General features: G+C 43.8%; 2 protein-coding genes and 1 pseudogene across 4 annotated transcripts; 2 read left to right on the forward strand and 1 right to left on the reverse strand.

Annotated features, from left to right (window-relative positions):
- Nucleotides 1-30,695: 30,695 nt before the first annotated feature.
- Nucleotides 30,696-57,207, forward strand: LOC129837938 (sphingosine kinase 1-like). Its single transcript, XM_055904528.1, has 5 exons — nt 30,696-31,137; nt 45,577-45,726; nt 50,291-50,385; nt 50,709-50,824; nt 52,585-57,207. The coding sequence occupies exons 1-5, from the start codon at nt 30,711-30,713 to the stop codon at nt 53,498-53,500; spliced, it is 1,704 nt and encodes a 567-aa protein (XP_055760503.1). The 5' UTR covers nt 30,696-30,710; the 3' UTR covers nt 53,501-57,207.
- Nucleotides 57,208-57,299: 92 nt separating this feature from the next.
- LOC129837930 ((E3-independent) E2 ubiquitin-conjugating enzyme UBE2O-like) lies at nt 57,300-117,140 on the reverse strand. Of its 3 annotated transcripts, none has more exons than XM_055904506.1 (21): nt 116,650-117,140; nt 82,336-82,395; nt 81,840-81,950; nt 80,490-80,587; nt 80,325-80,388; nt 79,596-79,739; nt 79,291-79,400; nt 75,765-75,915; nt 75,441-75,546; nt 74,805-75,150; nt 72,548-72,702; nt 68,248-68,360; nt 67,839-67,970; nt 67,521-67,610; nt 66,284-67,163; nt 65,923-66,059; nt 65,425-65,628; nt 64,993-65,050; nt 63,812-63,966; nt 62,344-62,921; nt 57,300-62,104 (listed from the first exon to the last, which is right to left on the reverse strand). In XM_055904506.1, exons 1-21 carry the CDS (start codon nt 117,115-117,117, stop codon nt 62,074-62,076), a joined length of 4,191 nt encoding a protein of 1,396 aa, XP_055760481.1. In that variant the 5' UTR covers nt 117,118-117,140; the 3' UTR covers nt 57,300-62,073. The 3 variants fall into 3 exon arrangements, with proteins under 3 accessions (XP_055760481.1, XP_055760470.1, XP_055760490.1); XM_055904495.1 differs by having other exon boundaries at nt 67,512-67,610; XM_055904515.1 differs by having other exon boundaries at nt 57,300-62,921; nt 67,512-67,610.
- Nucleotides 117,141-120,161: 3,021 nt separating this feature from the next.
- On the forward strand, nt 120,162-121,656 carry LOC129834371 (serotonin N-acetyltransferase-like; annotated as a pseudogene).
- The last annotated feature ends 240 nt before the right edge of the window (nt 121,657-121,896 follow it).

The raw sequence follows: 121,896 nt of genomic DNA on the forward strand, positions 1-121,896 counted from the left end.
GTGTGCACATCGTTGTTTAGCTTCACGATCGTTTTCTTGTTTTGTTTAGTGTTTAAGTGTTTTTGTTTCGTGTGCCTTCTTCGTTAATAAAAAGGAGATGGCTTATTTTCCTAAAGCTGCGTTTTGGTCCGTCAATCCTCCACACGATCGTGACAGGTAGCCATGGTAGTAAGAACAATGCTCATTAAGTCGTCTCCTCTCATAACCACAGAGGACCTGTATGCTGCTAGGAGTTCAAGTAAGTACCAACAGGGCCTCTGGATGAGGTTATGTGTTGACATTACCTGTTGTACTATGAGGAGGTTACATAGCCACATAGGTGATGCATTATGGATCTGCTGCCAAATGCTGTTCTCTTGTCCCTGACACTATTAATAGGCTGTTTAATCCCAACATCCCTGCAACTGCTGAGTCAGATAGGCAGGCAGGTGTGTGTTTGTGTGTGTGTGTGTGTGTGTGTGTGTGTGTGTGTGTGTGTGTGTGTGTGTGTGTGTGTGTGTGTGTGTGTGTGTGTGTGTGTGTGTGTGTGTGTGTGTGTGTGTGTGTGTGTGTGTGTGTGTGTGTGTGTGTGTGTGTGTGTGTGCACATGCATGTGTGTGTGTGTTCCCTTTTCATTCACCGGTACTTCTCACTTTACTGTACAGCTTGGAATGTTGATGTAGGTGCACATGTGTGTTTGTGTCTTTGTTATCACCATGGGAACCTGTCCAAATGAGTCCCTGACTGTCACCAGCGCTGGCTAGAATGACAAGCTTGGTGACAAGAGACTGGTCGCCATGGTGAAACATCACCATCCTGTCAACACAGCACACAGGGGAGCACACACACTGCTACATACCACTGGAGTTATTCCTCTGCAGATACAGTTGGAGGTGGGAGATGTAGAATATACGACAGGGCTTAATCATTCAATTAAAACCAATATCTGGAAGTTTCCATGATACTGGGAATTCTTCCCGCCAACACTGTAAGACTCCGAGCAGTCATTGGATTTGCATAAATTCACAATAAAACAACGTTATAAGTAATAGCAATGTTAACGACAGTCTAATGTCACTGCACTCAACCAGGTTTGGAAGAAGTCATAATAATAAGCATCCTTTCACTGATCTGAATGTGAATCAATATGAGTTAAAAGACTTGGTTAAACGGATGTAGTGGAAAAATAGCTGGGGCAAGATACCAAAACCATGTGGCAGTGGTTCTTAGATACATATCTCTTGGTGATTTATGGATCCAAGAGGCTCTCCATCATGACAGGGCTGTGGAGGAGAAACCTGAGGAATCCACATTTAGGAACACTTCTCCAAGCCAGAGATGAGATGCGCACATAACTTGTACAATTCACATTCCTGGCGCTGCTCCTGTGGATCCAAAACCATCCGATACCCACGCTTCAGAGCATTCGTGACAGGCGCGAGGAGTTCCACGTCTCCGGTGCTGATAGAATTCCATGAGAATGGCCATGTCGAGATGCCTGGGTCACATTCACAATCTCCTCACTCTAACAAGACAGGGGAGGATGGTATTCATTGACATCCGGGATCATGAAGGGACAGAAAGCATCCATCCCTTCTTTGAGCCTTTCCCTGTAATAGTTCATTAGGTTCCCAAGGGTCTGGCATTCAGGGGCCTATGAAAAGTTTTCCATCAGGGAAGTCGTCAATATAGGCTTCTGTGGGGCACATCATGGTAGTAGCATTGATAGTCAGTGATAATACTGGATGATAAACAGGAAGATGATTCATCTTGAGACTTTTTCTAGTCCAGTAACTCAAGCAGAAGTTCCATATGTAACTGGTATACGTGTCTAATCAGAGATTAATGAGAAAGTGTGTACGCATCACATAGTGGCTTACGCTAGTACAGTATCAGTGATCTCACCTGGTCTAATCCCCATCTGCTAATCCAGCCAGGTTTTAGCAGGGTTCTAGGAAAGACATACGGGCAGCGGACTGGAACAGGCTAACGCTAACGCTACGCTAATTTGGCCCCTCCGGATTGTGGGACAGGGAGCCCCCATGAGCTGTTCATGCTGACCTGGCCTACCTGCTGGGTGCGTGGGCCAGGTTGATCATGTGCACCACGATCCTGATCATCTCCACCCTGTCAGTCATTCTGCGCAGACGATTCAACAACCGAGTCAAACCGTGAGTACATCCAAGCCTAACCACTGATACATGATTCATCCCTTTACATTCCCTGCTTGCCAGTGTCTGGCATAGAGAAAGTCAACTGGTCTAGGCGGAGAGCTCCAATCCCTATCATGCTCTGGTTGGGGGCCCTAAGTTTGATGTCTGAGGGCTCTACTCTTGTTTGATGGCTTTATTCTTGTGTGGGATTTGCAATGAGAAAGAGTCAGTTTTGCCAGCACTTGGGCTCTTCAGTTCGAACCATTTGTTCGAATCATTTGTCATCCCCCTATCATTTGTCGTCTCCACTCTCTATCTCTATTATGTGTGATGAGTATAATGCCAGTACGGAGTACACCAGATGTACTTGTTCTAGTTCCCCCAGCCTTAAGGCCCTCCCTGTCCTTGAATGTCATCTCACTGTGACTGTCAGAGTCTGGGAAAAGAGGCAATTAAGTGGTGTGAAAAACACCAGGGGTCGAGGGTTGAATTGATTCAAGGTGATTTTGTGCTGCGAAGCTGGCGTCGTTAGTGTGAAGTGTTCTCAGTTAGTTCCCCGCTGAATGTTATGTTGAAGGACAGCTCTTGGAATAACCATTCTGGGAAAAAACTGAGGTTTTTAACGCCATGGTGGCCATAAAACTCAAGATCATGGGGAGGAAATCAATTGCGGTACTACAGCGTGATACCTAAATAACAGACGATCTCTTCATGCAAAGCTGAGAGAGGAAGGAAAGCTCGGTATGTGAGGTTATTTTGTTTTGAGGAATGTAAAAACACCACTATGATGGATGGATTGTCTACAGAGGCTTGGGTGTGGTGGTTTGGATGTCAAGCTGATGCCAAATACCAGCCTGTACCCGGTGTGCCAGCCTCCCAGTCAACTCTGAACTCAAAGCAAGTTGGGCTATAAGATTGTTTACAACAAAAAAACGACCCAAGCTTCCATCGCCTCACGTGTTGTTTTGTACCATTATGACTCATGGATTACTGTCAAGCCATTCAAATCCGTCCTTAAAACGCTTGTCAAGATAATCTTTGAGATAATCTTTCTCTGCTCACATTTGTCTAACTCTGCGAAACAAGACAACAGGCTGTGATCGGATTGAAAAGTTTTGAGTTGAAAAGTTGAGGGTAGACATTATGCCGTTGTTAGAGTTAAAGCCAGTTTGCCAGGGAGGAGATGGGACAGCCTGTTCTTTCGCCATGAGATTTACAACCAATGTGAGCATTCTATTGTGTGATCAATTTGACTGGGTGGGACAGTGCTACTGTAGTGTTTCATTCTCAGCTCTGACAGTCAGTCTTAGATTTGAACAGGCCATCTGTAGATGCTCTCCAGACTATTTGCAGACTGTCAGTAACATTTGAAATAACTATCTACTAACCCTAGACCTACCCCTAACCTTAACCCTTACCCTGACCCTAGCCCTAGACCTACCCCTAACCTTAACCTTTACCCTGACCCTAGCCCTAGACCTACCCCTAACCTTAACCTTTACCCTGACCCTAGCCCTAGACCTACCCCTAACCTTAACCTTTACCCTGACCCTAGCCCTAGACCTACCCCTAACCTTAACCTTTACCCTGACCCTGGCCCTAGACCTACCCCTAACCTTAACCCTTACCCTGACCCTAGCCCTAGACCTACCCCTAACCTTAACCCTTACCCTGACCCTAGCCCTAGACCTACCCCTAACCTTAACCTTTACCCTGACCCTAGCCCTAGACCTACCCCTAACCTTAACCCTTATCCAGGCTGTATCACATCCGGCCGTGATTGGGAGTCCCATAGGGCAGCGCACAATTGGCCCAGCGTTGTCCGGGTTTGGCCGTCATTGTAAATAAGAATTTGTTCTTAACTGACTTGTCGAGTTAAATAAAGGTTAAATAAAATTAAAATAAAATTTAAATTATTCTAACCTTTACCGTAACCTTATCAAGCAGTTGCTTATCAACAGATAGTTTGTTGATAGTATGACCATCTACAGATGGACTATCCAGACTAACCAAATAAAGAGTGACACGCTACTGTCCTTGGAGAGCCTTGTTGCTGGAGAGTTGAGTAGAGAGAGAGAGGCCACTGAGGACATTCTCCTGACAGTCCTTCCCACAAGCACATACTTACACGGACAACATTACAGACACTCCTCAGCCACCCACACTATTACTCTCACGCAACCAGTCCAAAGAAATAACACACTAAGTAACAGTACCTCTTCAGCAATACAAAATGACCAGATACACTTGATTGTTTTTTAAATGACGGTCTACCAAAAGGCAAAAGGCCTCCTGTGGGGACGAGGGATTCAAAAGAAATGACATTTAATTCAATAAAAATGTAGTGAAATGTGTTGTTTTAGAGGGTCAGCTGTAGTAGTATGACACCCCTGGAGCAAATTAGGGTTAAGTGTCTTGCTCAAGGGCACATCAACAGATTTAACACCTTGTGGGCTCAGGTACTTGAACCAGCAACCTTTCAGTTACAGGCCCAACACTCTTACCGCTAGGCAACCTTCCGACCTGCCACCCAGTTTACTATGTAAGAGCGATCCCTCACCAACATTCCCTATCAGCTCAGCACATGGAGATGCCACGGGGCTGGGCGTGGCAGGAGTGGTTTGAGTATATTCAAACATCTCCCGTGGGACTGAGACCCAACAACACAGATCTTCTGTTTACCCCCGGAGCTGATTAGTACTCTCTCTATGAACCTCTGACCTGCCGTACAATCTCTGGAGGCTTGTTTTAAATCATGTAAAACACACACATACACAGGCATTATGAGCACAAACGGACTGCTTGACAGATATGCACGGGTAGTAATTTTCTCCTCTGTATATTGAAGACTGACTACATTACAAGCGCCAAACATTTTCTATGCAGATTGTGGAACACTCGTACCCACCAACCTGGAAACAGTGACACATCACTTTGCATTGATCCAAACTGACGTTGCGGGCTTTGTGCTTGACCAGCTAAGAGGAGAATCCCCCTCAAAAACCAACAAAGCAAACAAAAATCATGTCCTCGGAGTAATCTGTCTCTCTCTTTCTGGCAGGAAGTCACTGAGTCACTGAGGTAAGGGTGACAGGCCATGCCAAAAAGGCTAGCAGTCACCATACTTACACTTAGAAATCCCAGAGTTATTCAGCTGTGGAGGTATATCTGTCACACTCTCCTCTCCTGTGCTAATATGATCTTTCACCTGCTGTCCATCCACCTCTCCACCCCCCCCGCTTTCCTCTTCTCTCCTCCTTCCGTCCGTCCTTTCAGCCATCCGGACGAGCTGGGGGAGAAAGAGATGGCATACGTGCAGAGAGAACTGCAGCCCGTGGAGAAGTGAGGCTCCCGGCGCTCTCAGGCATCAGTTCCAGGTACATTACTACGGTAAAGTTGGATGTACTCCAGACCGAAATAGCCTTCTAAAACACACGCCTGTCATCCTCATCGGCCTCGAATGGAGTTCACCTGCAATTTGTGAGTAAACAATACAGTTTGTTGTGTCTGTGGTAAAGTTGTAGTTCAATTGATGCTGTGGGAAAGAATACCTACATCAAAGACCATGCAGCATAGTAGACATACTGTACAGCACCTACTCATTCCAGTGTTTTTCTTTATTTTTTACTATTTTCTACATTGTATAATAATAGTGAAGACATCCAAACTATGAAATAACAAATATTGAATCATGTAGTAACTAATTTAAAAAAATAAACAAATCAAAATAGATTTATGATTTTTCAAAGTAGCCACCCTTTGCCATTATGACAGTTTGCACACTCTTGACATTCTCTCAACCAGCATCACCTGGAATGCTTTTCCAACTGCCTTGAAGGAGTTCCCACATATGCTGAGCACTTGTAGGCTACTTTTCCTTCACTCTTCAGTCCAACTCATCCCAAACCATCTCAATTGGGTTGAGGTCGGGTGATTGTGGAGGCCAGGTCATCTAATGCAGCACTCCATCACTCTCCGTCTTGGTCAAATAGCACTTACACAGTCTGGAGGTGTGTTGGGTCATTGTCCTATTGAAAAACAAATGATGGTCCCACTAAGCACAAACCAGATGGGATGGCGTATCGCTGCAGAATGCTGTAGTAGCCATGCTGGTTAAGTGTGCCTTGAATTTGCAAATAAATCACAGAACGTGTCACCAGCAAAGCAACCCCACAACATCATACCTCCTCCTCCATGCTTTATGGTGGGAACTACACATGCGGAGATCATCCGTTCAGCTACGCTGCGTCTGACAAAGATCTCAAATTTGGACGTGTTTCTTGGCCCAAGCAAGTCTCTTCTTCTTATTGGTGTCCTTTAGTAGTGGTTTCTTTGCAGCAATTCAACCATGAAAACCTGATTCACACAGTCTCCTCTGAACAGTTTATGTTGAGATGTGTCTGTTATTTGGGCTACAATTTCTAAGGTTGGTAACTCTAATGAACTTATCCTCTGCAGCAGAGGTAACTCTGGGTCTTCCTTTCCTGTGGCGGTCCTCAGAGAGCCAGTTTCATCATAGCGCTTGATGGTTTTTGCGACTGCACTTGAAAAAACTTTTAAGTACTTCAATTCTTCTGCATTGACTGACCTTCATGTCTTAAAGTAATGATGGACTGTCTTTTCTCTTTACTTATTTGAGCTGTTCTTACCATAATATGGACTTGGTCTTTTACCAAATAGGGCTATCTTCTGTATACCACCCCTACTTTGTCACAACACAACTGATTGGCTCAAACGCATTAAGAAGGAAAGAAATTCCACAAATGAACTTTAAACAAGGCACACCTGTTAAATGAAATGCATTCCAGGTGACTACCTCATGAAGCTGGTTGAGAGAATGCCAAGAGTGTGCAAAGCTGTCATCAAGACAAAGGGTGGCTACCTTGAAGAATCTCAAATATAAAATAGATTTTGATTTGTTAAACACTTTTTTTGGTTACTACATGATTCCATATGTGTTATTTCATAGTTTTGATGTTCTTGCTATTGAGTGGGTGTGTCCAAACGTTTGACTGGTACTGTAAATAAGAGGTCAAGCTCTATAGATATAGTTAAACCGACAAGTTTATCACATATCACTAGTTGCTCCAACATGTGGAGAAAGAGCGTGAGAGAGACACAGGCTTGTTATGGGAACGGGTTCAGGGAAAAGTATAAGACCTGCTCCCTCTGGTTTCAATCCAGTAAATTTGTCAAATTCAGAATCTGGAACCGCTCTTCCCCAAATGCATCTGGCTGGCTAGTCTTTGTGTTTCCATGGTAATACCAGCGAAGCTTCCTGGATGGTAAGCATCAATAACCACCCAATCAGAGTTTAGACTTAGTGCTAGTGAGGTGCCGTAGGCTCCGGGGCGCGCATTCACAAAGAGTCTGAGTAGGAGTGCTGCTAAAGGATCAGTTTTGCCTTTTAAATCATAATGCATATGATTATATGGACAGGAGAGACCCTACTCTGAAACACTTTTTAAATACGGGCCCTGGATGACTGTAGTAGTGGATACTTTAAACGAGTGTCCAGGAGTCGAGACAAAAGCATTTTAGTCCCAGGTGGCAGTGCATCAGGCTAGCTAGGCTAGCTAAACTCTCATGGCTAACACGTGTTTTATAGTACAGAGTCCACCTATACAAGACAGTCTACTGGTTGTTCCTTTTGTGGTTGAAATATCTCTTTTCAGATCCTCAGGCAGCAGCAACCAGTGGTGACCAGGCTGTATGGAAAGAAAAGGAACAGGTGAAAGACCTATTCTATTCTAGTCTTTTCTGATTTCTCTATATTATCCATCCATTTAACCACACTAATAGCTACTGTAATAATTCTGATTCAGCAGCAGTGCTAGGACAGTAAATCATGACATCTGTCTTCACATCAATAATGGCTCTTGCTTTCGTCAGATCGTTTATAATGCAGAGAGAAATACATCGATCATCTTTCCCATTGATCAAAGCCCTCTCTGTTATATGGCCAGTCCAATTACACAACTAATTGAGGTTGAAGTAGCTTTTCAGATATTTGAAGTTGACTTAAGTCAGAGATGGTTTAGCCTTACAGGATCGTGACTAGGGGCAGGATGTACTGAATGGCATTGAAAGGGCATTGCCCTAACCAGAGGAACTCGACTCTAGCACACAGGGCAGAGTATCAATGTCTCGACTCAAGTTGCAAACACAGAAACAGTGTCAGTCACCTGAGACCGATAAGAGGGGGTGGTCTGGCCAGAAACACCCAGCTCTGTTTGGGCCAATTCCAAACACCAGTGGAGTGGGACTGTCTGGGAGTCAGAAGGGAGAGAGAGGACGCTTCTTCAGCATGCCTGGAGCAGAGGAGAGTGCTCGCCTGCCAGGGCACTGGAGAGATGTGAGGGAGTGGAGCATAGAGAAGAGACAGAGCCACAGAGTAAGAAAGATCTCACCTGAAACTCTCTTTATCCATCTCTCACCTGCACACTCTCTCTGTGTTTTGTCATCTCGGGCAAACTACCAACACTAAATTGTTGTGTGTGTCTGCTACGACCTGGGGGGATCCACAAAGGTGAACTCTCTGACGGTTACGACTATAGCTTGGAAGGGTTTTACTCTTATGCCACCTTATGCCTCTGATGCTGTTGATCAGCCCCCGTACTGTATGCACTTCTATGTCGTTTTGGAATGTACATAGATGGATTGGATGGAGTGTGTGTATGTGACAATGTGTGATTAGGCAACTTAGAAATGTCAATTCATCAAGACTTGAGACTTCTGGGTCACAAGAACCAAGGGTACACACAGTCCCCGGGGAGAAATCCAGCATGCTGCTAAATGTTTTATGGCAACGCGAGACGGAAAACTGCTCCCTTCGCAAAACGAGGTTTAGTGTGAGAAAATGTAACAACGTCTCGCTCTCTTTGAATGATTCATGTCCTTGCGTGTCAACTGCTCATCATCCCCTTGTCTGTCTGATCTCTCTTTTTCCTCTCTATCTCTACCTCTCTCCCTTTCACAGGCGTGGGTCCAGGATGTCGAAAATGTCCTCAGTTCAATGGCAAGGCAACTGGTGAGTCGATCCAAGTCCCTGTGTGATTTTGTGATGACCACTACTCTAGCGGACATCTGTGTTGTTTGAAGTTGAATTCTGGAACGTGTTTCAAAGGACAACGTCGTCTTTGGCCATTCCCTGTACAGGAATATTTACACAGGGATTTATCCTGTCAGCTGATAAAGGCTTTGAACCATGTGGTAAAGGAGTAGCATTAGTAGGTTCGCTAGTCAGCAGCTAACTTACAAACTAACTCCCTCTCTCTTCCCCCTCCCAGTGTGCTTCCCTGGATAAATATCCTCGCCACGAGCCTGGGGATGGCTCAAACCACTTCTCCCCTTCCTTCCAAGACTGGTTTCCCTCCCGTCATCCAGCCCTTACTTACAGACAGCTGTAGGTCCTCTGCACCCACAGACTGAAGAGCTAAGCCGTGGACCATATTGCTCAGCAGCTAAAATGGACAATAGCAGTATGAAGCCTTCCTCATTGACTGATTTGAAATGTTTATTGGTGTGAAGCATCTAGAAACCACCACAGGTAGTGCTGCCACAGAGGAGGAGTCAAAGATCTTCAGTTATATACCAGAGACACCAAAGCTCATGAAAATACATTTCTAACCTTGTCCGACTCTCCCCATTTCAGGGTATGCATTGAAAGCAAAGAGGAACAAAGGTGATGCAACCGTTCCAAAGCATGATGTCTACTCCTCTATGATAAGTTGCTGTTTGACATTCTGGAGAGGTGTAATCGTATAAAGACACCGATGTCCTCCAAGAGTTACACTCTAATAAAGGATGATGGAAAGTCAAACAGAGACCAGAGTTTACAATCTGGCCTTCTCTGGTCCAAGAGGCTAGAGACCAATTCTTCCCTCACGCCACCCTCCCCTCAATTAAATCAACAAGTGATTTGTCTGGTCTACTCTCTGTTGTATCTTCGTCTGAACATGTTGGCAGAGTTCGAAATCTGCCAGTGGAAACAGAACACACAACATATCAGTATGTGCACCTGCAGACCACTTGACTAAGTATCCATTTGAGAAGTTATTGATTCTATTGGAGGCTCCGTGGCTTAGGAGGGAAATGGGACTGTGTGGTTGGTAGTTGAATGATTTCTTGGAAGCAGATATGATTTGGTGTCTATATATAGGGTCTCGACAGACGGAGCAGTGCGACCTGTTCTGTGTCAGCTGACTTCCTGGTCCCTAGTCTCCTCGGCTCCCAAATGAGATGGAAGACGCCATGCTTCCTGGCTGATTAAATAAATGATTGCATCCTTGTTGTTGCTGTTGATTTTCTCCCGTTGTCCTGGGGATTTCGTTGGCTTGTTTGTTTTCGTACGTCAGGGGCACAAAGGGAGGCAAGTTTTTTGAATGAAAAAGTAAAAAATCCATTGCCATAAAGGGAATTGGGCGGCTTTGGATCCACTCTATTAAAGGGACATTTTCACAATCATCTCCAGTAAGTCGGACCCCAGTATGACTAGCTGTCGCCATTGGCGTCGGCTAATGGGGATCATAATAAATAAAAACTTCCAAGTGTAACGGATGTGAAATGGCTAGCTAGTTAGCGGGTACGCGCTAGTAGCGTTTCAATCAGTTACGTCACTTGCCCTGAAACCTAGATATAGTGTTGCCCCTTGCTCTGCAAGGGCCGCGGCTTTTGTGGAGCGATGGGTAACGACGCTTCGTGGGTGTCAGTTGTTGATGTGTGCAGAGGTTCCCTGGTTCGCGCCCGTGTCGGGGCGAGGGGACGGTTTAAAGTTATACTGTTACACAAGCACCACCCCAACATTAACATATGTGAAACTGACTGGCTTCTATGTTTTGCAGTACAAAAGATAGCGGAAAGTGTTTCCAATGACATCATCAACCAATTAGTAGACAATCACTAGGCAATTATTAGGTAATGCCTACTCATAATTGGTTAAAATCACACTAGCTTCCATCCTCCTCTGGGTACATTGACTTCAATACAAAACCTAGGAGGCTCATGGTTCTCAACCCCTTCCATAGACTTACACAGTAATTATGACAACGTCCGGAGTACGTCCCAAAACTTATCAGAGCTCTTGCAGCATGAAGTGATGTTGTCCACCCAATCAACGGATCAGGGAATGAATCTAGTACTGAAAGCATAAGCTACAGCTAGCTAGCACTGCAGTGCATACAATGTGGTGAGTAGTTGACTCAAAGAGAGAGAAAGACAATAGTTTAACAAATTACTTTCTTTCTAAATTAAGGAGAAGCTAGAGAGATAGCTATATTTGGTTGTATTTTTTTACATTTTCACTTTCACTGAGCTAGCAAATGCAGCTAGCTAGTTTAGCCTACTCAAACACCCGGGTAAAAGAGAGAGGGATGCTATGTTAGCTAGCTGGCTATGGCTATCCAACACTGGAACTCTTCTAAGTCAAGGAAACTTTTGGTTTTATGAATTTATTACTGTTAACCTGTCTAGGACTGGGGTGCCGCTAGCGGCACACCCCCCCCCCCCCACATTCCACTGAAAAGGCAGAGCGCGAAATTCAAAAAATATATATTTTTTTAATATTTAACTTTCACACATTAAAGTCCAATACAGCTAATGAAAGACACAGATCGTGTGAATCCAGCCAACATGTCCGATTTTTAAAATGTTTTACAGGGAAGACACAATATGTAAAGATATAAATCTATTAGCTAAACTCATTAGCATAAGACACCATCTTTTATTTGTCCACCAACACCCGTAGCTATCACCAATTCGGCTAAACTAAGATATTGATAGCCACTAACCAAGAAAAAAACTCATCAGATGACAGTCTGATAACATATTTATGGTATAGGATAGGTTTTGTTAGAAAAATGTGCATATTTCAGGTAGATGTCATAGTTTACAATTGCACCCACCGTCACAAATGGACTAGAATAAATATATAGAGCAACGTGTTTACCTACTTACTAATCATCAAACATTTCGTAAAAATACACAGCATACACTAATCGAAAGACACAGATCCTGTGAATACAGACAATATTTCAGATTTTCTAAGTGTCTTACAGCGAAAACACAATAAATCGTTATATTAGCATACCACATATGCAAACGTTACCAGAGCATTGATTCTAGCCAAAGAGAGCGATAACGTAAACATCGCCAAAATATATTAATTTTTTCACTAACCTTCTCAGAATTCTTCCGATGACACTCCTGTAACATCATATTACACAATCCATATACAGTTTGTTCGAAAATGTGCATATTTAGCCACCAAAATCATGGTTAGACAATGACAAAAGTTGCCCAGCTGGTCAGACAATGTCGTGCGCCATATTAGACAGTGATCTAGCCGTATACATAAATACTCATAAACGTGACTAAAAAATATAGGGTGGACAGCGATTGATAGACAATTTAATTCTTAATACAATCGCTGATTTACATTTTTTTAATTATCCTTACTTTTCAATACAGTTTGCGCCAAGCAAAGCTATGTCAAACAAGATGGCGTCCTAAGCGATTAACATTTCTCGACAGAAACACGATTTATCATAATAAATTGTTCCTACTTTGAGCTGTTCTTCCATCAGAATCTTGGGCAAAGAATCCTTTCTTGGGTCTAATCGTCTTTTGGTCGAAAGCTGTCCTCTTGCCATGTAGAAATGCCCATTGCGTTCGGCATGAATTGGAACCGTGCCCAGAGATTCACAGTGTCTCAGAAATAAATGTCCCAAAATCGCACTAAACGGAAATAAATTGCTATAAAACGTTTTAAATTAACTACCTTATGATGTTTTTAACTCCTATAACGAGTAGAAACATGACCGGAGAAATATAACTGGCTTCACTAGTGCTTGGAAAAAGTGCAGGTCGGTGTCCTCCGCACGCCAGACGCAGCAGGAAAGGAATTCCTACCTACACGTGTTTTTGTTTTATAGGGGCTGTGATTGCGCAATCGATACCATTCAAATCGTCATCACGTAAAGGCATCCAGGGGAAGACGTAAGCAGTGTCTGTATGCTCATAGCAATAACAGTGGCCTTTAAACTGACTCCAGATCAGGGGCCAAAATGTGTGAAATCTGACTCCATGTCAGGGAAATTGCTGAAGAATGAGTTCTGTTCCACTCAGAGACAAAATTTCAACGGCTATAGAAACTAGAGACTGTTTTCTATCCAATAATAATAATAATATGCATATTGTACGATCAAGAATTTAGTAGGAAGCCGTTTCAAAAATTACACGATTTACATAAATAGTGACAACAGCACCCCCTAGCCTCAACAGGCTAAACTGCTTTCTGACTGTACACTGTACTGCATGATTGTAGCGGGTTTACTAACCCATTAGTTTTAGTAGTTCTAGTTGACTATGACATGACAACGATGTAGGCTATGTGTAGCAGTTAGGGTCCTGATATGAAGGTTCGGCTTGGACGTTTTTCTTCTCGCCTGGTCACAGACAGTTGATGTGTTGTGCACTGAAGTCCACAAGGAAGGGAAAATGTGAGAGGAGGAGAGCGCGTAGATAGATAGCTGCAAAAAGGAATTATATATACAACGAGCAAAGTGATCATGCTGTTTTTATGTGGCTGCTATGAAAGTGAACTGTGTTAGAGTGTGATCTGGGGTGTATTCATTCCGCCAATTCTGTTGATAAACGTTTCTTAGACAGAAGCAAACGGAACGAAACGGGGATAAACATACCTGAATTTGTCCAATGGAAACTCTCATTTGCAACTGTTGGACTAATGATTACACCCAAGATCAGCTAGATGCAGGCAAGAGTGTGCAAGGCGGTATTGAATGTGTCTGTGTCTGTCACCTTGATTACTCAAAATTCTCTCAAACTGTGCATCTACGTTTTAAACTTGTTGTAGCAACCTCATGATGGGTACAGGGGAAATTAGAGTAGCACGTAGTACTGACTGGACCAACTACCAACTCCCAACCGTACATGGCACAATGTCAGCCGCATCCAGCAGAAAATAATGGGGATAATATGTACACTGTGCATCTCCCGCCCGCCTGCCAAGCGCACACTCTAAATCCGCCTCTGTAATCAAGAGGATGCAGGACAAGCCTATCAGGCGGAGAGTGGCAATAGCACTGGATGGCGCGTATCTCTATCTCGCTGCCGGCCCGATACTCCCTAGTGTCTCAAATTAAGAGGTGAAAGCGAGGAGCTTTTGTGCAGTGAGTGGAGCAGAGCGGAGGCTCCTGTGGGTAATGAGCATAGCCTTCCTGCTCTTCTCTCTCTCTGGCTGGCAGACCTGGAGAGATAATTTAATGGCCAGAACTGAGGACAGGGCCATGCTGCTCTAATGGTACCTGATAGAGAGGGGCCAGGGGACAGAGAGATAGTTAGGGCCTATTATACTGTAAACTGGGTTATTCGAGGCCTGAATGCTGATTGGTATATCAGACCGAATACCACCAGTATGACAAAACATTTATTTTTACTGCTCTAATGACGTTGGTAACCAGTTTATAATAGCAATAAGGCACCTCGGGGGTTTGTGATATATGGCCAATATACCACGGCTAAGGGCTGTGTCCAGGCACTCCGCATTGCGTTGTGCATAAGAGCAGCCCTTAGCCATGGTATATTGGCCATATACCAAACCCCCTCATGCCTCATTGCTTAAATAAAGTCTGCACAGCAATGCTCAAATCAATGTATGCCCAGGTACTGGAGCCCATTGCTGGACACACGTCTCATTAGCCTAATATTCGCGCGGGTCCAAGCCCAAACATGGATAAACACAAACCGTGATGGAGACAGAGAGTTAGGTACAGACTGGGGGAAAGAGAGAGATAGGGATGAACTGATTGACCGGTAGGAGTTTTAAGTTCCCCAGAGAACTGTCTCACCATGCACAATATCTAGTTGCTTTTTAACATGAATAAGGCAAGTGCAGAGCACATGGAGGCACTGGCACACATCCCTCAGCCTCCTACTCATCCCCCTTTCCTCCGGTCCTCCCGGCCCCCAGGTTCCTCTCCTCTTCCCCCTTTTCCATTCCTATATTCCTTTAACTCCTACTCCATTCCCTATTCTTCCTACCCCCAGGTTCCTCTCCTCTACTCCCTCTCCACCCATCTATCCCCCATTACTCCTGTCCTTGTAACCCACATGTTTTTCTCCCCTACCCTCCCTCCCTCCATTGGGATTAAGGCCTGTGGATAACCCATCTCCTGAGGTAATCCTCACAGAGGTGAGCAGCATAATGAACACTGGGCTGATACAGCAGCAGCAGCCTCCCGCAGCGTCCCTCAAACAACTGACAAGAGGCTCCGCAGTCAATTACATCAGGCTTGAGGGCATTCAAAACACTCATCCTCCCTCCACTCCGCAGGGGTCAGGTGTCAGGGACTCATCCTCCTCCTATCCGCCATAGCTAGGTATCCTTTCGAGATGGCTTTTCTTCATTCTCCCAGTCGTAGTCGCCACTTCAGGCACGAGGCAACACTCAGGAGCGCTGAGGAGCTGCATCTAATTGGCCTTGCATTAGCATAGAGAAATGACCCTCTGTGTTTGGCGGTGGAGGGGTTGAAGAAGCCTAGCTAACAACAAACGTTGAGTAAAAGTCGACAAGTACTTGGTTTTAAATATACTATATAAGTATCAAAAGTAAATGTAATTGCTAAAATATACATAAGTAAATGCTATAACATATTTCAAATTCCTTATATTAAGCAAACCAGACAGCATGATTTTCTTGTTTTTTATTTATTTACGGATAGCTAGAGGCACACTCCAACACTCAGACATATTTCCAAACTAAGCATTTGTGTTTAGTGAGTCCGCCAGATCAGCGGCAGTAGGGATGACAACATGTTCTCGTGATAAGTGCGTGAATAGGACCATTTTCCTGTCCTGCAAAGCATTTGAAATGTAATGAGTACTTTTGGGTGTCAGGAAAAATGTATGGGTGTAGAAAGTACATATTTTTAAGGAATGTAGTGGGAAAAATGTAAATGTTGTCAAAAATATAAACAGTAAAGTACAGACTAAAAATACTTAAGTAGTACTTCAAATAATTTTGACTTAATTACTTAACACCACTGAACATTGCAAGAATATTCAGTGTCTCGTTTTCTGAGGGTTTTCCAGACACATTTCATGGGAACATTGCAGGAACATTCAGGTGTTCCGTTTTCGGAGGGTTGGGAGAATAGTCCATCAACGTCACACCAAACATACACAGAACATGGTTGCAATGTTCTCGGAATATAAGATAATAATGTTCCAGACACGTTTGATGTTTTCAACTTACAAATTTGACAAACTTTGACATACATAATTCCATTGCATTGCATTGTCTGTGTCAGCTATCAGTTCATCTGACTATTTTCTCCTCATTCATTTAATTCACTTATTACAGACATTTTATATATACAGTACCTGTCAAAAGTTTGGGCACACCTACTCATTCAAGGGTTTTTCTTTATTTGTACAATTTTCTATATTGTAGAATTATAGTGAAGGCATCAAAACTATGAAATAACACATATGGAATCATGTAGTAACCCAAAAAATATTTTATATTTGAGATTCTTCAAAGTAGCTACCCTTTGCCTTGATGACAGCTTTGCACTCTTGGCATTCTCTCAACAGCTTCATGAGGTAGTCACCTGGAATGCATTTCAATTAACAGGTGAATTAACAATGAAACGTGTCTAGAACTTTACTATCTTATATTTAGAGAACATGGCAACCATGTTCTGTGTATGTTGGGTATGATGTTGATGGAATATTCTCCTAACCCCCTGGACACAATGCTCTTGCAACATCCCATGAAACGTGTCGAGAACATTAATATTGGATATTCTGAGAACATGGTAACCACATTCTGGGTAAGTTCAAAAACACCCAAACATGCTAAATAGATTATCAGAAGGTTTTTGCTGACATGGATAGAATGTTCCCATAACTAATGGAAAACTGGACACTCAAACATCAGGGGAACATTAAGGGTAACATTACAAAAACGTTCTGTCTACCTAGAATTGTTAGGTGGGAGGAACCCTGCCTGGGAGCTGCCCAAGTAAGCGCCTGAGAGGAAAGACTAAAATATGACTTGATCAGTGCACTAGGCTAACTCATTTTAGACCAAGAAAACAGTAAACATATAAAAGTGCTGACTTGGGTTGACTGTATTCGTGCTGGGAAAAAAAGGAGTGTTTTTCCACTGAGAGGTACATAAGTGTGCTGATGGATTCCAGCGTCAGATCAGCACATCACACTGGATCTGGCTGAAGAGATGCCACACTTCAGCGATACCCACTGGCCCCGGGTCTCACATCGTTGCATCAACCGGCTGACGCTCAAAGAGTTAAATGGAGTCACTTTAATTGAAGCGGGCAAGTCGGTGGCGTCATTTCACAAGACTGCCTCCCACTCATACAGCATGAGTCCACATGACACATATCGATGTGCATATCATAATTTTAGGCTAACCCCCACAAAACAAAGTCGGAACAACTCCCAACAACCAAACCAGGTCATGGGAATGAGAGGGACGAGAATGACTCAGTGCCGCCACCACCCACCCATCCGCCATGACTAGTGATCCCCCACCTTGGAGGGGAGAGCCTGGGCTTCCCCTGCCTGCCTGTCTCCCCCTCCACATCGAGGGCATGAGTCACCCTTCTGGTCTGACTCACCCTTCAGGTAGGCAGCCCTGGATGGGATGGATGGAAGAGTTGAGGAGTAGGGGGAGAGAAGGGTGAGCGTCTGAAGAAACAGAGCAGAATTAAAGGGGCGGGGGCGTCTGAGGGAAAGCCAGACCGACAGGCGGCAAACCCTCTGTAAGTCCTCCGAAATAAGAGGCTCTGACGGGGGACTTTGTCTTGGTTGATTTCATAACTGTAGAGACATGACAGTCTCTCCCTGCCTCCCACTTTGTGTGTGCGCGCGTGTGTGCACGGGTGTGCGTTTGTTTCCTATAGCTGATACAATTACCTGCCTAAATTTAATCGTTAAGAGTCTGTAGCATTTGAAGACTCTCACAAACATGGTGTTCTCTGTTGTGCTCTACGGCCCCTCGTCTGAAGGTAACCCATAGAAACGAATGGAAGTAGTTTTGTCCCAACAAAAATAAGGGGTTAAATGCGTCCAAAAAACTAAAATATTTCCTGAGCTTTCTTATATCTCCTTGATATAGGACATACATCATATTTATCAGGTATGAAGGTAAGACCCAGATGCAGACCACGTTGAATAAACAATAGTTTAATGATCCAATATGGGCAGGCAATAGACAGGTCAAGGCAGGCAGGGGTCAGTGACCAGAGGTGAGGCAACGGTACCGGACGGCAGGAAGGCTCAGGGTAAGCAGAGGTCAAAGGTACAGGTCAGTTGGCAGGCAGAGTGGTCAGGCAGGCGGGCTCGGAGTCAGGACAAGCAAGGGTCAAAACCAGGAGGGCGAGAAAAGAGAGACTGGGGAAAAAGCAGGAGCTGAGAAACAAAAACGCTGGTTGACTTGACAAACAAGACGAACTGGCAACAGACGAACAGAGAACACAGGTATAAATACACAGGGGATAATGGGGAAGACGGGCGGAGACAATCACAAAGATTAGGGTCTGACAATAATGAATAAGGTTTAGAAGTGTATTTTTTTACTGTATTTTTTGCCATGTTTAATTCAATGCTTTTCTATGGGCTGTAGTCGTAAAGGCCAAATTCAGTATTTTATCTTATATATATATTTTTTTTTTTATAGCGAAATGGGTCCCAGCCCCTGAGGGTTGAAGTACGAATGGAGAATAGAGAGGCTTAGCCAGGTAAAACATAATGAGCACTTGACATCTCTGCACCTTGGCAACCAGATAATACTCCCGAGTTATTTATCCAAAATCCAAATCAATGAAATTGCTTCAGGCCAATGTGGTCTGTTGTGGTTGAGCATGGAGTGCAAGTCTTCAGGGAGTGACTATTGTGCTATGGCTACTGTAGCTACATCTCAGGAGTTGATTGGTGATTAAGGCCAAGGTTATCTGAGGAGAATGCATCTGCAGAGTCGTGACTGACAGAGAAAATAGAGCAGGTCATTAGAATGGTCCTCTCATAAGACTTATAAAGTAAAAGGGGTTTGGACCTCCTGAAAAGGACTAGATGGGAGGCTGCGTCCCCCTTGGAGGGCAGCCTGGTCTCAGAGCAATACAAAATATACTTTACATATTTATGAGCACCTCGAAGACATATGACCATGCGCAACAAGCCACATGGTCTTAGATAAAGACGTGCAATACTATAAGTCCTCCAAGAGGTATGCTATTGTAAGACCGCTATTCCATGCATAGTGTAACCTAATGTAGCGTAGCATATCATACTAAATAGTGTCACGGATTTACGTACAGAATTATATTAATTGCCCTGAAACCACATTGAGGAAGCGCATAGGCTAGAAAGCTCACAGCTGGGGTGTTGAGGTAAAAAAAGACTCAAGAGTTGTCATTTACAGCCCACTCAGAGAACTCATTTTGTGTCAATGAGGAATTCACATCTTCACGTCTCCCCCCCCCAATTTGATATCAAAAGCGTCTTTGTGGAGAAACCGATCGGATTCTGGGATCTATATGGTCGCAAGCTGGGGAAACCGGCATGTTTCCAGAAATGTACACACACAAGCAACTACAGACACGCGTACAGACACACACCATAGAACACATTACATAACATATACATTTTGATATTACCTTCCCTATAAACCTTGAAAGCATAAATACGTTAACAAAGAAACACTCCCTATCCGAGCGGGAATGCATTACATTGGCATCTATCCTTCTTTTCAGCGTGGTTTAGGGGGGGAAACACAGTAGCTTTTAGTAGCACATCATGTGGTACAAGACTTGCATGCGAATGAGATCATCTCGTCTCTCCTCCGGGCCCAGGTATTTACTGAGACCCATAATTATCATCTGCATAAACTCATTCAAACCTCCCTCCCACAGCAGGCTAGCTAGAGAAATGTGCCAATGCCTGGAGCACCAGCCCAGCCAACTACTGCCTCCCATTATGGATGCCCAAAGCATGATAACATGGGCTCTGATTTTCAAACAAGGAGGTGGTCAGATTGAGGGAACACTCACCTTGAGTTCAGTCTGCTCCCTGGGTGCAAAATTGTGTTGTAGCATCTAAAATTGTGTTGTGGCAATTCAGAAAACAAAAAAATGACAATCTTTCATTTGGCAACGCATTATGGCAACATTTGCTTTGGTCTGTTCTCTGATCCAATCCAACACTGCCATCTGTTGGTGAATAGTAGACTATACTGTACCTCAAAGAACCATTAAACTATTGTATGAAGAGCCATGTGATACTGATGATATCAGTTACAGACTTTAGAGCGGCAAACGTTCATTTCCCTCAGTAATGTGCTTTATTTTCAGTATAGTATGGGACTTGGTGTTCAATATCTCAGTGAGGGTTAACAAAGTATTTGGTTCAATGCATGTGTGTGTGTGTGTGTGTGTGTGTGTGTGAGCGAAAGGGTTGAGTTAACTGTCTGTTTCAGATGTCCCTAGAGTTCTTAACAAACAGAGAGGAGATTAGAAGAATGAAGTGTCAAATACGGTAACAAGCACAGTACATGGCTATAATCAATGCTTTGAAATGGAATGTGAAGATCCAAATGGAATAGGAATGTGACGCAACTTTCCAAGACGGCTCCACGGATACAGTAGACTAGCCTCCCTTACATTTAGGACAAGCTATAATAAACTTGTATAACGTTTTCAGGTAAAAATGTGGCAATTGTTTTCCTATTTGAATTGAACAGAGACCATATTAGGCCTATTCACAAACGAGTATGGGCCTACAGTCGTCATGAACGTGGTGACAGATTTACATCATAATGGCCAAGGTTCTAATTCCTAGTTCTATGGGCCACGGTTATACATTGAACCACTTAGCTAAACACAGACACAGACACAGACACAGACACAGACACACACACACAACCTTCAGACTCTCTCTGCCTCTCAGGGGAGCTGGAGAGAGGAGTAGGGAGATCTTGAGAGGCGGATCAGAGAGGTCGAGAGAGAGAGACGGCCGGCTATAAATTCTTCGATGTTCTCCTGGAGGACATGAAGAAAGAGCCAGAACTCAAGCTGAACACTCTCCACGAGGCCTGAGACAAAGAAAATCTCCATGCTGCCATGGCCAAGGAGGAGAAGTGGCTGGCCAGTCAGAGACGAGCGGAACGAGAAACACTCTCCATCAGGTCGTAAGAGCCATACAGGCCAAAAAATACAAAATGATCGCTAAGCTCAAGCAGCAAGAGAGCGAGAGAAGGGACTTGAACACACAAACGGCCATAAAGCTACAGCTGGCTGAAAATAGACTTTAAACAGAAGCTCAGAGCTCTATGTCAAACCATGGTTGACTGGAAAAAGAAAGAATCCAAAACAATACAAGCCATGGCCGACCTCGAGGCCCAGTCCGCCAATCAGGAGGAGACATGGAAGTTAGAGAGAGAAGAGCTGGAGAGGTTGAGAGAGGCAGAGAAGGGATGGGTGAAGAAGGAGAGAGAGAGAGAAAGAGGAGGCGGAGATATCAAATCCCCTTGTGCTGTCTCCGCTTATGAATATCTGGATTTCAAAAAGCATATTGATTAATTCGTTAAGAAATGAAGAATTAAAAATGGGCTTATGTTGTAGGAATTGGTCATGGCTTTCATTAAATAGCAGAAAACAAATCATTCAGTCGACATTCATACCAGTTATAGACTATGGCGAAATTGTCTATATGAATGCAACTGCCACTGTATTGAAGCCATTGGATGCAGTTTATCATAGCGCACTAGGCTTTATAACGGGCGATAGGTTCAGTACACATCCCTGCATTCTGTAACATCTGCTTCCAACTCACACCCTCAAACACGTAGATCCCCTGAACGCAGCTCCCTTTCCAGTCCACTTTCCAGCTCACACTCTCAAACACCCTAGATTCCCTGTCTTAGGTCAGTTAGGATCACCACTTAATTTTAAGAATGTGAAATGTCAAAATAATAGTAGAGAATTAGTTATTTCAGCTTTTATTTCTTTCATCACATTCCCAGTGGGTCAGAAGTTAACATAAACTCAATTAGTATTTGGTAGCATTGCTTTTAAATTGTTTAACTTGGGTCAAATGTTTTGGGTAGTCTTCCGCAACCTTCCCATAATAAGTTGGGTGAATTGTGGCCCATTCCTTCTGACAGAGCTGGTGTAACTGAGTCAGGTTTGTAGGCCTCCTTGCTCACACACACTTTTTCAGTTCTGCCCACAAATTTTCTATGGGATTGAGGTCAGGGCTTTGTGATGGCCACTCCAATACCTTGACTTTGTTGTCCTTAAGCCATTTTGCCACAACTTTGGAAGTATGCTTGGGGTCATTGTCCATTTGGAAGACCCATTTGCGGCCAAGCTTTAACTTCCTGACTGATGTCTTGATGTTGCTTCAATATATCCACATAATTTTCCTCCCACATGATGCCATCTATTTTGTGAAGTGCACCAGTCCCTCCTGCAGCAAAGCACCCCCACAACATGATGCTGCCACCCCCGTGCTTCATGGTTGGAATGGTGTTCTTCGCCTTGCGAGCATCCCCCTTTTTCCTCCAAACATAACGATGGTCATTATGGCCAAAGAGTTCTATTTTTGTTTCATCAAAAAGTACAGTCTTTGTCCCCATGGTTGCAAACCGTAGTCTGGCTTTTTTATGGCGGTTTTGGAGCAGTGGCTTCTTCCGTGCTGAGCGGCCTTTCAGATTATGTCTATATAGGACTCGTTTTACTGTGGATATATATACTTTTGTACCTGTTTCCTCCAGCATCTTAACAAGGGCCTTTGCTGCTGTTCTGGGATTGATGTGCACTTTTCGCACCAAAGTATGTTCATCTCTAGGAGACAGAATGCGTCTCCTTCCTGAGCAGTATGACGGCTGCGTGGTCCCGTGGTGTTTATACTTGCGTACTATTGTTTGTACAGATGAACGTGGTACCTTCAGGCGTTTGTAAAATGCTCCCAAGGATGAACCAAACTTGTGGAGGTCTACAATTTCTTGGTCTTGGCGGATAGCTTTTGATTTTTCTATGATGTCAAGAAAACAGGCACTGAATTTGAAGGTAGGCCTTGAAATACATCCACAGGTACACCTCCAATTGACTCAAAATATGTCAATTAGCCTATCAGAAGCTTCTAAAGCCATGACATAATTTTCTGGAATTTTCCAAGCTGTTTAAAGGCACAATCAACTTAGTGTATGTAAACTTCTGACCAACTGGAATTGTGATACAGTGAATTATAAGTGAAATAATCTGTCTGTAAACAATTGTTGGAAAATGACTTGTGTCATGCACAAAGTAGATGTCCTAACTGACTTGCCAAAACTATAGTTTGTTAACAAGAAATTTGTGGAGTGGTTGAAAAACAAGTTTCAATGACTCCAAACTATCACACGCTGTTTAGTTCAGTTCTTTGCACCCCATCAATGTAAGGTATTGTTTGTTTTGTGACACGTCTTTCAGAGTACTGGGTTTCCCATGAATTACTCCTCCTGTTCATCATCGTTTTGCCTGCCTCACTAATGACACCTTTTGACAATTCCCTGCCTGTACTTTAGCCTATCGGATTTCCTGTTATCTACCTATTTCCTGATCTCCCGGACTACGTTACTAGCCTTTTCCCTGCCTGTACTGTTGCCCTTTTGGACCCCCTGTGTATGACCTTCTTCCTGCCCCTGGACCCAGCTACTTGCCTCCTCCTGTGGTCCGTTGCAATAAACACCTCTGGGCCCTGCGCTTGAAACCAGCTCTATGTCTCCCCTCGTGTTCATTACACATTCTGTATCAGAAAGTAGATTGGCCCCCTCTCTGATGTCAACTGCCCTGACACTCTCCTCTGCCACTACAACCATGGTTATAGCAGATCCAAACCAAGTTGCAGCAGATCAATCCATATCCAATAGGTTTGCCTGACAAGTCTATCTCGGCAGCTTGCAAAGGTTGAGCCATTACAGCGTCTTCAGTACAATGCTGTGTCGGTGTATGTACAACAATGCTGATATGTTTGGCCTAAACTGTTACAACGTGTAATGCATATTACACATCATTATCAAGCTTTAAAAAGCAATGAATGTAACAACTCCATATCAACAGACAATATCAACACGGAGTGTTGCTGTGACATTTTTCTCAACTGATAAAATACATGTTGATGATCATATTTAATTTTTTCCCCCCACTTTTATTTAACCAGGTAGGCCAGTTGAGAACAAGTTCTCATTTACAACTGCGACCTGGCCAAGATAAAGCAAAGCAGTGTGACACACACAACACAGAGTTACACATGGAATAAACAAACGTACAGTCAACAACACAATAGAAACATCTATATACAGTGTGTGCAGATGTAGTAAGAATAGGGAGGTAAGGCAATAAATAGGCCAATAGTGGCAAAATAATTACAATTTAGCATTAACACTGGACTGATAGATGAGCAGAAGATGAATGTGGAAATAGAGATACTGGGGTGGAAAAGAGGAGTTGGCTTTGGGGATGACCAGTGAAATATACCTGCTGGAGCGCGTGCTACGTGTGGGTGCTGCTATGGTGACCAGTGAGCGGAGACAAGGCAGGGCTTTACCTAGCAAAGACTTACAGATGACCTGGAGCCAGTGGGTTTGGCCAGCCAACGAGAGCATACAGGTCGCAGTGGTGGGTAGTATATGGGGCTTTGGTGACAAAACGGATGGCACTGTGATAGACTACATCCAATTTGCTGAGTAGTGTTGATGGTTATTTTGTAAATGACATCGCCGAAGTCAAGGATCGGTAGATTAGTCAGTTTTACAAGGGTATGTTTGGCAGCATGAGTGAAGGATGCTTTGTTGCGAAATAGGAAGCCAATTCTAGATATCATTTTGGATTGGAGATGCTTAATATGAGTCTGGAAGGAGAGTTTAGTCTACCCAGACACCAAGGTATTTGTAGTTGTCCACATGTTCTAAGTCAGAACCGTCCAGAGTAGTGATGCTGGACGGGTGGGCGGGTGTGGGCAGCGATCGGTTGAAGAGCATGCATTTAATTTTACTTGCAGTTGAGGCCACGGAAGGAGTGTTGTATGGCATTGAAGTTCGTCTGGAGGTTTGTTAACACAGTGTCCAAAGAAGGGACAGATATATACAGAATGGTGTCGTCTGTGTAGAGGTGGATCAGAGAATCACCAGAAGCAAGAGCACATCATTGACATATACAGAGAAAATAGTCGGCCCGAGAATTGAACCCTGTGGTACCCCCATAGAGACTGCCAGAGGTCTGGACAACAGGCCCTCCGATTTGACACACTCAACTCTATCTGAGAAGTAGTTGATGAACCAGGCGAGGCAGTCATTTGAGAAACCCAGGCTGTTGAGTCTGCCGATAAGAATGTGGTGATTGACAGAGGCGAAAGCCTTGGCCAGGTCGAGGAATACGGCTGCACAGTATTGTCTTTTAACGATGGTGGTTATGATATCATTTAGGACCTTGAGCGTGGCTGAGGTGCACCCATGACCAGCTCAGAAACCAGATTGCATAGCAGAGAAGGTACGGTGGGATTCGAAATGGTCTGTGATCTGTTTGTTCACTTGGCTTTCGAAGACCTTAGAAAGGCAGGGTAGGATAGATATAGGTCTGTAACGGTTTGGGTCTAGAGTGTCTCCCCCTTTGAAGAGGGGGATGATCGCTGCAGCTTTCCAATCTTTAGGGATCTCAGACGATACGAAAGAGAGGTTGAACAGGCTATTAATAGGGGTTGCAACAATTGCGGCAGATAATTTTAGAAAGAGAGGGTGCAGATTGTCTGGCCCAGCTGATTTGTAGGGGTCCAGATTTTGCAGCTCTTTCAGAACATCAGCTATCTGGATTTGGGTGAATGAGAAATGGGGGAGGATTGGGAAAGTTGCTGTGGGGGGTACAGGGCTGTTGACCAGGGTAGGGGTAGCCAGGTGGAAAGCATGGCTTATTGATATTCTCGATTATCATAGATTCATCAGTGGTGACAGTGTTTCCTAGCCTCAGTGCAGTGGGCAGCTGGGAGGAGGTGCTCTTATTCTCCAGGGACTTTAGTGTCCCAGATCTTTTTGGAGTTTGTGCTACAGGATGCAAATTTCTGTTTGAAAAAGCTATCAATTTGCTTTCCTAACTGCCTGTGTATATTGGTTCCTAACTTCCCTGAAAAGTTGCATATCGCGGGGGCTATTCGATGCAAATGAAATACGCCACAGGATGTTTTTGTGCTGGTCAAGGGCAGTCAAGTCTGGAGAGAACCAGAGGCTATATCTGTTCTTAGTACTTAGTTTTTTTAATGGGGCATGTTTATTTAAGATGGTGAGGAAAGCACTTTTAAAGAATAACCAGGCACCTTCTACTGACGGGATGAGGTCAATATCCTTCCAGGATACCCGGGCCAGGTTGATTAGAAAGGCCTGCTCGCTGAAGTGTTTTAGGGAACATTTGACAGTGATGAGGGGAGGTCATTTGACCGCGGACCGATTACGGACGCAGGCAATGAGGCAGTGATCGCTGAGATCCTGGTTGAAGACAGCAGAGGTGTATTTAGAGGGCAGGTTGGTCAGGATGATATCTATGAGGGTGCCCGCATTTACGTATTTAGGGTTGTACCTGGTAGGTTTCTTGATGATTTGTATGAGATTGAGGGCATCTATCTTAGATTGTAGGACAGCCAGGGTGTTGAGCATGTCTCAGTTTAGGTCACCTAACAGTATGAACTCTGAAGATAAATAGGGGGCAATAAATTCACATATGTTGTCCAGGGCGCAGCAGGGGGCTGAGGGGGGTCTATAACAAGCGGCAACAGTGAGAGACTTATTTCTAGAAAGGTGGATTTTTAAAAGTAGAAGCTCAAACTGTTTGGGCACAGACCTGGATAGCATGACAGAACTCTACAGACTATCTCTGCAGTAGATTGCAACTCCACTCACTTAGGCAGTTCTATCTTGGTGGAAAATGTTGTAGTTGGGGATGGAAATTTCAGAATTTTTGGTGACCTTCCTAAGCCAGGATTCAGATACGGCTAGGACATCAGGGTTGGCGGAGTGTGCTAAAGCAGTGAATAAAACAAACTTAGGGAGGAGGCGTCTGATGTTAACATGAATGAAACAAGGCTTTTACGGTTACAGAAGTCAACAGATGGGAGCGCCTGGGGAATAGGTGCTGGGGGCTATAGGGCCTGGCTTAACCTCTACATCACCAGAGGAACAGAGGAGAAGTAGGATAAGGGTACGGCTAAAGGCTATGAGAACTGGCCATCTAGTGCTTTGGGAACAGAGAATAAAAGGAGCAGATTTCTGGGCGTGGTAGAATAGATTCAGGGCATAATGTACAGACAATGGTATGGTAGGATGTGAGTACACTGTAGGTAAACCTAGGTGTTGAGTGACGATGAGAGAGGTTTTGTCTCTGGAGGCACCAGTTAAGCCAGGTGAGGTCTCTGCATGTATGTGGGGTGGGACAAAAGAGCTATTTAAGGCATGTTGAGCGGGACTGAGGGCTCTACAGTGAAATAAAACAATAAGAACTAGCCAAGACAGCAGTAGACAAGGCATATTGACATTAGAGAGAGGCATAAAGCAATCACAGGTGCTGATCAGGAGAGCTAAGAAAACAATGGGTAAATGGAGATGAATGGGCACAGCGGGTCAGTTAGGTACATACAGGACCTGAGTTCGAAGCTGGGGCCGACAGGTAAACAAAATTAGGTAATGTGTTATTGAAACAGTCCAGCGGGCATCAGCTGTGTAGCCGAGTGATCATAGGGTCAAAAGAGCAGCAATAGGTGAACCAGGGTGCCGTTCGGTATCACTACTACGCTAGGTGAGCAGTGGACACAGCGTACAGAAAAGATAACGGGCTGGGGCTAGTAGATGGTTCTTCGGCGACATCGTAACTAACAGAATAGCCTGTTGAGACCACATCGGGCGATCATGTCAGCAGTCCAGTCGTGATGGATCGGTGGGGCTCCATGTCGACAATAAAGGGTCCAGGCCAATTGGCAAAAGAGGTATTGTAGCCCTAGAATTAGCTGGTATATGGGCCTAGCTCGAAGCTAGCTCAAGGCCAGCTGGTGCTTGCTTCGGGACAGAAGCGTTAGCTAACAGTAGCCACTTGTTTGCAGCTAGCTAGCTGCGATGATCCAGTGTAATGATCCAGAGCGGCAGGAATTCGGTGAAGTGGTAGAGAGAAGCAGTCCGATATGCTCTGGGTTGATATCGCACTGTGCAGACTGGCAGGTATTGTCCGAGCTAAGGCTGGCTGGTGACCGAGAAAAAGTTGAAGACCGGAAGCCGTGGCTAACAAAGACTAGTAGCTAGTTAGTTGGCTAGCTCCTGATGGAAGTTCCAGTTATAAGGAATAAAAATAGCAGATCCATATCACATTGGGTGAGGCGGGTTGCAGGAAAGTATATTTAGTTCGTAGATAGAAAGTGAGATTAAGATATATACGAAAAGGGCTGGCTATTTACATGGGATAAGACATGGGATAAGACAAAGACAAACGCACACGTCCGACTGCTATGCCATCTTGGGGAAAGAAATAGTTTATTTCCCAAACATTATATCCACCAATTTTTCACATGTACACTACCGTTCAAAAGTTTGGGGTCACTTTGAAATGTCCTTGTTTTTGAAAGAAAAGCAAAAAAAATTGTCCATTAAAATATCATCAAATTGATCAGAAATACAGTGTAGACATTGTTAATGTTGTAAATGACTAGCTGGAAACAGAATATTTTTTATGGAATATCTACATAGGCGTACAGAGCCCCATTATCAGCAACCATCACTCCTGTGTTACAATGCCACGTTGTGTTAGCTAATCCAAGTTTATAATTTTTAAAAGGCTAATTGATCAGTAGAAAACCCATTTGCAATTATTTTAGCTCAGCTGAAAACTGCTGTTCTGATTATAGAAGCAGTAAAACTGACCTTCTTTAGACTAGTTGAGTATCTGGAGCATCAGCATTTGTGGGTTCGATTACAGGCTCAAAATGGCCAGAAACAAAGAACTTTCTTCTGAAACTCATCAACTGGCAGCTTCATTAAATAGTACCCGCAAAACACCAGTCTGAACATCAACAGTGAAGAGGCGACTCCGGGATGCTGGCCTTCTAGGCAGAGTTGCAAAGAAAAAGACATACCTCAGACTGGCCAATAAAAATAAAAGATTAAGATGGGCAAAAGAACACAGACACTAGACAGAGGAAGACTGGAAAAAAGTGTTGTGGACAGACAAATCTAAGTTTGAGGTGTTCGGATCACAAAGTAGAACATGCTTGACAGGCAGAATAAATGAAAACATGCTGGAGGAGTGCTTGACGCTATTTGTCAAGCATGGTGGAGGCAATGTGAAGGTCTGGGGGTGCTTTGGTGGTGGTAAAGTGGGAGATTTGTACAGGGTGAAAGGGATCTTGAAGGAGGAAGGCTATCACTCCATTTTGCAACGCCATGCCATACCCTGTGGAATTAGAACATCTGCTAAATGCATAAAATATCAAATCTAAATGTTTTACATAAAGATTTCAAATAAATGTATTGAAAAACTTTCTTAAATATTTATGTCAAAGGTATCATTTGTACATTTATTTATTAAAAATGTTAATTGATACATTTGATTGTAAAACCTGTCAGTCTTATTTCTGAGAGTGAGGCATATGTGAAATAAAATTACCAACATTTCTGAAAATGGATATATAGCGTTTCATTTCTAGAGCAAGCAACATTGGCCACAGAGGCGTTTACTGACCAAAACATTAAAATAACCTATGATACGCACTGGCATACCGCACTAAGTGGCAGCATCCTCCACTCCCTCTTTCTGGTTCTAGTGGTGGACCACAATGGTGACAACACAAGCTCGGCTTCCTCCAGAGAGCGCGCTGTAGACACAGACCGCAGATAAGACATTTTGGGATGAAGAGTTGAGATGAATGTTAGACTGCTGCCTTCTTTTTCCAGAAATAACTTCAGGACTGGGAACATGTTCCGTTTAGTCTGTATAGATGGCAAGGCTGCCCAGTTTTACGCATGGGTTTAAAGTAGCCTAAGACAGTCCTCTAAAAATGGACACTTCTTCAGACTAGTCTAGACCAATTTGGAATTTCCCCTGAGATTCTACTGATATGACAAGTGTGCTTTTGCACTCCACTTTCGAAATGACACAATAGTTATGCACTTTGTAGACAGGGCCTGAAGGAAAAAGTCAAAACATGATAACTAATGGACAGGTCCCATGTGAAATGTACTGTAAAAAAAAATGGTATATCTTATTTCGTGGGCAAATCTAGTCGAGCACTTTTGGTGACAGGTACAGGCGCCGTGCACAACGCTTTAATTGTCGTTCCTCAATTCTATCACTAGAGAGCGACCTGACACTTCTTTTTCAAAGGGAAAAACATCTTGATAGAGTTGAAATCACTCGCAGTCTCTTGCCCAGCAGACCGCTTGCTTCTTCAGCGGGTATTTGACTGTGTGTATTCCCTTATCACGCGCAAGCAGGTCTGCGGATCGCGTCCCTTCCTCCCTCTGCGCGCAGGATGGACCCGAAGATAACCGAATCGGACCCTCCATCATATCGCAACGGAATCACCCAGGTTCTGCAGTACGGGGAATTCACAGCCACCGGCAACCGAAAGGTGAGGTACGCGGTGAGTTTAACCGAGAGAGACCTCACCATTCAGAAGATCACGTCGACACCTGCGGGACGGAGCAAGGTGGTTTTCAACTTGAGGGACTGTGTCGGCTGCCGGGCTTACAGCGCAGATGACAACGCGGACGCGTACTTCTCTGTCTATTTCTACCCTTTTAAAAGACGATGGATGAGCTCTGGAGTGGCCAGGCAGCGGGTCGAGCAGTGCTTTCGGGTAGCCCCGTTCCAGGACCCACGCGCCAACCTGGAGGAGGCAGAGAAATGGGCTGGCACCATCCGGGAGAGCTCTGTTCGTCAACAACATTTGAGAAATCGTGAGCAAGTCATATAGTTTCGTATAATTTTCTCATAAGTGGTTGAGGAAAGTGCTGTGTGTGTTAATCACATTCATGTTTTTTATCAAGTTGGTACGCCTGTCTAGCGCACATGATTTAGTCATTGACAGAGGAAGACGGGCTGTAAAAGTTCCTCACTCTCTTATCAGTGTCATCTGTCTCAGGCTATTCTATTACCTTTCAAACGAATTCATGTAAATGAATAAAACAATAGGACTGTTCAGGCTGACACTCAAATTACACAATGTTCACTAAGCAACCTTTAACAGCCCAAAGTAACAACAAAACAGCCTCTAGAATAACAATAGCCTAACCCCCTTAAACTCAACTCTGGACTTTGAATCCAGTTCCTCTGCTTTCCCCCATCCCCCCATTTTGATTTAGACCTGGACACCAGGTATGTGCAATTAAATATCAGATACAACAGAACCAGCAGGCGCCGGACTTCGTAGGGTAAGAGTTAAATACCCCTGGCCTAAGCCAACTAATAGAGAAATGCTAACAGAGAAGAAACAGCATCCAGATCAGGATTTCCCAACACACTTCTCTCCTTGTTTTGACCCTAAACTGGCACACCTGATTCAATTAGTCAAAGGCTTGATGATTAGTTGACTAATTGAATCAGGTGTTTAGGGTTCAAATCAGATCTAGACAATAGGCCTATTAAAGGTATGAGTGCTAAGGGATATGAATCTATAATTACTCTAGTGGGAATAATGCACTTTAATTGGAAGGTTCAGGAACAAGGGTCAGCCCAGATCATTGTCTCTTACCTTGTAGCCATGCTAACAAATCAGGGAACCAATCAAAGGTTGTTCCTTCCAGAAGTGAAGTAAGTCTATAGCTTAGTCATCCAATCACACTAACTTATCAGATGAGGGTAGCCTATAAACCGAGATGCTGGGAATTCTATAAAGAGGCTTTATCAAAGGATGTGAGCTGTAGAAATTCCTCAGCAAAGTGAGGTATTTCTATTTACGCGATACATGAATTCATGCCTGTGTGCCGTCAGTTCTAATGGTGGGGGAGAAGTGGGCTGCTGCACAATCGAACTACAACTGATCAAACTGTCCAATGATCAAACTGTCCAATGATCAAACTGTCCAATAGCCAAGATAGTGGAGAGATGAGATAGAAGTCAACTTTGCAAGATACTTCACTCTGGATATTATAGTTGCCTTTGAAACTTGACATTAATATCGTCTCAACGTTTACACGACCATTTTGTCACCATAAAACAACATACCATTTTAGGGAGCTTTACTGTCTGTTCATCTGCCTGTAATTCAACATGGTCCTCTATTCCGCGGCACCCATGTCATTACGGTACATCTGTAGCGCGAAATGAACCTCCGTCCCAAATGGCACCTCATTACATGGGATCCGGTCAAAAGTAGTGCACTGTGTGGGGAATAGGGCACCATTTGGGACCTAAGGAGGAGAATTAAGAAGACAGGCATCATTGTCACACACCTCAAGGGCCTCTCCTTTCAGCAACAAAGCAGGTCGCTTCCAGCACACTCAATACCATTACTAATATATTACCCACTGGCCCCTTCGACAAACCAGATGCACTGCATGGACAACAGCATCCATTGCAATACACATTTAGAGAATTTGAGTATAGTAATGAACCGGGTGTAATCATACAACATAGCATATCAAATATAATTTAATACTAGAATGACAGCATCGTTATTATATAGACATCGTTGCACACATTGAAATTCTATTGGAGTTAATGAGGTGTAATAATATACTATTGTATGTTATCGGATATTATAGATCCTGGATGAAACGGATCAATATACCACAGATGTCCACTGTTTACAGAGTTATATTTTATTCCCAATGCTAAGGGGCACGGCTCAGCTTGTAGTTATTGTTTTTTCTAAGTAAATAGGTAGCTTTGAGTTCTCTGCATTCATACAGTACATCTGTTCCTCTGCTTCAAAAGCAGAAGAGAAAGTGAGAGAAAAAGAGGGAGATGGAAATCGTGTGTGTCTTTTCACTCGGAGGCCCCAGCAGTGAGACAGCAGTCCTTTTCCCTGGGGACTCTTGTCGGACGTTCTCCAAGATGAGCCTTGACGTGCTGTCAAGACCTCTGACTAAGCCCATCTCTCTCTCTCTCACTCACACACACACCTCTCTCTGGGGCCTTCCCTGTTTAGACCCTTGGGCTCACAGCAGCTTAGTGTTTCAGGCCACTCAGTGATGATGATAGAAAGAGGAATTACAACACACACAAGCTGGTCAGAAAATCAGCAAAATGTAATTGTCACTCAATAATGTTGATAGGAATTTGTATCGTTTTTTTCTCATGGCTTCACAGAACAATGTACAAGCACATTGAATGAGATTTTAATTACATCTGTATAGTAATGAAAAGAAAGTGAATGTCCTTGTCCGTTTATGACTTGCTGTGTTCTTTGCGTGTTCTCCAGTCGGCTAATGACACAACGCTTGAACCACGTTTCAACAAAGACCAACATGGTCTATTATAGTCTATGAGAAGGGCAGTCTCTCACTATGTGGTTGTGGGTTTTCATGGTGGGTAGACGGCTTCCTCTACACAGCTATATTTGTAAAGTATCATGGCTATAACCTGCTGTTACGTTACATGTTTACAGACAATGTACTGTAAGCATGTAAGGTGCAAATCTGTAGTTAAATCTGAGGGATAGTTTAATTCTATCAAATGCGAAAGTCTTGTCAGTTATAAGTTATGAAAATCCGTAAAGTGTTTACTTCGGAGTCGTTTTTTTATTCAGCCGTCTCGCCCATCTCACCCCACTGCCGAAAATACCCAGGAGACACCACTCAAGAGGAGAATGACAGCCGGTGGTTAGATCCTCTCCGCTCCTCTCACTCACTTTGTCTCTCGCCGACTTACGCTCTATGTTTCTTTATCACCCCTCTTCCTCCCTCCATCTACATCTTTGCCATTCTCTATCCCTCTTTATCTTTCCCTCATCTCTCTCTCTCTCTCTCTTTCCACTTTTTCCTCTCCCCTATCTTTCTCTCAATCTCTGAATCCCTTTCGCTCTCCTCTCTTTCTCCCCCTGTCTCGCTCGCTCTCTCTCTCTCTGAGAACAAATCCCCACACCAGGCATCTCCTCCCTCCACACCCTTTGTGGTCGGTCTGGTTTGAGTCTCAACTCATCCAGGATCTGCTTACTCGCTCAAACCCACTGCCACGCTGTTGTGTACAAGGCTATTCCATTTGTGTTTGTCTTGGTGAGGTACCATCAGACGTAGATAAGATGCATTTGGGTTAATGAGGGACTGTTTATGTAGGTATACAAAGACGATTTCAGGATCGCTTCAAAAAATTGCGGGGGGGGGGGGGGGTGTTGGGGAACTAAAACAGTCTACACAAGACACATCTGATTTGTATCTTACCAGCAGAAATGCAGACAGTTAAGCTAACTACATTTAGTGGATGTGCTAGCCTATGACAAATCCATTCAATATTAAGGCTAGGCGTTAATATCATATCACAATATTTTTAACAGTATAGCGGTATTTCACGGTATTTGATGTTTCTGAATAACAAAAGTTCTAAATATGTTTTATGAGCAGTGCATGGCCCTAGGATGGCAACACATTCATTTTAAGTGGTTTTAATTGGCTTTCTCCATTCTGATGGTTTAATGACCAACAAAACAAAACTTTTTGTAGAACTTTTCATTTGTCAAAATGTAATTATGGACGGTATTGTAAAAATCTTTACCGGTATGTGCATTCTTCATAACGGTATACCTGCATTCACGATATATCGCCCAGTCCTTCTCCATATTATACTTAGGATATGTGTTATGGCTGTTAGTGGCCAAATGGTTATTATCACCCATAAATCATTTAATGTGGACGCTGGCTTTTCTCCTAATGGAGGTTTGTCCAGATTTAGTACTACCTACATCTGACGTGTAGGAATGCATTGATGGATACATGCAATAATTAAGCATGACTTGGCTTGCTACTATTGTACTATTTAAGAGTATGTTGGTAGGTTATGTACTTACAGTATCACATAACTCAGGAATTCTTGAAAATCGGGACAATCCTTGTCCGGCAGGGAAACTTTATTTTTATTGTTGGATTTATTTATTTGTTATTATTATGAGCTTAAAATTTAAATTTAGTGGAATTTTATAAGGGGGTAGATTTTGCAGTTGGAATTTAAATATTTTTAATATTTTTCAATTCCATATGGGCAAAATGCACAGAAATGCCCTTGTCCGGAGCAAGCAAAGTCTCCCAAATTAAAACTCTCAAAGTGTTTAAAATTCTAAAACGGGCAATAATGAATATTAACTGAAAAGGATCTTGTGTAGTCTCTTGCAATAGCGCTCTCTGACTTTAAACAACATGTATTTTAAAACTGGGATTCCTAAAAAATGTGTCTGGAGATTTGGTAAATTCAATGAACCATGAATGAACAGGGTCAGCGACACCATAAGGACCCCTTGTTCATGTCCTCATGTAGCGCAACAAGACAAATCATGGTCCGTAAAGCTTTCTACTTTTGATAGATTTAATAAACAAACAATATTGAAATCACCATTTTCAAAACCATAAACTGTCAACTCCATCTGCCTGATGGATTAGGATAGGAATTTTAATGCAATTTGTCAACTCCAGAAGAAAAAAAACTCTGTCAAAAAAATATATAACGTCAGAGTGCAGAAAGATCTGATAAAATGGTTATATTTTTATTGGGGTTTTTCAAATGAATCATTTTCTATATTTTACAAATATCTGTATTGAAGTTTTATTTTTATCTGCAAAAATATGTATTTTGAGTATTTGTTGTTAGCTCCATCATTGGCTTGTCAACACCGTCATTAATGGCTAACCCCCTTAAGATCTATGTTTTTGTCAATATAAAAAATATATATTTTAATCACTGTTCTGCTACATATGCTTAAACTATTAACGTATTTGCTGTGCTCAGAAAAGGCCAAAATGCTAACAAAATTAGCACAGGAGCATGATATAGTGCTATAAAACAGAAGATTGGAGATTTGTATTGCATATTTGAATAATCTGATGTTAAAATTAAACATATCAAGGCCTTTAAACACTTGGACAATAAATGTAAAAAGGAAAGGCCTTTTATGGTGTCTGACGGAATTGACAAATCCAGTTTGTTGCATATTATGAAGGGGGAAAAATTAAGAATTAGGAGGTTGTTCCTTTACATTGTGTGATAGCTGATACTTTGGTCTATCAAAATATACAGTACCAGTCAAAGTTTGGACACATCTATTAATTCCAGGGTTGTTCTTTATTTTTACTATTTTCTACATTGTAGAATGATAATGAAGACAACAAAACTGTGAAATAACACATGGAATCATGTAGTAACCAAAAAAGTGTTAAACAAATCAAAATATATTTTATATTTGAGATTCTTCAAAGTAGCCATCCTTTGCCTTGATGAGAGCTTTGCACACTCTTGGCATTCTCTCAACCAATGCATTTCAATTATCAGGTGTGCCTTGTTAAAAGTTCATTTGTGGAATTTCTTTCCTTCTTAATGCCTTTGAGCCAATCAGTTGTGTTGTGACAAGGTAGAGGTGGTATACAGAAGATAGCCCTATTTGGTAAAAGACAAAGTCCATATTATGGCAAGAACAGCTCAAATGAGCAAAGAGAAACGACATCATTACTTTAAAACATAAAGTTCAGTCAATCTGGAAAATGTCAAGAACTTTCAAAGTTTCTTCAAGTGCAGTCGCAAAAACCAAGCGCTATGATGAAACTGGCTCTCATGATGACCAGCATAGGAAAGGAAGACCCAGAGTTACCTCTGCTGCAGAGGATAAGTTCATTCGAGTTACAAGCCTCAGAAATTGCAGCCCAAATAAATGCTTCAGAGTTCAAGTAACAGGCACATCTCAACATCAACTGTTCAGAGGAGACTGCGTGAATCATGCCTTCATGGTCGAATTACTGCAAAGAAACCACTACTAAAGGACACCAATAAGAAGAAGAGACTTGCTTGGGCCAAGAAACACAAGCAATGGACATTAGACCGGTGGAATCTGTCCTTTGGTCTAATGAGTCCAAATTTGAGATTTTTGGCTCCAACCGCCGTGTCTTTGTGAGACGCAGAGTAGGTGAACGGAGGATCTCTGCATGTGTGGTTCCCACCGTGAAGCTTGGAGGCGAAGGTGTGATGGTGCTTTGCTGGTGACACTGTCAGTGATTTATTTAGAATTCAAGGCACACTAAACCAGCATGGCTACCACAGCATTCTCCAGCGATATGCCATCCCATCTGGTTTGCTTTAGTGGGACCATCATTTTTTTCAACAGGACAATGACCCAACACACCTCCAAGCCGTATAAGGGCTATTTGACCAAGAAGGATAGTGATGGATTGCTGCATCAGATGTTCTGGCCTCCACAATCCCCAGACCTCAACCCAATTGAGATCGTTTGGGATGAGTTGGACCGCAGAGTGAAGGAAAAGCAGCCAACGAGTGCTCAGCATATGTGGGAACTCCTTCAGGGCTGTTGGAAAAGCATTCCAGGTGAAGCTGGTTGAGAGAATGCCAAGAGTATGCAAAGCTGTCATCAAGGCAAAGGGTGGCTACTTTGAAAAATATTAAATATATTTAGATTTCTTTAACACTTTTTTTTTGGTTACTACATGATTCCATATGTGTTATTTCATAGTTTGGATGTTTTCACTATTTTTACAATGTAGAAAATAGTAAAAAATAAAGAAAAATCCTTGAATGAGTAAGCGTGTCAAATTTTGACTGGTACTGTCTATTTCAAATGTTGTTCATATTTAGAAAAATATTTGAAGAAAAAGTAGAGATTGTTCCCGTCTCAAGAATCCCTAAACTGACAGTATCATTTAACTGACAATATAATGTACCGGAGTAGTTTTCTTTGGTTGAATATAGGTCAGACTACTATGGTCATAGAGGAATATAGACACCTTGTATGAGTCATGACTGTGTCTGAAAACCACGTTTCAACGGTACAATCCTAGTCAATACCGTTTCTTCAGGTCAAAACAAGTCAATATAAACGACTATATTACGACCTGAATGTAACATACATTATGGTAGATGCTCTGAAACTGTGACGTCTGGCCCGGGACCATAAAGTGGCCGAGCCAAAGTGTTGAAGGGCTAAAAGGTGACGGATGAGGTCCTCATAATGAAGACTTAAAAAATGCATCTTTACTTCGTCACTACTTTTAAAGACATCGCTGATCTAACAGTCAGATAGGTGAAAGCAAGCACGGCCCCTGCATTGCTTACACCACTGATCATGTTAGATCAGCGATTACTCGACGAGAGAGCGAGGAAAGATACATGTTCAAACTACTGAGCCCGAGTAAGTGAGGTGATAGCAGAATACCCTGTCCCCCTATATTCACCCCCTAGACAGAACTCCCAAAGAACAGAGAGAGCGACACAATGAGAGAGACAGACGCAAGAGAGACAGAGGGGGGGAGAATGGCCACATCAGGTATTCATAACCACAGACTGCAGACAGAAATACATATTGGGCCCAGCCAAGTGTATAAAACACCTGGCACCCTGCCTTCCCCCTCCATCCTATAAAGACAGGCTCATTCAGCCGCAATTAACGCTGTGTCATACCTCCCCAGTCTCCACAAATAGAGTATTTGAGCTACACTCAAAGTAGCGGCATTAGAATAAGTAGCTAATGCATAATTCAAAGGACGTTTTCGTTGGAAGTTCAATCGAAAGTCAAGGAAGTTCAACTGTGAGTCAGTCTTTCACTGCCGGTCCCTGATATGACCATCATTGCTCAGGGGTGAACTTTCCCCTAGGTACAGATCTAGGATCAGCTTCCTCTCTCCCAATCCTAACCTTAACCATCTGAGGGAAAACTGACCCAAGATCAGTGTGTCTAGGGGCGACTTCACCCTACACCAACAACATCTATAGTCAGTTGAAGCTGTAAGCCACCCAGTTCAGTTTCGAGGAAAAGTGAGCGTTAGCTAATAAATAAAAAATGCTCCGTCTTCCATGTCTAACGAGAACAGACACTTCACTGAGTCGCAAGCGAGATCTGTCACGCAATACTGTGCAAGTTTGCTATTCTAAGACGCCGTCCTAGGCCTAGACCAGAAAAATACTCTTTTATGGGTTTTTTTCTCCTTTCCTTTTCATTTCAACTGAAACTCAGGACAAATTGTTCACTCTAGGTTTTGAAGTCTACGGATGAGACGTTTTCTTAATCCCCGCACTAGTGAATTCAGTGGAAATGTCGCTCCGACAGCAAGCGGTCCTTTGGAGTTGTTTGGTTTACCACTGTCAATATGGTTCTACAGTAATCGGGTTGGAGAGTGCCTTTTAGTGGCATCTTTAACCATCCCAAATAACTGTTTATGGCTGATTTGCCTTTGTCTTTCTACAGTACCTACTCTACCACTGCCTTTTTTTACTGTGTGTCATAATAAATACTATCAGTGTTTATCTACTTAACCAAGGGCAACAGACTAAAACAGATAACCGGACTATAGTTTTATAGTAGTCTGCTACCACTACATGTCACAACCACACGATGTGAGGATTAAGAGATTGGCCTTTGATGAGGATGACACGATTACGACCTTTTAAGGGCATAGCAAGTGGTGTTATAACCTTATCCGCCCCCACACTACTGTGTTACCTCAGTGCCCGCTGGGCATGCTCAGATGTGATTGTTAAGGGGACACAGCTCTGTTCAGACCTCCGACCACACCAGGCCAAAACAAACAGAGAGCAACATCTAGTATCATGATTCATTAGTCACAATAATGATTATAGAAATGCCGCCGTGGCTTTCCCCGGGTACAAAAGAGCCATTGTGGGGAGGTGAACACAATGAGTAATGTCAGTTTATTTCTAGAGAAACCCAGATTGTTAATTTATTTGTTGGTTTCTTCTAGATGTGTCATGTGGCAATGAGCCATGTTGTTTAGCTGACGATGTGTTATACTGGATGTTCCCCGATTTGACCAGGAAAACCTCCAAACCCTAGTTATAGGGTGTAGGATACTAGGGCTATACTATAACTAGGGCCAAGAGCTTTCGTGGTCAGGTCAGCTAGAGACCAGTTTCACCTGGAAAAACTCCTGACCCTAACCATTGCATCTTGCTGACAACCAAGACCATAGGTGTAGGTGGTACTCTCAACCACAGCCAGTTTATAATGAAGGAATGTTTGGGAATGGGTAGGGTGGCTAAGAGGAATTGTCAATGGGTCCAGAGAAGACGGGCCTCGTGGTTGATGATGAGGCAAAAACACAGCATGTTTGGGGCCCTTGCCAGCTGGGTTGGCACAGGTCCATGCCAAATGATTTATGAGGGCACTGCCCTGAGGCCTCATGTATAAACCGTGCTTAAGTACAAAATATAACCCCAAAATGTCTGTGCACCATTTTTCACGCAAAAGTTGAAATTTATAAAAAATGTACTTGATGTGAGAATGTGCTCACCTCTCCACAAATTCTAGACCATGCGTACACACATCTGCGAGTAGTTGAAATATTGTATTGCAAGCTGACAAGTATTTTGTTCAAATGGGGGATATTATGAAAATTGTATTCATAAAAAAACTGAATGCCAAGAGTCTGCAAAGCTGTCATCAAGGCAAAGGGTGGCTACTTTGAAGAATCTTTGTTTGAACACTTTTTTGGTTACTACATGATTCCATATGTGTTATTTCACAGTTTTGATGTCTTCACTATTACTCTACAATGTAGAAAACAGTAAAAAAAAAAAAAAAAAAACCCTTGAATGAGTAGGTGTCCAAACCTTTAACTGGTACTGTATATTTCAAATGTTGTTAATATTTTGAAAAATATTTGTGAAGAAAAGTAGAGATTGTCCCGTCTTTCAATAATCCCTGAACTGACAGTATCATAACTGACAATATAATGTACCGGAGTAGTTTCGTTTGGTTGAATTGAGTAATGAGTAGTGTATCCAAACTTTTGACTGTATGGGTAAGTTAGAGTATTGCTGTGTGATGGGAGTGTAATATCATTGTCTGTTTAATCTCAGAGCCCACCAAAGCAGGATATAGAACCCCAATAGTCTATTGATAAGCAACATTGTGAACAACAATTTGTCTGGGGGTGTGGGCTGTAGCATTTAGCCTACTTTGAAATTGTTTGAATATACAATAAATCTTGTAGAATGTGTCAGTGTGCGGACAGGCAGCGTACATGTTCAGCTTGAAAAAGTCACTGCAAAATATCGATACATCTCTAATATTTTTTGTACGTGCTCAGACATTTCATAAATGTAGCATGCAGAAATTGTGTGAAATTTACGCAACAGTTATAAATGAGGGCCCTGCCATCTCCGTCCTCCCAGGACTTCATTACTTGTTTTGAGAGGGTCCACATTTCATAGAAACCCTTTTTTTCTCAGGGAAAAAAGGGACAAGTCCCATCAGGCAAAGACATCAGATAAACATCCGATTTGGTTGATATTAAAGTGGTAACAAACTTAAATTCAACTTGGAATGAACCGAAAACACTATCGTTGGTATGTGGTTTGAATGAGACATGAAAAACAGTATGGCGTTTTTAGCAAATTTATGATGTTGATTCAACCTATATTTTGTGTGAGGGTGTGTTTATTTGAAAAAAATAAATATTTTTTTTGTTTTTTTAGATTTGGGGCCGCTACAAAGCTTTTATCTATACGAGAAAAGATATGGACAATTTTACTGAGTTACAGTTCATATAATGAAATCAGTCAATTTAAATAAATTCATTAGGCCCTAATCTATGGATTTCACATGACTTTCATGGGTGGGCATAGTCTCTTCTTCACCACACTGTCTGTGTGGGTGGACCATTTCAGTTTGTCTGTGATGTGTACGCTGAGGAACTTAAAACTTTCCACCTTCTCCACTGCTGTCCTTTCAATGTGGATAGGGGGGTGCTCCCTCTACCGTTTCCTGAAGTCCACGATCATCTCCTTTGTTTGGTTGACGTTGTGTGAGAGGTTATTTTCCTGACACCACACTCCGAGTGCCCTCACCTCCTCCCTGTAGGCTGTCTCGTCGTTGTTGGTAATCAAGCCCACTACTGTTGTGTCGTCTGCAAACTTGATGATTGAGTTGGAGGCGTGCATGGCCACGCAGTGAACAGGGAGTACAGGAGGGGGCACGCACCCTTTTGGGGCCCCAGTGTTGAGGGTCAGCGAAGTGGAGATGTTGTTTCCTACCTTCACCACATGGGGGCGGCCCGTCAAATTCCAGGACCCAATTGCGCAAGGCGGGGTTGAGACCCATGGCCTCCAGCTTGATGATGAGCTTGAAGTGTATTATGTTGTTGAATGCTGAGCTGTAGTCAATGAACAGCATTCTTACATAGGTATTTCTCTTGTCCAGATGAGATAGGGCAGTGTGATGGCGGTTGCATTATCTGTGGACCTGTTGGGGCGGTATACAAACTGAAGTGGGTGGCCAGTAAGGTGGAGGTGATATGATCCTTGACTAGTCTCTCAAAGCACTTCATGATGACATAAGTGAGTGCTACGGGGCAGTATTCATTTAGTTCAGTTATCTTTGCCTTCTTGGGTACAGGAACAATGGTTGCCATCTTGAAGCATTTGGGGACAGCAGACTGGGTCCCCAAATGCCAGCTGATCTGCGCATGCTCTGAGGACGTGGGTAGGGATGCCGGTCTGGGCCAGCAGCCTTGCGAAGGTTAACATGTTTAAATGTTTTACTCGCCACGGAGAAGGAGAGGGGGGCGCAGTCCTTGTTAGCGGGCCGCGGCGGTGGCACTGTATTATCCTCAAAGCGGGCAAAGAAAGTGTTTAGTTTGTGTGGAAGGCGTCGTGGTCGGATTTGCCGAGGGGAAGGCAGAGGAGGGCTTTGTATTTATCGTGGAAGTTAGAGTATTACCCCACGTGTACTACAATCAATATGCTGATAGAATTTAGGTAGCCTTGTTCTCAAATTTGCTTTGTTAAAATCTCCAGCTACAATAAATGCAGCCTCAGGATATATGGTTTCCAGTTTACATAGAGTCCAGTGAAGTTCCTTAAGGGCCGTCGTGGTATCTGCTTGAGGGGGAATGTACACAGCTGAGACTATAACCGACGAGTATTATCTTGGGAGGTAATATGGCCGGCATTTGATGGTAAGGAATTCTAGGTCGGGTGAGCAGAAGGACTTGAGTTCCTGTATGTTATGATCACACCATGAGTCGTTAATCATAAAGCATACCGCCCCGCCCTTCCTCTTCCCAGAGAGGAGGTTATCACTGGGGCGCGATGCATGAAGAAGCCTGGTGGCTGAACCGATTCCGACAACATATCCCGAGAGAGCCATGTTTCCGTGAATCAGAGGATGTTACAATCTCTGATGTCTCTGTGGAAGGCAACCCTTGCTCGAATTTCGTCTACATTGTTGTCAAGAGACTGGACATTGGCGAGTAGTATACTCGTTGTCGATGTGCACGTCTACGGAGCCTGACCAGGAGGCCACTCCATCTGCCTCTTCTGCGGCGCTGTTGTTTTGGGTCGGCTTCTGGGATTAGATCCATTTTCCTGGGTGGTGGTCCAAACAGAGGATCCGCTTTGGGAAAGTTGTATTCCTGGTGGTAATGTTGGTAAGTTGACATCGCTCTTATATCCAATAGTTCTTCCCGGCTGTATGTAATAAGACGTAAGATTTCCTGAGGTAACAATGTAAGAAATAATACAAACAATAATACAAAAAATATAAAAAATACTACATAGTTTCCTCGAAGCGAGGCGAACATCTCTGTCGGTGCCATCTTGTGTAATGATCATGTTGTTTAATCAGCTTTGTGATATGCCACTCCTGTCAGGTGGATGGTTTATCTTGGCAAAGGAGAAATGCACACTAACAGGGACGTAAACGAATATTTGCACAAAAATTGAGAGAAATACACTTTTTGTGCTTAAGGATAATTCCTGGGATCTTTTATTTCAGCTCACGAAACATGGGACAAACACTTTACATGTTGAGTTGATATTTTTGTTCAGTATACGTCAAGCAAAGTAGGAAGGCTATCTAGGTACAATAGGCCATGTTAACTGAGGCCATGTGTTATCAAACAGACAAGAAAACACGTTGTCACTAACTGCCTTGCGACAAGGCACATACAGTAGACACACCCCATTCCATCTTACGCCCTGTTACGCTAACTAAGTCAAAGCCCTGCAACCAAACTCCACAGATACCACATATCTACAGTACTGATAGGTGGTGTTTCATAATCTAACCTGTGTTGTCAGAAGTGGTGTCCCTAATGGCACCCTATTCCCTTTGTAGCGCACCACTCAAAAGTAGTGCACTACTACAAAGGGAATAGGGTGCCATTTGGGACACAGCCATAGTCTGCAATACACTGTTTGCAGTAGTGCAGATACGGTAACTCTGGTAGGTGGTGTTTCCTAACTTGTAATGGTGTAGTCTGCGATATATGTTGGCAGTAATGCAGATACGGTAACTCTGATAGGTGGTGTTTCCTAACCTGTAATGGTGTAGTCTGCGATATATGTTGACAGTAGCTCCAGTAGACGTGGGGTGGTCTAGAAAAACACGTCCTGCCAATTAGGTTTGATGTGGGTGGATGCCCTCATCCAGGGAGCATCCAAAGCACTTTCCTTGTGCTTTACCCACTGCAAGTCATTTTGTCTAATCAGTATATTCTGAGGATTAATAGTAGAAATAAGGGATGGGAGTTTTTCCTGACCACCAATGTGATCTGAACAGGAAAAAAACTCAGGGCCCTAGTTATAGTGCCTGGTCATGGAACATGGTCAGGAAAAACTCCTGGCCTTAATAATAGTAACATCAAGCTTCTCCCTCCATTGCATATTGTTGTAACGAAAGAGAAGAGAAGTCACAGATTGAGTCAATCAGAAATCTACCTGGTTTATTACAAGTTGCAACAGGGACACAACACCCAGCACAGAAACAAAGAAAATGTCTAACTGGCCTCTTGGAGACGGGCCCTTTATGTCCTAATCAGACAGCCCCAAATGTTCTGGTAACACCAGCCCGAGAGGCTTTAAGGAAGTAAAACCCAAAATGCAATGACTGTCTGCTGCAACAGAATCAGTGTGTCCTCGATCCTTGTACATCCAGTCTGGCGTCAATCACTATCCACAGACATGAGAATAATCCATAACATTCAGCATCAAGTCTAGTGACCATCAACCCTCACCTTGAGTAGACCATTGGAAAGGGAAAAAATATTTAATTATGCTAAACATTGTGTTAACCACTCTAAACTGAATACGAACTTTAGTGATTTAAACATTTTCCCATTATCATTGTCTTTGTATGGGATTCTGTGTTTGTGGGATTTTCTGCCAAGATCACCAGAAATAGCAGGTCTAACATCTGTCATAACCCCTGTCCATGCATCTCTCCGTTCTAGGTGTGCTTTACAGTGAGGTGCACCGTCCCTGCAGCGTCATGCTACTGGTGAACCCCCACAGTGGGAAGGGCCAGGCCCTCAGCCTCTTCACCGGACACGTCCAACACATGCTCAACGAGGCCGGTGTCCCACACACTCTGGTCATCACTGGTGAGTTTAGCATACTGTATGAGCATACACACACACACGCATGCAGGTATACTGCGCACGCACACACACACAAGTCATCTCTGCTGAGTTAATGCATGTGCATACACTGACACACAGGTTATCACAGGTCAATATCATACGACTGGACAAAACAAAGCAGAAACCATCATTCTGTGTCCTTCCACTCCAATTGGCAATGTCAAGCAAAGCAGCCAATGGCTGTCTCTCTCAAGCTGACCCTCCCTCTTTCTCACCCCTCTCTCCCTCCCCCAATATTAATCCTCTGGCTGTTTTCATCGCTAGCTGACAGTCAGTATTCTGATCAACCAGCTGCCGGCACATATGTATGCATGTATATCCATTATGTACTGGATGGCCTGGTTATACATTTACTGGAACCATGCTGAAATGGTCAATGTGAAAGGAAAATATCAGTGGCTAATCAAGTGAGACTGAGGCAGGGCTAGAGCTGTGCTAGCCTAGCGGAAGGTTAGCATGGGGACGCTAATGAGCTAGGACAGGCCCATTATTGGAGCCCTGGCTGTGTGGCGGTGCCAGAGGGAGGGGAAGGATGAGTCCACTGCCCAGAGGGAGACGGGGCAACTGGGCATGAAGGAGGCTTGGCGCAAGGGTCTCAAAGGATCTCTGTTTCTCTCTCGGAAAAAGATCAATGGTAGGAGGACGCCTTCTCTCTGTCAGTTCAGACGAGCGGAACACAATTGGCCTATCATTGTCCGGGTTTGGCCGGGGGTAGGCCGTCATTGTAAATAAGAATTTGTTCTTAACTGACTTGCCTAGTTAAGTAAAGGTTAAGTAATTATACAAGGAAAGGAAGCCACCTTATTGAGAAACACCCTAACAGAAGGAAAGTGGCAGGATTTTATCCTCTTATTCTTATTTTCCCAGTGAAACAGTCTTCCCAGTGAGATCAGTGCAGTTGTGACCCATCTAGCATCAGTGCTAGCTGTGGTGGTTTTGGAATAGAACAGTAAATGTCCATAATATAGCCTGTGGCCCAGAAAACTAGATAGTAGAAAAAGCCACTGTTTACTATTGTCAGTTTGAGACCTAGGCAAATCTGTTACAGGGTGTTATCTTTCCAGTGCCCTTGTAACCTAGCTGTGGTTGGTTTTCAAAACAGTACAGTGAGTTCTATAGCCTATGGCCTGTTCTCTATGGCTGGTCCTCAGGGGGGGGGGGGGCATATGATGAAGCGGTGATTCTACTGGTTCTACATCTCTCAGGTTGTCCCTGTCCCTGTCCCTGTCCCTGGGTGCTGACTAAGCTGCCACAGCGTGTCCTCCAGCTCCCAACCGGGTTGACATATCTATACACACACCACTGCCACTTCTGCTCCACCTCTGTTGACCCAAAGTCTCCAGTTAGACACACACACACACACACACACACACACACACACACACACACACACACACACACACACACACACACACAGCGAACCTTTGTGAGCAGGTAGTCACCCACGCACACAGCAAAGAAAATGACCCCTGCTATTACTGTCAGTGTGCATTATGGATCCCTGGTGCGGTCCTCATCGGACCTAGAACATTGAAATGGTCCCTTTTTTAAATGTCATGTCTGTGTCCTTACTCAGCCCAGCAGCATACTGTATATACCCCAGTGTGAGATGGGTTTGGAACCTCCTTTTGTGTGAGGCAGGGTCAGTGAGAGTGTGGCTGGGAGGAGAGGGACAGGGAAAGGAGAGTGAAGCAAAGTGAGTAGGGACGAGGGGAGTCTGGGGACATGAAACTGCACGGTGGCATTGGAGGTTAAGCCTCGCGCTCTTTTTATTTTGGAATCCGAGTCCGAATTGTAGCTTCTTTAGAGGGACAACAATGGCTGCCCTGAGACCAACCCTGAGAGACACATGCACACCCAGCGCAGAGAACAGGATAGTTGTCCAAACACACACACGCACACACTGTAGAGAACAGGATAGTTGTTCAAACTCACACACACCTCCCCTCCACCGCAGGGCCAGTATAGAGAAAAAGGAGCAGTGTAATGATTTAGCCTCATTCCACAGAGCCACAGAACTGGGAAAAGGAAGAACAATTGCTTGCAGCCCGGAGGCTGAGCCGGTCAGTCAAGCTACACTACTGCACTGCGCCCAGTCCCAGACCTCATATTTGACCATCCAACCCCCCTCCACAACAAACACTCATAAAAATGACTAAAAGCACCAACTTCCCCCCCTGAGCTGTCTGAGTGTGAGTATGTGTGTGTTAAAGTGCTATCGGCTACAATCAGCTATCCCCATTAACAGTAAAGGGAGTAGCTTAACAACATCTCCTACACAGCAACCAGCCTCCTATATTTTCCAGCTGCGCTGCCCTCCGTCTTGACGCCGACTGGCTATCTATACACACACTATGTTTACAGCCTCTGCATATGCAAATGTCATGTGAGGAGACTGATGAAGGGAAATTGATTTTCCCTGCCTGTATACTGTTCTCAGGCCCAGCAGGAGGGTAATGAATGAAAGGTATGAAAGGTTCCGCGTCTCAAATGGCACCCTATTTCCTACATAGTGCACTGATTTTGACCAGAGCCTTATAGGCCGTGGTCAAAAGTAGTGCACTATGTTGGGAATAGGGGGCCATTTGGGACATATGCCTCGGGGGAGGCATCCGATTACTGAGGCTATGTTGCAGAGGGGAATGCGCTCTGCTGTTGTGTCAAGACCAGCGTAAAACGATGCAGCGAACAATCACACTACTGTATTGTAGACTACATATACGGAAAGGAAACAGAGAGAGAGGGTATTGCTGTCAGTGGGTTTCAGATGCAAGGACAAACAAGGGAGCATAAAGATCTACAAGAGTGTTTCCCAACTCCGGTCCTTCAGTATCCCCCCAGCAATACAAATTGTTGTTGTGGCCCTGGACAAAAACACCTGATTTAACTTGTCAAGGGCTTTATGATTAGTTGACAAGTAGAATCAGGTGTGCTTGTCAGGGGCCCACAACAACAACATGTACTGCTGGGGGGACTGGAGGACCGGAGTTGGGAAACACTGCTATACAGCATCTCTGTGCAAACAGACACTGCGATCACACAGGAAGCCCAAATCGGATATTTTCGACCAATTAGATCAGCTATGAAAAAGATCTGATGTGATTGGTCAAAAGACCAGAACTGGGCTGCCTGTGTAAACGCAGCCTTACAGAGGTATAGATAAGATTCCTTGGGGAAGAAAGAAAGACTTGGCTTCTGCTGTTAAGCTTGAGTGGCTACAACCAAAGAGCTCTTAGACAGTCTGGCCTTTTATAAAGAGTGTGTTTTGAGGAGAGAGGAAATGTGTGTGTGTGTGTGTGTGTGTGTGTGCGCGCTTTTCTCTGACAGTGTGCTACTAATATTAACCCGGCAGAGTGTTAGGGAAATGTAGGGGAATAAAAGGTGCGGTTGGAAAGTAACGGTGATGGTACAGGAAGCAGTACCAGTCACTCACTATATATAGACTACACAGGAGGTTGGTGGCACCTTAATTGGGGAGGATGGGCTCATGGTAATGGCTGGAGCGGAATTGGTGGAATGGTATCAAATACATGGTTTCCAAGTGGTTTCCTCTATTCCGGCCATTATCATGAGCAGTCCTCCCCTCAGCAGCCTCCACTGACTACTGCCCCCTAAAGAAAATGTATTACAGCTCTACGAGCAGTTTACCCTCACCTAAGCATAACCTTAACCATACAGGGAAATAACACAAAACTGACCTTAGGTCAGTGCTAGGGGAAACGTAATCCTTCTCCGAGTGGAATGATGGGTACAGTTCTAGGATCAGCTTACCCTCCTCTAAGCCCAACCTTAACCTTTGGGGGAGAAAGACGAAATCTGACCTTAAATCAGCATCATAAGGGAAACGTAATCCTACTCCTGTCGCAATGTACAATCTGCTGATTGCCCCAGTCTAATTTGATGGAGGGCCCTATAACGTAAATTGGCCTTTTAATCTAATTTGCAATGTGATACTGCATTTCATTAAGGTGGCATATCAACTGTCCTCTCTGCCCTAAAGACATGTGCTGCTAGCCTGGTCACAGGAGGTTGGTGGCACCTTAATTGAGGAGGAAGGGTTTGTGGTAATGTCTGGAGCGGAATTGGTGGAATGGTAACAAATACATCAAATATAGTTTCCATGGGTTTGCCATTCCATTTACTCCGTTCCAGACATTACTATGAGCCATCCTCCCCTCACCAGCCTCCACTGAGCCTGGTACTGTAGGTGGACTATCAATTGTCTTCTACCACTAACCTCCTGTGTAGTTTACATTCCATGTTCCCTTTGTTTTGTTGTTCAGCTATTGTATTCACAACAGTTTGTCCCCGGAAGGGTCATACCTGCCCTTGTCCTCTCCATCTCAAATTTCTGCACTTTGTCAAACCACACACCCACTTGATTCCCAAAGTGATTGGAAAGTTGAAGGTCTCACAACTACAAAAGAGAGGGATTTTGACACTACAATAACACACACAGTGGTTTTACGGCCACGCACACACCTAAACACATGTAAATGTACTCTTCTTCCTTGTATGTTTTCAGAGCGGCAGAACCATGCCAGGGAGTTGGTGAGAGAGGCTGACCTGTCACAGTGGGGTGCTCTAGTCATCATGTCCGGGGACGGACTGCTGTTTGAGGTGAGGTACAAATACAATAATCCATTCCTGACAATAATTCAAATTTGCATTCTTACTTGACCTAGCAACTGTCTTGGAACTTCTGGTGCCAACATGGCCTCCATTTAGCTTCTAAACCTCAAACCCCAGTGTGCTGAGATCCGTGGTTCTGCCTGACCTTGCATATTGTTCCACAGCCACAGATTTTAAGCCTATTTTTCGAGGCTTTCCACTTAAACTGCACTTTAGTTTAGACCAGGCCTTGTCTTGGTCTGTGAAAGTGGCCCTAGATCTGGTGAGTCTCTGGCTGTTGGGTGACCCCTGCTCTATCTGTTCCCCCCCAGGTTGTGAATGGCCTGATGGAGAGAGAGGACTGGGAGGAGGCCATTCAGACCCCACTGGGCATCCTACCAGGGGGCTCTGGTAACGCCCTGGCTGCTTCTATACACCACTACTCTGGGTGGGTGACACAGCAAGACCCCAATGTAGCAGTTAGACACCGCTACTCTGGGTGGGTGACACACCAAGACCCCAATGTAGCAGTTAGACACCACTACTCTGGGTGGGTGACACAGCAAGACCCCAATGTAGCAGTTAGACACCACTACTCTGGGTGGGTGACACAGCAAGACCCCAATGTAGCAGTTAGACACCACTACTCTGGGTGGGTGACACAGCAAGACCCAAATGTAGCAGTTAGACACCACTACTCTGGGTGGGTGACACACCAAGACCCCAATGTAGCAGTTAGACACCACTACTCTGGGTGGGTGGCACACTAAGACCCCAAGGTAGCAGTTAGACACCACTACTCTGGGTGGGTGACACACCAAGACCCCAATGTAGCAGTTAGACACCACTACTCTGGGTGGGTGACACACCAAGACCCCAATGTAGCAGTTAGACACCACTACTCTGGGTGGGTGACACACCAAGACCCCAATGTAGCAGTTAGACACCACTACTCTGGGTGGGTGACACACCAAGACCACAATGTAGCAGTTAGACACCACTACTCTGGGTGGGTGACACAGCAAGACCCCCATGTAGCAGTTAGTTTGCAGCGGTTAGTCCCAATAATTTACTTTGAAAATGCGTGCTTCCCCCCCTCCTCTTCCTTAAAGTACTAAATCTGGCATGGTTATTTTTGACAAGTAATGCATTGCTTTGATGTTTCCCATGTTGGATCAGTGATTATCTCAAAGGGAATAATTAATTGAAAACCAATTTATCCAGTTGGGTGAGAAATATACTTCCAGGTCGACCGTAAAGAAGGCTACACTATAGACAACCATCTACACCAGCACAGGGCCTACTACTGCCCATATGTTTGACAAACTGTATTGAGTAAATCCCCAGAATCACTAGTGGAGAACAAACATACTGCTGCTGGCTCATTCTTTAACCACCACAGTACACAACATCAACACAATGAATCACAATTACACAACCAGCATGCCCTCCTGTCTATCCATCTCTGCCACCCCCCCACCAGAAGCCCCAGTCAACCTGCCACACAATGAGAGGAAGGACCCAGAGTCTGTTTTGTTCTCTCTGCCCTGCAGGGGATCCAGAATATGATCTGCTGCTCTGTTTTTGATCAACAGTAGCTTACTGTATCACCGGTTGTTCTATGTATATATGCTGGTCCCAGATCTGTTTGGGCTGTAGGTTATAGGACACAACGGTAAAACGGGTCAGTTTTGCCTTGAGCAGTGGGATTGGATGACTATAACAGTTTATAGTTAGAACCCCCTCTACTGGTTGTTAAGAGATACTACACCCCAGTTCTTTTCAGTGACTAAGAAAATAGCTCAAAATGGTACGATGTTATTGTCTATAAAAACAATGGTCAAAAACCGTGATAAAAGAAAGCCGAACAGAGACCCCAATCAATGGCTGTTATTGAATGGTGAGCCTAATGCCTAGGATGAATCATGAATACACGCTGAATATGGATATGCTGCCATATGGACGTGACCCCAGTCGCACTGAACTCTATTGAGACGTCATTATCTAATAGGCTGTGGTGTAGAGGAGAAAAGACAGCAGGCTGAGTGGTTGATGTGGGGCTGGTGGTCTCATGACCTCTCTACCCCCTCACCCCCCCCCAGCCCCCTCCCCCAGCTGGGCTTGTCTTTGTTGTCTGTCGTGTCTATCGCTAACTCCCCCCTCCTCTTCCTTCTCCCCCCTCTTTCTCTCTCTCCTCCCCCCTGACAGGGCCCAGCCGGTGTCAAGCGAGGAACTGCTGGTCAGCTGTGGCTTCCTGCTGTGTAAGGGCCTGGTGTCTCGCATGGACCTGGCGTCCGTCCACCTGGGCTCCAGCCCCTCCAACCCCACGCGCCTCTTCTCCTTCCTCTCGCTGGCCTGGGGCTTCGTGGCTGACGTGGACGTGGAGAGCGAGAAGTACCGCCACGTGGGCGCCGCCCGCTTCACCATGGGGACGTTGGTCAGGTTGGCATCTTTGAGGGTGTATAAGGGCCGTCTGGCATACCTGCCGGTTGACGAGGTGGATGGAGAGGAGGAGGATCGTCAATCGGCAGTCTCGTTGGAGGAGATGACTAGCGTGTCACCTCAATGCCAACCGCCATCGTCTGCATTCTGCTCCTCTACCCTCCTCTGCCGACCTTCGAAGGACTCGCCGTGCCAGAACGCAGCCCACAACTCCCGTAACTCAAACAATTCCTACAAGGCGAAGAATTGGGAACCCATGTCTGCTAATGCCACCCTAACAGGCCCGCCAGACTCTCTCCTGGTGCCCCTGGACCAGCCGGTGCCCAGCGACTGGGTGGTGGTGCCCGAGGAGGACTTTGTCCTCATGCTGGCCATGTACCAGTCTCACCTGGCAAAGGACCTGTATGCCGCACCCGACTCTACACTTGATGACGGCCTCATCCACCTGATATACGTCCGAGCAGGCATATCGCGCACGGCCCTGCTCCGGCTCTTCCTGGCCATGGAGAAGGGCACCCACCTGGCCAACAACTGCCCCCACCTGGTGTACACCCGGGTGCGGGCGCTGCGGCTGGAGCCCTACTCGCCAAAAGGGGTGATCACGGTGGACGGGGAGGTGGTGGAGTATGGGCCGGTCCAGGCCCAGGTACACGGCGGGATAGCCAGGCTCATCACTAGATGATTAACAAGATCCACTGGATAGATAGCTAGCTTTAGCATGTTATGCTAATGGTATGCTACACTAAACGCTAACATTAGTTAGCATTTTCTGGACGATGCTATGCTAACAACTAGCGTTAGCATTTTCTGGACAATGCTAATAACTAGCATTTTCTGCTCACATCTAAAAGGGAGGTGGGATTAATGGACTTTTTAGTCTTCTCTCTGAATTTATGCTTTGAATTGAAGGTTCGGATTGGAAGTGCCATGAAGGAGTAGCAAGGCTAGAACACAAAAAGTTCACAATGGGTGGGTACGTTTAATTTCTACAGAGCCCAATGTGCTCAATCTCCCATTCTCCCCATTAATTTGCATTTAGGCTGTTCTAAGATGGCTTCCCACTAGCACAAAGCAACTGGCCTTTAATTGGCTGTTCCAAGCTATGACATAAATACATTACTAGAACCGAGGTGAGAGATCGATCAAGAGCTATGCTGTCTTATACTTATGGAGTAACTCATGAAATATTATATATTTTCACCCCACCACACATACATTCTCCGTACCAGGGGTACATATGATGTAGTGTCAGTCACCTACCCTGTCACTCACAGACCCTGGGTATGCTTTATGTCTATGGGAGGGCATCTCAGCTTTCATTTTCCTTCTTATGCAACGAATGGGGTTTGGATAGATGTCTTCACTGCTCTCTTCCGCTGTGACGTGGAAATATGGCAGATACATACAATCTCCGGGAGCCAGCATTGACATTATTAGGAACCAATTCATTTGAACTCAAGTAATTAGGGGACAGTTACGCCAAGATCAACCCTCAACCGTTGATGCTGAATTACCATAGGGTTGTTTTTGATTACCTTGAATCTTGAGGGTCAGTAGTTTATCCTAAGGCCTAGACCCTGACTCTGGACTACTTGATGACCGGTTTTGGATCAGGCATTGTGATGAGCTGAAAACGCACCATACTTCCATGACTTCAATCAACCAGCCACCTTACATTGACATGCAAACAAATATAAAGAAGACGTATCTTCAAGTAATTTGATATGTGCTTGTTTTATACCTCATATTTCCATGAACCCCTAGCTTTAAAACAGCCTAGAGTGAGAGAGACTGCCTTTATTTATTGTGCTGTGGCCTGTCCTGCAGAGGAAGGCATGCAGCACAGGTCCAGGTTACGTGATTGATGACTTGTAGTGCCTGTATCAGGTCTCCAACTGCAGTCTTGCCCCATACCCCTCCCCCCATCCATCCTTCTCCATCCAATCCATCCATCCATCCCCTCCTCCCTTTCTCGACACTGCAGTGCACCACAGAGCAGTCCCAGTTTCTTTTGTCTGCCTGCAGCTACAGCTGACACCCCAACAGTACACTACACACACACACACACTGTACAGACCCCTTCCCAGCAATCATCACCTTATCATAAAGCTTTAAAAACAGAGAAGATAAACTATGAAATGATGACAAGAGCAACCTACGGCTAATGTGATGCTAATACAGTAGCTAGCCTGAGTTTACACTCGTCTTAGCCTTCTTCTGGACTGATTCTGAACTCTCGGGAGCGAGGGTGATTATTGTGCCTTAAAACACAAAAGGAAGAGAGAGGTGGCGCTTGATTAAACAGCACATTGGTCAGGGGATGGAAAAGAGGGAGGGATGAGGGAGAGTATTGACTTGTTAAATGCTGCATGAGGGACCAGCATTGTGTGGTGTGCATCCCAAATGGCACCCTATTCTCTATAAAGTGCACTACTTTTGAACAGGGCCCATAGGGATGCAGATGTGGTCTTGGCACACAGCCCTTCTCCACAGATACACTGCTGTGGAGAATGAGCATCATGTTTAACATAAGGTTCTGACTGACACTGTGAAAGAAAGATGTTTATGTTCATCTTGTTCGCCTTAGGGGATGATAAGAGGTCATGGAACTGGGGCATATGCTGAGAGAATGTTGTTGGGCCTCGGTTTATATATTTGGAGCCACAACTGCCCCTGATATGACCGAGTGCACATTTGGGCCACAAGATTTCCCCAAAATGCAAAAATGTCATTTTCATGTTGTGATATTGTGCAATGTCTGGGTCTCTGATGTTGCAAACCTTTCATCAGTCCAGTCTAAATAATTATAAATGGGGAAGACCAAAATTACATATTTAAAGAAATGACAAATGTGACTTTAGCTGTGCCGCATGCAAAAGAAAGCACCCTTGCATTGTTTGAAGTACAAAATGATTGACTCTGCTTTTAACCCTTTCAGGGACATGAGCTCATCTCATTCCTCCCCCTACTGCTGAATTGATTGAGCTCATCTGGCGTTCCTCCCCCTACTGATTGCTATTTTAGAGCAGCAGCACATGCCTTTCCAATCCTTACCTTGGTTGCGTTCTCCTGCTCAGACGTTGGATGCATCAACCAATGGTTGTGTGCCACGTCCGACTGACAGATTGCAACATTATTACGTGGTTAGCCGATACATAAAAATACATATCTAGGAGTTGTAAACTCTGGCAGTCGTCGGCAGCACCTGGGCAGAGGAACGCGCCCCTTGGCATGCTAGAAATCAATGAGTCATTATGATGTTGAAAATATCGAGACGTACATGAATCGCTTATTTCAGTTCCTCCATTAGATAAATTGTTGTTCAGAATTCTTTGATTGTCACGGGAGTGTTCTGCTTGGCTCGGGCTTGAAACATGCTCAAATCCATTCCTTATAGCTAGTTTGGGCCTTGAGATTTTCCTGACCACTTCACTAGAAAACTCTGGGCCCTACTCATAGCCTATGCAGCCCCTGGCGCTTTCTCAGTTGTAACAATTCTTACCCTCTTCATTTTGTTTGCATTGATTGGAAAACATTTGTCAGGTGGAAGCTCGTCAGTAGGCCGGCAGGCTTTCACCTGGTCAGTTCTTTCAGATCAGAGCAATGCAGGAAAGGAAACGAGGACCGATTTTAAACGATTGAGAAAGAGCCCCTGAAACTGTTTGGTGTGCCTTGAACATGTTGCCCCTTAGTGGTGGGAAGAGGGGTGTGTACTGTACTGATGCTTAGAAGACTTGATACCGGTCCTATTCATATTCAATATTTTATTTCCTCATTGGATTTATAAGGAGACGGACCAACTCCTGTAACCCATTTCCAGTTGAATTGAGTGCTTGCTTAAGAATGAAAAATGAGGATTGATGAAGCTTAGATGTCCCAGTTTGAAAACTCAGGCACAGACACTAATATACTCCATTGTTGACACTTGAAGGTGTATAGCTAAAGAACTTCAGTCCGGTACTAACCCAAAAATCTTGGATTTGTTAGATGTAAACGTCTTACTGCTGCTGCTTGATTGTTGTCTTATTGACCGTGTTTTTCAGGTGTATTTGGTGAAGGGAAAGTGACTGTTCTTTTTATAAATCTTGATTGATGTTCTTTACTTGAGTTGAATACAGAGTTCTATTTTTCCACTTGGCAAATGTTAAATCAAATAAAGTGAAAACCAAAACATTTCTTGTTTCTTTTGAATTACAAGATTAAAGTTGCTGTTTTGTCCTTTAAGTGAGGTCAACTAAACACTACTCTGTTGTACAACCAACTGTAATCCACCACAAGCGACAACTTGTAACCATGGTACTGCTTGCAAAGTTTAATGAATCACTTTAAAACAGGTCTTATTAACATAATGAACGGAACTGTAAAAAAAAAAAAAAAAAACTCTGCAAATGTCCCAAGCGTTCACATGACCACTTACAGAGCTCAAGTTTGTTAAATATATTATGTATTTATAGTATAGTCATGACTTCTGTACAGAGGGATCAGGCTAAAAATCATAAGTTTATTAGTTTACCAATACAGGCCACTGTGGAAATGTTCACATCGTACAGTAAAGTCTTGTGTCTGTTCAAGGCTTAATGGAAATGTTCACATCGTACAGTAAAGTCTTGTGTCTGTTCAAGGCTTAAAGGAACATGTTACATGCTTTGGCTGGAAATCTCTCGCAGTAATGAATAAGTCTGAATATAAACGTACATAACTTCATGTGCTTGAAATCCTCCATGTTTTTTTTGAGACCTGGCTTCACATTTTTTCCAGTTTTTTTTGCAATAGTGGCAAAACATGGGCATGAGAGAGAGAGAGATCGAAGGTTGCAAACACAGGAGAAGTTTGGTGGGAACCAACTAAGGCTGCAACGCTACAAGTACTGCAGCCTAAAATGGGAAAGCAAAGGAACGTCCTTAAGAGCTTACTGTACAGGCAGGAAAAGAGAAAAGAGGAAGAAAGTCGAGGAGGAAGAGAAGTAATGGAAGCCTGATTGCTATGCTTGGTACAGGAATTACTTTTAAAAAGGTGGGAGGAGAAAATAAATGAAATCAACAACCCATTCACCTTTTCTTCTTTACAATAATCAGTTTGTCTCACGCTTTGCACTCACTCATTGACAATGGCACATTGTACTGTCTCACACTCATGAACACTCAGCATCTTTGTTCAAGCAAAAAGATTAGTCAACGCCCTCGTTTTCAACTCAAAGGTAAACAAGGGTAATGGACCCACAGAATATTTCTGGCAAAAAGCAAGAGCATAATAATATATTTCAGATGGATGTAAACAACGACTGTTCAAATAAACCAGGAAGCACTATCAGAACTAGCCCAGTTCCAGATCTGTTTGTGCATTCTTGGCAAAGACCACACAAACAGATTTGGGACTAGGCTATAGAAGAACCAGATGGCGTTAATCTCTGCACTTTCTTTCACAGTACTCCTTTTAACACTTGATCCTAGATCTGATTATGCTTTAAATCAACTGCTAGTTAAAGGAGTTGGTCAAAGCATATACAGGTCTGGGATCAGGCTACTTTCATTCTTCGGCGCACACAATGAATGGAAACACTGACCCCTGGTGGCCATACAGAGAACTTCCCTGTGTTAATAAATAAACTCAGCAAAAAAAGAAACGTTCCGTTTTCAGAACCCTGTCTTTTAAAGATAATTCGCCAAAAATCGAAATAACTTCACAGATCTTCATTGTAAAGGGTTTAAACACCGTTTCCCATGCTTATTAAATGAACATGCACCTGTGGAACGGTCGTTAAGACACTAACAGCTTACAGACGGTAGGCAATTAAGGTCACAGTTATGAAAACTTAGGACACTAAAGAGGTCTTTCTACTGACTCTGAAAAACACCAAAGATGCCCAGGGTCCCTGCTCATCTGCGTGAACGTGCCTTAGGCATGCTGCAAGGAGGCATGAGGACTGCAGATGTGGCCAGGGCAATAAATTGCAATGTCTGTACTGTGAGACCCCTAAGACAGCGTTACGGGTAGACAGGATGGACAGCTGATCGTCCACAGTGGCAGACCACATGTAACACCTGCACAGGATCAGTACATCCGAACATCACACCTGCGGGACAGGTACAGGATGGCAACAACAACTGCCCGAGTTACACCAGGAACACACAAGCCCTCCATCAGTGCTCAGACTGTCGGCTTCTAGGCCTGTTGTAAGGCAGGTCCTAACCAGACATCACCGGCAACAACGTCGCCTATGGGCACAAACCCACCGTTGCTGGACCAGACAGGACTGGCAAAAAGTGCTTTTCACTGACAAGTCACGGTTTTGTCTCACCAAGGGTGATGGTCAGATTCGCATTTATCGTCGAAGGAATGAGCGTTACACTGAGGCCTGTACTCTGGAGCGGGATCGTTTGGAGTTGGAGGGTCCGTCATGGTCTGTGGCTGTGTGTCACAGCATCATCGGACTGAGCTTGTTGTCATTGCAGGCAATCTCAACGCTGTGCGTTACAGGGAAGACATTCTCCTCCCTCATGTGGTACCCTTCCTGCAGGCTCATCCTGACATGACCCTCCAGCATGACAATGCCACCAGCCACACTGCTCATTCTGTGCGTGATTTCCTGCAAGACAGGAATGTCAGTGTTCTGCCATGGCCAGCGACGAGCCCGGATTTCAATTCCATTGAGCACGTTTGGGACCTGTTGGATCGGAGGGTGAGGGCTAGGGCCATTTCCCCCAGAAATGTCCGGGAACTTGCAGGTGCCTTGGTAGAAGAGTGGGGTAACATCTCACAAGAAATAGCAAATCTGGTGTAGTTCATGAGGAGATGCACTGCAATACTTAATGCAGCTGGTGGCCACACCAGATACTGACTGTTACTTTTGCCCCCCCCCCCCCCCCCCCCTCTTTGTTTAGGGACACATTGTCACATGTCTGTGGAACTTATTCAGTTTATGTCCCAGTTGTTGAATCTTGTTATTTACACATGTTAATTAAGTTTGCTGAAAATAAAACACAGTTGACAGTGAGAACGTTTCTTTTTTTTGCTGAGTTTAGTACACTGACCATTTTTACCCAGTTCAAGCAAGTATAAACAAACCAGCAATAATTTAAAGAAATATAAAAGTAATATCACAAAGTACAAGCATGACTATGCCAGAGGCCATATTGTCAAAAGTGCATCATTCACCCTTTAAACTGGGAAAATTAAAGAGAACGGGACAGCACTCCGATCTTGGGGACAAACAGTGACACTCCATTGTGCTCAAGGCAAAAGGGCAAGAACAAAACCAAATCAAGTATAAGCTTATCAAAACCTTCTGCATCCACACTCAATCTCTGTCTACAAACTTCTATCAATCTCCATCACCGAACAAACAAGCAGTTGAGAGTAACACTGGAATACAGTGGCTGAAGCTGTGTAACGTCATCATTCAACTTGTGGGCTGTTGCCATTGTCAAAGCAGATCTGGGATCAGTTATTTTGTTCTATTTATTATTCATTTTTCCTACCTCCGAATGGTTAAATTAAGCACAAGTCCAGGGAAAACTGACCCCAGATCTGATGTTATACGACTAACCTCTGAACACTGGAATGGGGGTGAATGTAGTGGGTATCAGGCCGGGGTAACAAGCAGCTCTGTACATAGGGTCTGATAATATATTAATAAGAAGAACAATTCAAGTAAGGCAACATGTTGAGATAAGACTCATTTAGTGATGGAATGGATCGCGTTTTTACTCGTGTCATGTGCACTGTTGTGGCTCCGCCTCTAGTAGTAGTAGCCTAATGAGCGAGCAGAAGAGAGGATTGTGGGATAGCTCTGGAGGACCATTCTGAACGACCAGCCTTTAAGTGACTCAAAGGTCAATGAAAGCTGCAAGGAAAAAGGTCACTACCTGGAAGATGGAGAAGGTTAAGACAACGTAATAATTCTATGGAGAAGCGTTAGAAAATAAACATTAAATTGGACCAGCGGCAGAACGAAAATTAATGGAAGTTCATGTTAAGCAGTAGATAAATTTCGGCATTATAGTGGAAAATAAACACAATCGTAGTGGATTTCAGCTAACTACTCAACAAACATGTTTCTGTCATTCTATTCATTTAAACGTTTCTTTTTTTTTTCAAATTATCTACAGCCACTGGTCACGTTTTCAATGCTAATCCTGTAGAATCAGCAACTGCGCTGGTCCAATGAATGTGTTTTTCGAAACACTGTATATTTTCAACCTAGCCTTGATCCCTTGAAGAAAAAAAATGTCAAGTTGAGTCTTAAGACCGAAATGGGTGATATAACTAAAAAAAAAAGTCTGTACAGTGTCAGAAAGTTATCAAGTCTTAGAATGGAAACGTTCTACAGTCAAAGATATTAAAGAGCTCATTTGACCTTACCTAGAGGAAACAGACTGTCCTTCATATAGTTACGTGTCACTGCACTCCTCTATTCTAGAGCCAGCGATGTACCGTAGGGCCTAGTAGTGTATATAACATCCAGAAATGGTGATTAGTATGTAAACTTGTCACTCAAGTGTTTCTGCAACGACACGTTTTGGTGCGAGCGATTGGCGAGGAAACCAGCAAGGACATAGCGGAGTGAAGCGGTTGTAGGTGGGCAGTTAATAACATTCCGATAGTGTGTGTCTCTAAAGCGAGAAAGAACAAGAGGAGCAGGGCAAAAAAAGCAAACACCCAGTAACATCTACTTTAAAAAGAAACTCAATACGTAAGCATGTCAAAAGGTGCCCAGCCCTGCCGAGATTGTCTGTTGATTGGAGAGTGCAGGGTGGTAACAGGGCACAGGAGCAGTGCTAAGGGTGCCCGCCAGGGTCAAAGGAGCCAGGCATACTGGGAAACGTAGTTCAGAGAAAACCCAGCTTAGAGAATCAATCCGGGTTGCACTTTTTAACCCTGCAGATTCCAGGACGCCATGGCTACTGTCTCCAATTAGTTTTTTAGATCCAATTGTCACAGCGGAGTAACATTTTAATTTGTGCCGCCAATTCGCAAAGAATGTCTCTCTTCAGGTAATTCCACTTCCCCTTACAGCAGCTATAGACGATGGAAGTCAATGGCACCTTTTTTTTAATCAAACCAGCTTCTCTGCATCTCTCCTTCCTCCTCCCTCGTCCGTCAGGGTCCACGAGGGGCAGACGTGTGGCGCTGCCTTACAGTCGAGGCTCTCGCTCCTTGTCTGTGTGTCCATGAGAGCTCAGAACGTCCCATATGGGGGAGGGCGCTTATGGTCCGTGGCTTAGATCTCCATAAGACACTCCCACTCCTCTCCCTTCACATCTGGCCACTGTCTGGACTCTGGACACTGAAGGAAAGTGCATACACCAAGTTAGCTTCTAGTGGTCTGAGGGAGGGGAGGGGGGGGGGGGCAAGAGTGCACTAGATAGATGGCCGAGGGACAGGAGCACTGGGCAGCAGCTGGGCAAGGGGGATCAGAGGGTACAGGGGCCATTTGGGAGATCATTGGGGGCACAGTGCAGCTCTTGGAGGGTGGGCTGAGGATTGAGGTGGTGGTGGGCGTTGGGGGAGTCACTAGTCACTTACTTGTCCTCTACGTGGTCGGGGATGGAGGTGGCGGCCAGGGCGGCCCGGTACTGCAGCAGCACGCAGCGCACACTCTTCACAAAGCCCTTGGAGAGAGGAAAGAGGGGGAAGCCAATGTCTGGGTACCCACTCCGCTCGGGCAGGAAGCTCCGGTAGCTCTTCCTGCGCTTCTTTGGTCGCACCGCCGGCTGGCTACCGCCCGCAGAGTCCGAGGAGGCTCCCCTAACCGACCCGGAGACCACCACGCTCGCCCCGGCCGCCTCACTAGCCGGGACGGCGCCGTCGCAGTCCAAGTTCCGGCTGAGCTCCTGCTGTGAGCCGGCGGTGGTGGAAAAGCTTAGGCCAGAGTCCTCCAGCTCTTCATCCCCGGTGCCCTGGTGCTTGTTGGGGGTGCTGTGGGCCAGAAGATCCAAGGGGAGCGTCTCGTCTAGAGGACCCACTGAGGGAGGCCTGTCCCGGGATGGTCTTGGTGGAGGGCCCCTCTCGGCTAGCTCGTGGAGCTCCAGCCAGGCATCCAGGCGGTGCACCAGGCGCCAGCCGTTGGAGGTGAAGTGCTGCCGAATCTCCTGCTGGAACACCTGTTCGGAAACAGACAAAATAATGAATTATGGCTCTCTCACCGTGATCTGACTATCAAAGCGCTTCAAGAGCAAAAACAAACAAGCAATATATAATGACAGGTCAACCGATAGAGGCCAAGTCTTTCCTCCGAAGATGGAGAGGGTCAGTTCATGGCTTGAGCGGTGGGAGCTAGTCAGAGGATGGTAGATGGTGATGAGAGGGTCTTTTAGCCACTGGACTTCTCCTCTTCCACTCAGTGTAACACCCACTAGGATGATGCCTCAACAGCTCACCACACCGAGTTCAGAATAGTAGCCAGTCGCCTCACCACCAGACCTCTGCCTCAGCACTGCTGACTCCATCTCCCATTCCTATTGAGTGTCAGGCAACTCCTCAAACTATGTTCAAAAGATTATGAACTGGCAGCCAGGTGAAACAAAAAAGCTGGTAGCCTACTGTGTCCAGATGCATTTCAAACAAAAACATTTCGCCAGCTAGCAAGCCAAAAAGAGTTAACCTGTCAGTCAATCGGCAAATCCGTGGCTCAAAAACACATGATATGCAATAAAAACTCATTCTCAAACTTTAGTAAAAAACACATATGTACAATATTTACAGACCTCTACCACGACAACCACCCAACTATAACTATCCATCACCACCTGCCATTTGTCCCCGACTTATCCAGTAATAAGATAATGGACAAACGTTTTCAGAAAATTGAAATGCATCTTTGGCACTGACTTACAGGTGAAATTTGTAGAGCAACTACCAGTATATAACTGTACATTTTTGGGGGGGATCTTTAACTGTGTTCGTATTCACACAAATACAATCAAATCATATAAAATCTACACAAAACAGATCGATTCTAGACAAATCAAATCAGATGAAATTGGATCCCGACCTCTATGGGAGTCCGCAGCAGCTGGGTCATGGACTGCACCATCTTGATGAGGGCCATCTCGTTGTAGCAGCGACTGTTCTCATAGCCTTCCTGCAGGCCCCGGTCACTGTCGAAACCTGCCTCATTGTAGTAGGGCTCGTTGACCAGGATCAAGCCTGGGAGAGACACACACACAGCATACTCTTTAGATTCTACCAGTCCCACAATTAAGCATTGAAGGCCCAGTGCAGTCAAAAAAATGATTGTCCTGCATTTTATATACACAGACTATACAAATTTCCATGACAGACTGACCAGGTGAAAGCTATGATGCCTTATTGAGGTCACTAGTTAAATCCACTTCAAATCAGTGTAGATGAAGGGGAGGAGACAGGTTAAAGAAGGAATTTTAAGCCTTGACACATGGATTGTGTATGTGTGCCATTCAGAGAGTGACTGGGCAAGACAAACGATTGAAGTGCCTTTGAACAGGGTATGGTAGTAGGTGCCAGGCGTACCGGTAAATCAGTTAATAGACCAATAAGAGAATTCCAAACCTCTGCCAATAACAGCTAGTTTCCCCCTCCCGACTCAGACCCCTTCCAGACAGTCCAAGCAAAATTCTTGTTTGATAAATTGCTCTTTGCTAAGAAGCCATTTGTTTCTTTTTGACCATTTTAATTGAACACAATCACAGTAAGGTACTTAATTGTTACCCAGAAATGATTTGATATTGAGCTAAATTGGATCATTAAGTTACAAAGGACCCAAATACCTTAGAAATCAAAGACATTCCCACATTAACCCTTTATTCTAGTGTACGGAAAGATTCAAACACTTTTGTTAACCACAAACACCTTCATGACAATTGAAATGTATTCAGCCTTTTGTGGATTAACCTGTATAAGCCTATTAGCCTAGTTTTCGATAGCAACAAATCCTATAATTGTCTCCAACATCCTGAGGTGAATATTGCTGATGGGAAGTCGAGGCAGTTTAACCACGACAGTCTTGTCAGAGGGTGATGGTGTGTGACACACACTGCAGCTGGAGCCGACGCGTAAATGAACGGCATGAATAAAACATACACTTCTGCTGCAGGGAAGACAAATGGGGGGGGGGGGGGTGACCTGGTGAAGGATCAAATCAAATCTGTGCGCGTGACTTTAAGAGTAGGTCTAGTGAGGTCAGTTTAGACTCGCCTTGGATGGAGATGAGCACTTGCAGCAGGCTAGACTTGCTGGTCCACCTCTCTGTACCCTGAGGATTGATAAACAGGGAAGACTGTGTGAGGCACATTTTATACAAACAGATTACAATGTTCAAAATAACATAAAAAAAAAAGTCAAAAGGAGAAGGTAATGGGTGGTCGAAGAACAGTCAAAGGGAAGGTAATGGGTGGTCGAAGAACAGTCAAAGAGAAGGTAATGGGTGGTCGGAGAACAGTCAAAGGGACAGTAATGGGTGGTCTAAGTATTTGACCTAGATACTGTAGTTTGTGTGTATGTACTGGTATTGACCTTGTCTATTAATGATCTGTATTAAGTCATGTTTCATGTTTTGTGTGGGCCCCAGGAATCCTAATAAAATACAGAGTATCACACTTTTTTAGGGAGGGATAAAGGTCTACTCACCTTGCCGATCCAGGTGCCCAGCAGGCTGACGCAGACCTTGCCGTTGTCGTAGAGGTTGGGGTTGAGGCGCCCGCTGCACTGTGACAGGTAGCGGAAGAGGGGCGGCACTGACGGGTAAATGTTTGGCAGCTGGATGTCGAAGAGGAACAGGCCGTCCTCGTAAGGGGTGCGTGTGGGCCCTTTGATCAGAGCCGAGAACAGGTCCTATGAAGAGAGAGGGACAGGGTGAAGAAAAAGAGGAGAGGAATGGAAAGCCACTTAAATGTCAATGAGAGTAGCACATGTTCACTATCATCAGAATTATCACTTATCTTCAAAAATAACAGCATGAAGAGGTTTTCAAATCAAGTGCTTAATGAATGCAGAGAAACTGGCAGCTCAAAACCGGAGTCACTTTAGCCACTGAAGAGTGGTCTGATGCAATTTAATACTTGGCTGTAATCGACAACATTCGGATCACTTCCAAACGGCTCTCTTCTCAGGTGTCTGTTAGCGTACCATGCGGTCCTCGAAGGTTTTGACCATGATGCCGTCGGGCAGCGAGGTGGCCAGCAGAGCCATCTCCTTCCTCACGGTGCTAAAAAACTTCTTGGCCTCGGCCGGCTGGAACTCCATCTTCTTAAAGGTGTGGGTGTCTGGCAGGAGTCAGATAAATGGTTTGGTATTCCAACAAGGCATTTAGTGAGTATTTGAAAAGGCCATCTGAAGTAATGGACCAGTGCATTTAAATGAACAGGGCATTTTTGGGGCTATTTAAGTCATGGGGTGTATTCTTCTCCCAGTACTACTAGTTTAGTGGATGTCTCAGTAACAAAGACTCAAACAATGACAAGCTAAAAGCGCAGTATTGCGTCCTCACCTGGTGACCACTCCAGCACAGAGAACACCTCTCCCTTGGCACTGGTGAAGGTGACGCCGGGCTTGCCACCACTCTGTTGGCACAGGACAGGCGTATCACTGGGCCACTCTGGTGCCGCGCCTGGCGTCTTCGCCACCTCCTCCTGGTGCCTTTCTTCACCCCCTCTTTCTCCTCCTTCCGCACTCCCACCTCCTCCTGCACTGCTTCCTCCGGCCTCCACCACTGCCTCCATCCGCTCCTCCTCCACGATGGCCACATTGTCTAGGGTCTTTCTCAGGTTCTCCTGAAGCTTCTTGATGTCATCCAGGAAGCGCTTCTCCTTGGTGGGTTTCTCTGGTGTGACGGCAGTGGCGATGTTGGCGTTAGTCCCGTTGGCGGAGGGCGCGGCACCGGACGTGGGCGAGGTAGGCGAGCCGCCCGTCCATAGCTGCTCCACGGTCATGTTCTTCAGGCTCTCCAGGATCTTCAGGGCCTCCTTGAGCTCACGGAAGCCCCGCGGAGTGCCCTCTTTCCCGGGGAGCTTCTCTGCAGCATCACCCCCTCCAGCTCCAGGGGTGGTTCCTCCAGCAACGGCGCCTGGGCTGGCTATAGCCACAGCTCCCTCCTGGTCCTCTGTGGCGTTAGGGGACTTGGTGGGGGTGGTGGCCCCTGCTTTGCCGCCCTCCTCGGGGGGGGTGATGAAGGGGCTGGGCCCGGTGGGGGCTGGGGGGGCGGTGTCCTCGTTGGCGGGGTGCTGGTCGTCCTCGTTGGTAGTCAGGCCGTTATCAGTCTCCCAGCTGTCGCTCTCGTCCTCCCACTCCTCCGTGGACAGGCCACTGCTGCTCTCCTCCACAGAGTCATAGTCAGTCTCCTCGATCTCAGACTCCACGTTGTACAGGTGCTAGATGGAAGGGGGGTTAGAGAACAAACTAAATCATCGCCGCGTTTATACGCACTCATTAATAATGACTAACTTTCATTAAGTGCTTTTTGTGTCAATATCAAATGTCATTATAGAATAATACATTTTTAAAAGGGCAGCAAGCAAGTCACACAGCAGCATGCTATCTGCAACACAAATTCAGATTAAAACACAATTAGCATGAACAGAAACCTGAGCAGAAGGTACAGTAGTAGCACACGTCATTGGCATAGTGAACACAAGCCAACAAAAACTTAACAGAAACCAACAGAGCCACCGATTAGTGACCACTACAACCTTGCATGCGGACAGAAAGACTACAATTACCATGAGTACCTGTGGCAGGACGATGGTCATGGAGTTGTCAGCCCACACCACCTCCACCTTGCTGCTCACGTCCACTCTGAAGACCTGACCTACTGACGTCTGGGCAGATGATAAAAGATAAAAGACCAGTATGTGAAAATACTCTTTCTACACTATAGTACTATACTGGATGATATTTCCTTTCAGAGCACGCTTTCAGCAACTATGGTGGATCTGTAACCAGGCCAAAGCACCTGCACAACGTGGACCGGCAAAGAACACTCCAAGAGCCACGGGGAAAACTACTAACATGTCAACTGACAAAATGAATGACATTTTCGAACTTACATCGTTCTCACACTCTGTATTCCGCTCGTTCTCAGAGTTCCCTATCCTGATGACGATATCAGTGGTACGGAAGTGGAAGTCTGGGTGGTCGGCGATGTCGTACACACTAACATCCTCCTCTTCTCCTATGACCTAAACAAACAAAACCATCAACCATTAGACTGATATCATTCAGCTCAAATGACACTACAAGCCACCCTATATAGTGCACTATTTTTGACCAGAGCAATAGGACCATGGGGCTATTTCTTTGGCCCAAGGTAGTGCCCTACATGTGGAATAGGTTAACGTGGAATAGAGTAATTTCAGACTGGCCCAAATTCAATTTCTATAGAGCTATGGAATATAAAAAAAAGGTTGTTGTTCCCCCGGGTGACCCGAGCCGACCCACAATGCCCAGCAGACTGACCTCGACGTTGTCGCTGGAGGCGTTGAGTTTGATCCACTTCACGGCACACGTCCTGCCCTTGTGGTCGCCCGACTGGATGACCCCGTACACGCCTGGGTCCGTAGGGGCTTGGGCTGTGTCACACACACAGAGAGAGCTGAAGTTACTTTCTGACCTGAGGCACAAAATGTATCACCAAGGACACCATGTATGAAAGTCAACCTGATAAATGGCTCCCTCTTATTTCCTCCAGTTACAGAACCAAAATAAACTCTATATTTAAACCATGTTAAATATAGACCAGAGTAAACATGGTGGTACAGTCAAATAATGGCCTAAATATGAGCTAATCTAATAGCTGATTTACATTACAGGGCTGACCTGAGCCGTACTGTGCTGGCTCTGATATTTTATTTTCTAGTCCAGCAATTATAGTCAGTGTTTCCCCTATATTCATGTTTGGAAATAGTCATTTTCCCTCCTGCGTAAACGACTAAAACTATGTAGAAAGGATACGGTGCTATATACAGTATACATATCTTTTCAATATTTTATTATGTTACAGCCTTATTCTAAAATATTTCCCCCCCCTCATCGATCTACACACAATAGTCCACAATGACAAAGGGAAAACATGTTGAGAAATGTTAGCAAAAATGTTTCAAATAATTATGAAATGATAACATTTAAATAAGTATTCCGACCCTTTACTAAGTACTTTGTTGAAGTACCTTTGGCAGCGATTAAGGCTTCGAGTCTTTTTGTGTATGACGCTACAAGCTTGGCAAACCTGTATTTGAGGAATTTCTCACATTCTTCTCCACAGATCCTCTCAAGCGCTGTCAGGTTGGATGGGGAGTGCCACCTCACAGCTATGTCCAGGTCTCTCCAGAGATGTTCAATCGTGTCCAAGACCGGGCACTGGCTGGGCCACTCAAGGACATTCAGAGACTTGTCCCGAAGCCACTTCTGCGTTGTCTTGGCTGTGGGCTTAGGGTCGTTGTCTTGTTGGAAGGTGAACCTTCGCCCCAGTCTGAGGTCCTGAGCAGGTTTTCATCAAGGATCTCTCTGTACCCCGTTCATCTTTCTCTCAATCCTGACTAGTCTCCCAGTTCCTGCCGCTGAAAAACATTCCCACAACATGATGCTGCCACCACCATGCGTCACCGTAGGGATGGTGCCAGGTTTCCTACAGATGTGACGCTTGGCATTCAGGCCAAAGAGTTCAATCTTGGTTTTATCAGACCAGTGAATCTTGTTTCTCATGGTCAAAGTCCTTTAGGTGCCTTTTGTTAAACTCCAAGTGGGCTGTCATGTGCATTTTACTGAGGAGTGGCTTCCATCTGGCCACTCTACCACAAAGGCCTGATTGGTGGTGTGCTGCAGAGATGGTTGTCCTTCTGGAAGGTTCTCCTATCTCCACAGAGGAACTCTGGAGCTCTGTCAGAGTGACCATCGTGTTCTTGGTCAACTCCCTGACCAAAGCACCTCTCCCCCGATTGCTCAGTTTGGCCGGGAGGCCAGCTCTAGGAAGAGTCTTGGTGGATCCAAACTTCATCCATTTAAGGATGATGGAGGCCACTGTATTCTTGGAGAACTTCAATGTTGCAGGCATTTTTTGGAATCCTTGCACAAATCTGTGCCTTGACAATCCTGTCTCTGAGCTATACGGACAATTTGATCGACCTCACGGCTTGGTTTTTGCTCTGACATGCACCGTCAACTGTGGGAGCTTATATAGACAGGTGTGTCCCTTTCCAAATCATATCCAATCAATTGAATTTCCCACAGGTGGAACTCCAAGTTGTAGAAACATCTCAAGGATGATCGATGGAAAAAGGATGCACCTGAGTCTCATGGCAAAGGGTCTGAATACTGTGAACCATCAGATCCTCCTCTCCACCCTCTCCGAGCTGGGCATCTCCGGCGCGGCCCACGCTTGGATTGCGTCCTACCTGACAGGTCGCTCCTACCAGGTGGCGTGGCGAGAATCTGTCTCCGCACCACGTGCTCTCACCACTGGTGTCCCCCGGGGCTCTGTTCTAGGCCCTCTCCTATTCTCGCTATACACAAGTCACTTGGCTCTGTCATATCCTCACATGGTCTCTCCTATCATTGCTATGCAGACGACACACAATTAATCTTCTCCTTTCCCCCTTCTGATAACCAGGTGGCGAATCACATCTCTGCATGTCTGGCAGACATATCAGTGTGGATGACGGATCACCACCTCAAGCTGAACCTCGGCAAGACGGAGCTGCTCTTCCTCCCGGGGAAGGACTGCCCGTTCCATGATCTCGCCATCACGGTTGACAACTCCATTGTGTCCTCCTCCCAGAGTGCTAAGAACCTTGGCGTGATCCTGGACAACACCCTGTCGTTCTCAACTAACATCAAGGCGGTGACCCGTTCCTGTAGGTTCATGCTCTACAACATTCGCAGAGTACGACCCTGCCTCACGCAGGAAGCGGCGCAGGTCCTAATCCAGGCACTTGTCATCTCCCGTCTGGATTACTGCAACTCGCTGTTGGCTGGGCTCCCTGCCTGTGCCATTAAACCCCTACAACTCATCCAGAACGCCGCAGCCCGTCTGGTGTTCAACTTTCCCAAGTTCTCTCACGTCACCCCGCTCCTCCGCTCTCTCCACTGGCTTCCAGTTGAAGCTCGCATCCGCTACAAGACCATGGTGCTTGCCTACGGAGCTGTGAGGGGAACGGCACCTCCGTACCTTCAGGCTCTGATCAGGCCCTACACCCAAACAAGGGCACTGCGTTCATCCACCTCTGGCCTGCTCGCCTCCCTACCTCTGAGGAAGTACAGTTCCCGCTCAGCCCAGTCAAAACTGTTCGCTCCTCTGGCACCCCAATGGTGGAACAAACTCCCTCACGACGCCAGGTCAGCGGAGTCAATCACCACCTTCCGGAGACACCTGAAACCCCACCTCTTTAAGGAATACCTAGGATAGGATAAAGTAATCCTTCTAACCCCCCCCCCCTTAAAAGAGTTAGATGCACTATTGTAAAGTGGTTGTTTCACTGGATATCATAAGGTGAATGCACCAATTTGTAAGTCGCTCTGGATAAGAGCGTCTGCTAAATGACTTAAATGTAAATGTAATGTAAATGTAAATGAATACTTATGTAAATAAGGTCTCATTGATAAGGTATCATCATTCATTGACTACAGCTCAGCGTTCAACAGCATAGTACCCTCAAAGCTCATCACTAAGCTAAGGGCCCTGGGACTAAACACATCCCTCTGCAACTGGATCCTGGACTTTCTGACGGGCCGCCCCCAGGTGGTGAGGGTAGGTAGTGGAGCAGGTTGAGAGCTTCAAGTTCCTTGGTGTCCACATCAACAACAAACTAGAATGGTCCAAACACACCAAGACAGTTGTGAAGAGGGCACGACAAAGCCTATTCCCCCTCAGGAAACTAAAAAGATTTGGCATGGGTCTGGAAAACCTCAAAAGGTTCTACAGCTGCACCATCGAGAGCATCCTGACTGGTTGCATCACTGCCTGGTACGGCCTCCGACCGTAAGGCACTACAGAGGGTAGTGCGTGCGGCCCAGTACATCACTGGGGCTAAGCTGCCTGCCATCCAGGACCTCTACACCAGGCGGTGTCAGAGGAAAGCCCTAAAAATTGTCAAAGACCCAAGCCACCCCAGTCATAGACTGTTCTCTCTACTACCGCATGACAAGCAGTACCGGAGCGCCAAGTCTAGGACCAAAAGGCTTCTCAACAGCTTTACCCCCAAGCCATGAGACTCCTGAACAGGTAATCAAATGGATACCCGGACTATTTGCATTGTGCCCCCCCCCACCCCTCTTTTACGTTACTGCTACTCTGTTTAACATATATGCATAGTCACTATAACTATACACTCATGTACATACTACCTCAATTAGCCGGATTAACCGGTGCCTGTATATAGCCTCTCTGCTGTATATAGCCTCTCTACAGTATATAGCCTCGCTACTGTTCATTTTCACTGTATTTTTCACTATTTTTTTATTTATCTATTTTTCACCTATACCTTTTTTTTACTTAAAATTTGCACTGTTGGTTAGAGCCTGTAAGTAAGTAATACCTGTTGTATTCGGCGCACGTGACAAATAAACTTTGATTTCTGTTTATCATTTAAATGCATTTGCAAAAATTTCTAAAAACCTGTTTTTGCTTTATCATTATGGGGTATTGTGTGTAGATTGATGAGGATTTAAAAACATCTATTTTAGAATAATGCTATAAGGTAACAAAATGTGGGAAAAAAGTCAAGGGGTCTGAAGACGAGCGGGAAGTGCGCTAGCTACTTACGTCGTTTGTCGACAACAAAGTCTCCGGGGCAGAACTCGTGGTTGTCCAGGTGCTGGATGGGGATGAGGTCATTGGAGCGGATGAGGGTCTCCATACGGCCATCTTTCCAGAGGACATCAGCCGAGGTCTTGGTGGACACAACCTCTACCGCCACCCTGACGGTTAGAAAACAGGGAGATATTAGAACTAGTGACTAACTAATACTGGAATTTGTGTCTTCACTTACAAGGCCTAACAATTTCACTAAGTTGTTTTGGTTAAGAGTGGAAAATGCCTGTAGGTTACACAACGGAAAGTTAAACTGCAGTGTGCAGCAATGATATCGTGCGGTGCCCAATCTAATCTCCTCCGCCTTGCATCCTCTGTCACCGTCTCCCTCCAGCCATAATATCCATCTCATGTCTTGTCTTTTCTTTAAATCACTCTCTCCTCTACCTCAATTCAATCCCCCACTAGAATTCAGCCACTTTCCCCTTGCTCTGCCTCTTAACTTCAGTCACTACCTCCCCCTTGGCGTCGTATCCCCCCCCCCCCCCCCATCAGTCTTCCTCTCGTTCTCTCCCCCTGCAACTCAACCTCACCCCCCCCCCTCTCCTCTTGATCCCCCTTGCTCTTTTACCCTCTCCATCACCCTTTCCCCGTCTGTCTCTTTCAATCAGAGGACCTGGATGTTATCTGGGCACACCTAAGCACATGCTACATGATTTATCAGCTGCCAGCTATATTTAACCACCAGATCTGATCTACAGGGCAGTTTAAAAGGGGGGAAATGACAGCCTTTGGCAGCGTCTGAAATGGCATCCTATTGCCTATATAACGCACTATTTTTAACCAAGGCTCTGGTCAAAAGTAGTGCACTATACGTGCTTCTACACCTGCATTGCTTGCTGTTTGGGGTTTTAGGCTGGGTTTCTGTACAGCACTTCGAGATATTAGCTGATGTACAAAGGGCAATATAAATAAATTTGATTTGATTATATAGGAAATATTGGATATGCAGCCTTGGAAAACCTGCCGCTTTTGAGTGGCGCCTGGTAGAAATTGAAGTACTTGAATTCTGCAATGTCTTGAGAAAAGGTTACATCGACCCAAACGTCAACCTATTTGGAAACGTCAAACTAATGGTGCATAGCTAACTGTTGGTACCGGCGTGATTCTTAGAACAGAGGAACTTAACTATTGGGTTTTTAGTCAGAGAACCACAAGGAGAGCGAGTGCAGTAGTGAGCGTATTTATTTTCACAACGCACCAATACTACTAGATTTATGTTAGTATAACCTGTGGATTGTTATTGGTACTAATATTGAATTGGTACTATATTCAGATTGATACTAGTACTGGATTGGCACTAGATTAGTACTAGACCTAGTAGTACCATATTGGCAATAGAGTGGTACTAGTACTGGATTGGTGCTAGGTTCAAGATTTGAAGACAAGACCAGGCCACACTGTCACTGGCAGCATCCACACAGCGTAATAACACCCAGGGTCATTAATGTACATCTGCTCCGGGAAATCAGCCTGAAATCGATCCCCGTAGTTAGTAACAAGCCATCAGAAGGTTCGTAAGGAGAAGAGGACTTTTTCTAGGAGACAAGATGTTGGATCGATGAACACTGGTCCGTTTGGCTGAGGAGTGGGTGTAAGGTGACCCGCTCTGTGTGTATGCGTCCCAAATGGAATTGGCACCCTATTCCCTTGTTGACAAAAGAAGTGCACTACTATAGGGAATTGGGGTGCCATTTCGGATGCCGCCTCTGTCTCTGGCCTAAGACGGAGGATAAAGATGTGATTGTGTATCTGTACAAGGCTGGGAGGCATGAGAAGCTGGGAGAGGCACAATGTGTCCTTGAGCAAGGAACTTCACCCTTATTTTCTTCAGGGGCGCCGTACTAATATGCATGAGACAGAAAATAAACAAAAGTGACACTGGGTTCAAGGATGCAGCATTTTTTGCCAGCGGGTAGCTGAATTCTTGCCAGCAAGCTATTGATCATCCTTTACACGTGCCAAGGAGAGACGGGAATGGCAAGGGAAGGGACATCTCCTGAATGGAGAGAGAAAAAAGGAGGGAGGGCGCAAGAGGGAGGAATAGCTTAAGTTCTGAAAGGGAGGGCGTGAGGGGGAGAAGGCGGGGAGAGGACTAAAGTGTAGCCTAGGCTCTGACCTTGCCTGCTACATTTGTAGTCATTTATATACATTTGTAGTCACATGGCATACTATGAATACAAATTGTTTTGATTGACAACTGGCTCACCTGTCACCGGGCTTGAACTCACGGGAGAACTTGGTCCTCTTTTTCTTGTGCTTCCTCTTCAGGTTGCGGATGGACAGCGGGATGCTCTTCTTCCTGTTCAGGCCCCCCAGACCGCCGCTCTGCGACGACGCAGTGCTGCTCGCCGACGACGTCAGCGACAACGTGTCGTCCGTGTCCTCTGCCCCGGCCTCGTCGTCTGCGTCCTGCTCTGCGGGCTCGGGCCACGGGTCAGAGGGGGGAGGGCACAGGGGCGAGGGCTGGTGGGTGTGGTTGGGGCCGTTGTTGGGGTGGTGAGGACGGGGGAGATCGGTGGAGTCTGGGTGGGTGTTGTCAGGCTTGAGGTCACCTGGGTGTGGGGAGGGGGACGACACGGTTGATTGACTAGTGGTACAGTATATGCAGTGACTTGGGACTGACTTAAGCACGAGGAATAGATTTTAATTGTGGTGCGAACTACCCTGCACAAGGTGTGCTGTTATCAGATGGACACTCAGGAGTAGACTGTATTAAGACAGAAATTATTCTAAAATAAAAAAAAATTGAGCTCGTCAGCTGTTTAAAGTGAGGATATCTGCCAAAAAATGACAAGGAAAAATGTCTGATGACCAACATAGGTATAAATAAAAGCAGCCGTACCATCAAGGCAGTCCGTGTTGTCGGTAGAGTGCTGGTTGGCACCTTGTGTGTCTGCATTTTCACTGGTCTTCTTCCCCAACAACTCCTTCTTGAACATTCTTTTCAACTGCAGGAAGGACATTGTCATAGGACACTGATATAATACGAAACATGGCAAAAATACACATTTAGTGCATGCATTGAGGGAAGAAAATTGGATACATGGAGTATCTGTACAAACAGAGGCAACATTGTGATCAATTGTTTCACACATCCATTTAAAAACGGGGACAGGCACGCACAAAAAAATACTATATATAGAAACATTTCCTCTCCCTTTCACACCTTCCTGGCTACGGGGTCCTCTGGGAGTCCGGGGGCTCCGTCGGGCCACTCACAGGTGATGTGTGTGGTGTCTCCCTTGGCTGGGAACACGTACAGGGCCCTCTCCCCCAGCTGCCTCTGGGTGTGGTCGTAGTAGCCCAGACGCTTCACTCTGGATCAGAACAAACACATGTAGGGGGAGCATGTTATTAGAAGGATCATAGACGTAAAAGAATGGGTGTGTGTTAGGGATGAGCATCTCTCCATCTAGATACATGGGCTCTGATACGATGCACTAACATTTCTTGCATGAACACATTCATTTTCTATTCTAAATTAAAATTGTATACTGAGCTGGATCCTTCAAAGCTGACTTCTTGTAGCCGAGTGGCCCTTTGTGTATGCGTGTGTGCGTGTGTGCGCATGTGTGTGTGTAGGCACTTGAGCCACTATCAGATTCCCCATCACCCACGGATCATTTCAGCAGATATTTGAATTTATGCTAGTAATATGTTCATATTTACCTGCAGAAATGACCAATCAACCCTTGAAGTATCTTCAAAATAATATGAAAAAAATAGTTTTGGCCTTACTGCTATTAGACCATTCAAACGTGTTGAATAACAGATTCACAACATGGAACAGATAGTCCCCAAAACAGGTTTGTTGTGAAGTGTCTGTCCTACATTGGAGATATAAGAAAGTTGAGGTAACATTTGTAATTTCTTGTACATGTATTTAACCCCTTATCTTCGGCACAACAGTCTATGCACCATCTAAGCCAAAAAAATTACAAATTGTATTTGGCCTTACTGCTATTAGACCATACAAACACATTATTTTTGGCACTAAACATTCTCCATATATAATTTCATACATTTTTTCAAACCTGGGGACCTTAAGACTAGTCATGTGAGGCCTGTGGGCGTCTTAAAACAACCGACATGTAGAGTCTCAGCTTTCCACAGAGGGGTCATATCAGTATGGAGCCCAAACTGTTCGGACACTAAAGATAGAACTCGACAGATGGGCTGAACTGACTCCAGATGTGTCCCAAGACGCTTGTGGGAGTCGTCGAGCAAACCGTTCGGACACTAGATGATTTTGTGAGAACACCGATTTTCGGGATGTCTCAGGGTTTGACAATCACCGCTCTAACTCTCAACGTTCACCGCAGATGCGGAAGTGCGACATAGGAACAGTTGAAGTCGGAAGTTTACATACACTTAAGTGTCATTAAAACTCGTTTTTCAACCACTCCACAAATTTCTTGTTAGCAAAACTATAGTTTTGCTAAGTCGGTTAGGACATCTACTTTGTGCATGACAAGTAATTTTTCCAACAATTGTTTGCAGACAGATTATTTCACTTATAATTCACTGTTCACAATTCCAGTGGGTCAGAAGTTTATATACACTAAGAAGACTGTGCCTTTCAACAGCTTGGAAAATTCCAGAAAATGATGTTATGGCTTTAGAAGCTTCTGATAGGCTAATTGACATCATTTGAGTCAATTGGAGGTGTACCTGTGGATGTATTTCAAGGCCTACCTTTAAACTCAGTGCCTCTGTTTGACATCATGGGAAAATCAAAAGAAATCAGCCAAGACCTCAGAAAAAAATGTGGAGACCTCCACAAGTCTGGTTCATCCTAGGGAGCAATTTCCAAACGCCTGAAGGTACCACGTCCATCTGTACAAACAATAGTACGCAAGTATGAACACCATGGGACCACACAGCCGTCCTACAGCTTAGGAAGGAGGCGCGTTCTGTTTCCTAGAGATGAACGTACTGTGGTGCGAAAAGAGCAAATCAATCCCAGAACAACAGCAAAGGACCTTTGAAGATGCTGGAAGAAACAGGTACAAAAGTATCTATATCCACAGTAAAACGAGTCCTATATCCTATATCTACAACCTGAAAGACCGCTCAGCAAAGAAGAAGCCACTGTTCCAAAACCGCCATAAAAAAGCCAGACAACTGCACATGGGGACAAAGAACGTACTTTTTGGAGAAATGTCCTCTGGGCTGATGAAACAAAAATAGAACTGTTTGGCCATAATTACCCTCGTTATGTTTGGAGGAAAAAGGGGGAGGCTTGCAAGCCAAAGAACACCATCCCAACCGTGAAGCACAGTGTTGGCAGCATCATGTTGTGGGGGTGCTTTGCTGCAGGCAAAACTGGTGCACTTCACAAAATAGGTGATATCACGAGGGAGGAAAATTATGTGGCTATATTGAAGCAACATCTCAAGACATCAGTCAGGAAGTTAAAGCTTGGTCACAAATGGGTCTTCCAAATGGACAATGACACCAAGCATACTTCCAAAGTTGTGGCAAAATGGCTTAAGGACAACAAAGTCAAGGTATTGGAGTGGCCATCACAAAGCCCTGACCTCAAAACTATAGAAAATTTGTGGGCAGAACTGAAAAAGCATGTGCGAGCAAGGAGGTCTACAAACCTGACTCAGTTACACCAGCTCTGTCAGGAGGAATGGGTCAAAATTCACCCAACTTATTGTGGGAAGCTTGTGGAAGGCTACCAGAAACGTTTGACCCAAGTTAAACAATTTAAAGGCAATGCTACCAAATACGAATTGAGTGTATGTAAACTTCTGACCCACTGGGAATGTGATGAAAGAAATACAAGCTGAAATAAATTATTCTCACTACTATTATTCTGACATTTCACATTATTAAAATAAAGTGCTGATCCTAACTGACCTAAGACGGGGAATTTTTACTTGGATTAAATGTCAGGAATAGTGAAAAACTGAGTTTAAATGTATTTGGCTAAGGTGTAAGTAAACTTACGACTTCAACTGTAGATGCAGTGGATTGAGTAGCATCCAACTCTAGATTAAATTTACAGATTTTTAAATGGGGATATTTTTATTTATGCCAATTAAATTTTCCGCAGGGGCGTCGGACATTGACCTTAGGGGGTTAATATAGAACAGCTTTGGATTTCACCCGTCTCAAAAGCTAATGGTTCTGACCATTTGGAACTTTGAGGAGAACTGCTCTTTCTCCAGCTACGACCACAGGCGTACAGTGCAGCTTGCAAAAAATGATTGCGGTCCTTTTTATAAAGTTACAACTTCACCATGTTCACGTAAGCATCCAATTAAGACATGCATGCAGGTGTGAGTGAGAGATGTGATTGTGAGGTGTGTGTATATATAATGTGTGCGGACCAGATCACTAGAAATAGACTGTCCATACACTGCATATCTATGACGGAAAACTGCAGCCTCTATGCTCCCGAGTGTGGATGGCTGGATGGATGAATGAATCAACGACTGCAGGGCTCTAGTGCGGCCATGTTACTCGCATATGCGCAAAAAATATTTTGCTGTGCGACCTGGAATTTTAATTTAGGAGTACCAGTGTGCCTAGAAAAATTAAGGATTCAAATATTTTTCATTATGCTCCTAAATTTCTTTGTGTGCACCTACATTTTTAAACTTAACCACTCATGTGCTCTTTGTAAAACATTTTTTTTAAAGGTCAGCGTAGAGCCTTGGAACGAACAGACAATATAGTACCTGCAGAGGTTCTCCTGTGAGATGGTGGACGGAGGGGGGTAGACGCTGTCCGTGCCCTTGGGGGAGTAACTCTTGGTGATCCACGTCACCTTCAGCTCCGCCACCTGGACCTATGGGGGAGGGGGGGTCACATGACACAGAGATAACCATTTAGAGCAGTGACATCACACGTACTGAAGTAGCTAAGCCTATTATTAGGTAGTAAGGTTACGTGGTCAGTAAAAACCAGGAAAAAAACTCAGAGCCCAAGTTATTACCTGTGAATAATGCACGACTATAAAATACGTAAATTGCCATCATCATACCTCTTCGACCACCACCCTGAACTTGCTCTTCTTGCGGAGTACGGGCTTGACCCCGGAGAGCCACTGGACATTGGAGAAGACTTTGGCCGGCCCAATCAGCACCTGGCCTGGGTAGAAACCGTAGGCCTCTTCGAAGAACAGACCCTACCAACCAGGGAGATCCATATTACTAACAAACAGAGGCAGTTTCCCTAACCCAGTCCATGGAGAATCTAAAAAGATCTGGAAGGTATCCTGCTGCTCATTGGTCATGTCAACAAATGACAGGAGAACATAGCTAGTACTTAACCTTCAGTGTTAAAAAAAATAAAAAACAATTATAGTTGACTACATAGAAACGGTTGATTTGTTTCTGAAATAACAGCCAAAATGAACAGGACTAACACCTAGGTACTCCCAGTCAAAGCACAACAGTTTCCGATTAATATTGGACGCACGCAACCTGCTACCTTAAACAAGATTAGGGTCGATTCCATTTAAACTCAATTATCTAAATCGGTTTCCTAAATTGACCCAGCTCAAATGGAATTGACCCCCAGCCCTGTTACAAAGTATTACACACCTGCCTCCGGTCAATAAGGTGGAATAGGAAGCTCAAGGCTGTGAGGAGTAAGTTCATTTCATATTGCTTCCACCTAGCCAGCCTTATCCGGTCAGTGAAGAGCAGTGGACGAGGGCAGACGGCTACGTTTTCACACCAAAAAACGCAGCTCGCGGCATTTCACCTACCGAGTCGCTGACGTGTGGACAGACGTCGTACAGCTTGGCGCCGTCCTCCACATTCATGGAACACCTGCAGTAGTAGAGGGAGGAGTTGAGCTAAGCATGACACAGACAAATAGATATAAAGGAAACCGTTTTGAAATGACACTCATACTGGGACAGATTCTGTACCTGGCGCCATTGGACAGCTTGAGGATGATGTGGTTGGTCAGGTCGTACACCTTCCCCAGCCAGAAGTCGTAGGCTATGTAGTCCCCATACATGAAAGACTAGCAGGAAACACGCATGAAACAATTGATTGTAACAGAGACATTAAAGTGGTACATATACAGTACCAGTCAAAATGTATTTTATGTTTGAGATTCTTCAAAGTAGCCACCCTTTGCCGTGACAGCTGTGCACAATCTTGGCATTCTCTCAACCAGCTTCATGAGGTAATCACCTGGAATGCATTTCAATTAACAGGTGTGCCTTGTTAAATTAATTTGTGGAATTTCTCTCCGTCTTAACGCATTTGAGCCAATCAGTTGTGTTGTGACAAGGTAGGGGTGGTATACAGAAGATAACCCTATTTGGTAAAATACCAAGTACATATTGCCTAGTTAAATAAAGATTTAAAAAAAAAAAAAAAAAAATTAAGGAAAGAACAGCTCAAATAAACAAAGGGAAACGACAGTCTATCATTACTTAAAGACATGAAGGTCAGTCAATCTGGAATTTTTTTCTTAAAGTTTCTTCAAGTACAGTCACAAAAACCATCAAGCGCTATGATGAAACTGGCTCTCATGAGGACCGCCACAGAAAAGGAAGACCCAGAGTTACCTCTGCTGCAGAAGATAAGTTCATTGGAGTTACCAGCCCCCCCCCCCCCCCCCAGACGCAGAGTAGGTGAACGGATGATCTCTGCATGTGTGGTTCCCACCGTGAAGCATGGAGGAGGTGTGAAGGTGCTTTGCTGGTGACACTGTCAGGGACTTAGATGTTGAGATGTTTTGGGATGAGTCGAACCGCAGAGTGAAGGAAAAGCAGCCAACAACTGCTCAGCATATGTGGGAAATCCTTAAAGAAGGTTGGAAAAGCATTCCAGGTGAAGCTGGTTGAGAGAATGCCAAGAGTGTGCAAAGCTGCCATCAAGGCAAAGGGTGGCTATTTGAAAAATCTCAAATATAAAATAGATTTTGATTTGTTTAACAATTTTTTGGTTACTACATGATTCCATGTGTTATTTCATAGTTTTGATTCCTTCACTATTATTGTACAATACAGAAAATAGTACAAATTAAGAAAAACCCTTGAATGAGTAGGTGTTCTAAAACTTTTGACCGGTAGTGTATATAGAATAAAGAACGGACAACCTTCAAGGCATAGGCTACTACGGGAGATACTCGAGAAAGAAAAAAAAAAATTTGACAAAAATAATACATTTATTTGATAAATCACATGTGGAAATGTTTCCATCTTGCAACTCCTCTGTGGACAGTGTGGTCAAGTGAATACTGTGTCCATCTGTTTTTTTCTTACCCAGATGTGATGTAGGTCTTTACTGTTGACGGGGTACAGGACACAGTTGGTACCCACTAGCTTTACAGCACACTCTATGTCGATGTTGGTCACGATGCCACACTGGTTGTCCTGGAAACAACAAACAAGACAAGGTTTACCATATCACCATCACCCTGACACTCTAGCCAAAAACAACGCACCAGTGTGTGTCAGTGAGTTTTAATTTTTGTTTTCTATCACTAGTCAACTCAATAAATACCGCCTGGGGACAGGTGTTGAATATTAGAATAAGCTACACATATGCTAAAATGTTTACTCAATACATCAGTGTGCTTGCATCAATCCCCATCTTAACAAAGAGGGCATGTAAGCCCTTTCTGATAAAGGCATGTTAGCACATTCTACATAAAAACACTGCAGCCTGTACAGTCATCCTGTGTTGGTACGCCGGTCATGTAGGGTGTCATCAGCTAACACAGTGTAGTGATACGACAGGAGAGGGAGCTCGGCTTACGTTAGAATTCATCCGCCGCACAATGTCTCGGATAACGATGGATCGATCTACAAGTTTCAGCTGCAACAGAGGGTGGAGAAAACAGAGAAGGGGGTGAGATGAGAACATCAAAGAATATATAGACAAGACCGACAACTGAAGTGGTCCAATTTCAACTGTCGTTTTAGCATCTTGGCAACTGGAATGCCATTCGGTCCCAGTTACCGACCCAATCATCTCATCTGACCCAAGTCTTATGACTGCTATCTGAAACCAGTAGTGATAACGCAGCAGTGAGGTAGGCTGTGCTAAATACAAGTCAGCCTCGTCCAAATCACGTAAGTAGTAGTACCTATAGGGTGCTGCACATAATCCCAACTATACCAAAGAATTATGTACATACTACACCTTTGATGAGTGCCTTCGGAAAGTATTCAGACCTCTTGACTTTTTCCACATTGTTACGTTACAGCCATATTCTAAATTTGATACATTATTTTCCCCCCTCAATCTACACACAATACCCCATAATGACAAAGCAAAAATAGATTATAAACATTTTTATTTATTAAAAAAAAAAAAAAAAATGAAGGAAAGAAAAATCACATTTAAATAAGTATTCAGATGCTTTACTCAGTACTTTGTGAAAGCACCCCTGGCAGGGATTACAGCTTTGAGTCTTCTTGGGTATGACGCTACAAGCTTGACACACCGGTATTTGGTGAGATTCTCCCATTCTTCTCTGCATATCCTTTCAAGCTCCATCAGGTTCGATGGGGAGCATTGCTGCACAGCTATTTTAAGGTGCCTCCAGAGACGTTCAATCAAGTTCAAGTCCGGGCTCTGGCTGGGCCACTCTAGGACATTCAGAGACTTGTCCCGAAGCAACTCCAGCGTTGTCTTGCCTGTGTACTTAGGGTTGTTTTCCTGTTGGAAGGTGAACCTTCACCCCAGTCTGAGGTCCTGAGCGCTCTGGAGCAGTTTTTCATCAAGGATCTCTGTACTTTGCTCCGTTCATCTTTCCCTCGATCCTGACTAGTCTCCCAGTCCCTGCCACTGAAAAACATCTCCATAGTTAAATAAATAAAAATATGCTGCCACCATCATGCTTCACCGTAGGGATGGTGCCAGGTTTCCTCCAGACGTGATACTTGGCATTCAGGCCAAAGAGTTCAACCTTGGTTTCATCAGACCAGAGAATCTTGTTTCTTACAGTCAGTCTCTTTTTGCCTGTTGGCAAACTCCAAGTGGCTTCATGTGCCTTTTACTGAGTAGTGGCTTCTGTCTAGCCACTCTACCATAAAGGCCTGATTTGTGGAGTGCTGCAGAGATGGTTGTCCTTCTGGAAGGTTCTCCCATATCCACAGAGGAACTCTAGAGCTCTGTCAGAGTGACCATCGGGCTCTTGATCACCTTAGACAGTTCATTGCCTATCCAAATCAAGTTGTAGGAACATCTCAAGGATGATCAATGGAAACAGGATACACCTGAGCTTAGTTTCGAGTCTCATCGCAAAGTGTCTGAATACTTGTGTAAATAAGGTATCTGTTTTATTTTTAATAACATTGGCTAACATTTCTAAAAACCTGTTTTCACTTTGTCATTATGGGGTATTGTGTGTAGATTGTTGAGGATTTGTTTTTATTTAATCCATTTTAGAATAAGGCTGTAAAGTAACAAACCGGTGAAAAAGTTTGGAAAGTTTGAATACATTCCAAAGGCAACTTCCCCCTGCCGGTCTCTCTCATCCGAAAGACAAGGTCGTACAGCAACGATGCGGTCTATAGACGATGCACTGAGTTTATTCCGGGATCTCTGTGGAAGCGCGAATAAGAGCATTCGAGTAGAAGATCAACATTTGGATGTCAGAGGGTACAGTTCAGTCTCACTCTTGCCACACAAACACTGTTGGAATGATGCCCTTGTTAGTCTACAAAATATCACATTGAATAAAATATCAAAATACCATCACTGCAGCAGATAAGTGACAGTTTAAAAGAGGCACTACTAATTACAAATGATCTATATACCCTGGCAGACCTATGTACAGCAATAGCCATAAGAATAGGTTGTTGGGTGGATAGACAGATTCATGAAGGAATTGGCATACAGGGAAATTACTAAATGAAAGCAGAATTTACTGGGTGGAAGTAATCAATGAGTGAATGGAGAAAATAGGATAAATAGGGTAGGGACTGACTGGGTAAGGCTGTAATTGGGTCATGTCTAGATGAGAAACACCTTTTGTCAAATTTAACATCAAAAGTAGCTTTTTTTAAAAGCATTTTCCCTAACCCTAACCTTATACTCCTAGCCTGCTGCGCAAGTTATCCTAAACCTGCTACGAAAAGTCAATCGACAAAAGCTGTATCCTTTCTATACAAAACCCAATAACTGGGGGGGGGGGGGGGGGGGGGGCACAGATGCCTTATCAGGGGATGACTGGGAAACCCTGTGCCTCCAAGCACCGTTCTCCTGTTAACACACTTGGTGAGGTGAAATATTCAGAATGTTGCAGGGAGAAATGCAATGAAGAACGGACATACTCCTCGAAAGACCATATCTGTTCTACTCCATACATTTCTATCCGAAACAGACGATACCTTTGAAAACAGATTCCCAATAAGATACAGTAGCTCAAACTAGCGTTTCCAGTCTGTATTTCTCAGTCTTAGCTCTAATTTAGTCGTATCTTTAATCGTCCACCATGTTGATGGAGTAGACGAACATGACAGGGGAATGGGAATTACACACAGACCACTCAACACCGGACTCCCTCGAGAGACAAATCAGCTCGTTGCTGTCTATTCCATTTCCCAAGTGATGACACGTACTGTTCTCAAAATGTGGGGAGAGACAGATCACTCTTCAAAGGCAAGAGTTATTCAGTAAGCCAGAGATAGGCTAGTGGTGGGGCGCCAACATGCTCCATAATACTAATCAGTGTAATGTGGCAAGCGCTAGTAGTGGCAAGCTGCTCCTCTGGCTGGAGTTCGAATGGGTGGCAGCTGCCAGCCGGATGCCATCACCTACAATAGAATCATGGAGGAGAGAGGAGGGAGGCAGGACGTGAGATGATTAGGAGGAAGAAAAGAGGAGTGAAAACTAGGAGGGAGGAAGTGTGGTTATGAAGTGGAAGGGAAGGGTGTGTGTGTGTGTGAGAGCCAAAATTGGACATTAGAGATATAAAAGCTATTACTCTAGTAATCCTGTATCTCGTGTACACACAAACCACAATCTGATTGGACTAGGCCAGCTGCAGCTATCCCTATATGTTTTCAGGCTCTGCGGTCTGGACTAACCTTACTCTTGTAAATTGTGGGGCGAGGAGGAGGTGGGCAAAATGGGATCGATGCTCCATTTACACATCACGCTGTCTTAACTGTCACACCACTTCCAGTGTAGAGGCTGGACACACTCATGCATGCACACTTACACAAACAGGCCTACACTGAAGCATGCGCACACAGTCCCTTGTGTGTGTTTAGTGATTCTAATTCTGCCATGGAGAAGAGGGGTCAGGCAGCGTGCGAATGCATCAACTGTCTCGCTGCATAGGAACCATGAGGCTAAAATCAATACATACTCAACCAAATATGATGGAAGCAACCATGTGAAGTACTAAGATAAGATATAATAGAATACAGTAGGGCAGGCCACACCTTCCAGAAAGCATATTCGACCGTGCCTATTTTATAGCTATCAAAACAATCCAATTTGGCTTTCATTATTCATGGTATGTTTGTAACGCAGTCCCGGTTCCATTCCCAGAAATAGTCAGAGGAAGAGGAAAACAGGATGAGGGAGAGAGCAGAGGAAGGGTATACGGTCACTGATCTCATCTAGTAGTGCTGGTGATAGAGAACTCAGAGAAAGAAAGGCATGAATATCCTCTCTCCCTTTTCTAGTCTGTTCTTTTTTCTTCTCCCGGGCCCACCAAAGGAAGCTATTTCCTAGAGATGTCACCACTGACTGTCTCATCTGTTGCCTGCCTGTACACTGCTCAATGAGCTGATCTGTGCCTCGCTGCATCCTGCACAAATCACTGCTCCTCCTGTGGGAGTGGAACACACACACACACACACACACACACACACACACACACACACACACACACACACAGTATGTAATCTGATTACGCATACAAATGGTACACATCCCAGTTGCTCATGTGCACACATAAAACTCTCACATGTTACGTAGCCTATTGAAACACATAGGCTATGTAAAACTACTAACACAAAGAGAACATACACATGTTTCCCCCCCCTTGTCTCAACAATGATCCTAAAGCTAGAAATATCCAGAGGGGAAACGCTGAAAACATCCTTAGTCTGTGTGTGTCGTATGTTGGAGGATTGCCGGTCGACACAATATAGACGTTCAGGAATCCAGTGGAAACACCTGTCTGTATTGGAAAGAAACCCCGGGATTGGTGTCTTTTGTTCAGGCACCAGTAACCGTCTAATAACAATGGTTAGTCAGCATCACGGCGTCAAGCGGCAGCCAGGAAACCAGCAGGCAGTTCTGTAAAGGTGCCGCTAAAGAGGGGGGAGGTCTTTCTCATACACACTATAGTGCCAACACACACACACGGTCTACGAGAACACACTAACAAAGCGGACATCTCTCTGCGAGCTAAGCTGTCGGGCTCCAGGCTAACAAAGCAGATCTGTTCCTTTGTCTCATCTCAAGGACGGAGAGTTTTTGTCTTGTGATAGATCCGCGTTTCCTAAACTAGGGGTTGAGGCCATGAGGTGGCGAGAGAAACTCAGAAAAATAACTATAATTCACCGCTTGGTTCATAGAACCGCGGTTACGTGAGTAATCTCCAATATACACCAAATGTGGTCGTGAGTGTTTCTTAGGCTTTATTAGTCGAGTGACAACCAATGTAATTTGCTACGCTATTGTTATCAAATGTGCTATTGGAAATTGTGTTTTACCAGAATAAAGTAGCCTAAGCAACCACCTGAGACATGACTCATCTAGCTACATAGCCTTCCTGCTGATTGGGGCTTAGGTTTCATTAGATTTTGATTGTTCAGGTTCACCATCAGCAATAGTTTGGTAGTTTAGCTTTACACAAATCAGTATATATATATGGTCATTTTTAAATATACAGGGTAAAGTTTATTTCATAACAAGGACAATTGTTTTTTTTCTTCCTGCACAGTCAGCGAGAGGAAAAGAAAAGTTCCAAAATGGTCTAAACCAGTGGTTCCCAAACTTTTTATTGTCCCGTACCCCTTCAAACATTCAACCTCCAGCTGCGTACCCCCTCTAGCACCAGAGTCAGCACACTCTCAAATGTTTTTTTGCCATCATTGTAAGCCTGCCACATACACACTATACAATAAATGTATTAAACATAAGAATGAGTGTTTGTCACAACCCGGCACGTGGGAAGTGACAAAGAGCTCTTATAGGACCAGGGCACAAATAATATAATCAATAATTTTGCTCTTTATTTAACCATTACATATAAAACCTTATTTGTTCATCAAAAATTGTGGATAACTCACCACAGGTTAATGAGAAGGGTGTGCTTGAAAGGATGCACACAACTTTGCAATGTTGGGTTGTATTGGGAGAGAGTCTCAGACTTAAATCATTTCCTACACAGTCTGTGCCTGTATATAGCTTTCATGCTAGTGAGGGCCGAGAATACACTCTCACATAGGTACTGGTTGCAAAGGGCATCAGTGTCTTAACAGCACAGCCCTATCCAGAAATCTGGCAGTGACTGATTAAATTCAATTTTCACAGAAGTGCTTGTTGTAATTTCGATGAGGCTCTCTTGTTCAGATATCGGTAAGTGGACTGGAGGCAGGGCATGAAAGGGATAACGAATCCAGTTTGTGTCGTCCGTTTAGGGAAAGTACCTGCATAATTGCGCACCCAACTCACTCAGGTGCTATATCACATTTGACATTGTCCGTAAGATTGAGTTCATTTGCACACAAAATAATCATACACTGATGGAAAGACCTGTGTGATGTCCTTGTTAATGCAGTCAGAAAAGAGCTCCAACTTCATAATCATAGCTTAAATTTTGTCCCGCACATTGAATATAGTTGTGGAGAGTCCCTGTAATCCTAGATTCAGATCATTCAGGCGAGAAAAAACATCACCCAGTCATGTGAGAAACTCGTCATCATGCAAGCGGTCAAACAAGTGAAAATGATGGTCAGTAAAGAGAACTTTAAGCTCGTCTCTCAATTTAAAAAAATACATGTCAATACCTTGCCCCTTGATAACCAGCGCCCTTCTGTACGTTGTAAAAGCGTTACATGGTCGCTGCCCATATCATTACATAATGCAGAAAACACACGAGAGTTCAGGGGCCTGGCTTTAACATGGTTAACCATTTTCACTGTAGTGTCCAAAAACATATTTCAAGCTGTCAGGCAAGAGCCTCTCGGTGGATGTGGCAGTGTACCCAAATAGACTGTTTGAAAATGTGAAGAAAAAACGTATATTTAAAAATAATAATAATAATAATAATAATAATAATAATAATAGGTGAATCACATTTTTATTTGGCGTACCCCCGACGACATTGCGCGTCCGTACCCCAATCTGGGAATACCTGCCCTAGACGATATGACTACTCACACCCATGATCTCTTATGATGCTCAATGCAATGTGGCAAGCTTTGTACATATCCCTCATATCTTTCACTGTCTCAGAGGCAGGTGGTGAATGAAATAGGCAGAGCATGTTCTTGACCGGCTTCGATAATGGGGTTCTGCGGAGTGATTGAAACAGAGCCACACCGGTGGAAGATCTGAGACCAATCATACGACACTCTCCTGTTGGAGATGTAATTAAGATTTCATAGGGAAAACGCGGCGTAGCTCATTGCAGTGCAGATAAAAGAGTCAGTCTGCCGTTGATGAGGCGGCAGCGTGCGTCTAAATAAATTTCCACAGGGAAACTTGATTAGGAGAAATATGATTCCATCTTAAGAAAAATAAACTACAGAGGTAACAGTGGGAAAAGCAAGCTTGGCACCCCACGGGAAGCTTCTTTTCTACTACGCTTTCTCCGAGTGCGTTTGCGAGGAACTGAATACGAGAAGGAATTAGTTCAACTATCCCTTTTTATTTTTGGGGGGGTGAATCATATTTTTATTTGGCATACCCCAGTTTGGGAAAACCTGGTCTAAGCCATTTGAATCAGATTTTTTTGTTGTTGATAAATATTGATATAAAAATATCGAGTCTCTCGCAAATCTCTCAAATACCCACCAAGAAATGTATCTACTAAACTCACCAAAAAAGGAAAACGTCCATTTTTCAGGACCCTGTCTTTCAAAGATAATTTGTGAAAATCCAAATAACTTCACAGATCTTTATTGTAAAGGGTTTAACCTGTCTAGGATCAGCGTGGCGCTAGCGGCACACCCCCCCCCCCCCCACTGAAAAACCAGTGCCGCGAAATTCAAAAAAAATATTTTTTAAAAATATTTAACTTTCACACATTAAAGTCCAATACAGCTAATGAAAGACACAGATCTTATGAATCCAGTCAACATTTCCGATTTTTAAAATGTTTTACAGGGAAGACACAATATGTAAAGATGTACATCTATTACCTAAAAACACATTAGCATAATCCACCATCTTTTATTTGTCCACCAACACCAGTAGCCATCACCAATTCGGCTAAACTAAGATATTTATAGCCCCTAACCAACAAAAAAACTCATTAGATGACAGTCTGATAACATATTTATGGTATGGGATAGGTTTTGTTAAAAAAAAGTGCATATTTCAGGTATATGGCATAGTTTACAATTGCACCCACCATCACAAATGGACTAGAATAATTACAATGAGCAACGTGTTTACCTAACTACTAATCATCAAACATTTCGTAAAAATACACAGCATACACGAATCGAAAGACACAGATCCTGTGAATACAGACAATATTTCAGATTTTCTAAGTGTCTTACAGCGAAAACACAATAAATCGTTATATTAGCTTAGCACATAGCAATTAGCAGCCCAGCATTGATTCTAGCCAAAGTGAGCGATAAAAGTCAACATCGCCAAAAGATATTAATTTTTTCACTAACCTTCTCAGAATTCTTCCGATGACACTCCTGTAACATCACATTACAACATGCATATACAGTTTGATCGAAAATGTTTATATTTAGCCACCAAAATCATGGTTAGACAATGTGAAATGTAGACAAGCTGGTAAAGAAAACGTCCTTGCGCCACTTAGACAGTGATCTACTCTTATACATAAATACTCATAAACGTGACTAAAAAATATAGGGTGGACAGGGATTGATAGACAATTTAATTCTTAATACAATTGCGTTATTACATTTTTTAATTTATCCTTACTTTTCAATACAGTTTGCGCCAAGCGAAGCTACGTCAAAAAACATGGCGTCCTAAGCCACTAAAATGTTTCGACAGAAACACGATTTATCATAATAAAAATGTCCTACCTTGAGCTGTTCTTCCATCAGTATCTTGGGCAAAGGATCCTTTCTTGGGAGAAATCGTCTTTTGGTGGAAAGCTGTCCTCTTGCCATGTGGAAATGTCAACTACGTTCGGGATGAACTGAAAAGCGTTCCCAACTTTTCACATCGTTGCAAAAATAAATGTCCCAAAATCGCACTAAACGGATATAAATTGCTATAAAACGCTTTAAATTAACTACTTTGTGATGTTTGTAACTCCTATAACGAGTGAAAAGATGACCGGAGAAATATAACAGGCTAAACTAACGCTTGGAACAGGAGAGGGTCGGTGTCTTCCACGCGCGTTACGCAGCAAGAAAAGACTTGCTAGCTAAAGGTTTTTTTCATTTGTAGGGCCTGTGAACGAGCAATCGAGCCCGTTGGAATCGTCATCACGTAAAGGCATCCAGGGGAAGACGTAAGAAGTGTCCGTATAGTCATAGCAACGACAGTGCCCGTTTAAATGACTTCAGAAAAGTGGCCAACGTTTCTCAAATCTGACTCCATGTCAGGGAAATTGCTGTAGAATGGGCTCTGTTCCACTTAGAGACAAAATTTCAACTCCTATAGAAACTATAGACTGTTTTCTATCCAATAATAATAATAATATGCATATTGTACGATCAAGGATTTTGTGGGAAGCCGTTTAAAAAATTAGCCACATTAGCATAAATAGTCTAAACAGCGCCCCCATCCCCAACAGGTTAAACACTGTTTCCCATGCTTGTTCAATGAACCATAAACAATTAATGAACATGCACCTGTGGAACGGTCGTTAAGACACTAACAGCTTACAGACGGTAGGCAATTGAGGTCACAGTTATGAAAAGTTAGGACACTAAAGATGCCTTTCTACTGACTCTGAAAAACACCAAAAGAAAGATGCCCAGGGTCCCTGCTCATCTGCAAGAACGTGCCTTAGGCTTGCTGCAAGGAGACATGACGACTGCAGATGTGACCAGGGCAATAAACTGCAATGTCTGTACTGTGAGATGCCTAAGACAGCGCTACAGGGAGACAGGACGGACAGCTGATCGTCCTCTCAGTGGCAGACCACGTGTAACAACACCTGCACAGGATCGGTACATCCGAACATCACACCTGCGGGACAAGTACAGGATGGCAACAACAACTGCCCGAGTTACACCAGGAACGCACAATCCCTCCATCAGTGCTCAGACTGTCCGCAATAGGCTGAGAGAGGCTGGACTGAGAGCTTGTAGGCTTGTTGTAAGGCAGGTCCTCACCAGACATCACCGGCAACAACGTCGCTTATGGGTACAAACCCACCGTCGCTGGACCAGACAGGACCGGCAAAATGTGCTCTTCACTGACGAGTCGCGGTTTTCTCATCAGGGGTGATGGTCAGATTCGCATTTATCGTCGAAGGAATGAGCGTTACACCGAGGCCTGTACTCTGGAGCAGGATCGATTTGGAGGTGGAGGGTCCGTCATGGTCTGGGGCGGTGTGTCACAGCATCATCGGACTGAGCTTGTTATCATTGCAGGCAATCTCAACGCTGTGCGTTACAGGGAAGACATCCTCCTCCCTCACGTGGTACCCTTCCTGCAGGCTCATCCTGACATGACCCTCCAGCATGACAATGCCACCAGCCATACTGCTCGTTCTGTGCGTGATTTCCTGCAAGACAGGAATGTCAGTGTTGTGCCATGGCCAGCGAAGAGCCCAGATCTCAATCCCATTGACCACGTCTGGGACCTGTTGGATCGGAGGGTGAGGGCTAAAGCCATTCCCCCCCAGAAATGTCCAGGAACTTGCAGGTGCATTGGTGGAATAGTGGGGTAACATCTCACAGCATAAGCTGACAAATCTGGTGCAGTCCATGAGGAGGAGATGCACTGCAGTACTTAATGCAGCTGGTGGCCACACCAGAAACTGACTGTTACTTTTGATTTTGACCACCCCCCTTTGTTCAGGGACACATTATTCCATTTTTGTTTGTCACATGTCTGTGGAACTTGTTCAGTTTATGTCTCAGTTGTTGAATCGTATGTTCATACAAATATTTACACGTTACGTTTGCTGAAAATAAACATAGTTGACAGTGAGAGGGCGTTTCTTTTTTTTGCTGAATGTATTACTAGCTCAAACACTGAACCTGCAAAAATGACATTCCTTCGTGGGTGATGGTAATTTCAGATTAACTTAGAGAGAAGTCCGCTCAGACAGATCCAGCTCACGAGCTCCATCAACAGCATATTTGAATTTAGAATGGAAAATTAAACGTAATTTATGCAACAACTGTTAGTGCATCGAATCGTATCGCATTGAACGTTCCTCTAATCAAACCAAATCCTTTCAAACTAAAACATTTTGTTCCTGTATCATATCGGAGCCCATGTAACTAGATGCATATCAAATCGTATTGAAAGGGAAAGATGCAGATCACTAGTACATCAGTACTGGTTTTGTCTTCCTGGGCTCATTTACACGAGTCACACTCTCCAGATGGGGTGCAGGAGGAAGGATGGAGGGGGGGGGGGGGGGGGGGGGGATTAGACAGAGAGACACAGAGCGAGAGAGAGAGAGAGAGAGAGAGAGAGAGAGAGAGAGAGAGCGAGCGAGCAGCCTTGGGCCACGCCTGCTCTCCATTCACATATAGCACGTTCATACCTAAGATGATAAAGATCAAATATTTATCTCATACTAGATTCACTCTCCCTATGTCTCACACACACACACACACACACACCAGGGCCATGTACGACACATACACACAAAACCATCCTACACACACCTCCCTACATTTCCCTCCTCCATCTCCAGCAGACCAGCCATGTCTGACAGAGCTGGTGGTCCATTGATCCAGACAGTGGGACCACACAGCTCCATTAGAGGGGCTGTGTGGTAATGTTCTAGGCCTTTACCCCTGTTCTCCTGGGGGAGAGGAGAACCAGGTGGCGTTAAGAGAACTGATATTCTGGTATAAAACCACTATATACTTCTGGAACAACTGATGGGAGCTGAGGAAGGGTCAGCAGCAGAGAGAGAGAGAGAGAGAGAGAGAATTACTGATTGAGAGTGAAAATAGTGGCAGGGCAATAGGACTGAGGGAGACAGACGGATAAAGGTAGGTAGAAAGAGAGGAGGGTTGAAAAGAGAGGAGGGTTGAAAAGAGAAGAGGGTTGAAAAGAGAAGAGGGTTGAAAAGAGAAGAGGGTTGAAAAGAGAAGAGGGTTGAAAAGAGAAGAGGGTTGAAAAGAGAAGAGGGTTGAAAAGAGAAGAGGGTTGAAAAGAGAAGAGGGTTGAAAAGAGAAGAGGGTTGAAAAGAGAAGAGGGTTGAAAAGAGAAGAGGGTTGAAAAGAGAAGAGAGTTGAAAAGAGAAGAGAGTTGAAAAGAGAAGAGGGTTGAAAAGAGGGTTGAAAAGAGGATTGAAAAGAGGGTTGAAAAGAGGATTGAAAAGAGGGTTGAAAAGAGGGTTGAAAAGAGGGTTGAAAAGAGGGTTGAAAAGAGGGTTGGAAAGAGGGTTGGAAAGAGGGTTGGAAAGAGGGTTGGAAAGAGGGTTGGAAAGAGGGTTGGAAAGAGGGTTGGAAAGAGGGTTGGAAAGAGGGTTGGAAAGAGAGGAGGGTTGGAAAGAGAGGAGGGTTGGAAAGAGAGGAGGGTTGGAAAGAGAGGAGGGTTGGAAAGAGAGGAGGGTTGGAAAGAGAGGAGGGTTGAAAAGAGAGGAGGGTTGAAAAGAGGGTTGAAAAGAGGGTTGAAAAGAGGGTTGAAAAGAGGGTTGAAAAGAGGGTTGAAAAGAGGGTTGAAAAGAGGGTTGAAAAGAGGGTTGAAAAGAGGGTTGAAAAGAGGGTTGAAAAGAGGGTTGAAAAGGGGGTTGAAAAGGGGGTTGAAAAGAGGGTTGAAAAGAGGGTTGAAAAGAGGGTTGAAAAGAGGGTTGAAAAGAGGGTTGGAAAGAGGGTTGGAAAGAGAGGAGGGTTGGAAAGAGAGGAGGGTTGGAAAGAGAGGAGAGTTGAAAAGAGAGGAGGGTTGAAAAGAGAGGAGGGTTGAAAAGAGAAGAGGGTTGAAAAGAGAAGAGGGTTGAAAAGAGAAGAGGGTTGAAAAGAGAAGAGGGTTGAAAAGAGAAGAGAGTTGAAAAGAGGGTTGGAAAGAGGGTTGGAAAGAGGGTTGGAAAGAGAGGAGGGTTGGAAAGAGAGGAGGGTTGGAAAGAGAGGAGAGTTGAAAAGAGAGGAGAGTTGAAAAGAGAGGAGGGTTGAAAAGAGAGGGTTGGAAAGAGAGGAGGGTTGAAAAGAGAAGAGAGTTGAAAAGAGAAGAGGGTTGAAAAGAGGGTTGAAAAGAGGGTTGAAAAGAGGGTTGAAAAGAGGGTTGAAAAGAGGGTTGAAAAGAGGGTTGAAAAGAGGGTTGAAAAGAGGGTTGAAAAGAGGGTTGAAAAGAGGGTTGAAAAGAGGGTTGAAAAGAGGGTTGAAAAGAGAAGAGGGTTGAAAAGAGAAGAGGGTTGAAAAGAGAAGAGGGTTGAAAAGAGAAGAGGGTTGAAAAGAGAAGAGGGTTGAAAAGAGAAGAGGGTTGAAAAGAGAAGAGGGTTGAAAAGAGAAGAGGGTTGAAAAGAGAAGAGGGTTGAAAAGAGAAGAGGGTTGAAAAGAGGTTTGAAAAGAGGTTTGAAAAGAGGTTTGAAAAGAGGGTTGAAAAGAGGGTTGAAAAGAGAGTTGAAAAGAGAAGAGAGTTGAAAAGAGAAGAGAGTTGAAAAGAGAAGAGAGTTGAAAAGAGAAGAGAGTTGAAAAGAGAAGAGAGTTGAAAAGAGAAGAGAGTTGAAAAGAGAAGAGAGTTGAAAAGAGAAGAGAGTTGAAAAGAGAAGAGAGTTGAAAAGAGAAGAGAGTTGAAAAGAAAAGAGAGTTGAAAAGAAAAGAGGGTTGAAAAGAAAAGAGGGTTGAAAAGAAAAGAGGGTTGAAAAGAAAAGAGGGTTGAAAAGAAAAGAGGGTTGAAAAGAGGGTTGAAAAGAGGGTTGAAAAGAAAAGAGGGTTGAAAAGAAAAGAGGGTTGAAAAGAGGGTTGAAAAGAGGGTTGAAAAGAGGGTTGAAAAGAGGGTTGAAAAGAGGGTTGAAAAGAGAAGAGGGTTGAAAAGAGAAGAGGGTTGAAAAGAGAAGAGGGTTGAAAAGAGAAGAGGGTTGAAAAGAGAAGAGGGTTGAAAAGAGAAGAGAGTTGAAAAGAGAAGAGAGTTGAAAAGAGAAGAGAGTTGAAAAGAGAAGAGAGTTGAAAAGAGAAGAGAGTTGAAAAGAGAAGAGAGTTGAAAAGAGAAGAGAGTTGAAAAGAGAAGAGAGTTGAAAAGAGAAGAGAGTTGAAAAGAGAAGAGAGTTGAAAAGAGAAGAGAGTTGAAAAGAGAAGAGAGTTGAAAAGAGGGTTGAAAAGAGGGTTGAAAAGAGAGTTGAAAAGAGGGTTGAAAAGAGAGTTGAAAAGAGGGTTGAAAAGAGGGTTGAAAAGAGGGTTGAAAAGAGGGTTGAAAAGAGGGTTGAAAAGAGGGTTGAAAAGAGGGTTGGAAAGAGGGTTGGAAAGAGGGTTGGAAAGAGGGTTGGAAAGAGGGTTGGAAAGAGGGTTGGAAAGAGGGTTGGAAAGAGGGTTGGAAAGAGGGTTGGAAAGAGGGTTGGAAAGAGGGTTGGAAAGAGGGTTGGAAAGAGGGTTGGAAAGAGGGTTGGAAAGAGGGTTGGAAAGAGGGTTGGAAAGAGGGTTGGAAAGAGGGTTGGAAAGAGGGTTGGAAAGAGGGTTGGAAGAGAGGAGGGTTGGAAAGAGAGGAGGGTTGGAAAGAGAGGAGGGTTGGAAAGAGAGGAGGGTTGGAAAGAGAGGAGGGTTGGAAAGAGAGGAGGGTTGGAAAGAGAGGAGGGTTGGAAAGAGAGGAGGGTTGGAAAGAGAGGAGGGTTGGAAAGAGAGGAGGGTTGGAAAGAGAGGAGGGTTGGAAAGAGAGGAGGGTTGGAAAGAGAGGAGGGTTGGAAAGAGAGGAGGGTTGGAAAGAGAGGAGGGTTGGAAAGAGAGGAGGGTTGGAAAGAGAGGAGGGTTGGAAAGAGAGGAGGGTTGGAAAGAGAGGAGGGTTGGAAAGAGAGGAGGGTTGGAAAGAGAGGAGGGTTGGAAAGAGAGGAGGAGGGAAGAGCAAAGCACAGGGAGAAGGAAAAAACAACAGAGAAAGAGAGCCAGACACGGAACCAGCCTATCTCCACGACTGAGGTGTCAATACTGCAGAGGGAGAGGCTGTAGACAGCCGGCCTTTCTTTGCAAGTCACCAGTGCACAACATCTACCACACACAGAGAGAGCGAGCGAGGCAAAGGGAGAGAGAGAATGAACTACAGGACAAAATACAAACTAGAGGTCGACCGATTAATCGGCATGGCAGATTTCAAGTTTTCTTAACAATCGGTAATTGTCATTTTTGGACGCCGATTATGACCGATTACATTGCATTGCACGAGGAAACTGCGTGGCAGGCTGACCACCTGTTACGCAAGTGCAGCAAGGATCCAAGTTAAGTTGCTAGCTAGCATTAAACGTATCTTATAAAAAACATTTGCGAAAAATGTGCGTATTCGCGAAAAAAAGCACAATCGTTGCACGAATGTACCTAACCATAAACATCAAGGCCTTTCTTAAAATCAATGCAGAGAAGTATATATATATTTTTTAAACCTGCATATTTAGTTCATTCACGTTAGCAGGCAATATCAACTAAAGAAATTGTGTCACTTTTCTTGCGTTCGCTACATGCAGAGTCAGGGTATATGCAGCAGTTTGGGCCACCTGGCTCGTTGCGAACTAATTTGTCCGAATTTTACACAATTATGACAACATTGAAGGTTGTGCAATGTAACAGCAATATTTATACTTAGGGTTGCCGCCCGTTCGATATAATACGGAACAGTTCCATATTTCACAGAAAGAATAAACATTTTGTTTTCGAAATTATAGTTTCCGGATTTGACCATATTAATGGCCAACGGCTCGTATTTCTGGGTTTATTATATTATAATTTAGTCCATGATTTGATAGAGCAGTCTGACTGAGTGGTGGTAGGCAGCAGCAGGCTCGTAAGCATTCATTCAAACTTTAATGCTTTTGCCAGCAGTTCTTAGGAATGCTTGCTTCACAGCGCTGTTTTGAATATCAACTCCTGAGATTAGGCTGGCAATACTAAAGTGCCTATTAGAACATCCAATAGTCAAAGGTATATGAAATACAAATGGTATAGAGAGAAATAGTCAACGCATCATAATTCCTATAATAACTACAACCTAAAACTTCTTAACTGGGAACATTGAAGAACTGGGAATATTTAACCACCAGCTCTCATATGTTCTGAGCAAGGAACTTAAACGTTAGCTTTTTTACATGGCACATATTGCACTTTTACTTTCTTCTCCAACACTGTTTTTGAATCATTTAAACCAAATTGAGCATGTTTCATTACTTATTTGAGACTAAATAGATTTTATGTCTGTATTATATTAAGTTAAAATAAAAGTGATCATTCAGTATTGTTGTAATTGTCATTATACAAATATATAAATAAATAAAAATGTAATTAAAAAATTAAAAAACGGCCGATTAATCGGTATCGACTTTTTTTTTGGTCCTCCAATAAATCGGTATCTGTGTTGAAAAATCAATATCGACCGGCCTCTAATACAAACCCTCCAACCCAAAAAAGCCTGTGGGGTTGATGGTATCCTCAATGAAATACTAAAATATACAGACCACAAATTCCAATTGGCTATACCTTAACATCATCCTCAGCTCTGATATATTCCCCAATATTTGGAACCAAGGACTGATCACTCCAATACACAAAAGTAGAGAAATTTGACCCCAATATGAAATTTGAGAAATTTGACCCCCCGATATGCGTCAACAGCAACCTTGGGAAAATCCTCTGAATTATCATTAACAGACACGTACATTTCCTCAGCGAAAACAATGTACTTAGCAAATGTCAAATTGGCTTTTTACCAAATTAACGTACAACAGACCATGTATTCACCCTGCACACCCTTATTGACAAACAAACAAAAAAAACGCAAAGTCTTCTCACGCTTTGTTGATCATTATTTTATTTTAACTAACTCAATTTGGCATGAGGGCCAGCTACACAAATTGATGGTAAGTGGTGTTGGCGGAAAAATATACGACATTATAAAATCCATGTTCACAAACAACAAGTGCGCGGTTAAAATAGGTAGAAAACACACATTTCTTTCCACAGGGCCGGGGGGTGAGACTGGGATGCTGCTTAAGCTCACCCACTTCAACATATAAATGGATTGGCGAGGGCACTAGAACAGTCTGCAGCATCCAGCCTCACCCTACTAGAATCTGAAGTCAAATGTCTATTTGCTGATGATCTGGTGCGTCTGTCCCCAACAAATTAGTGCCTACAGCAGCACCTAGATCTTCTGCACAGATTGTCAGACTGGGCCCTGACAGTAAATCTCAGTGAGACAAAAATAATGGTGTTCCAATAAAGGTCCAGTTGCCAGGACCACGAATACAAATTCCATCTAGACAACATTGCCCTACAGCACACAAACTATACATACCTTGGCCTAAACATCAGCACCACAGGTAACTTCCACAAAGCTGCGAATGATCTGAGAGACAAGGCAAGAAGGGCCTTCTATGCCATCAAAAGGAACATAAAATTCGATATGCCAATTAGGATCTGGCTAAAAATACTTGAATCAGTTACAGAACCCATTGCCCTTTGCTGTTGTGAGCTCACCAACAAAGAATTCACAAAACACCAAATTGAGATTCTGCAAAATGATCCTACGTTTACAACGTAAAACACCAAATAATGCACGCAGAGCAGAAACCCGCTAATTTTCAAAATCCAGAAAAGAGCCGTTATTCTACAACCACCTAAAAGGAAGCGATCCCCAAACCTTCCATAACAAAGCCATCACCTACAGAGAAATGAACCTGCAGAAGAACCCTCTAAGCAAGCTGGTTAAAATACCAGTGAGCAATCACAGCGGCAAGATTTGAGACCTGTTGCCACAAGAAAAGGGTAACCAGTGAAGAACAAACACCATTGTAAATACAACCTAAATGTATTTTCCCTTTTGTACTTTAACTATTTGCACATCATTATTACAACACGGACATTTCAAATGTCTTTATTAATTTGGAACTGTCGTGAGTGTAATCTTTACTGTTCATTTGTTATTGTTTATTTCACTTTTGTTTATGATCTATTTCACTTGCTTTGGCAATGTAAACATATTTTTCCCATGCCAATAAAGCCCTTTAAATTGAATTTTGAGAGAGAGCGCGAGAGAGCGAGACTGAGACCGGGAGAGAGTGAGCATCAGATACATTATCTAAGGAGGGGTGTGGTTGACAACAACCCTTCCACATTACATCACTGCTCTGCATTCTCCAGCACAGTACTCCACAGGGACAGGGAGGAGGGGAAGCGGGATAGGAGGAGGAGAGGGAGAACAGCTTATCATTTCACATCTTTGTAGTGAGTTACCGAAGCCATTCTCTCGACCCCTAGGCTATAGGGAAGGATGGATCCAAGATGACTTAGCTGCTTCTCTCCTTTTCTAATCTCACCTCTCCTCCACCTGCTGTAAGGCCTCTTCACCTTCCAGACCTGTGTCACTTTCTCTCCCTCTGCTGATGATCCCTTGTTCTGGCTGCTTGTGAATGTGTGACTTGTGTGTGTGTGTGTGTGTGTGTGTAGAGCTGGACCCTAAGGCCTTTGGCTGGCCAGCAGTGTGTGTGTGTGTGTGTGTGTGTGCGTCTCCACTCTCTACGCTAAGGTCCTGGCACCTGCTCAACATTACTCAAGCTCATGCACTCCCTTCTAACACGGAGGCTACTTGGCAGTGGCAATGTGTCCCAGATTACTTCATTAATAGTCAACCACAGTACCTGCAGTTTAGCCTATTCTCTAAGCACTACAGGACTAGAACCAGGTTACTAAGTAGCAAAGAGGCTAGTAACAAAAAATCCACATAGTAGCAAAGACCCTCAGTTTGCTAATGTGGCTAATGACTGCGATGCTAATGCTAATTGTGTCAAAACAAACATCATGAAGACATGTCAATTAACATGTGAGGAGAATGGCTTAACATCACGGTGGTGTCAGTCGTTTAGTCTTAAATGTAAGTCAATTAGGATCATCCCATGTCTAAATACAGATACCCTAATTTGTGATATCTTAAGCCTCCTCAGTAGGGAATGGGTAACCGCTAATGGCAATTATTCAAGCACCATGCTATTAAGTTGGTTAGATAACTAATAACCTAATAATGACAAGATGGTTGATGTCTCTATGATTGGAGAAGGCTAGCTAGCTACTGTTATCAGCACATGGAGTGACTCGGCATGTTAACTGCAGTCAACTCGCTGGATTACAAGGCATCAACTGTATAGGCCAGGGTCCGTCCCCCGCCCCCCCGGTTTCACGTTTTGGTTTTTGCCCTTGCACGACACAGCGGATTCAAATAATCAAAGCTTGATGAGTTGGTTATATGAATCAGCTGTGTAGTGCTAAGGCAAAAACCTAAACACACACCCAGGTGGGGCCACCAGGACCAAGTATGGGAAAACTCTGGTCTAGGCCAGCGAAGTGATCCCAGAGCTCTTGCTGAGAGGGATAGGGCAGGCCAAGATGAAGGATGGGATTCACCGTGCAGGCAAGGCAGCGAGTGAAGCACCCTCCCCAAACCCATCTCTGAGATGGATCTTTCCAACTTCCCATACATCACTAGCAGACAGGCCAACCCAATAAAGCAGCAAATGAGACCGGGGTGGGTGACGGGGCAAAAAGGTGACAAATAGGACCAAGGCTTATGTATGACATCATGTTCTCCAGAGGGGACAGAGCGGGAGAGACGAGGTCAGAAAAACAAAGCATGAGCCTTGTTCATCTTATCATTGCTGTGCTGCTGCTTACGAGCCTCTAAAAAGCATACCTCTAATGCCTTTTCAGCTAGTCGTGTGGTGATACCTTCCAGTCCTTCCAGTGCCCAACACAGGCCGTTATCTGACGGAATGCTCACTCATTACCCTGGATAAACCAGAGTCAGCGAATACTGGTCAATGCTGATAAGCAGCATTTTAGCCTAGCATACATTAGCCGTAGCAATACATTTAAACTGCATCCTGAAAGTACCGCACTCTACCTTCAGGACAACAAAAGGCAACCAAATACTCCCTAGTCGGTATGTAAAAAAAAATCAGCAAACTAAGGGGTTAGGCCTAAAACTGCAACTGCCTGCAAGAAGAAAAAACAATAAAAATAGAGACTGGTAAAATAAAAAAAAAGGGAGAGAAAAAAAAGAGGAAAAAATAACCAATGGGACTGAAGGGGGGCCCTTATCACTTAAGGACAAAAAGCTCTTAATTAGCATAGCAACCATCTGCCAAGATCTAGCCCATCTCTTCTTCTTTCCCTCACCGTCTCTCCCTCGTGCCCCCTCTCATTACCCCTCGTTCTCTTTCCATCTCCCTCCCCTTACACTCTCCATCCCTCTCTTTCTCTCGTCATCCACCTCTGCACCCACCGTCATTACCAGCATCACGCCACACTCCACTCCTCCTCCACCCCCAGGGCCAACGCCGTCCCCCCAGGGAGGAGCCCCTGGCCTGGGCGTCACGGTCACCTCAGGCCCCCTCTGTCTGACAGCTCAGTCTCCAAGCTCAGCCTTGAATAAGGGATATGAGGGTGGGAGGGAAACCATCGCCCCACCACAGTACCACGCCCTGCGTTCCACTGTCAGCTACCTGCTGCAGTGATAGCCTATCATAGGAACAGTGTACTAGACAGTGTACTGCAGCAAAGGGGCTGAGTTAGCTAGTGTTCTAGCAATACCGCTGTGCGCTCACTTTCAATGTACTGAATTGTAGGCAGCCACAGGCTTCCACAGCATGAACCCTGTCAAAGACCTTCAATTGGCCCCTTAGCCTCATTGAGGGACCATTGAGAGACAATGTCCTTCGTAGTCAAGAGAGGCACTATTTTCAGTCCTAGCGTCCTTGCTAGGCTAGCAATGTAATGATTGCTATTTAGGGGGCAGTGCCAGTTAGTGGTTATTCCATTTAACCGAGCCCAATATGAACAGCTTTTCACACATAAGTCTTGATGAAGACAGCAAGGTTGAAACATGGGGTTCTTTGTACAGTTTATAATGTGACTGTAGCCCACCTTTGTGAGTGCAAAGCCCCTTCCTATCCAAACACATTTAAAAAAGGGGTAGCTATACATTCTAAATCAACTGAGCCTCATTAAAACCATTTCACTCATAAGTCTTGAAGAAAGCAAGGTCGAAACATTGGTTAGTAGTCCACCTCTGATAGAACTAGCAAAACAATGCACCTTCGTTTACAATCAGGTTGGATGGAGAGATCACTATAGGGGAAAACAAAGACATCACAGAGAGTGTCGTTGCCCTAGATCAGGTATTCTCAAACTGGGGTACGCGCAATGCCGTCGGGGGTACGCCAAATACTTCACATTTTCAAACAGTACATTTATATTTTCCAACGAGGCTATTCATTTGGGTGAGTCCCCCCCCCCCCCCCCCCCCCCCCCCCCCGCCTGAGTAGCCTCGTTTTACTGCCAAAAAAATATCTAGTGTTCAGCAAAATAACAATGTCAAATACAGGTAGCCTAGTCAAATAATTAACATCCAATCACATTAACCGTTACTCTCTCGCGGGAAACCTTCACTCTTGCGCAGACATTTAGAAACAAAACATGAAAATTTGAATACAAATTTGAATACTTTGCATACAAACCAGTAAATTATATGCGTTCCAGCTGGATGAGTCAACAGACCGGCGGGCCTGGCACAGCTCCTGGTATGTCCGTTACGTTTATAGGGGGTCAATTAAAGAAGACATCCTCTTCTGCAAGCCACTGGAAACCAGGACATGAGAGGATATTTGCAAAGTACTGGACAGCTTTGTGATATCAAATGGACTTCAGTGGTCAAGATGTCTTAGTAACTGTACTGATGGCGCAAAAGCCATGACAGAAAAAGAGAGTGGAGTGGTAACGCGCGTGCAAGCAGTTGCTCCCGACACCACTTGGGTACACTGCAGCATCCACAGAGAGGCTCTTGCTGCCAAGAGAATGCCTGACAGCTTGAACGATGTTAAGAACACTACAGTAAAAATGGTTAACTTTGTTAAAGCAAGGCCCCTGAACTCTCGTGTATCTTCTGCATTATGCAATGATATGGGCAGCGACCATGTAACGCTTTTACAACATACAGAAGTGCGCTGGTAATCAAGAAGCAAATTATTGACATGTATTTTTTTAATTGAGAGACGAGCTTAACCTCTACCGAGTACCTAACCCGGATTCGGGAGCACCCCCCCCCTCACACTGATTAGCATCGTTAGCATAGCGTCACAATTAAATAGTAGCATCTAAATATCATTAAATCACAAGTCCAAGACACCCAATGAAAGACACAGATCTTGTGAATAAAGCCACCATTTCAGATTTTTTAAATGTTTTACAGGGAAGACACAATATGTAAATCTATTAGCTAAACACGTTAGCAAAAGACACCATTTTTTTACTCCAACAGTTTTTTCCTGCGTCAGTAGCTATCACTAATTCGACTAAATGAAAATATATATAGCCACTAACCAACAAACAAATTCATAAGATGACAGTCTGATAACATATTTATGGTATAGCATAGTTTTTTTTTTTTTAAATGTGCATTTTTCAGGTATAAATCACAGTTCTACATTGCAGCTGCAATCTGATATAGTGCTGATGCAGCCAGAACAATTACAGAGACCAACGTCATATAACTAATTACTTGTCTTAAAACATTTCAGAAAAAATACACAGCGTACAGATATTGAAAGCCCAACATCTGGTGAATCCAAACAATATTTCAGATTTATTAAATGTTTTATAGCGAAAACAAAATGTAGCGCTAAATTAGCATAGCCACGCCAGCCAGAACCAGCTGGGCGCGCCCGACCAGTTCACATGCACGACAGATATATGAAATAACATCGTAAATTGGGTCTTACTATTGCTGATCTTTCATCAGAATGTTGATAAAGGTGTCCTTAGTCCTGATGAGTCGTTCAATCCATTCACAATGGCAACTTTCCCTCTTCATTTAGCATAGGTACTGGTCGACTAGCACGGTTCTGTCCAAAGTTAAAAAACTCACAGAACGGAACACGGCAAAACTCCCGAAAAAATTCAAATAATCTGATTAAACTATATTGAAAAAACATACATTAAGATGATATGGTCACATGTATCAAACAAACTTCGAGACGGAGATAGTTTTCATCCGTAACGGCAGCATAACAAAAGACAATTGCACCTCTAAAACGCGCGTTTCAGAGAACCGGAAGTTGTCGGTCACGCTAAAGAAATAGGTCTTATTTCACGTCAGTACAAGATAAACAAAAACTTTCTCCTCTGACGTCTTCCTGACACCCAGAGGAAGACGAAGGAAGTGTGTTTCGGGTCATAGGTGGCGTGACCATATATAGGCAGAGCGTTGAAGCCAGCATACACATCTTGCAATCTTCTTCTTGCTCAGGGAAAGTGCTGTCAAATGACTTATGTTTCACTCAGAGACAAAATTGTAACGGTTTTAGAAACCATAGCTTGTTTTCTATCCAATGGTATTAATTATATGCATATAGTAACAGCAATAATTGAATAAGAGGCAGTTTAATCTGTAGAGGAAATTATGCTAATGCGAAAACAGCACCCCCTGTATTCTCAAGAAGTTAAAGTTCTCTTTACTGACCATTTTCACTTGTCTGACCGCTTGCATGATGACAAGTTTCTCACTCGACTGTCTGGGTGATGTTTTTTCTCGCCTGAATGATCTGAATCTACGATTACAGGGACTCTCCACAACTATATTCAATGTGCGGGACAAAATTTAAGCTATGATTATGAAGTTGGAGCTCTTTTCTGACTGCATTAACAAGGACAACACACAGTTCTTTCCATCATTGAATGATTTTTTTTTTTGCGTGCAAATGAACTCAAGCTTACGGACAATGTCAAATGTTATATATCGAAGCACCTGAGTGAGCTGGGTGCACAATTACACAGGTACTTTCCCTAAACGGACGACACACACTTGATTCGTTATCCCTTTCATGCCCTGCCTCCAGTCCACTTAACGATATCTGAACAAGAGAGCCTCATCGAAATTGCAACAAGCGGTTCTGTGAAAATGTTACTTAAAATCAGAAACCACTGCCATATTTCTGGATAGGGCTGCGCTCAGAATTTCTTGTCTTGGCAAATAGCAATTATTGGAAGACCAAAAAAATCCGATACCGATTAATATATATATTTGTAATAATGACAATTACAACAATACTGAATGAACAATGAACACTTATTTTAACTTAATACATCAATAAAATCAATTTAGTCTCAAATAAATAATGAAACGTTCAATTTGGTTTAAATTATGCAAAAACAAAGTGTTGGAGAAGAAAGTAAAAGTGCAATATGTGCCATGTAAAAAAGCTAACGTTTAAGTTCCTTGTTCAGAACATATGAAAGCTGGTGGTTCCTTTTAACATGAGTCTTCAATATTCCCAGTTAAAAAGTTTTAGGTTGTAGTTATTATAGGAATTATAGGACTATTTCTCTTTACAATATTTGTATTTCATATACCTTTGACTATTGGATGTTCTTACAGACACTTTAGTATTGCCAGCCTAATCCCGGGAGTTGATAGGCTTGAAGTCATAAACAGCGCTGTGCATCCCAGCACTGCTAAGAGCTGCTGTTTGAATGAATGCTTACGAGCCTGCTGCTGCCTACCAACGTTCAGTCAGACTGCTCTATCAAATACCAAATCAAATAAATAATTATAATAAACACACAGAAATACGAGTCTTTGGTCATTAACATGGTCAAATCCGGAAACTATCATTTCGAAAACAAATTGTTTATTCTTTCAGTGAAATACAGAACCGTTACGTATTTTATCGAACGGGTGGCAACCCTAAGTCTAAATATTACTGTTACATTGCACAACCTTCAACGTTATGTCAAAATGATGTATAATTCTGGCAAATTAATTAAGTTCTTTGTTAGGAAGAAATGGTCTTCACACAGTTCGCAATGAGCCAGGCGGCCCAAACTGCTGCATATATCCTGACATGCTGACCAGACCGGATACGTCGTGTGCGCGAGCGTCGCAAAATAAATTTAGAAATCCATGTTATTCAATTATTGCGCGCGCCAACGAGCGTCTGCGTGGCCAAGGGCTAAAATAGAACTCCTTTCTATTTCTGACGCAGATCACGCTGAAAGTCCTGCCTCTCCCATCTCCCCATTGGTTTATAGAAGCAGGTACCCACGTGCCATCTCCTCATTGGTTATACCCACCTGGGTGATTGAAAGACGAACTGTGTTGCCGGTCGTCGTGGTAATACTATGAAAGTTTAGATGCCGATCACCATATTAGTTCAACGATGAAAAGGCCTGGAAGGAGGAGAGATGACTAGAAACGAGTCGGTTGGCCGTTTTGTGTGTAGATTAATTTGTCGGAGTAGAGGACCTTGTGCAGTTCAGGTAAAATAACAACTCAATGTGTATACCCCAGGACAAATTAGCTAGCAACAGCAAGCTAGCTAAATAGGACAAATTAGCTAGCAAGTGCAAGCTAACTACCGTAATTGCTGGACTATTAAGCGCACCTGAATATAAGCCGCACCCACTGAATTAAAAAAAAAAAATGTATTTTGTACATAAATAAGCCGCACGTGTCTATAAGCCGCAGGTGCCTACCGGTACATTGAAACAAATGAACTTTACACAGCCTTTAAACGAAACACGGCTTGTAACAAAAATAAATAGGCTTTAACGAAACACGTCTTGTAACAAAAATAAATAGGCTTTAACGAAACAGGCTTGTAACATTTTTTTTAAATAGCAGTAAACAGTAGCCTACCAAGCAAGTCCTTGGTCACTATCTTCCTCCTGTGCACTGAAACCACTGAACCATCTCCTTTGGTGTCGGAGTTGAATAGCCTCAGAAGTGCTTCATCCGATGTTGGATCGTTTTCATTGTGCTCTCCTCACTTTCGTCCGGAGGCAAATTCCCCGCTGAGCTTATGCTGCCCTCTTCAATACGCAGCAGCTCCACGCTGTCAGGACACACTGGCAGACTTGACCATAAGTCGCTCTTCGCATGCGGCCCGTTTTAGTGAAGGATTTCTCCCCACTTGTCATCTAAGCCTCATTTTCTAGTTCGGGCCATCTGCTTTTCTTTCCTCTGAAAGCTTTTGTTGTCTTTTTGCACCAAGTCAGTTTCTCACGCTGCTGTTTCCAACGTCTTATCATCGACTCATTAAGGCCAAGCTCCCGTGCAGCAGCTCTATTTCCTTTTCAAACAGTCAGATCGATCGCCTTCAAATTGAAAGCTGCATCATATGCATTTCTCCGTGTCTTTGCCATGATGAGGGTGACAAAATGACTACCGTAATCAGAATGATGGAAAGTTTGAGCGCGCTCGATTTACTTCACATTATGTGACGGTGCTCAGTTTTTTGGCGGCATGAATTTGTGAAAGCGGGTAAAATCCATAAATTAGCTGCGTCATTGTATAAAGCGCAAGGTTCATAGCGTGGGAAAAAAAGGAGCGGCTTATAGTCCGGAAATTACGGTAGCTAAATTGCCATACATGTTTAATGCTTTTCGACCTGTCCCCAAATTAATGTAATTGGTTCAGAGTTTGTTTCGATATTTTAACCTGCGTGTCGTGATCGCGTTTGGTGTAGGGGGAGAAAATAAATGTGCGCACGAGAGCAGCCGGTTTGGGTTCCGTGTCACTCTTCTCGCAATGAACGCACGAGAAGTGACACAATTTCCCTAGTTAATATTGCCTGCTAACATGCATTTATTTGAACTAAATATGCAGGTTTAAAAAATATATACTTCTGTGTATTGATTTTAAGGAAGGCATTGATGTTTATGGTTAGGTACCTTATTGCAACGATTGTGCTTTTTTCGCAAATGCTCTTTTGTTAAATCATCAAGTTGAAGTTGGCTGTGATTCGATTATAAATTAACAGGCACCACATTGATTATATACAACGCAGAACAAGCTAGTTAACCTGTTAAGGCTAGGGGGTGCTGTTGTCACTATTTATGGAAATCGTGTAATTTTTGAAACGGCTTCCTACAAAATTCTTGATCGTACAATATGCATATTATTATTATTATTATTGGATAGAAAACAGTCTATAGTTTCTATAGCCGTTGAAATTTTGTCTCTGAGTGGAACAGAACTCATTCTACAGCAATTTCCCTGACATGGAGTCAGATTTCACACATTTTGGCCCCTGTTCTGGAGTCAGTTTTAAGGCCACTGTTATTGCTATGAGTATACGGACACTGCTTACGTCTTCCCCTGGATGCCTTTACGTGATGACGCTTTGAATGGTATCGATTGCCCGATCACAGCCACTATAAATGAAACAATCCTGTAGGTAGGAACTCTTTTCTAGGTGCGTCAGGCGCGCGGAGGACACCGACCTACTGTTTTTCCAAGCATTAGTGTAGCCAGTTATATTTCTCCGGTCATATTTTTACTCGTTATAGGAGTTAAAAACATCATAAGGTAGTTAATTTAAAGCGTTTTATAGCAATTTATATCCGTTTAGTGCGATTTTGGGACATTTATTTCTGAGCCACTGTGAATCTCTGGGCACCGTTCCAGTTCATGCCGAACGCAATGGGCATTTCTACATGGCAAGAGGACAGCTTTCGACCAAAAGACGATTAGACCCAAGAAAGGATTCTTTGACCAAGATTCTGATGGAAGAACAGCTCAAAGTAGGAACAATTTATTATGATAAATCGTGTTTCTGTCAAAAAATGTTAGTGGCTTAGGACGCCATCTTCTTTGACGTAGCATCGCTTGGCGCAAACTGTATTGAAAAGGATAATTTAAAAAATGTAATTCCGCGATTGTATTAAGAATTAAATTGTCTATCAATCGCTGTCCACCCTATATTTTTTAGTCACGTTTATGAGTATTTATGTATACGACTAGATCACTGTCTAATATGGCGCACGACATTTTCTGACCAGCTGGGCTACTTTTCTCATTGTCTAACCATGATTTTGGTGGCTAAATATGCACATTTTCGAACAAACTGTATATGTATGTTGTAATGTGATGTTACAGGAGTGTCATCTGAAGAATTCTGAGAAGGTTAGTGAAAAAATTAATATATTTTGGCGATGTTTACGTTATCGCTCTCTTTGGCTAGAATCAATGCTGGGGTAATGTTTGCACATGTGCTATGCTAATATAACGATTTATTGTGTTTTCGCTGTAAGACACTTAGAAAATCTGAAATATTGTCTGTATTCACAGGATCTGTGTCTTTCGATTAGTGTATGCTGTGTATTTTTACGAAATGTTTGATGATTAGTAGTTAGGTAAACACGTTGCTCATTGTATTTATTCTAGTCCATTTATGACGGTGGGTGCAATTGTAAACTATGACATCTACCTGAAATATGCACATTTTTCTAACAAAACCTATCCTATACCATAAATATGTTATCAGACTGTCATCTGATGAGCTTTTTTCTTGGTTAGTGGCTATCAATATCTTAGTTTAGCCGAATTGGTGATGGCTACTGGTGTTGGTGGACAAAGAAAAGATGGTGGATTATGCTAATGTGTTTAGCTAATAGATTTACATCTTTACATATTGTGTCTTCCCTGTAAAACATTTTAAAAATCGGACATGTTGGCTGGATTCACAAGATCTGTGTCTTTCATTAGCTGTATCGGACTTAATGTGTGAAAGTTAAATATTTAAAAAAAAAAAAATAATTGAATTTCGCGGCTCTGCCTTTTCAGTGGGGGTGGGGGGGGGGGGGGGGGGGGGGGGGGTTCCGCTAGCGGCACCCCGGGGCTAGACAGGTTAACCTAGTAATATCATCAACCATGTGTAGTTAACTAGTGATTATGTGAAGATTGATTGTTTTTTATAAGATAAGTTTAATGCTAGCTAGCAACTTACCTTGGCTCCTTGCAGCCACAAGGTCCTTTAGATTCTGCACTCGCGTAACAGGTGGTCAGCCTGCCACGCAGTCTCCTTGTGGATTGCAATGTAAATCGGCCATAATCAGCGTCCAAAAAGGCAGTTTACCAATTGTTATGAAAACTTGAAAATCGGTCATGCCGATTAATCGGTCGACCCCTAATTGAAACAGCGCCACACCGGTGGAATATCTGAGATCAATCATACGACACTCTCCTTTTGGAGATGTAATTAAGATTTCATAGGGAAAACGCGGCGTAGCTCATTGCAGTGCAGATAAAATAGTGTCAGTCTGCCGTTGATGAGGCGGAAGCATGCGTCTAAATAAATTTCCACAGGGAAACTTGATTAAGAGAAATATGATTCCATCTGAATAAAAAGAAACTACAGAGGTAACAGTGGGAAATGCAAGCTTGGCACGCTTCTTTTTCTATTACGCTTTCTCCGAGTACGTTTGCGAGGAACTGAATATGAGAGGGAATTAGTTCAACTTTACCATACGGACACATATGTCACGTTGAGACTAATGATGCACGGATATGACATTTTTGGCCGATACACAATATTTTCCTTGCCAAAAAAACCCCGATAATGATAACCAATATTTACAATTGTAGCGGCCTTTTGACTATTTAACTGTACTAGAATGCTTAACACACACACATGAACGTAGCTGTCTAAGGCACTCCATCTCAGTGCAAGAGGTGTCACTACAGTCCCTGGTTCAAATCCAGGCTGTATAACATCCGGCTGTGATTGGGAGTCCCATAGGGTGGCGCACAATTGGCCCAGCATCGTCCAGGCTGGCATTGTAAATAAGAACTTGTTCTTAACTGACTTGCCTAGTTAAAAAGGTTACACACACACACATCAAAAAGGTATTTTGTTGGCATTTACATATGTCCCCATTACCAGTAAAACATAATCAAACCTATTTCTTTCACTTACTTGCTGTGCTGTTTCATTGTTCATTTGTTCAGTCGTTTCATTCTCAACCAGGATTTCTATGGAACGCTGTTTGGGTCTTTGTGTGTCAAACACAATGTGACGTGTCAAACAACACTATTTGTTATTACACATTGATTACACTATCACTTGTATTTCATGTGTCACAACGATTCATCGATACGTATGCTATGATGCTGGTAAAGTTGTCTCGCGCACCTACAATGCTGGTCATAAAAAAAGCTAGCTAGCTCATGGATGCAAACAATGTTCTTCCCCAAAAACACAGCAAAACGACATCTGTTTCAGTAGCTATAGCTAGGTGTCATCCAAAATAACCCTAATTTATAAGACAGTTCTTATTTGATTAATGGTGGTCTAACCCATCTATGTGAAGCTAGCCACAATAAGGATTAGCCACAACAGTCGACTTTGCGGCTAGCCTTCAAAATAAAAGAATGTCATAATTCTACTATTTGTATTAATTTGAATCACTGTCAATGACATACTTTTATTTTGAAGGCAAACTGCAAATTCCACTATTGTGACTAATCCTTATAGCGCCTAGCTCCACAACACATAACCCAGTGGAGCATCACTAGCCAGATGAAGCTCGCTGGCTGCTTATAACGTTAGCTTTGGGCAACAGGGTTAAGCTGCTGGCTAGCTATTTATTTTCATGAACTGAAGTTCAATTTCAATAGGCGAACAACAATACTTACAAGTATTCCTAAATCATTGCTAAGAATATTGAAAATGACTGCAGTTTCTAGTGATCATTATTTTCAGGCTGATTGTATTTGTGCTAGCTAGGTACCAAGCTAAAGCTAGTTACCCCAAAAGTTGCAGTCGAACAAATTATGCTTTATTACCAAAGCGGTATTGTAAACACATCGTTCGTGGCCGGTGTTTGCAGACTTTTTTTTACAGCTTTGACAGTGCTATTGTCTCTTTTTTGACATGCAAAGACCAAACGGCGTTCCATAGTATGTATGTCGTGAAGAAAATAGCAGTGACGCCATTACCGTGCAACTCTGGTAGGGCAACATCTGAAAAATAGTGCACTTGGTAGTGAGTACCGGTGCTCGACCAGTCGGCGAAAGCCAACATCACCCACAACAGAGAGCAGTTGATTGTCAAGGGCACTGAATTCCATTATATTGGCTTTAATGGATTTCGCCTTTGAGTTGTCTCGCTGAAATGTTCTTACTCTTTCAAATGACTGCTCGATCCATACAACAGACATTGTGGGCTAGGTTAGGAATGCTGTGTTGCGCAAAATTTTACGTGGTGTCATTACGACCTGTACATACGTTATATAGTTATGCACGGTAGCTTTGACATCGGTTTTTAACATCGGGACGATACCGATGTTGGCATTTTTAGCTAATATCAGCCGATTCCGATATATCGTGCATCCCTAGTTGAGACAACACGTCACAAGACTGAGCCTTAGGCCCATCTACCCGTTTGTCGAGACTATTTGTTGTTCGCTTTCTCTGTCTTGAAGTAAATATCTGGCATACAAATCCTGAATAAACTCCCCATTGGTAAAAACCTTTGGGGAATAATAACTGCAGTAGCAGTGAGGGAGACAAAGAGGCTGGTGGATCGGGGATTCAGGTAGCCAGGCTTCCCTAATAGGAAGGCCTTGAAGTCAATGGCAGAAAGTAGCTACAAAGGGCGGAAACCAGTGACGCCTTACAACACCTCAAACCAATCCCTTGGTTGGGCGGAGCTCAAAAAGATGCCCACTAAATTAGTTTAGGCCGTAGGAGCAACAGTGGTCGGAAATAGCTGATTAAAATCCCATTAAAATAGGTTGATGTATGCAGTGTTTGTGGTGACTTTCAATTTCAATAAATCGGAGACCGTCGGCAACACTTGATACACTAAACTTTTACCATAGCCTGTAAGTAGACACGTCATAACATATTTCATTGTAGTGGTCAAGCAGAGGAGTTGTCGTGCCTTCAACGACTCGATTGTGTGTATAGAGCACACCTCTGGCAAAACAGAACTCCGTTTTTCCTCCAGGTTTTCAATGTTACAAACTAGCATGCACAACAACTCTGCAAAATGTGTCCTACCCAGTCGCAAAACAGTGACTAACATAACGCAGCACCCCTTCCACAAGCACGTGGGGGGAGGATCCACAAAATAAATTCACACCATTCTAGACAATTCTTCAGACGTTGTTTTGGATGCATGGCTATTCAAAACTAGAGCTGAGGTTTTGACTTTTCGTACACATTGATGCATCCCCCTATCCCAGTGTCCCCGGAAGAGTGTGAAAATGGGTATAAAGCAGAGGAAGGTGAGCAAAAAAAGCAGTCAGCCAAAGGACAGACTTTCTTGGAAATACACCATTTTTGCATACTGCAGGAAGTGGCCTGGTCATGAATTAAGTTGCTCAAGAGAATATGTGACTGAAGAAACACCATCTGAGCAGGTGGACAGAGGACGCACACTGACAGTAGTGATGGGGGAAAACAAATCAATACAGTTACATATCGGGATATTATTTGACAATAGATCATATTGTATTGACAATATCATTTTTGCATCTGCACCAAAACTCCAGTCATTTTCCATCTCCTTTTTAAATAGGGAGCCAATTTGTTTTCAGCACTTTTATTTCCATGACTGATAAAAACTAGTTCTCATGGCACTTGTCCCTCTGCAGTAGACATAGATTGAGCAATATGTTTGGAACAACGAATCACAATACATATAGCACCATGAGGATCGCAATACATATATCTGCACCCAAGTATCACGATATCGTATCGTCCCTGGCAATTCCCCGCCCTAACGGACAGCCTAACAGACGCACACACACAGGGAGGATGAATACACACAGATCAGGCTGGACAAACACACAACCTGATAAGGAAGGACAAAAACACACACGGAGGGCAATGTTTAAGGCCTAAAACATGACTATCATTCAAAGTCACACAGAGCCCAGTCACCCTTGTTTGTGTGTGTGTAGGTAAACACCCCTGACCCAGTATTATCCCCACAGATACATGACTAGACCTTTGTCCTGACTTCCAGACCCTGACTCCATTGCTAGAACTTTACACATTTATCCCAGAGGACAAAGCAGCACAGCCTGCCTGCACTGTTCACTGTGAGTATCTTCTAGGCCCAGCCCATCCCAGTTCCACTCCCTCAGTGTGACCCTTTTCCATAAGGCCCTGGAGTGAGCTCCCTGTTACTGCAGTACTGAATCCCATTATGTCAATACGGCAATAGCTCTCTCTATTTGGTTTGTAATGATACTGGCTCGACAAAGCTTTTATGCATGGGCTTTGGAGGGATTGGATACTCTGCTTTTGGCAATCTTTCTTTTGAATTAATGTCGTGAATCAATTGGACCCTATTTACCTTGATTTTTTGTGATGGCATAGGTTATCTTCCCTTATACGTGGTCTTAAGAATATTACATAAGACACCGAGTGTACATTTTTGGGGGCATAGTTTTATGGCTACCTGATTTGATCATGAATATACTAGGCGATAGCCTCAATTCGCTTCCGACTAAGTTAGGTAACTAATGTGAAATGTATTCATAGGCAAGGTTAAATGCCATGTACAGCTTCGTATAGATGTATTATTGTTAATAAAAAATTAAACATCAGCAAAACCTATCCACTTTAAAATGTCAGTCATGCAGGATGTTATCCACTTTAAAACTGCCTTTGGCCAATGGAAAACTAACATTACACCATCAGTATCTTTGATTAAACTGACTCCTCGTGTAGTGGAGGGATAACATAGAATCAAAGATTTTTATAACTAACTCAAGATAAACTACAGCCTGTTGTTTCCAATGGTAGCAAATTAATAATAGTGGGCAGAACAAGCAAGGATGTGGTCAGAACCCAGCATGAGCTGGCGAGATCATATTGACGCATTCTAGCATGTATTTACATATTTCCGTTAGAGAAGGCCTACTAACTCAATTCGCCCTGGCACTCCTAAACAACCGCCTCTTTTGGGAACAGAAAAATGCAATGAGATCAAATATGCTTAATCGATGAAAAAATGTGCATTAAGTCTCATCCCATCTCCTCCCACTGCCGGCAACTGGGCTTCTGCTCATCACATTTGGTGGTGAGTGGAAACGTCAACCAGATGCTTCAGGTTTATAAATCCGGTGAAACATCTGGGTCATTGTTCCATCAGTGATTTAATTTTAGCAATCTCCTCTAATGTGATGATGGGTCATGGCTAGCTTGAGCTGTCCGTGTCAGATACAGCATCGGCTAGAGACCACCTTACATGATTCAGTTAAAGTCCTTTCTCTCATTGTTTAAGCAGCAGTTTTAGCAAGTGTTCCCTCTTCTACAAAAGTTGTCAATGATTCATTTACTGAAAGGCTGAGCTGCAAACTACTTAGCTAATTTATCAGCAATGTGCGTTTAATTTGCTAGTAAGTTAGCCTACCAAACCTGCCAGTTAGCTAAGCTGGTTAGTGGAGTAAGTCATTTATTTGGGTATAACTAACAATGTGCCAATGATACTAACAAACTAGCTAATCGTTATACCAGCTAGCAGTAATAAAAAGTTAGCTAGCCAAGTCTGCTAAGTCACACCCAGTTGTACTGCACATTTCAAGAAATGTGGGCAATATGCTGAAGCTAGGTACAGTAATTGCAACAAATACACAAGCGCGCTGACAAAACGTTCGCAATGCCGGTTATACCATGCTAAACCCGTGGCGGTGTAACGTTACTAATTAATTCAACCAGCTAACGTTATCTGTCAATAACGGGAAAACACACCTTGTGCTTGACGCTAGCTAACTAATGTTACCTCCAACATATTGTGTGGCTAGTTAGCTAACGTTAGCAGACAATTACCTTTGTTTCCCGTATGTCTTGTTTCCCTCCTTCTGGGTACCACTGCACCCGGACAAAACCCCTTCCCAGAGGTGCCAGGCTGTCCACAACACTGCTCTCGGTGTCCGAGTTACAGGGGATACAGCCACCTCCTCCACCTCCACCGCCTCTCCCTCCGCCATCGTCGAGGTCCGAGTCTGAATCAAACTCCTCCTCGCCTTGTATCATTCTGACTAGGCCGAACCGGACCAAGTCACGATACCGACCTGACACCAAATCGTGGGAAAAAAGAAGCCGCTGGGAGCCGCCTGCAGAAGGAGAGAGCGCCATGGATGGAGGCTCCGAACCCGGGCTTACAGCCGGAGAAAGAGCTGCGTCTGTTGCTATTGGGTCCGATGCCACGGGTTCCGCCATCGCTGCAGTTGTCAGGGAATAATGCGATAAAGGGAGACGGATGGTGGAGAAGAAAAAAGAGAAACCTGTAACCATGGAAGTGCACGTGTTTACGTCGATCGGGCGCGCGCTGCGTAAACGCACTCAGAGAAGAGTCGAGGGCCTGTCAAATTGACAAAGGTGTTTTTTTTTTATTTCAGCGTGGGTTTGACTCTGAATAAATGAGTCTAAGACAGCAGACAGTTATATCACACAGTTATTATAACACACCTTTCTTTATATTCTAGCCACAGTCAGGTGTTGCTAGCTATATGATGATACAAATGTATGATGCAATATGGACAATTTATATAATTAGGGTCCCCCTTAGGACAAGTCACGGCCTATTGACAATAAAGTTAATTCAATATCACAGCCATGACAATGTTTTTTTTTTCTAGAATTTATTATAGAAATGCAAACATAATGAAAGAGGAGACGTCAATTTCATCAACAAGTCTGTAGCTCGGGCTCGAATATGCATTCTATGCGCGCACTTCACCAAAGAACATGAATGGAGTAATTTTCGCCACTTGGTGTCAGTGTGCGAGTGCTGAAATTGGCTTATTGCAGACACAGCCATGGTTTTTAACACAGGATTGTGGCATAAAATAACATATTTTGTGCATATTGGCCTGACACTGTAGTTGTGTTATATGGGCTAACGTGAGGGGGCATATGGGGACGTTTGTCTTATTTGTCAGGCACAAAGATACGCGTTTCTGCACAATGCCAACGCATATTCATCTATAAGAATGTATATAATGCGAGAAGCCTATTCTATTCTTTTGCAAAAGGGATTCCAACAAATACAGAGGCTAACTCTGTTCTGTACCTGCATTTATCAGGTCTACAAAAAAAACACAAGACTAATTTCGCATTGGTCAACAACGTATTGCCAGCAGGGGATAAACTATATATTAAAACTGAAATAATGATCAACAAACTCTTACATGGGGGGGGGGAAACATGAACCACAATCTCGAGACAATTGATGCCCAATGGAAAAGGTTCCCTTATTTGAGTCACATGACGTTTGGTAAATAGATGAGGGCAAACGATAGGATTTATAATACAATCACCAGTAGGCCTATTCCATGAAGAAAATTCTGATAGAGTGGTGTTGATATCAACATTTAAATAAAATAGGCATTTTAAAATTACACACAGCCTATTCTCCACATAAATTTTAAATTATACACTGAACAAAAATATAAACACAACATGTAAAGTGTTGGTCCCATGTTTCATGAGCGGAAATAAAAGATCCCAGACATTTTCCATATGCACAAAAAGCTTATTTCTCAAAAATGTTGTTCACAAATTTGTTCACGTCCCTGTTAGTGAGCATTTCTCCTTTGCCAAGATAATTCATCCAACTCACAGGTGTGGCATATCAAGAAGCTGATTAAACACCACGATCATTACACAATGATGTGCATTGCACATCATTACACAATGATGTGCAAAGGCCACTCTAAAATGTGGAGTTTTGTAACACAACACAATGCCACAGATGTCTCAGGTTTTGAAGGAGCGTGCAATTGGCATGCTGACTGCAGCAATGTCCACCAGATAATTGATAATTTAATGTTAGTTTCTCTACCGTAAGCCACCTCAAGCATCGTTTTAGAGAATCTGGCAGTATGTCCAATTGGTCTCACGATCGCAGACCATGTGTATAGCGTTGTGTGGGCGAGCGATTTGCTAATGTCAATGTTGTGAACAGAGTGACCATGGTGGCGGTGGGGTTATGGTATGTGCAGGCATAAGCTACAGACAACAAACACAATTGCATTTTATCGATGGCAATTTGAATGCACAGAGATACCGTGACAAGATCCGGAGTCCCATTGTCGTGCAATTCATCCGCTGCCATCACTTCAAGTTTCAGCATGATAATGCACGGCCCCATGTCGCAAGGTTTTGTACTCAATTCCTGGAAGCTGAAAATGTCCCAGTTCTTCCATGGCCTCTATACTCACCAGATATGTCACCCATTGAGCATGTTTGGGATGCTCTGGATAGGCAAGTACGACAGTGTGTTCCAGTTCATGCCAATATCGAGCAACTTCGCACAGCCATTGAAGAGGATTGGGACTACATTCCACAGGCCACGATCAACAGCCTGATCAACGGTCACACTGCATGAGGCAAATGGTGGTCACACCAGATACAGACTGGTTTTCTGATCCACACCCCTACCTTTAAAATTTTTTTTTTTTATCTGTGATCAACAGATGCATATCTGTATTCCCAGTCATGTGAAATCCATAGAGTAGGGCCTAATGAGTTTTTTTCAATTGACTGATTCCCTTATATGAACTGTAACTGAGTAAAATCTTTGAAATTGTGGCATGCGTGTTAATATTTTTTGTTCAGTATAGACGGCGAAAATTGTACCCATCATCACACTATATGTAAATTGTCATTTATAGATATACATAAAATAACTGAAAATATGTGATAGGTTGTAACGGCAGCCTTCCTCCTCTTCGTCTGAAGAGGAGGTGTAGCAGGGATCAGACCAAGACGCAGCGTAGTTCGTGTTCATCATGATTTCATAATAACAAAAACCATGAACACTAAACAAATACAAAATAACAAATGTGGCAAAACCGAAACAGTCCTATCTGGTGCAGAGAACACAAAGACAGAAAACAACCACCCACAAATCCCAACACAAAACAGGCTACCTTAATATGGTTCCCAATCAGAGACAATGACAAACACCTGCCTCTGATTGAGAACCACATCAGGCCAATTGACAATCCCCACATAGAAACACAAAATATAGAATGCCCACCCAGCTCACGTCCTGACCAACACAAAACAAGGAAAACACACAAGAACTATGGTCAGAACGTGACATAGGTATGCTTTGCCAAAAGCCGATCCATTAGTTTGCATCTTTACAAGAGGCTAATTCCAAACACAAGTGACGAATATCCCCAATAAATCTGGGTTAATATGTTTGTTGTTGACAGGTATTCTCTCAGAATTTGGTTATCCAGCTTGTTAGTTTATGCCCAATAGTGCTTAAGCGCCAAAGGTATAAATACACACGGCGCACCACATTAACCTCAGACTTTACGCACAACCCTTCTTCACTTGGATCACTTGAGTGGAGCAGATATCGAAGAGACAGGCAGCCATTCAACACCCAAGTAGAAATTATATTGAAATATCTTCATTTTTATTTGATTTAAGAGCTTGGAACTTCGATCAGACACTATGTCGACAGTCAGTGCCCTGCCTTTCCTGAAATCTAGTCTCCAAATGCGCCGTCCCATGGGCTCCACCTCCCCCAGGCGCGGGCGTCGCCACACACTCCCGGCCAGCGAGTTCCATTGCCTCCGCCCGGAGGACGCAATCCGCGTGATCGAGAGAGAGGGTAACAACTTTTAATTTACTCGAACGTCTAACCTGTTTTTACCCCAATACTCGTCGTTTTTCTTTGCAACTTTGTACCTAGACTTTAAAAAGTATATTGACGTTTTGTGAAAAAAAAATGCTCTGTCATTATTTGGACTTGTCAAATGTAGACTATTAAAAGGATGAGGTGCTTCACGTTTAATTAAAGTTTACTTTGACATGTTTTATAGACTAGGCTAATATACATTTTGGGAATAAATCTTTGGATACCAACCAAATTCATGACAAACAGTCAGTCAGTCAGTCATGATTTGGATTAATTTCACCAGGTATGTAGTTGGAAGTAAGCAAACTGAGATTAGACTATGTGTGTAACTATGTGTGTACTTGGTCATGGACTTGTGTTGTCTGCCTTCCTCAGCCTTCATCTCTGTGTCTGGAGTGTCCGCTCCACTTGGATGAGGTGTGTCACTTCCTGACGCTGTGCCCTGAGCTGTCAGTGGGCTGGTTTGAGGAGGGACGCCTTGTTGCCTTCATCATAGGATCACTGTGGGACCAGGAGAAACTAGCCATGCTAAGCCCCAAGTCAAAACATGTTAAATAAGTGGGACATTGTCTTTATTATAATGAATGACTTTTGGTAGCCTACCCAATTAATAAAAAGACAAGCTTTGAGGATGTACTTCAATGTGGTATTTTATCAATAGATAAGTACAATATTTTTTTAGCACAGGGACTTCAAAGGTTTTTTATATAAAACAGCTCAAAATCAGAGAATGCACCAACCTTATATCCACATAAACAAACATGTCAATTCAGGGTTCAATAGAGCTGATCATGAAAAAAACTCCATGACAATGATAAATGGTTAGTCGGGTGATCTCACATTGCACTCATGCACTCAAAACTCAGCCTTCCCTCCCTCCTTTTTCAGGACACTCTCACCCTCCACAAGCCCCACGGTCCACCTCCATGTACCTGCTGTCCACCGCACCTTCCGGCAGCAAGGCAAGGGCTCCATCCTGATGTGGGACTACCTGCAGTACCTGCGCTCCCTGCCCTATGTACGCTGCGCCATGCTCATGTGCGAATAGTCCCTGGTCCCTTTCTACCAGAAGTCAGGCTTTAAAGTGCAGGGCCCCAATGGGGCCCCTGACCTTCATTGAGATTATGTACCCTGTCCAGGGCTACGTGTACATGCACCACAACAGTGGTGTTTGAGGGGACACGAACCAAGATGGATGCCTCCTTCAATGGGGGGGGTGTTTGACCAACCTTCCGTGGCTGGAAGAGGGCTACAGTGGCAAGAAAAAGTATGTGAACCCTTTGGAATTACCTGGACTTCTGCATAAATTGGTAATCAAATTTGATCTGATCTTCATCTAAGTTACAACAATAGACAAACACAGTCTGCTTAAACTAATAACACACAAACAATTATACGTTCTCATGTATTTATTG

This window comes from Salvelinus fontinalis, chromosome 3, assembly GCF_029448725.1.
Source record: "Salvelinus fontinalis isolate EN_2023a chromosome 3, ASM2944872v1, whole genome shotgun sequence".
Classification (NCBI taxonomy): domain Eukaryota; kingdom Metazoa; phylum Chordata; class Actinopteri; order Salmoniformes; family Salmonidae; genus Salvelinus; species Salvelinus fontinalis.

What these genes read in the sequence shown, in the direction of transcription:
- LOC129837938 (XM_055904528.1), top strand. Translation starts at nt 30,711, where the DNA reads ATGGACCCGAAGATAACCGAATCGGACCCTCCATCATATCGCAACGGA. An exon ending in ACACACTCTGGTCATCACTG is followed by an intron (nt 45,727 to 50,290) that starts GTGAGTTTAGCA and finishes GTATGTTTTCAG; the next exon opens with AGCGGCAGAACCATGCCAGG. An exon ending in GGGACGGACTGCTGTTTGAG is followed by an intron (nt 50,386 to 50,708) that starts GTGAGGTACAAA and finishes GTTCCCCCCCAG; the next exon opens with GTTGTGAATGGCCTGATGGA.
- LOC129837930 (XM_055904495.1), bottom strand. Translation starts at nt 117,117, where the DNA reads ATGGTTACAGGTTTCTCTTTTTTCTTCTCCACCATCCGTCTCCCTTTA. An exon ending in AAGACCTACATCACATCTGG is followed by an intron (nt 80,588 to 81,839) that starts GTAAGAAAAAAA and finishes GTTTCCTGCTAG; the next exon opens with TCTTTCATGTATGGGGACTA. An exon ending in TCAGGGTGGTGGTCGAAGAG is followed by an intron (nt 79,401 to 79,595) that starts GTATGATGATGG and finishes CCTCCCCCATAG; the next exon opens with GTCCAGGTGGCGGAGCTGAA.